Raw genomic sequence first — 144,179 nt, forward strand, 5'->3', positions numbered from 1 at the left:
GGAGTTCAGGCAGCATTACACAGTAAATAACAAACACAGCTGTGTGCCGTGTGGGGGCAATACTATGGAAGGGACTACTACTAGGGGAACTGCATCGGGGGACCACTACTGGGGGCAATACTGGGGAGGACTACTACTGGGGGCACTGCATCAGGGGACCCCTACTGGGGGGACTACTCCTGGGGGAACTATATAAAGTGCACTACATAGGGGGGGCACTGCATGGGGGGCTACTACTGAGAGCAATATATAAGGGGCACTTCATAGGAGTTACCACTACATGGGGCACTGCATAGGGGGGACTACTACAGGTGGTTGCTATATAAGGTGCTTACTACTGGGGGCACAAGGGGCACTGCACAGGGGGGACCACAACTGGGGGAACAAGGGGCACTGCAAAGTGGGCATCACTACTGGGGGCCTGCATATGGGCAAAATATATACAATATACATAAATAATGGGGTTTTGGTTCATGGATTGATCAATGCATTTAAGCCTGCAGCCCACATCACAGGACCCCATTTATCTGCAGGTCCTACACTATCCATCATACTTATGGGAACCTGGTACCTGGGAGCTGCTATTATGTATTATGGTGAGTGATTTAACAATGGTGAGTGCTGAGGTTTGTGTTTTTATTTATTTAAGCAATGTGTTCTCAGGACGAAGTCCAGCTATAAAAGCATGAGAGACAAAACACCTTGAGGCTGTGGTGACCCCTGTTACTTGGGATTGCTGTATCAGTTCAGATAAGCTTTTATATCTCTTTTGAATTGTAATTGCGCATTTTTATGCATTATGTGTACATCATTAAAGTGTCTTTTAATTTACTACACTATGTGAGTATTCTTCTTTCCCCATCAATCATCTTACCTGGAGTGAAGGGTCTTTTGATCCTACAATGGAGCGTATTGTTGTGGATTCAAGATTTATCATGGTATGCTGTTACATTTTCAAGAGTGTGCAGTTAAATTTTATAGTATACTATACTATATGGTGCTTGTTATCACCATACACACACATTATATATATATATATATATATATATATATATATCCAATCGTATTCCCCAATTTAGGAAGTAACAGAGGGCTCTCACCAGAGTAAAAGTTCACTCTATTTTAATCAACACTGCCAAGAATTTTGTCGATGTTTCAGCCCTGAATGACTTTCCTGAAGACTCCAGCAACATCATAAGCATCATCCTTATGCAAGTGTTCACATCACCAGACAGTATACAATAATGTGATAAACAACCTCTATTTATACCCAAACCAATCAACCCCAATGCAACTCACCATCAGAGCATATTGTTTAACCTGATGTGGGACAGCCGCGAAACCGGAAGTCACATGACACAAACCGGAAGTTACGTCACTCACCGCTGGGTAACCTAGCAACAGTTCCTACAACAGAAGCTAGCAGACAATAATGACTGCAGTGACTCGAAACTAAACTATACTGATGCCACTGCTGTATCGTTATGGCACATCCAAATGAGTGGGTGATATAATCAACACAGCTGTATTTAAGGAGAAGAGGGGGGCGGAGCTATGTCCGACTGATAGATGCCACGTCTTCTGTTTACATCACGTGGTACACTACATGCTGTCAGATATATACAGGCTGTCAAACCTACCTATCACATACAGAGAGCCATAATACATAAAGAATGTCATACAGCATAAGTATATACTGGTTAACTAACCGCATAGCATTATAGCAAGACAGATTTGGGTAAAAATAGAGGTGTACATTAAAAAAAATACATCAAAGAATATCAAAACAACAATATAATAATAAATGTAATGCAAACATGCTGAGGTTTTTTTCAAGATAGATGACCCCTATTGTTTAAATACCATATTTATTTAAAAAATATATTCAAAGGATTTGATTCATTAAGACCTCTCAGGGTCATAGGCCCTCATTCAGAGCCGTTCGCTATTTGCGGTCGTTCGTTTAAAAACAAGGGGTGGCTATTCAAATGATCCGTACGCACATTGCAGTCTGTTCACACCTCTAAGTCTGAACGAACGAGCAAAACATACGCTCGTTTATTTGTTAAAAACGCCCCCTGGCCGCTCGCACCATACGTCATGTCCGCTATTTATTAGATTAATCGAGTACATCGACCAGCGTATGAACTGCTGGCTATTCTTGTGGTTGGTGTTTGCTACCACAAATTTGCGAGCAGTTCTGGCTCTAAAATAACCCAGTGACGTGGTCATTGACGCTGCTGTTTTAAATATACACACCCATAAAACGCCCGTTTTGACCTTTAAGCACGCCTGCGTTCGGATCTCCACTGCCCATTTTCAAGCACCTTCCCCTGTTACCACCCACATACGCCTCATTCTGTCACTCAAAATAGCAGGCACTCGCTATATAGCGTACAAACGATTTTCGTCCGCACTGACTGGTTCGCGCATGCGTACTAAAAAGCGTACGCATGCGCAGATGTGCAAACATCGCTCGGAACGAGCGTACTGCCGCTAACGAGCGGCTCTGAATGAGGGCCATAGTTCCCAGCTTATTAATCCACCAGCTCTCAAGCTTCCTTAGTTTGAATGCCCTATCACCACCCCTAACTGGGGGGGGCACCCAATCAATTAGTCAACACTTCAATGTAGCAACTTGATGACATAATTTCATAAAGTGTATAGCAACAGGTTTGTCTGAGATACCAGAATTCAATGCTTGACAAATCGATAACCTGTGGTTGGCCATTCTTTCACGGAAGCATCTGGTGGTCATTCCCATGTAACACAGGCCACACGGGCAAGTAAGAACATATATGACATGATCCATTGTGCTTAAAAGTTTATATTTAATCCACAATTTTCATCCCGTCAAAGGATGTGGGAAATATGGGCCAGTCTGCATAGCCCCACACTTGACGCATCTCGTGCATTTAAAGCACCCAGGTTTCTGACTGCATAGCCATGTTTGTGAGGTGTCTGGTGTTGGCCTCGCCATTGGTCTTAGGAGCATCTTCTTTAAATTTGGTCCTCGCCTATAAGCCATTAGTGGTGGGACCTTGCCTATATTCTTCAATGCAGGATCCGTTGATAATATCGGCCAGTGTTTTTTGATGCTTTTTCTAACCAAGTTAGATTTGGTATCATATGTACTAACATAGACCATACGTGAATCACTCTTTGGTATTCCAGGTAAGTTTTTACCATATTTATAGCGTGCTCTGGCAGTTTTTAGGCACCTCTGAATAGTCTTTTTGTTATATCCGCGTTCAAGAAACCTTGTTGTCATCTTAGTCAACTGCTGCTCAGTGTTGTTGCCATCGGTATTGTTCCTAAGTACTCGGAGGAACTAGGTATACTATTTTTCAAATGAGTAGGGTGAAAGCTGGAAGCCTGTAGAAATGTATTTCGGTCCGTTTCTTTCTTGTAGAGAGTGGTGCCAATCTTTGCACCATCCTTATAGATCGTTAAATCAAGAAAATTGATTTCACTATTATCAATCTGATATGTAAATTGGACAGGATTATCCAACCTAGTAAGATGGGTCATCATATCTAGAAAGCTTTCCCGTGTGCCGCTCCAAATCAAGAAAATATTGTCTATAAACCATTTAAAAAATGTAATTTGCGTCCGGAACGGCGGGAATATATGTCTCGTCTCGTACTCGGTCATATAGATGTTCGCATACGCCGGTGCGAGACTAGATCCCATCGCCGTCCCGGAACACTATAGGTAATAATCTTTTCCATATATGAAAAAATTATTACCTAATACCAATTCTGTCATCTCTAATAGAAATTCAATTGGGTGATGATTCATCACACTCCCCATCAAATTAGCGCCAGTTAATGTATTTCGTAGAGCTCGAAGTCCATCTATATGGGGGATTATGGTATATAATGAGCACACATCCATTGTAACCAGAAAGCTATCAATGAAGAGCTCACCAACTTAATTAAATTTTTCCAAAAAATCCCCCGTATCTCTGATGTAACTCGGACTCTTTACCACATAGGGTTGCAATATAGTATCTATGTAGATTGCCAAAGGTTGCAACAAAGAACCCCTTGTGGAGATTATAGGTCTCCCAGGTGGGTGCAAGGGGTCTTTATGGATCTTAGAGAGTGTGTATATAATAGGTGTTACAGGATACTCGACTTTTAAGAACTCCGCTTCATCTTTATCCAACCAATTGTTAAACAACCCCTATTAATCAAATCATCAACACATTTTTTAAATTTATCAGTAGGGTTCTGATGCAGCTTCATCTATGTGTTCGTATCAGCCAACTGTCTCATTATTTCCTTATCGTAATCCAGCCAATCCTGGATCACGATAGCACCTCCCTTATCGACAGGTCTAAAGATGAGATTCAAATTGTCTCTAAGGGAGCTCTAAGCCCTCCTTTCTTCCCTTGTCAGATTATCAAATATTCTAGGGCCTGTCTCATTCAAAATGTCAGAATCAGTCAGTCTCAACAAAGTTTTGAGGCTCGCATTATGCGAAGCAGGATCAAAAGAAGAGGGTTTCTTCAATTTGGTCCTTTCATTTATTTCATCGGATGGTGTTGGAAAATATTCTCTTAAACAAACCTTTCATCCAAATTTATAGTGATCAATACTCCATTTAAAATCATTATGCCTATATGTGGGTACAAAAGTAAATCCCTTGGATAACGGTCTCATTTCAGTCACAGATAGAGGAGTACTAGATAAATTGAATATCAGATCTAATTCCTCCTCCTTCTGTTCCTTCTTCTTATAACCCCCCAGCCGCTTATATTTTCTACGCCTCTGGTGTGACTTCTTGTACTCGGAACCCCTAAAAAACCACTAGGTTTGGGTATAAATAGAGGCTGTTTATCACATTATTGTATACTGTCTGGTGATGTGAACACTTGCATAAGCATGATGATTATGATGTTGCTGGAGTCTTGAGGAAAGTCGACAAAATACTTGGCAGTGAGGACTGAAATGTCGACAAAATACTTGGCAGTGTTGATTAAAATAGCATGAACTTTTACTCTGGTGAGTGCCCTCTGTTATTTCCTAAATTGGGGAATACGATTGGATATATAATTGACCATTTTTTTGGCTTGAGGATTGCACCCCAACATTTGCACGTGAAGTTGGTGATGTGAGTGCGGGCTTCGGATTTAGTATATATATATATATATATATATATATATATACATACACATATACACACACATCAGTTTGTAGTTTAATATGTCTGCTAACTATATATGTAGTTTTATTTAGGTAGTTCAAGAAATACCATGGAATCCAAGATGAAACAAAGTGCTGTCATTGTATTTCTGGAAAAAGAAGGCTGCAGTGCTACAGAAATCCACAGAAGACTGAAAAAAAGTGTATGGTGAGCATACAAATGACTATAGCAATGTCAGAAGGTGGATGAAGCATTTTCAATTGGGAGAATCGTCCATGTGCGACAAACCTCGTGGTGGCAGACCATCAAATGCAGTGACAGAAGAGTACCAACACAAAGTCAATGCCATGATTCAGAAAGACTGTCGTGTGACCATCAGAGATATCAGTGATGAACTTGAATGTAGCCACGGCACTGTAGAAACACTAATCGATGATTTGGGATATCATAAAGTGTGTGATAAATGGGTTCCAAAACAATTAAACAGGGATCATAAGGCCCAGAGGGTGGAAGTGTGCAATGACCTTTTGACCAACTTTGAAGCCAACCCTGAGACATTTTTGGAAAATTTCATTACAGGAGATGAGACCTGGGTATTCCTTTATGAACCAGAAACAAAGGCCCAATCAAAGCAATGGAAACATCCAAGTTCACCTAGGCCAAAAAAGTTTAAATCACAACGATCTGTAAACAAAGTCATGTCCACATTCTTCTGTGATTGCTGAGGTTTTATTCTCATTGATTACTTGGAACCAAACCAATCAATCAACAATGATCGATACATTATTACACTTAAGAAGCTGAAAGAAGCCATCCACAAAAAAAGGTCAACAATTCCACTGTCAAATGTTACACCACAACAATGCCAGACCCTACACTTCGATGGCAACATCTGTGGCCATTGCCAAAATGGGGTGGGCAATAATGCCACATCCACCATATACTCCAGATTTGGCCCCTTCTGACTTTCATCTGTTTGGCCCTCTCAAATACTGTCTACAGGGTCAACATATTGAAGACATAGAGGTTGTTAAAAACGCCATACGTTCCTGGGTCAAACACCAACCACTGGAATTTTTCCAAAGTGCATTCACAGCTTGGGTTGAGAGGTGGAGAAAATGCTTGAGGGCAGATGGTGAATTTTTTGAGTAGAGTCATTCCTTTACTAAGACTTCAAAATATTTTACTGCAAAATTTCAAATCTGTATCTATAATAAAATTTGAGTTGTGAGCACTTAAGCATTGCATTGCATTTTTAACAACTCTCATATATATATATATACATACAGTATATACGGGAAAATCCGGCACCCACTTGCTCTGCAGTTTAAAGTTTATATGTATAGATGTGTGTGTGTTAGAAAATGTAAAAATATATGCCATCTTTTGTTGTACTTCTGAAATATATGATGAAAGTTATCAACTAATGAATGATGATGTCAGTTGTCTTAAATCAGGGATCATGCCAGATGTACAGGAGTGTAATGGTATATAAATGACAAATGGAGGCTAGTGGATACTTATGATATGGCGGAGTTTGATGTTATAAAAAGGGTCTGTTTGCATAAAAGAAACATGGAAAAGATGTTAGAGGCATAAAATATGCATGTCGAAGAGTTTAATTGCATGCCGGTGGTGAAGGGGTCTGGTCTCACTAAAGGGGCATGTTACAGGGTCTGGTGGCATGAAAGGGGTATGGAAAGGGTTTATCCAGTGTCTATTAAAGATATACATTTTATATGTTTTTTATATGAGCATTATAATTTAACCATTGTATATTGTAGAATAAATTAGTGGTAATATCCTAGGTAATATATTATAATCTAGGTATGACACATTATTGTATGTACAGAGGCAGAACTACTGGTGCACCAGGCACACCACACTAGGGACTCTCAGGCACATGCCACCTGGAGTAACCATGGACTCAGCTGTGTTATTGTATTGAGATTTTTTAAAATATTAGGACCAACAGTAAAATAAAAAGTATAGGAAAACAAAACATTTTTTAATTTTAAATTATCCCACAATAATTTATCTATGAAATTGTATATTGCTTTGCTATAAATGGATTTTGACATCACTGAGGAAAATTAATTTTGTGTAATACCTATGAAATAAATGAATCCTAAAAGGTTAAATATTCATTCCATGAGTTATTTGCAGCAATCTCTTTTAGCATCACTTGAACCATTAATCATGCAAATTACATACTGTGCTTATTGCCATTTTTACAAAATAAGTATGAATGTCATGTACTATTGCTCCTATAAAGTCATAATTAACAGAATATCTTAAATTAAGTAAGATTAGTGTGATTACCCAGGGAGAATGTATTCATGTCACTAAGTTTTAATAAAGGCTAATATGATATGTGCATTTCTATGTTTACATTGTTAATAATTAAAGCAAATATTAGTATTGTGTTTAAAACAAAAACACAATAATAACATTCACATGTTAAATGGTTTAACATGACCTTAGGGAAAATTAACTACTACAGAATGAGTCAAATAATAATATTGTACCTCAGTGTGGGACCTACTGTATCTCATGAGTGTTATATAAACTGTTGATTAAGTAATAGATACTTTGATCACATTGAATATAATTGTGGCTTAATGTGATGATGTATGGCAACCTAATGCTGGTAAACTCAGATGATAACCTAAAATGCTACAATAAAATAAGAAATTCACATAAGGAGAGTAAGGTGGGTTGTTCACAGAATGAGTAGGGGGTCTTTAAATGTTCTTCAAATTATCGAATGCATCAAACAATGGCTGGAAGACAAGCCTTCAAATTGAGCAATAAAAGATTAAGGAAAATAAGGTGGAACAAGATAACAACAATGTTGTGACTCAACAACTTGCTGAGGCCTAAAGGGGGTAAGCCTTGATCATAGGTCATTATGGATAAAACAGAGAAAAATATGCATGTCTTAGATGCAGTTGTCAAAAAGAGGGAAGTGAAGTATTTCACAGTATCTTGATTAAGAGCTTAAGCTTTTGACTAAATGTATAGTGATTTCTGTAAGAAGACATGGATGATTTTGTGACAGAGAATATCTCTAGGTGGGGAGCAGACATTTTTGTTCACCCCAGTCTCTGGACCTTATCTGTAGAATAGCCTATTATAGCATGGGGTGATTGATGTTTTGTTTCTCCTCAGGAGGTAATATGCCGCAGCCATTGGCAGCTAAAATTATAAAAGAGTGTCAGAAACATTGTCTTATCAGAACCTAAACCAGGAGCAGCAAAGATGGGTTCTGCAGAGCGGTCCACAGTAATTTGAAGAGCTTGCAATAACCATTGATCAAGATTATGCATGAAAAATATTGCCCAGACAGTGGAGAAGGTTGTCAGGCCTTCAAAGATGTTGGCACAGAGTGTAGGGTTACCCTAGAAGAGTGCTTTGAGTGTGGCAAACTGGGGAATCTGCAGAGGAATTGTCCAAATCGGCAGAACCAATGCATTGTTCAATAGGGTGATTAGCTCCATGTTCCCTTTTTGTTTGACCATGTCCTCATCCATGGGTAGCCCACTGCTGTTCCGGGTGCCGGTCCTGATACACCCACAGGCGTTGTTGGCATTAATTTATTATGGGCATTGAAGGAGATCTTGGTGATATTGGTGTCCATTTCCAGAAGACCTAGCGAACTGGCTACTGCAAGTGAAAATCTTAATTATCCACAGGGCCACCAACGCTGACAAGAAACCGGACAATAGTTAGGGCTGGTGAGGCATACCTAATGTTAGGAAGACATATAATGTGAACAAAAGTGATATTATATAATTTCGATGAGTTAAAAAAGCCATCTGACATAACTGATATAATATATATATATATATATATATATATTTACACACATATACTGTATATATATATATATATATATATACACACCGTATATTGCAACAAGTTGAGGAATAACAGCTCTGAATTTGAATTGGGTGCATTTGCACTTCTTTGTAATTTTGTATTATGTGTGTATTTCTTTCTTCTGTTTTTTTTTGCTGCTAAGGATCACCATGACCAGACTGATCTTACAGTTTTGAGTTTGTAAATTCTTCTTACACTTCATGATTTCTTCAGCTCTGCTTTTCACCATTGTGTTTACTGTGTATTTTGTGTCTTGTAAATTACATGTTATACCTGCTTTAGTGATATTAATATAAATTAAGTTTTAAAGAATTTAATGAGAGTGCTCCCTCATGTAAGTGTTTTTTTGTATACCAATATATATCCATGTAAATGTCAGCCAAAGATGGTGTTGAGTAACAACAATAAGGTCCAGAGTGTTTCTAAGGCATGTTTATTTTACTTGGGTCAACACAAAACCCTGAAGTCTGGGTGCTCAGTTATCAGCAAAACTAAATCACTCATCTCTAATTATATATATATATATATATATATATATATATATATATATATGTATATATATATATATATATATATATATATACACAAGTACCTCCCCTGGGAGAACCTCAAATTCACAGTATTGTACAGCACTACAAAATAAAGTACTAATGTAGTAGTGTTAACGAAGAAAATTGTCAGCCTTATCTCTTTTGTATATTCAGAAAGTTAATATAAAATACCATATTACCAATTATAGGTCTATAGTCACATATAACATAATCTGCTTTTCATTTTACTGTATAGTTTAAAGAATGTGTCATGAGTAACATATATTACTACTAACCACATATATCTTAAACCCAAAATAAATGCTCAGGCACATTGAGTTAGTTTATAAGGTCATAGATTTTTTTAATAAACAAATATGTGGCCAAGAAAGCATTGCAATTGCCATAAAAATGCTGGTCAGGTGTACACCATCGATGCAACCTGATATACAAAGGCCCCATCCCACCTTAAATAGCTTAGTACTACAGAGCCCATCCTCAAGTAAAAAGCATGTGTAACCTTTTAGGTAGAGAAAACACCAGCACCATAACAGGGCTTTTGTGCACTCTGTGCCAGCCACAACCCCAAGCACATCATCATGGCATCATCATGTCATCATGCGGAGGTCGGTGGGGCCGGCACCATTGGGATTTACAGCACTGACTGTAATATCCTAAAGATACTCTAAAGGGCTGTAGGAGCTGCAATGTGCATGTCTGGAGTGTCGAAAAGATGCTGGTTGAAAGGTTCCATTCCAATCACCCTGCTAGCCAAATGCAGGGTATGTGTGTGAGCTTTGGTGCTGCCCAAAGGGCTGTGTGCTCTGTGTGGTGGCATTTCTCACACACCCCTAGTTACTGCAGTGGACAACACTACCAGCAAAAAGGAGGGTGCCCTGAAACTATGTGTTGTAGCACTCTGGCCTAAGAGAAGCAATGCTTTCCTGCTAGTTGTGCCTCATCTTAAAAAAAATTAGAAAGCAGAAGAATCAGTAGAAAACCATCCACAAGCATATAGTGAAAAACAGCAGAAGAAAGGATACAACCTCTTGATCTCTGGACTTTTTATTCTATAATTCCACCCCCATGCAATCCTATGGGATGAACCCTACTCATAACAACCGTCAATCAAGCATTTAATACATATATTAATCCTGAGTAAACCAAACCATTAAGCATCTCTCTTCCACAAATAAGGTACGTATGTGCCATCCAACATAGGCAGCCTTCTGTTCTCCAGATATTTACTACTTTTAAAACAAGTACCAAATAATTCCCTTAGAGGGTAAAACTGGCACATAAACACAAATTAATATTAAACACTTCCTACAGGAATGGGTATCATGTGCAGCACCCACAGCTGTGTGAGAAAATTCAAGTTTTTAGCATTTGGTGATTGGGGGGTCTAGCAATTTGAAAGAGATTGGCATGATCCAAGCAGATTGGTCAATGACCCATGTGACCTAAACAACCCCCCCCAACATTGTGCAACCATTTTCAGTTTTTCCTGGTGTACCATAAAGCAGCAGGACAATGTTGGGAGGTATGGCTTAAGTCACCAATTGTTCTGTGAATGCAGATTCTGATTTTGGAAATTGGGCTGTGTATAATGTAATTGTGTATTCTGCCTAGTCCTGTAACAAACCTCCTACTGCCAAAGAGTTTTTTTCTTTAAATGCATAATTTCTCACTGTTACATGTGCTTGAAATTGCCACACTCCTGACATTTTAGTAGGTTAAATAGATCATTATTCATTTTAAACACTTTTCTTTGAATGTCTGAAGTGCATATACAGTTTCCAAAGTAAAGTTGCACAAGGTAACAATGAATCTTTCATACCCAATGACATTCAACCATCATTTGCATATCACCTGTCAAAAGCAAAATGGCTTGAAATGGTCATAAAATTGTCTGACCTTCCTTTTGCCTGAACTCCCATTGTTACATGAAATGCTCTGAGAATATATTTATGTTTTGGTACTTTCTATACTAATGCATAAGCCATGCTGGTATTGTTTATATTTAAATGTGCATATGTAATATATAGAATTAGGAGTTTACATACTTTTGTATGCTTATTATTTTAGTATGGAGTATGTTTAGTAAATGCTCATTAAAGGTCCTTAAAGGTATATTAAACTTGAATGCTGCTCTACAGTATGCTCATTTGTTTTCTGTATGTGCATTCAATTTTAATTATGAAAATTTGCATAATTGCATAATCAATTATAAAACGGGTATTGAAATGTTGATTTAATATATAAACTATATGAATATATTTATTGTATATATAATTTGAATTTAACCCAATATTTTTAGTTAAAAAGCAAGAAAAGTCACTATTTGAGATTAAGGATGCGTTTTACTTAGCAAAATAATCTACATAAAATAACAATGTTTACACTTAACTAAATAAACACTAATCTACTCCAAGCTGTCATATTAGGAGGGAGGTGCTTCTTTAACAAAGCACAGATTGAGTGACTGACAGCTTGACAGACCTGCTTTGCTGAACTGCCGTAGTAATTGAAATTACAGCATTTTCAGTTTTTTTAACCAGTATTACATTGAGAGATGATTAAGTATGTGCAGAAAGATTGCATGAATTTAGAAAAGGCATTTCCTAAAAAGTTACACTGATATAATCTATTTATTTTTCTTTACCATTCTGTGGATGTCATTTCACACTGTGGGCCTGAGTCAGAGGCAGCCATGACTGTATCTTTATACTAATACCAGCTGGGGCATTGATTTGCTGCTGTATGTATTAAAAAGCACATCACCTGCCCTATGAAGATGCAGAATAATTTGTCTGGATATGGTCGCCAAAATCAGTGCAACTGCGACAAAAGATGCAGTTGCTGGCTGTGACACTCCCACACTTGGCTAGCCGCACTCACCACCAGAAACACCTACTGAAATTGCCTCTCTCTACTTCTAAATTCATTGTGGGCCTTTTAGCTGTAACTATAATGATGCATGCGCAGACTGAAAATATCGGCTGCTAGCGTGCACCACTGAGTCAGATATTTTGTGGAATTTATAGCTTATGAATAGGGTTAGGAGCAACAGTTTGAGATTGTTGTGGAAGGAATGGGAATGCTTAAGGTGAACTTCTCTGCCATGTTTTGTTAGTAAAAGCATTACCCTTTTAAATATTGGGTATATAAACATGATCAGAAGTGATGAGTTTTAAAACCCAATGCTTCATATATAAACCCCAGTGTATCAATTCAACAATGTTTGAATATAATTGTTGCACATTTATTGTAAACACACCTTGTCAGAGTGCTCAACAAAAGTGAGCAAAAGATCACAACTTGCTTATTGCAGGTATTACATGGTCTGTGGCTTAAATAGTGAAATGTGTGTAATCAGGGATGCCAATGGGGAGAGGCGGGAGGGGTGAGTGTGTTGCTGATTACCCAGGCTTCTGTGGGGGACCTGGCAGGCTAGTAAATCTTTTCCCATTCAGGTCTGGCCAAAAACAGGGGCAGAGCCTTGTTTGTCCATTCCTCCCTCTAGCACAAAGGCCTGCAATATGTTTTGGCAGTAATTTTCGTTCTAAATCATCATATTTTGGTTTTGGCAAAACCACCCGCAAGTGTTTTGGTTTGGTTTCAATTTAGGTTTGGACTTCTAAATGAAAACAGCTAAAATCATGTAACTTGGACCTGTTTTTGTTCCTATTGTATTATTAACATCAATAATATTCATATTCAGTCAATTTTGACCACTTCACAGCACGTGAAATAATGAGGGTGTGACTTATGATCTGAGTTCCAAAGTTGCGAGTAGACCAGAATCGGGACTCTGTTCTACTCCGAACCCCAAAGTATCCAGAGGCTGGAATCAACTCGCAACTGCAAAGTTCAAAATACTAGGCAGCCCTATGTGTAATGGAATTGATTACCAGACTGTGCATATACAGATGTGTCCTCATACACAGTGGCTTCAGTCATGCCAAACAGCCAGGTCCCAAGTGACTTGGCTGTGCCATGCATCTTTTGCTCTCAAAATGTGCATCTTGTTCACATAAATAATGCCTGGAAGAGACAAGACAACTTTGCTAGATTGCACTGATCGATTTGATGTCTGGCATTTGTACATCTGTGTGCAAATGTGTCTGAATCTATATATGAAGTACTACGGAGCAGTTCATTATTCTCATGATGACTTCTGTTGTGCTTCATCTGTGACATTGTTTGCAGTGTGAAACTAATTCCTGTGTGGTTAAAGTTGCAGCCCAGCATCCTAATAAACTTTTAGTGGTGTTTTGATGCATCTGCAATGCAAATAATATGTAAAATGTAAAGAGTAAGACAGTACACTGCAGCTCCCGGAGTCACTAGGTGTATGAAGACACATCTGTATCAATAAGGTGTGGAATAATAAATGTTATGCACAATATTGGGAAGATTATTTTTGTACTGGAGGGTTTCACTCCATAAATAAACTGAGAATGTATCTGTATGCAAAATAATGTTATAATGAACTCCACTTTATGTTAATGGTCAAATATAGGGATCATCTATTATTGATACAAGTTACTAAAAACTCATAAGATTCTCTTTTAGTCCAGGTTAAAATACTGACCCAGTACGGTATGGTTAGATAGATTTTGCCTTAACAATAATAAGTGTGTCCATGCTTGTGGTCCCTACTAATGGAAATGCAAGAAAACTAAAAAAAATAGAAACAATTTTTGGCACTGCAAACTGCCAGACAAAAACTAAAACAGCCAGAATTATCTGTAGCAGGAACCTAGATTCAACTTGTAATAACTTAATGCAAGTTTCGCAGGAAATGTTTTGGTTTAAAATGCACAGTAAGGACCTGGTTCTGATTCACTAGCAGTGTCGATGTTCACATAGTTGAGCAATTAATAATAATTAGAATAATTCTGATATCTCCTGCAACATTTGCATTATACAGAGTGTACACACAATGGTGCTGTTGCGACCAGGACAGACCGGATCAACAGTGTGGTGGAACAGTGATGGGCATTCATGGGTGGCTCCTGGGAGGTGGTTAGAAATGCACACAAAAATTGTATTTTCAGTGGTCATATTATGTAAGTGTGATGGGCATGTCATTGTAAGCAGCTGCATTCTCAGACACACAGCCACAGGCAGTGGAGGACTTGGTCTGATGGAGAAAATGCATCTGCCATAGTGCTGGTGTAAGTTTCGATGATGTGACCGATGGTGGCATATAAGGATGTTCCAATCAGTATTACAGCATGCATGGGCACTAAAAGTGGGCATCTCTCAGATTGCAGTCAGGCGAATGTATGTGCACAAGGTAAAATTTTTGTTTAAAGATGCAGAAGGCAATCGCCAATTAATGCTTCTGTGTGCACTTTTGCATGTGACTCAGAATCAGAATTGTGCCAATAGCAATATTTAGCTGTAAAAAAACATATATCAAGTCCTTTAAGTAAAATTTTAAATAAATCATATACATACACGATGTGTGTGGAAGCCTTGTTTTGGTTTTGGCAAAACCACCCTCAAGTGTTTTGGTTGAATTACAGTTTTGGTTTTGGATATTTTTAAAATTGATAAAACCACTCAAACCATGTATTTTGGACCTGTTTACATGCAATCAAAAACCCAAGATCCAGTTTTTAGATCTGAACTACTGTAGACCCAAGCAGGGACTTGATTTGACTCTGTTCGACTCGGAACCCCAAAAGTGATCTGAGTCTGAACTCTGTTCAACTCGGAACCCCCCGAATTTAAGGTGTGTTTGGTTTCAGCAAAACCAAGCCGTTCATCTCTATTTTGAATAACATCAAACATCTCTTTGTGCCACTTGGTAGAGCTCCAGTAAAATAACATGCCTTTTTTGTTGGCATATGTCTTTTGTCTATTGCAAAATATTGTACAGTACATTAATTGTTACTCAAATTACTGTATGACATCTTCTAATGTGAAATTTTTAATATCACCTATCCCTAGTGCTAATTGATTGCACTTAAACATAATAACATTTATTTTAAATATATGGTTTCAAAATGTAAATATTGTACAGTATGTTTTAGTCCATAATAATTCTGAGCAATAAATGGTTGCTACTGGAAAATTGTTATATCTGTGATTCTTGTTCATAAAGTATTGGCTAGGAGTTATATCTTATTGGAAAATTGTCCTAAAATATGACCATACAAATCTAAAATATGTCATTACAGACTAATAGGTGCTCTTGGAAGTATGCATAGGTAATGTCTTGAATGCAGTCCAATCCTCATTTCCATTCAAATGGCATTTCAGTTTTATATAAGGATAACATCTCCCACTATTAAATAGAGAAATGATACAACACCTCAGAGACATTTCACCTGGATAATTTTCAGAAAAAGAGTAAGATGTCGAGCAAATTGAATGCACAAATTCAGACATAATTGATAGGTAAGTGACTGCAGGTTGTTAGCCGAGCAGCATAAAGAAGAGGTTCCAGTGAATGTTACTGTATATCATTACATTTATCAGCAGAGAGACACAATACACTACAGTCAAACATGCAGGAAACCAAATACTGAAGACATGCAGCACAGAGTTGAGGGGACATCATACATATGTGTGTCTCTGAGAATTTTAAAATGTACTACCTGAAAGATTCTGCTGATGATTCAGCTATTTTTACCAGATATAAAACTTTTTCACAGAACAATAGAAATTCTGCAATAGAGAAAGTGACCATGTTCAAATATGTGCAAGACCTGGCTAGTGGCAGGAGAGGGCATTAGACCAGAGAGAATGGTTTGGATATTACTTTGTAAACATTGGGAAATGAATGGTTTAGATGTGAGCAGAGGAAACTTGAGACTGACAGATTTTCCTAATTAAGTACACATGTCTCATCTGATAATTCAGTTGTCTTTATTCCTTTGTAAATGCTTATTACTAAGGTTGTTGGTTTGCCTCCCTATGGACTATCAAGATATACTATAAGATATATATATATATATATATATATATATATATATATATATATATATATATATATATATATTTTCTTTCTTATTGTCAATGATCTTGAAATATAGAGTAGGTAAAAAAATGGGTTTTGTATGAATTGTTATTCTCTAAATTGATTAATGGAACACAGCTGGATATATTTTACTGTGGATGAATGCACACTATTTAAGAGCTCTGTTTAGGCATTTTTGGTCACCTTGAAAAAGCTGCCAATCCAGCAGGGAAACCCTTAACTGGCACTTACACTTTCTTTGGCTGAAGCCCTGTGGAGCTATTACTGGTGGCAAGGATCAAATTATAGGTGGCATCAGTCACCAGTCTGGAATTGGACAGCATCTTTCTGTCTGGGACTATACTACAATTGCCTTCCCCCCTTCCTTGGGGATGACAGCTGAATTGGTGTAGGGGATCTACACGTCTCCATAGGATACCAGTAACCGCTGTGGATGCAAAGAAGACTCCACTAAAGAGGTCACTGCCAGTCATTAGACCTATAAATTCATTTCGATTGGAGAACATTTGGAACTGGCAATATCTATTCATTTGCAATTGCCACTTTAATCCATGATTGGACTTCATAAAGTGTATTCCCAGTGTACCATATTAAGGGTTTATTATTATGAGCTTGAATTTTTGACATGCATGTCTAGAATTGATATTTGTGTATTTCATCACACCGTAAGCTTTTTCTATTTCTAGTTTTCTTTTATATATATATTTTAATGATGTACGTGTTGTATGTATTGTGATACCAATTGGTCATATTAAATGGTTCTAATCAATTTCTGTATCCGATATTAATCAAATAGTTTACTGAAGCGCTGCTTCTCTTTTTCTATTTATCACTGCCTGTCATGATCCTATTTTATGTTTCACTTATTGTCCTGTGACTTACCTCTGCAACCTGTTCTGCAGGTTAAGATGTCCAGATTTGCCTGCAGGCTACAGCATGTCTGTGTTTGCAAGCTGCTGGATTTCTCTCCTGGACTGATTGCATACCTGTGAGTCTCTCTTCCTGTGAGAGCTGCAAACTCCTGACTACAGGCATACTTTGGCAATACAGTTGATGAGTAATTCTGGTTACACATAGGCAATCTGTTCAGTGAACGATATCGCTGAACGATCTCCTATGGAATTCCTGGTGTGCTGGATAAATGATATTGTACATCCACACACCAACGATAATATCAATGACCAATGATCAATCTCCCTTATGGAAATGAACAATATCACCCAGGTTGGCCTGCATGCATGGACGATGGACGATATCAATATCGTCCAGCGGGAGCATGCATCATTGGTCATTCGCTGCATACACACGGAACAATATGAACTATATATCATTGAATGATATCATTATTTATATTGTTCAAAGATATCATCTTGTGTGTATGCACCTTTAGACATGAGCTGCAGAGATCATGTGGATGTACTCTTCCAGTCCTTTAGTGCTGATTATTCTCCCTGCATGGTTCCAGTGTGCAGTGTTGTCAGAGGAAGCAGGGAACTCTATGAGGTGCCAGTGTCCAGCATTCTCCATGTGCTCATGAGACAGGGCGCCACCATCTTCCCCAGGATTAGCTGATCGGATCACTGTCAATCCGGAGCTGACATTGAGTCAGCTGATTTCTGCATCCAATCCCCACTGGTCAGGAGGGATAAAAGGAGCAGCCCAGGAAATGTTAAGCTGCCAGTGCAACTGTATTAACAGTGCTTTCTGCATGAGGAGAGAGTGCTCCTGTGTTTGTTCCTCAGAGTGATTCCTGTGCTATTTCATCTTGCACCTCTGGCCCCATTGATCACAGATGATTACCATGGTCCATCGTTCCTGGTCAATTACCACAGTCCCAGACAATTACCACGGTCCTTTGGTCCCGGCCGATTACCATGGTCCATCAGTCCCGGATGATTACCACGCTCCATCAGTCCTGGCCAATTACCAAGGTCCAACAGTACTGGCCGATTACCATTGTCCATCGGTACTGGCCGATTACCATGGTCCATTGGACCCGGCCAATTACCGCAGTCACTCGGTCCCAGCCGATTACCACAGTCCCTTGGTCCTGGACGATTACCACAGTCCCTTAGTCCCGGCTGATTACCACAGTCCATTCGTCCCTGCCAAATACCACAGTTCTTTGGTTCCAGCCAATAAACACAGACCATCATTTACATCTGATTACCACAGACCATCAGTCCCTATTGATAACCACCAGTTCCTATCGATAACCACAGACCATTGGTCTTTACTGATTACTACAGACAATCAGTTCCTGTCCTAATCCCAAACTCCAGTTTCCAGTGCTGGTACTGAGTGACCCAGCCAGGGGGCCGCGAACTGCCCTTCGGAAGCTGCAAAGTCCATATCTCCTTGCGGGGGTTCCTGGTGAACACCGCCGGTAGGTTCAACTCTGCGCCTCTGGTCTAGGTCTTTTTCAACACTCAGTACTAGTTTTAGTACCCCATCTCACACATGAGCAGGAGCTACATCTGCCAGCTACCTTTGTCACAGAAATCTTAGAGTCTCTGTCACGTCCAGACCCTAGTCCAGATTCACGAAAAAACCCAATTTGTGACACTGCCTTTCTCATGCTATATGGTTATTTAGGATCTCTTCCAAAGTAAAGGATATACATATAATGAGCAATAAATATTTCATTGCCAAAGGGATAGACATCCCATATGATTATATGAATAAGTATTGTGATCTCATTGTGTGCTTTATTTCAGCTATTTGGTAAACTCAAATACCTAACAAAGTTGTGCTTGAGGTTTATTTCTTATAATGTATATAATGTACAGTATATTAATATGTGTACTGCTTTAATATTAGTATTTTCTTTGTATTTAATAAGTGCTTTAAATTTAGCAGAATCTCTAAAAATATCATTTTAGGAAATAATGTATTGTAAAGAGAAGATCTCTGACACTTAACAAACACATTCTTCCCAATTTAGTGTATAATTGATTTTCTCTACAGACTTCCAATACCAAATTAACTTGTCTGATAGGGAGGAAGAGAAAATAGTAAACTACCATGGATGTGTACAAATATTTCCTGAGTGCCTGATTCATGAACTCCTTGAAGACAAATGGGTCATTGCAGAGCTCAAAAGTTATAACCACATATTCAGAAATAACAATAGTAGTATTGAAATCAATCTTTTTTCACTCACATGAATCCAAAATAAATAGGATGTATCCCATAATTCTCCTATTATAATCATTAAGAATTAATTGTGTTATTGTATTATATAATTTTTATGAGGAAAACACAGTATGCAAGAAGTGTAATGCTGAATGACACTGCTATTAAATAGAGTATCAAACAATTTTGGAAATGTAAAATTACATATTTATGTTGACCTTTCAGAAGACAGTGCATGAATAATATGTCTCATAAAGAATATGTTTTTTAAACAAAGGTTTTCTCTGAGATATACTGTACAAGTGCATTCTGTGCCACAGGCCCCCTTCTAGCCAATGGAAAGTCTTTAAATCATTCATGACATTGCAGTACTTGACATATAATGTATGTTTTTTTTACTACAATTACACAACACATTTAAAAAGAAGTATACAGCTAAATGATTAGGTATCTACAGAGTCTATAGAGAATCATGTTAGATAGGTTCATTGATAAAAACATACTTAAATGTCACACAGTTGATAGCCCTATAAGGTGTGGAAAACAAAGATTTGCAATGAGTATTCAATTTTGAAGTTGTTGTTTCAACTGAAAATTAAATCTTAATAGCTGAAATATTCACCATATTTCATTCATTTAGATTCTCACTTATTGTAGCATCTCTCTCCTCAATAGGGATGAGCTGTCTTTATTCTTTCATTAAGGTAACCAGGGCAACAGTAGATCATCACAAAAATTATGGAAGTCAAATTAAATGAGCCTTTTAAATGAAAATGAATTAGATGACATAAGACCCACCAGGATAGCATACATCATTCACAGCAAAGCAGGCTAACAGTAATAACATATTCTATATGTAGAATATTATAGTAGATAGTAGCTATAAAAAAGTAATTTAACATTTTGAATCACTATGGTTTATTACAGTCTGATTGTATGGCATTTAAACAGTGTAAGCATTTAAGGTTTAAAACCAAATCTTTGACTCAGTTGTTTTGTTAAGAAACAGAAATTTGGTTGAGCTTATCAATCCTTGTAATGGCAGAAAATAAACTCAGAATGCCATGAATATATTAAAGATACTTTATATCAAACAAATGAATAGAACACTATGACATATATATAGAATTAACAATTAAATTAACAATATAGAACAGTATAATTGACAACACCTATGTGGTCAAAGCGATTAATATGTGTCAACACAGATATTAAAAAAATATAGGTAAAAATCAACTTGATATACTAGATCCTGGAATAGAAAAATTCAACAAGCATCGTAGCAATTCTTGCTGTATTTATTCCTTTAGGATATTTAGCTGGTGAAATATTGAATTGGCAATAATATCAAAGTATCTGTGAATATACCTGTTCATAAAGTGTTTGTGTGTTTAAGTAGCACCTGTTGTGCAGTGATCTCTTATCTCCAAATATTTAGCAGGGATTTTTTTATAATAAAAACACTCAGCTGGCTGTGCTTCTTATAATTATCCCAAAGAGGAGTTATTCCAACCGAATGGATACTCACAGTCTCTCCCAATAATGAAGCCAGAAATCTCCCCGACTTGTATTGCAGCATGCCTGTGAGGTGGATCCTGGTTCAGCAGTACCATATTAATATGGGCTAGATGTTAGCCTTTTAATGTACCTCTGCACACCAAGGAGATAGTCACTTGGGGTAGAAAAGCCAATTTTTTGGTTGTAATCGCTGTCTCCAGGGTATCAAGGGTTCTTTCAGAGAGTCGACATGGTAAGATAATTGTAAATGAACCAGGAAACCGGACACATTTTTCTCTGCCCAGAAGCTTTATCAATCATTTGTTTTGTTCACATATGCATGGCTTGAAATAAAGTCAAAAAGATAAAATATTGTTATACATACAACTACATTTCATCAGAGTATATAACTATCTATTCAATTATTAAATGTCCCACTTGATAGACTTGTACTGCTTTGTGGCATAAATACATAGCATTGTTCTGGCTCTTTGTTGTTATGGTAATGAAACACTTTCTATATTTACAGCATGCATTGTGGTTACCAGGGAGTATCAACATAGCATGTGTGTCAGTCTTGTGACATTACTGGGTCCTGCCTGTTTGTTCATTCAGTGTCTACCTCACTTGGGTGAAAGATGTGTTATTTAAGGTAGAGATGAGCGATTTAGATGTAGAAGCTTGTATGTTTTTTGAGAGGCAGCTTATATTACTGTACTTACTGGGTGTTGTGTCCCTGTCATCTGTACCCCAAAATAATAAAGGTTGAAAAAAATATAATTTTCTTGTTTAAAAAAATTCTCAAATCTGCTAATTCAATTTAGATATTGCAAGGGACATTTCAGTGTGTTTGAGAGGCAACATATATTAGTGTACTTTCTGGTTTACAAATATATCATACAGTCTTATAATAAAACTGCATGGTAAGGGTATCAGTCCCTCATTTCCCTATCTAATTGTATGTTCACTCTATGTGATGACAGTTACAGGTTCAAGTATAGTAGCTTTACTAGTGTCCTGTGTAAATCAATCATGAATCAGTCTATAGGAGAATAGGAGCATCAACATCTACTTTTAAAGAAGGTCAAGGACTAAACAATGTTTGGCAATCTTTCAGAAAATATCACTTACAACTATGAAGGGAAAGGTTGTTGCTAAAAAATGGAAAATTGTGGACATGCCATGCACCACATGCACTGGCAAAGCTCAGACAATGACCATAATTTGAGAGTTGTGGTCCTGCTACTGCACTTTCATGCCCTAAAAAGCCAAGACCAAAAACAGTCAGACATCCTCTGTAGCCTGGATTAGCACTTAATCCATCTGCCCTTAGGTGATTTTAATTAGTATACAGCAGGTCCTTTCTTTGCAGTCTACACATTGGAATGGGAACTATTATACATAAGTCCTGGATACATTTATATGATGTGTCCATATTAGGGATGTTAGGGAGCCACCTGATAAGGTTCACCTTGATGTGGAAGGTGGGCATACATTTTTGGCCAAACATGTACTAAGAACCTTATTATTTATAATCCATGTAAACTGGTAGAGATTTTTATAAATGTTTTGCTAATTAGTATTGGTAGTGCTTACTGTGTGTACCTGCATTTTCATTTTTTTCTACATGACACTTCAAGTCTCAGGATAGTAGCACCTCTTAATATTTTTAAAATAAGGGTGTGTAGTCCAGTCCCACATTTATCTTCTGTAAAATCATATGCACCACCTTCTAACTCTGATTCTAGAGTTTTACTGTCACCCTTAAGTGATTTTATTTAGTATAGGTCCTTGCAGTGCAGTCTACACATTAGAATGCACCTTATTATAGGTAAGTCCTGGATAAATTTATATAATGTATAAGTATTTGGGATGCTAGGGACCTATCTGACGAGGTTCACCTTGATGTGGATGGTGAGCATACATTTTTGGCCTACTGTGCTAAGATCCTTATTATTTATACGCCATGTAAATTGATAGACATTAATATAAATGTTTTGATTATCAGTAATATTAGCACTTAAAATTTGCACCTGCATTTTCTTTTTTTCTGCATGGCACTACAAGTCTCAGGATGGTAGCACCTCTTAATATGTTTAAAATAAGGGGGTGTAGTCCCGTCCCACCCTTATCTTCTGTAAACTCACATGCACCACCTTCTCGCTCTGATTCTAGAGTTTTAGTGTTACATCTAAAACAGGCAAATCAGTGCACAAAAAGAACACAAAGGCTAAAGAACAAATTGTATGTTCACATACTTAACAGTTTCCTCAGGAGAGTCTAAGGGTTTCTTTAAAATGCTATGTGTGAGTCTGACATATTTAATTCTGGCACTGTAAGCATAGAGAAGCCTCCATCCATCATATCTGAACCATATGCAAATGTCAGGATGAGTAGTGGAAAAAGTAATGATGGTTTAGAAATTGAAGATGCTACTGTGGAACTTGTAAATGTGCAACAGGAGGATGAAGTAATTTTTTTATCTGACACTAATATGGATGATGAGTATAAAGATATAAAGATAATGAAGGAACTGTACAATAACAAGTTGATACAATTCAGGAAAATTATGTTGTTTATGTTTTAGTAAGTCTGCCACCATTGGCAGCATTTCATGCCATTGCTAAGAAGTGTATTGTCATGCCTGGGTAAATTACCAAAAAAGCCACCTCTTCCATGTGGATATATTTTTAACCAAATCCTGACAACATTTGTCAAGGCATCTGTAGCATATGTAGTGGCCAATTAAATGAAGGTAGGGACATTACCATCTAGGCATCTCCTCCCTGTTACATCATTTGCAGAAAGTTCATTTGCAAAATCTGAAAAATCATATATAACATGCAGTCCAGCATCAGCTACCAGCAGCATGGATAGAAACAAGTACATGCAATATCCACCACCAAAACCATTTTAATTGGCAATCAAAGGTAGTTCTCCTGCATCCAATTTGCAAAGGCAAACTGACTACCCTAATGCAACCCATGATTCCCAATAAGAAAACTGCATACCAGGGCTGCTGCTCCTGGGGGTGAATCCCCCTTAAAGGAAGCAGCCAGGAAGACTAGTAGTTTAAAACAACAATTGTGTTTGAAGTAATCATTTGCAAGAGGAACTAAGTATGACAGCAGCCATGCTGTTGCACAGTGGATCACTGAAGCCATGACAGGTTTGTTTGCATTAGATCTGCATCCAAATCCACCATCAATGCATCTGGTTTTAGATGATTAGTTGAGGTCATGTGTCCATACTACCAAATTTCATCTCAATTCCATTTTACATGGGGCACAATTCCTCACCTGTAATGGGACGTTAAACATTTTTTTTTGTTTGCCAATAAAATGCAAGTGTATCAGCTATCAACAATACAGAAATGTTGACAGTGGTACTGGTCAAACTAAAGATTACATGACTGGGTGTATTGCCTTCACCTGCAGAAGCATCATTTACAGACAGACTGTATCACTGGCTTCATTAAGAGCAATAATGGTGTCAATATGTTGGAAAAACTCAGGGAAGTGATAGCAAAATGGCTTACTCTGCTAAGACTCTCCACAGGATTTGTAATATCCAATAATGTAAGTAACATTGTACGAGCATTACAACTGGCTGATTTTGAACACGTACTGTACCATGTTTTACAAAAACAATAAACTTGGTGGTTCAGAATTTCTTAAAATATGACAGGTCTGTGCAGGGGATGCTGGCTATGGCCCATAACATTTCTGTGCATTTTAGGCATTTAGCAACCACATGCAGAACATTGAAGCAGCTGCAAGATTACTTACATTTGCCATGAAGCAAGAGGAAGTAATTAGGTGGAATTCCATCTTTTATATGCTTCAGCTCCTGTAGGTACAGCAACAATTCATCATAATATACATATAAATCTATGACATATGGAGAGAGAGGACATGTTACCACCTTACTGCAGCAACTGGAGAATACTCTCAGTATTATGCAAGCTACTAAAATCAATTGAAATTGTAACCAATAAAGTTAGGTCAGACATTGCCAGCCTGAGTCAGGCCATAATCTTAATTACCTACTGGAAAAGCAGCTAAAGAAAATAAAGGAGGAAATGAAAATGAACAATTCTGCTAATTGTGTACAACTTGTAGATCAAGTTCTTTATTTGCTTTGCTAGGACCAAAGGGTTTGCAACATTTTGCAATTGGATCATTGCATACTTTTTGCAACCATGCTTGATCTCACGTTTAAGTCTTATTTAATGTCTTTCTTTCCAACTGGTAGAGATCTGAAAAGTTGCACAGAGCTACTTTGTGATTGAGTTGTCAGTTCAAATGGCACATGACACAACGACATCTCCTGTTTCAGTTTCTCCTTCAAATCTACTGCTAGAAAAAAAAAATTCCAAGAGACCCACTGGCAATGATGATGAGCCAAATCAGCTCATCAGAGAGAAACATTATGACATCTAGTCAGGCTTAAAATAATTGAACACAATTATTGACATCTCTACTGTGACTCAATCTGATACAGTATGCATCAATAGAATGATGAAGAACATGTCACACATTCCTTTTGAATACAGGGAGCAAACAAAAAGACAATTTGGAGCCCCTTGTACAAATTAGTTACAGATGTGTCCTCACATGTAGTTGATGCAGTCATACAATACTGCCCTTCTTGGTGCACCAGGTTTGATGTGAATCAGTTTGCACCAAGCATCTTTTTTGCTCAAATGGGCATCTCAGTCACAACACAATGTGACAAAACTGCTTCATGTGCCTGCTCTGATTAATTTGATATGTAACACTTATATATCTAAGTGCGACTCAGTCTGAATCTGTATACAAAGTGCTACCTTACAGCGACTGCATTTTTTTCATGCCAAGTTCCATTGTACAGATTCAGACTCAATCACATACAGATATACAAGTGTCACTTATCAAATTAATCAGTGCATTCTTATGAAAAAGTTTTGATGCATCATGTTCACTAACACATATTAGAGTAAAAAATATGCTTGTCACATAGAACTGGTCCCCAGATACCTCAATCTAAAGCCGCTGGTTGATATTAATGGTGTCATCAGCACCTATGGTGAATAACATGATTCCACTGCCACCATCAAGGGATTATTAAAAGTAGCCTTTAGATCCTACTTTCACACAATTATTGTTTTTCAAACAAGAATTTAACATATGTATTTAGCATAGACATTAGCAATCTTACAGGCATATAGGTACCTGGAAAGAATGTCAGAAAGCATGTTGATATTAAGGGTATTAATCTGTGTACAATATTACTCCAATGTCTCAAACAAAAACAATATTACAGAAAGGACACACAGATTAATATGCAAAATAATTTCAAAAAATGAAAATTAATAAAAACATAACAACTCACTTATAAGAAATATGGAAGTACTGTTGTGTGGAGCTCAATCTAGTCTTCCTCAGGATTCTCCTAAAGATTGAACAATAATATGCTGTGGAGGGGTCACTTAGCACACATCTACCGATTAACTATTTAAGTGCCAGATGTTAATGAATTATGTGATTCACGGACATTCTTCTGTCAGGAAGGCACTGGAAAAGTTTTTCAAATTTTTGCTGGGGTTGTTTGAAGACTAGTATAGCTAATTGTAATGGAAAAATGATGCAGTTGCATCAACATATCACAAATCTTTATGAATCTTGACATATATGATTATCTGCCCCTTTCTTGCCTGGCTAGTAAGGACTAAGTGGTCATAAACTTTAATTCTACTCATCAGCTCCATTGCAGTACAGACTTGGGTCATCTCTAGGGCATAGCACCTGGAATCCATTTTGATACATGTCACAGAACAATATTACACACTGAGCACACCTAGGTTAATAGAAAAAAGTTACTTTATACATACAAAGTTCATGAAATATAATTTCTATTGATTACTTCTGTGTATGATCATTACAATGCTACACTGCTCAGCACAGCTTACTTGCACCAAAAGTCTCACTCCGCATGGTGTATTGAGGGTAGATGTATACAGACAAATTTGTTTGGTCTACTAAAATTTCCCACCCTCCACTGTGTACTCAGAAAGAGTGCTTAGCACTGCAGAAACCTTGTGAGCATTTGGCATAGGAGGCTACTTGCAAAAATAGTGGAAAATCTGATGTTAATCAAAATTAACTACAAATTCTATGAGGAATATTTTTGCCACAAATAACAAACAGAGGCTGTAATGGTGGATTCCAGTGGGGATGAGAAATGTCCTGCAGCTGTGAAATGGAGTAGGTAATGAGTGTGGATGAGAGACAGATTGTGTGCAGATTAGAGGAGTCATACTGCAGATATTTTGAGATTAGAGGAGAATTTTTGTAAATTTGTTGATAGCCTTATATGGAAGCAGCAGTATTGTAAATTGATACAGTACATCCAGATACCACCCTACTTTTCCACCATACAATACTAAAAGTTTGTATTACAAGTAATTAAATGGTCAATTACAATATGTCAGACAGAAATAATGCAAAAATAATAAGCACTCACATTTTTCTCAGCAGTCTGGAATTGTCGAGTTACATTTAATAGATAATTGCTTGAATACAAACTCATCTCATGAAGCTCCAACATGGGAATATTAATTGACTGACCATGCTTGTGATGGTGGAAAAATAGAATCACAGAGCCTATGAAGATTATGAACAAGATATGATTATTACATATTTATAAAATAAAATTTGAGAGAGTAGTTGATCAAATTGTCAATGGACACAACACTTCATTTGCAATTATAATTTCCAGTATATTGCTAGTGATTGCTATAATTTTATCTATGCAAGAGATGTACTTTTTGAAAACAATATTTGTAGAACATCTATGGCCAGGCACACTTGTATAATTCATGTACCTTAACATTTGATTTGCAGCTAACACCATAGGGCACAGAACTACTCATATAGTAAAACAGCCTGCATATGTGCATGTGGCATCTTGCCATGTACTGTTTTAATTACCATCAGGAAGCTGTTTTTTTAACATGGCTCTTTCAAAATACTGTATTCCACTGTAGATATACTAAAACGAATCACAGCAATACTTTTTATAGGTATATACTGTAGATATCAGAGTTTTTCCAGCAATTTTGTTCACATTTAATTAGTTAACACATAAGTAACACCTACCTGAAATCCAAGCTTTAACTATACCAATCATCCTTTTTATTATATTAGGGTTAAGGGAATTTTTAGATGTTGCAATTCATTTTTGCTTTTAAAAACCTACAGGGTGACAGGAGAACACATTTTCATGTTCCTGGAAATGAATGCTTCACAGCATATACCCTATTTAATATGCTGCAATTTCCTAGTCTAACTTGTAGCAGGCTCATGGAAGCTATTATCTATTTAGTTGCTATGAGACACAGTGTATATATTCTATTTGTGGCATGCTGTTAAATAAAGCTTTTAATGTCCCTAATTTACTAGTTATTGTCTACTTTTATATTTCAGCAACATATTGGAAAAGATATAAATATGTGTGACTACTATATTATTTAGCCATTTCAAATATAATTAAAAACTAGAGTGCTTGCTATTTATTCTAGCAGTTGTTGCCTTAATATGTTGATGACATCAGGTATATCTGTTAATAATTAACCAATCAATAATGACTGTGACATGTCTAGAGCTCTAATTCTCCTTTATCCATTTGCCAATGAATTTCACTCGAAATCCTTCTTTATATATTGGCACGTATTTTCTGTTACTTAAATTGCAAAGTTATTGCTCAATAAATAATGGGGAAAGTTTGCATTTGCAACTTTTGATTATTGGATAGTTGCTAACGTGGGATAATGGATATTGCAGATCTGAAACTAAGTGATAACCTTTCATGACTTTAACTAGTCGAGTAAACTAATAGAATATTCATTACTATAATAGAAACGATAGGTCATCTTGATTACAAACTATTAAGAGCTTGTGCCAAGGTAGTTGATTGCTGAATATCACATAAAGAAATAAACAAACTGTAATAAGTGATAATTTAAGAGTCAGTCAAAAATTATACCTTATTGTCTGCCACAGCTGCCCACTATATCATAAAATATACCCAATTAATCAGTAATTTGTAGTGAAATTTCTTACTGCATGACTCGGGAACATAATAAATTGTTTTATATTTACTAATTATTAAGTAAGATAATAGTTTTATATATCTCTTAAGGTAAATTGCCCTGAGATGTGCCTGTTCCCTACTATTTATTTAGAATTTGCAAATCAAAAATAATTATATAGTGAATTTTCTATCCCCCATATGTCATAATTGTGACCATTGAGACAGAATAGTAACAGAAAAATAACAGATTTGGCCAGAGTCTCGCATATCAAAAGCATACTGTATATAAAATAAATGATACAGTTGGCATTATAGGGTTAACTGTTCACAAATGCTCTTCCATGTAATGTAACAATATATTTAAAAATATATATATAGAAGGGTGAAAAAGATATAAAGAATATTCAAATGAAAAACAATAGAAAGATAGAAAAATCACATACATATAAATGCGTTTTATATATCCATATGTCTCATGTCCTGAATGTGCATGCAGTGGGAACCAAGATGCATGCCCCATGACTGTTATTACAAGGGAGACAATCAGACCTAGTGCCATAGGACCCAGCTGGTCACATAAGGGTATGTATGGGACAGAGCAAGGGCTGGGTTGGGGTTCATTTTTTAGATTATATTAAAATAGACTAATAAAGGAACACTTAATTTACAAAAAGGAGTACAATGCTTAGTTTTAAAAGTTATATTAATAAAAATAATTACAGAATACATAGACAAAATGTGTGTTGCAAATTCTGGTTCACCATAATACTTGAGTAAAAAAAATACACACTAATTGAAGACACTTACTTGCAACTAAATGACATCCTCGTGCACATTGTTTAATACATAATTTGCGATTTAAGTTAACCACCTATACTTTGAAGGCTACTGTTTTTTGTTCTACCTCCAATAACCCTCAAATACTATTTACTGCCATGATAGTGTAAATCCAGTAATACAGCCCGATAATAAACTAAGCTACCACATCAACCAGTGGGCCAATAGCAGGACATGATGATGTCATGTATTATAAACTTATATACTCTCAACCAAGATGGTGGCCATTTACTCCCTGAAGAAGGCCAACTAGGCCAACATGCATAGGAGGACACTGTCACATACCCACTTCATATATTCTAAGAGACAACTAAAACAATGAGTCTCTTAGCTGCAAGGCCACCCGGTAGAGCTGAGCATGCAGGAACACCTCCAGAATCCTCCCCAGCCCAAGCACAATCTTGCAATACCGGGCAGTGGATGATGCATGCACACAGAAGTGGACTGTATGCTCAGCAGAATACATTCTGGACTACAGGTGACTAGAAGACTGAAGAGGACATGGGCAAAACTTAGGAGAGGCCTCACTGGGATGTTATTTATTAGCGTTGAGACTATTTTGCATATTGAGACTTTTCTTAGACTGTGACTTTGACATGCACCGCTATGGCCACAATATATAGAAGGTGAGGGATGCCCACCTACCAGTTGTTTGCTTACCCCTACAGGGAGCTTGAGACATGGTGTCCTGTTAATGTGCAACACTTTTATCTAGTCAGCAAGAAAATACAATCAATTCTCTCCAGGTGCAGACCTTATTTTTAAATATAATTGTGTTATTATAGGGAGGTGGGGACCTCTCCTTATCTGAGGTATAACTGCTGCCGGACGGCAGTGAGCACTAAGTCATTTAATTATATCTATTAAACTTAGAATTGATTCCCCAATGTCTGACAGAGAAAAATGTTCCCATACTGTACCTTTTATCAACTTTTCCACCCACCATCGTGATGTCATGACCCAATCCCTGATGACTGGCTAGCCAGCTAATAACCCAGGGTTCATACCATGTAACTTTTAACCTACTGTAGATACAAATGACTATACAGTATTACACCTATGTAGTAGCCACATGAAGTAAGGCATGTTCACATCTCTTATCTCTATATATTTAAGTTATAAAGTGACTTCTCTGGATGTGTGATTAGTAAGATACCTATCTTCTCCCAAACCATATATCCTACTGTAGGTGCCCAAAATGACATCAAACCAGCAAAGAAATATCAGGTTTCTATGATTTCTGGAGCTCATAGCTATTGTAGACATATTTATTTTGTCAGGACAGAGAACATATTGTTTTGTTTTTTTTATTCATGCTTGTAGTTTGAGTACAACATTTGGTCAGATGGCTGTTTGAATACCCCTGCATTTTTTGGTGCCCAAAATTGCTTTCACATACAATCTAGCCAGCTCCATGTATATGCAGACATAAAGTGAAAGGGCTTTTGTTTACCTATCTACTGCCCAGGTAATTGCTTTTCCTGCTTACAGGGTATCATCAACAATGTACAATGGCCTCAGCTCTGCCTCCATTCCCCATGTGTCTGATCACCACTGGCCACAGTGATCAGGCAATGTGTTTATAAGGGCCACAATACAATATATAATGTGACAAGAATCACATAGACTGGGTAAAATCCAACAGTGTTTATTTTCTAACCACAGGCAGGAATATAGGACAGGGCAGTTTTCACAGGCAAGATGTTACAGGTTGGTACACAGAATCTTCCAAACAATAATACAGTTATTTTAGTGGACTCATAGGTCCAGGATCCCTAACACTAGTCACCCCTGGGCCTATAACCTTGGTGACTACTTCACCATCAGGATAATTATCTCTGTGCACAAACACCATTTTTTAAAGCTTGCTAACAGGTGCTACTAATCAGCCTAGCTGCAGTTCAACTCTGACCTTAAAGAAAACCTGGACTGGATCGATGTTCAACTGCTGTTCCAAATTTAAACCTGTGAAGTTCTGCTGTCCCTGTAACAAAATAAATATATATATATATGTATATAAAATCAATCCATAACAGTGGCACTCACAGGATTTGTTCCACAAGGAAAAGAGTGGTGCAAATGCACCTAACTCACGACAGCAACCTTACACAGGTCAACATTTCATTTATTGAAAAATTTGGTCCTGACAAAATTTTTCAATAAATAAAACATTGACCTGTGTAAGTTTGCTGTCGTGAGTTAGGTGCAGGATTTGTTCCTTGTGGAACAAATCCTGTGAGTGCCACTGTTATGGATTGATTTTGTATTATGCAAGCATGGGAGGCACCCAGGTGAGATTGACTTTTAAGTATTGAGTGCCAGCCATTTCTGGATTTTCTATATATATATATATATATATATCTATATATATATATATATATATATATATATATATATATATAGATATATATACAAAAAAATAGAAAAGGGCCACTCACCAGGTAGATGAAAACATTAAAATCACATCTTTATTGAATTCTTTGACATCACCATAGTAGAAGTCGACATTTTGGTCCTCACATGGACCTTCATCAGGACAGCAACATCAGATGCACAGTATACAGTACCACATGGAGCACACGCTGTGCTAATGGCCTCTTAAATAGCAAACATCTAGCCAACAGCACCTCCTACAAATTAAAAATGCATGAGTGAACAGCAACAATCAAGCTAAACAAACACTACATCTGCACCAGCCAACCAGATAGACACAGGATATAACAGTCAGCCAGACAAAATCTATAATCTCGGTGAGATCCCTCAAACAATTTGTTTGGCATCTATGGATGTCAGCTCTTTATATACGGTGATACCACCAATGATGGCATTGATTCCTTACAATCTGTTTTGTCTAATGGGGTACATAGTGGTACACTTATTGAGTTCATACTTGAGTTGGCAAGGTTGGTTCTCACTAAGAACCATTTCATGTATTGCAGTGAATTCTATATACCTTGCCCCTTCATATGGAAATTTGTACATGTACCGTTATGAGAACACACAGATTTTTTACACTGTGCATCTGATGTTGCTGTCCTGATGATGGTCCATGTGAGGACCAAAACATCGACTTCTGCTATGGTGATGTTAAATAATTCAATAAAGATGTGATTTTAATGTTGTCATATGTACCTGGTGAGTGCCCTTTTTTCTATTTTTGTGTATATGGATACCTACAAGGATTTCCTAAGGAGCACTGCCATGATTGTCTCTATAAATTAAGCAGTGAGTGCAGACATATTGTTTATATATATATATATATATATATATATATAGAAAAATAAAGTGATTGACATATAGGCAACCAGTTTGCTCTAAAGTGCTAGTGCATACAATAAACATAAATAATGGTTTCCAAATGTGTATATACATAAAGTGCGACAGTAGTAATAAATAAATAAATATATTTATTCTATAACAATAAAAAACATAGAAAAAATGGGCACAAGATAAAAGTAGTACAATGCTAAAGATAATAGAGGTTTGAGGAAATAAATATATAAAAAATTGATAAAAAGATAATTGATGGCTAAAGGAGGATATCAGCTTATCTGAATAAAAGGAGTCAAAGTTCAAGGGCTCTGAGCCCTTGAACTTTGACTCCTTTTATTCAGATAAGTTGATATCCTCCTTATTAAAGGACGATATCTTTAATTTGAGAGTTGAAAAAATTGCTAAACTCACCCAAGATTGCAATCTAGACAAAACTCGATCTTAGTAAATTTACCTCTAAGTATCATTACACCATATAGTATTTATTGTACGTATCTGTGTGGTACTTAACTGAGCTCCATTACCTGACATTTTTATCTGTAGTGTACAAATAGACATTTCAAACAATCCCTTTGACTACTGGGAGGGAAAAAAAGGCAATTTGGAGGCCCTTGTATAAACCTGTTTGCTTTACTGAAAGTGCCCACTCTCCAATGTGTTCCTTGTTAGCAATAGACATAGGAGGCTACAGTACTTCCACAAATTGTGGAAAAGATGATGTTCATCAAAATGAACTACAAAGGCCATTGATAGCTTGTTTTGTGTTGGCTCAAACAAACCAACCACTTCAGCCAAAAAAGTGGCAGTCCCTGTCACTGAAGTGTTTTGATTGTTAAACTGTGCATGTTATTTTTAATATACAACATAAGGGTAGGTGGGAGGGCCCAAGGACAATTTCATCATGTACATTTATTCTTTGCATTATGTGCTGTTTGGGGCATTTGTGACTGTCTTTTTGCTTAGATGGCAAACATATTTATAGTTTATTAAACTACCATCCATTCTGTCACTGTTATGTTGCAATGTTTCATAAATGTCCTATATTCTTTTAAACTGCTGTGCATTTGTGTCACTGCTCTGTCACTTAGTCTAGCCAGCCAGCTAGCTGCAGCCTTTGAGACAATAATGATGAAAACCATATTGTGAGCTGTGAGGTAGTATATATTAACTAAATATGACTGGAAATGAAATAACACTGTAGGAACAAGAACAGGTTAATATGACATGATTTTAGCTGTTTTCATACATTTTTAAAGAAATCCAAAACCAAAATATTTGAGGATGGTTTTGCCAAATTCAAAGCACGATGAAGATTTAGAACCAAAACCAAAACAAAAGGGTCAAACACATCTCTACCAATTAAATACAGTTTATCCCTTAATCTCTATTTGCTATGAATGTCCATAGCTCATTGGTGTTGTCAATATGGTATTGTTTTGCCTTCAATTTGATGTTGCTGTAAATTGTTATTGTAAATCTGTTAACATATTGCATTTATGTTATTATATCTAAGTAAATATAGAAAAAGTATGAGGATGTAGTAGCAGTGGTATTCACTAGGCAGTGATTTTCATTGAAATTGGTATATTATGAACAAATATAAGAATTGCATAACATCATATTATAGAAAACTGAGGAGAAATAATATCCTTGGCCAGTGGTGCCCCCAAAAGTAATAACCATAGACTAACAGTTTAAGGATAACAGAGAACTCTTTTGTCTGTGGGCACTCATATGTATAATATATAAAACAACTTGAAATACATGAAAAAAGGACACACAGGACAAAAACACATACTGTACACATGAGTTGTAAATTCAAAAAACTTTCTCAAGAATAATATTTTTTTTACTTAAGTCTTGTATAATGGGTCAAGGTGGCTACCTATTATGCATAACAGAGATAAACCAGAAGAGAGCCACATGTGTATGTAAATCTCAATAAGCACAAACCTTTTTACTGAGCAGAAATTACAGATAAGAGATCTTCATTTATATTGAAATCTCAATTATATAGCCATAGTGTATGAATTGAACCAATTCCATATGTCATATAAATCCAGATGGGTAATATTGGTACCAAGGAAAGAAAGAAAAAATAATAATGTTCTTCTTCTGGCTTAATTAATCTAAATAGTGTTACCTTATTACAATATTAGTCTTAAACAGATCTCAAATTACTGTAGTATAATGCTTGCAATTCCATAATATATAATATACAGACATATAGTTGTGCAAAAACATCTTTGTGGTAAAATAATTTAATATTGCAAAAAAAAAAATCTATATATATATATATATATATATATATTTATATTTACAATGTGTGCCTCATTTCTGCTATTAACTGCTTGTTTGAGACAATGACCAGACTATATCAGCCAAGATAATACATAAATCACAATCAGAACATAAATCTCAAGCAGGTCTCAAATTAAGATACTGTAGCATACAGTAATGTATGAATGTTCCAAAAGACATAATAATATGCAATCAATCCTATAGAAAAATAGAAAATATTAAAAAAATATTTACAGTGTGTTAACCACTTGTCTGAGACATTGACCAGATAATGGGAGCACCTGATAGCTCATAGAAGTATATACCAAGTAGCTCTGCATATGTGTGTCAGCGTTTCACTTAATAGGTTTTTTATTTTTTAAGGAATAATTAAATAATGAGCATTGTTGGATTATTAGAAGGCCTTCTATACCTGAGTCAGATGGGAGTTAACTGATGGGAGGATCTTTCTGTATTATGCAGCCTTTAAGAACACCACTTGGGTTTGGCTCATTTTGATTGTAAAATGCAAGTTGAAGTTGTTGCTGTTGATGTTTTGTAAAAAGGTCCTATTTATTTCCATTCCATATGCAATTGATGTTATCTAAATTGAAAAAAATCATGATATCCATGATTAATGGGTTATTGTTCAATATATTCATGAATACGTTTGTGATACTAGAGGAAATGTAATTCCAATGGCTGTTCCTCAGATTTATATAAAGAAGTTCCTTTCAATCTGGAAATAAGTCTAGTTAAAAGAGTTGTTAATATTCTTCATCATTATATTTTTTACTCTGGTGAACTGATCTTCTGTGCTTTGAACCCTTTGTTATATGCCATTCAGCCATACATTTTTTTTTTAGGAATAAAGTACTCTAGAGTAAGAAGTTTGTACTTTCTACAGCAGTTCTGTTTTTATGTCTTTAGGTTTGTTTAATAAGTAGGGAGCTCATATGTGTTTTATATGAACAGTGATCATGTGTATTTTTTTAGTATTATATTAAAGTAACAGTATTATAAGCCATCCCTGAGTACAGTTTAAAATGCACTTGATCCATAGCATGATGGTTTTAGTATGGTCAGGGAACTCTTTATTGACTTCTAATATCCTTATAAGTTATTGTAAATTAGCACATTACACCCAGTGGCCTCTTTATTAGATACACCAATAGACCTACGATTTAAGGAAAATATTTAATCAGCCTATCATGTGGAAGGAAATCAAAGCATGAAAGCATACAGTTATTGCAAAAAACTCCAGTTTTTGCACAAACCAAATAACAGAATAGGGAAAAAATCTGATATTTGACAGTTGAATGAATATTGGTGCCAGAGGGGTTGGTATGGATCTCTCAAAAACTGCTCATCACCTGGGTTTTTCATGCACAACAGTCTCTAGATTTTGAAGAGAATGATAAGAAAAACAAAACATATGAATTGAGCATTATTAAAAATGCCTTATTAATATAAAAGAGGAATATTCAAAACTATTGACCTCATTCCACTTTTGGCCACATAATTATATGCATTACCTCACATGAATTTGGCTTTAAGTATTTCCAGTCCTATGCCAATTATGGCACACACCTGAAACAACTGACAATATTTTTTCTATCTTTCCATACAATATAAATTTAGCAACATGCAAATTCACAAGTACATTCAGAAGTGGTTTAACAATGCTCTAGCAGAACTCATAAACTGCATAGTCATGTAAAATAGGGTACAGGAGGTTGACACTCACTATGTCAACTTGACTATGCCAGCTCCAATCATGTTTGAAGTTATAACACCCACATAGTCTACATAGCACTACACCCATGTTTGGGATCCTAGTGCCAGCATTGTCATGACAACATACTCATTGTGGACAGAGTGAGTGTTGATGTCCTGACTGCATCCCAGGAGTTATGGCATCTTTGCAAAAAACTGCACCTTTATTGCAAAATTTAATTGGCACATATAATCATGAAATCTTTGCTCATTTGAAGACTTTACTGTTAAATTAGTACATGCGGTCAGATTTTTAGGGCAGTAGTGAGGGATGGATTTAACTATAAGCTCCACATGGGGCTTATCTAGACATTTGCTGGCACTCATTGACACTCCCAATCTCACATTTTGCTATTGTGCCTAGCTACCTCTTGTAGCTTTATGAATCTCTCTATTTTTCTCTCTGGGCCTGATACAGATGAGCACACAGTGTTGATGACTCATGATAGAAGCCAATGTTTTCAGTCTGCACATGCGTCTGAGCCGCAGTGCACATGTGTTTCAGTGGTTATCGCTGAAAGCTGTAGAATGAATTCAGATGCAGAGGAGTGAGCTTTTCTAGCTGCTAATGGGGGGTGGTTAGCCAGACATGGTCGTGTCCTGGGTGTGTAGCCAGGAGCGGACTGACCCAATTGGAATAGGTAAGCAGCACATTGAGTGCCTGTCTCACCTCCCCTCCCTTCCACCTCACTCTAAAGCGGCACAGAAGCAAGGTGGGAGGGTGGGTGATGCTTTCTCTGCTGCTCCCTGCATGGAGCACAGCGATTGTTGCTGGTTGGGCAGCTCATTGGAACCTGGCACCCTCTTCTGCCTGGCAAACTCCTCACTGTAAATTATAACTAATGGATGGGCCAGCCCTGGGTGTAGCAGTCAGTGAATGCACCTTTGGCCACAGTTACACTGACACCTATGGCCATATACAGACATATGATCTGCTTCTTTATAGGACTAGTGTAATGTTTGATAGTGTGACTGATGATGCAACTGATAGAGGATCTTAATGCACACAGTGGTGGGTTAGCACCACAGCTGGTAGTCATCTCTATTCAAATCCCATCAGCTGCAGCATTAGATGCAGACAAGCTATAGAAACAGTCACAGCTGCAATAGCATGCATCTCTAAATCAGGCCCTCTATGTCTACCTATTTCTAAAATGTGACCACCTATTGCCACTTTTATAATAATAATAATAATAATAATAATAATAATAATAATAATAATTGTTTTATGACTTTTGTGACATGATTGTAATGCAACTGGCCAAAAACAAGACAAAGTAATCACAATCCAATAATCCGTTAAGTGTTTTGTAACATACAGTACCAATGCTTCAAATACGTGTTTTGTAACATACAGTACCAATGCTTCAAATTCCACTTTTGGCCACATAATTATATGCATTACCCCACATGAATTTAGCTTTAAGTATTTCCAGTCCTATGCCAATTATGGCACACACCTGAATCAACTGACAATATTTTTTCTATCTTTCCATACAATATAAATTTAGCAACACGCAAATTCACAAGTACATTCAGAAGTGGTTTAACAATACTCTAGCAGAACTCATAAACTGCATAGTCATGTAAAATAGGGTACAGGAGGTTGACACTCACTATGTCAACTTGACAATGCCAGATTCTGATCTAAATACCATGTGTTCAATAGTGCAGAGCATAAATCAAATTTAGATTTTTCCCCTGGACAGCAAGAACATTAGGATTCAAGGTGGCTTTGAACCCAAATTAATGACATAATATGTGTGAATTAAAGATCTTTATGTGCAATTAACCACCCAGTTAGATAAAAGTGACAGTTTTGGGTTCACGTTGATCTGCCATAATGAATATCTTTTTATATATTTTTTACATAAGAAAGCAATGAAGTAAAATTTAGATCTGAAAATATTTATGCTATAGAAACATAGTTTAGGTACAGCAACAGTTAGCAGATATTATGCCTGTATATAGTTTTTTTTTTTCTTTTCTTTCCAAAACATTTTATTAAGTTTTTTCAAAATAAGCAATAGACAGAAATCTTGTTCCATAGATCAAACATTGGTATAACAATGTTTAAAGAGGCAAATTACATAGCCGAGAATACAAATAGATCTTGTATTAAATATTAGATATAATGTAGCCTTAAATCCGTTAACTATAAGAACAAGTACACAGTGACAACCGTTCAGTAAGAACATAATATATCAATCAACTGCTTGTAAGGTATATCAGAGGATAATAAAGGTCTGATATCTTAAAACCTGATGAGTAAATGAATCCTATGGGAATGGACAAAAGAAACACAAATAAAAATACAATAAAAAAAAACTAAATAATGAAAGACATATGGAATAGAGACAGACTAAGACAGACTCAGACTTACAGGACAAGGGAAGGTGTGATACATTAGGCAAACACAGGAGGAGATTAGGAGAGGATTGGAAATATAAATTGGATGTAAGGACTAGGACTTATTAAATGGGACTGAGGATCACAGCGATTGAAATACTAACCGATTATCGGGTCTGGAACACTGGAGTATCTCAACAACCTCAACAACTTGAATCAAAAACAGTATTGTGGTAAACACTCTAAAAAGGGAGAATACTGGAAGATAATGGAAAAACGCTGGGAGATTAGTCGATTGATTAACTCAATTCAAGTTCCTCAATAAAAACCAAGTTGTTGACTCAAATAGTTTATATATTTTGACCTGAGATGATTCCTCCAAAGTGTCGATATAGATACCCCATTTCCGGTGGAATCGTTTTATTCCAGATTGAATATCAGGGATTGTAGATCTATCGAAATACATCAGCTGGAGCATTTTCTGATGTACTTCCGTTAAAGAAGGTGTTGTGTGTGAAACCCAGTGAATTAAAATGATCTTTTTGGCGACAGTTACAAAAAGTGTAAGTAAAGGAATTAGCTGCTTTCTCCGTCCCTCCAGATCCCAGCCAGAAAAGTTAGCTAAAAGACAAGCCAACCTGTCTGGAACTAGATAAAGGGAAAATGTTTTATTTAAATATGAAATTAACTTATACCAAAATTTTTTAATTTTGCCACATTCCCAAAAGCAGTGTATAAATTTGGCTGTGGAAACATGACATTTGGGGCAACAACCTGATTCTGAAGCAATCATATGTCTACGCTGAGCCGGAGCAATATACATTCGATAAGTAGTGCGGATATGTACCTCTTGTAAATAGGAAGATTGCAATATTTTAAGAGAGGAGCTATATCTCAGAAATATTGATTCAGCTGAATCAAGAGTATGTATATCTTGCTTCCAAGAATTAAATAACTGCTGTCTATATGATTCAGAAGGGCTATTGACTAAATCAGAATACATAAGTTTTATATGGTAAGGATTATGCGAAAGAAAGTTGAAAAGAGGGATAAGTGGATCAGATTGAGATGACGAGGGCATTGCCAAGGGTAATGAAGTTATATAGTGACGCAATTGTAAAAACATGTAAAACTGGTGATTGGGCAGTTGGTATTTATTTTGAAAGGTCGAGAACTGCATTAAAGAGCCTCCAGGGTCAAACACAGCCGCAGTGATCCGTAGTCCCTTTTCTTTCCACAATGAAAAATGTGTGCTGGATAGGGAAGGGGGAAACGCCGGATTTCCCCATATTGGAATGAAAGGTGTTACACGATGGTTTCGTCCCATTTTTTTATTTATCTTAAGCCAAGAAAGGTAAATCTAGAAAACATATATTTGAAAAGAGATGAGACGGGATATCAGATGTTTTAGTGTGTAACAAAGCTCCTGGGGAGTAAGGGGCAAACAAAGCAGAATCTAACTGATATTCCGAGTAATGAGAGGATTCCATTAGCCAATCCAGAATGTACCGAAAGAAGATTGCTAAGGAGTAAGAGGTGAGGTCCGGTATACCCATACCTCCGCTATCACGCTGGGTCATTAATTTATTGGTAGCCACTCTAGGCCTTTTATTTTGCCTTAAAAAACGAGACATAAGGGAGTGAAGGTGTTTAATATCCGATGTAGAGAGTACAACCGGCATCATTTGCATAATATAGAATATTTTAGGAAACACCACACTTTTGAGAACTGCTGCACGACCCAGTAAGGACAGAGGCAGGAGTCTCCAGGAAACTAATAAGGTGTTTATTTTATTTATTAATGGTTGGAAATTGACTTTAGACAGTTGCGAGATATCAGATGGGATACAAATTCCTAGATATTTAATTTCGTTGGTGGGAGGTTTAAATGTAGACAAAATAGAATCTCTGACATTGAGGGAAGAAGAATTAGGCAAATACATGACTTCCGATTTGTCTAGGTTAATTTTATATCCCGAAAACGAGCCAAAAGACGACATGATATTTAAAACAACTGGGATTGATATATTCGGTTTTGATATAAAGAGGATCATGTCGTCAGCAAAGAGGGACAACTTTAGGGTCACAGATCCAATCTTTATACCATGAAACAGGGGGGATATTCGCAGGGCAATTGCCAAGGGCTCAATGGCAATGGCAAATAGTAAGGGGGATAGGGGACAACCTTGTCTGGTTCCTCTAAGAATATCAAAAGGGGGGGATAAGGATCCATTGCATGAGATTCGAGATTGTGAATTGTTATATAAAAGATTAAGACAACGGATAAAGCAATCAGGGAAACCAAATTTAGCAAGGGAGTGAAATAAATGAGGCCATGAGATAAGGTCGAAAGCCTTTTCGGCGTCTAAAGAAATTATAGCACCTGGAGTTCGCGTTTTTGATTGAGATAATGTGTGAAGGGCCGAGATTACACTTCTAACATTAACTACCGAATGATGACCTTGGATAAAACCAGTCTGATCTGGGTGTATTATATGCGGAAGAAGTAATTTGACACGATCAGCTAAAATTTTTGTTAGGATTTTATAATCCTGATTCAGCAAGGATATCGGTCTGGATATTCGCAGGGCTGTTAAATCTCTTCCTGATTTTGGCAAGACTTTGATTGTAGCGGAATTGAAATGGGCCAGAATAGAGTTTTGTGTTACTATATGGTTAAAGAAGGAAGTCAGGGCGTCAGATATTTTTGGACCTAATAGCCTATAAAAATCCCCACTGAGACCATCTGGTCCTGGTGCCTTTGCTGTTTGAGATGTTTAATTGCATTAGTAACTTCTGCCGTAGTAATAGGGTTCGTTAATGAAGAAATTAAGTCTGGAGGGATTTGTGGGTAAGGAAGTGAACCAAATCTGAAGGAGGGGTTAAGTCTGAGGAGGCTTGTTCAGGCAATGGGGAGGAGTATAGAGATTCATAAAATGAATGCATTATATCCGCTATCTGGGAGTTGGACGTTGTAAGTGAATCATTCGATTTTCTGAGAGGATGTACTACCATAGGGGATCTATTACTGTTTAAAATATTGGATAAGAGACGACACATTTTGTTACCAAATTTATGGAAACGGTAATTAACCGAAAATAACAACCTATCACCCATAATACTTAGGTGTTCTTCAAAATGAGTCTTTGCAGTGAGGTATTCCTGTTTATTAGAAAGAGAAAGGGATTGTTTATATTTTTGGAAAGAGGCTGAAAGTTCTATTTGTAATTTCATATAATTTTCTGCTTGTTGTTTACGAAGAGAGGAAACATATGAAATAACAAGTCCCCTCAATACCGCTTTTGCAGCCTGCCAAAAAAGGGAAGGGTCAGAAGTGGCATACGAGGCATTATGAATTTTGTAGTCCTCCCAAGCCGCCTCCAAATGATTACAAAATGTGAGAGAGTTGGAAAGGTGGGTTGGGAATCTCCATTGGCGGGTCGGGCTACTATCGGTAGGTATATGCAAAACGATCCATACTAGAGCATGATCCGACAGGACTATAGGTTCCATATCAGATATACTAACCCTAGGGAGCAGAGGGGAAGAAATTAATATGTAATCAATCCGTGAAAAAGTATGATGGGCTGCTGATAAACAGGAAAATTCCCATTCTGTAGGATTAAGTGCTCTCCACGCGTCCACCAACAAGAGCTGTTTGGAGAGAAAGGGTATTCCTATTTTAGGGAGAGACGTGGAACGGGCATTTTGAGGAGGATTTATCAAGGAATGAGGAGGAGACTAAATTAAAATCTCCGCAAACGATTAAAGAAGTGTGGGAAAAAGGAGTCAGTGCGGCTAGTAGTTTTTGCATGAAGGCTCTAAAATATTGATTTGGAGCGTAAACATTACATAATGTGAACTTATTATTAGAAAGAGAAATGGAAGCAATCGTATAGCGACCTTCTGGGTCTGAGTATGTAGAGGAAACAGCCAACTGCCATGTTTTTTTGTAGAGAATCACAACCCCTCTGGCTTTTGAATTGAAAGGGGCAGCTGCAAGGATCGCCCACCCTAGCATTTGCAACTTAGTCGTTTCTTGCGGTGTGAGATGGGTTTCTTGTAGGAAAGCGATGTCAATGCACAATTTAGAAAGATAAAGAAGTATCTTACGGCATTTTACAGGGAAATTGATACCTCCAATGTTCCAGGAGCCCACTCTAAGCTCTATCATCTTCCTCAGTAAAGCGAATAAGATGACTGTCCCATGCAATTACAGGCAAAGATCCAATTAGCTGCAGGGAGAAGAAGGGGGGAGGGCTAGAACACAAGGACTGGGAGGGGAGACATCAAACATATATATGCATAGATCTATAAAAAACAATCTATGAAGTATCGATGAGATAGGAGAGTATCCCAAGACCCCATTCTTAGATAAGGCCTGGGGGACCCTCCCGTCTCTGGAACTTCTGAATATTTTAAAGAAAATCATCATTGAAATATTAAACATTGCTAAACGAAGCAACATTATCTGCAAAGAATGTCGGGTAGGAGGGCTCCACAACATCCCGGCTAACACATGTAACAGTTTCATATAGCGATGATAATCAAGCAGCAATAAAACTATGATAAAGATAGTAATAGTAAAGGCACCTCAGTATCTATCATGTAAAGTATATATATCTATATATATATGCTGTGGATATTTAGAGAGAAAACTAGAAAAATCACTAAATATATGTGAGACCGCAGTGAGCATATACGGAGCTTACTAGAGCAATATAAACTTAAGTATAGTACTTAACAAGGAATACTAGAGTCCAGATTGTAATAAAGGAGAAACTGAGAGAAGATAAAGCATAGAAAAGAGACAAACACCATGACCTTATCAGATTGCTTCTAGCAAAAATATCAAGGTGGGATATTGTCAGAAATATCTTCAGCTGAAGCTTGGGATTCTTCATTAAGGTAGCCGGCCGCATCATCTGGATTCGTGAAATCCTTGTAAGAATCTCCTTCGAAGAGCCTTAATCTAGCAGGGTAGATGACTGCAAATTTGCGCTTATTCTTGACTAGTTGTGAGCCTAACGGTGAAAATGCCTTACGGGCTCTAGATAATTCGACGGAGAACTCTTGGATGATATATAGCCGTTTCCCTTCCCATATGATGGATTTGTTTGCTCGCGAGGCTTTCCAGAAGGCGACTTTGTGCAAGTAATTGAGACATTTGAACAACACCACTCTTGGACGTGAGTCAGACGGTTTAGGATTGGGTCCTATTCTGTGAACTCGTTCAATAACTAAGTCCGTACAGACCTCAAAAATTTCTAGGAGAGAAGGGAGAGTATTTCTGACGAAATGAGCAAGTGCTGGGCCTTTTATCGATTCAGGTAAACCAACCAATCTTATGTTGTTGCGTCGAGAGCGATTCTCAAAGTCGTCTAACTTGTTTCGCAGGTAATAATTATCTTTCTGTAGACTTGTATTTGCCCTTTTATATCAAATACATCCTGGAATGTAGCCCCTATTTTTTTCTCTGTGTCAGAGACCCTTATAGATAATTGCTGAATTTGATCTTTGATGTCAGACACAGCTTGAGAGAGAAGAGGCATCATCGTGGTTTTGATTGCTTCTACTACATCCCTATAGGTAATAGATTCTGCAGGACCACGAGCCTGATCTTCCACATGAGCTGCAACCTTTTTGTGAGCTGGTGGAGTGACCTCTGGTTCGTCACCTGGTGCCATGCCGTTATTTACACGGCGTTTTTCTTGACGTGGCGGTTTAGGGATAGCTGAGGTCTGGGACTGCAGGTATTTCTTCATACAAGCACAATTGAAATGTGTTGATATATATATTAAAGTTAACAGCTCTGCACACTGCTCGTGATGGTGGATATAAATAGAATATAAGTCTAAGACGCTTATAGAGACTTATATAAAAATGAAATCCCACCTAATTTCTGTGTGGAGCTCAAACAAAGAGCTAGAGAATGGGGGAGATCAGAATGTCATCAACTCCGAGGAAAATATGCAGCATGCGTCAACTGTAATAATACTGCGATCAATCAGCGGCGGTGGTAATTAATGCGTGACCAGTAACTGCACACCTATAGAGAAGTATGGTAACAGGGGTCTTAGACGAGAGTAATGGATAAGCTAGGGATAGTACACTAAATAATCCTCCCACTGCGTTCAGCGTTCAGCCGACCCGCTGTCCAGGTGAAAGGCTTGTCCCTGTTATAATTGTGTTGAATGGCTCCCTCGTATCCTGCTGTAGCGCAGCTAATAATAAAGCTGTCAGACACTCCTGCAAATCAGCCTTCCAGGCCGAACTATCAACAAGTCCCGGAGTCTATGGGAGCTGGAAAATGTCACAGGGAAGCCTGCAATAGTGGCTATTTCACTGCTGCCACTTCCGTCTGGCACCCCACACTTAATTGTACCCCGTTGCTAGCAACAATGGCTTGCAAGACTCTTCCAGGTAAGGGGGGGGGAAAGGCATTAAATGGCGGCACTTATCTTGTCCCGGCTTGCTGCTTTCCCCGACTGGCGTCACCCTCACGGCCACAACTCCACGGCAAGTAGCGGCTGCTACAAAGAATACTGCAAGGTAACGGGAGGGGGGGAGTCTCTATCAGCGGCTCTTACTTCACCGCCGTTCCGGCGTCGCCCACGTGGCCGCAATCCCGCAGCTAACAGCAACATCTGCTTATATTTCCCGGCGGGCCAGACAGCTCTGCCGATGTCTTGCTGGATCCGCAAGTCAGGAGGAGAAGGAAGGTGCTGCTATGGAGGCTATAATAGCCTTGAAAAAAGGAATGTTGCCGGGAGCGAAACGGAGCTCTCTCACAGAGCTGCTTCCTCCATGAACCCGGAACCGGAAGTCCGCCTGTATATAGTTTAACATATGTTTTGTGCCAAAGAATGCACATTTTTGTGAACGCATGCAGTTAAAAAATTCTTACTTTTGAGTTTAAATACAGACTTGTTCATACCTTAGTTTAGATCTTCCTACACAGAAAGGGGTGGGCCTGTTACATAGGTGAATGTAATGCTGATGTTTGAGCAGTTTAGAGATTATTTCTACTATGTATGCATGAAAAGTCCCATAAACTCGTACAGCATATGCATTCTCTTGAGTTTTTGTGTAGTCCACAGTTACGTACAGTGCTGGAATTAGAATCAGCAAAAGTAAAACAATGGGTATTACTGGATGGTGTCTGGAAGGAGGACTGAAGTGAGCACAAAATAAAGGCTGTCTCATGGGCATGGTATGGGAGTGTCATGGGTGTGTCAGTGAATACAGTTACATTCTTAAAGCCACAGTCACCAAGGCAATGTTTAGAGGGAGCTCATAAAGAGACACTGCGCCAACCATAAGCTGGTGCAATTGTCCATGGTGGATGCAATGGTGTGCCACTGGTGGAATGTTCTGAAGCACTAGCAAAGTTACACTGTCCATGGACATTTTAAGGGGGTGTCTTATGGCATACATAATCTAGCAAATGCTAGAACACATGGGGAATACTGAAACTAGCATTTCCATATTACTGCTGCAGCAACTCCATAAAAAGTTTTCCACCTTTGAAGCCCAGTATGTCAAGGATATGTAGATTAAGGGTGCAATACAGAAAGTGCATCCAAGGTAGATGTTTATGAATACTTTGTATAAAATTTGCAGATAGAATTTGCATTTCTGAACATGGAAACTTCTGAGGCAAAGCACAAACACAGTTTCTTCTTTTGTAATTTTATGCACCTGATTTACACATTTATCTTTACAAGCAATCACATGGTTTTGTATGTTAACAGAACATATGACGATTTCTGCTTTGAGTCCCTGGCTAGACAAGGGGTGATTGTGAATTACTAAGGCAAAACTGACAGTCCCTTAATATTGCTTTGGGCACCAAATTGGTCAGGACTGTCCCATTCCTGACCAATTTGGTGCCCAAGGCAATATTAAGCTGGTGCCACCCCATTACCATGTCCACTGGTCTACAAACTTACTGCATGTCATGGGCCTTATGCCCAAAAGCGTGGTGGTCTGCAATGGTAATGAGGAAAGGGTGTCAAAATGGGACCTTACCCACTCTACCAACAATGGGTAGCACTTGCCATCAGGGGTCAGTACTGCTCCACAGCACCTTCTGTCATCCTTTTGTCACTTCTTCCAGTCTTCTGTCCTCCGGAGCCTTTGATTTTCTTCCTGCTATATTGCTTCTTCTGTGCAGCATCTACCACATCTCTTCAGGAACTCTTCTATGCTCTCCATCTACCATAATACAGAATTTGTGCTGCTAGTGTTGGTTACAAAATCTGGAGTGAGTGAGCAAAGAGTATTTACAGTGAGTAGTGACTGGTTCACAATGGACACACCTGATTGGATGTCAAAACCACGAGCCATGGTTGACTCATGGCCGGTACCAAATTTAAAAAGTTGCAGCTGCTTCTTCATTGCCACTGTCATCCCACACAATTTGTCCACTTGATTTTGCCAGTACCAGCCTAGTCAACAATACTAGTGCTGAATGGCACTTTGAGTGCCATAATGTCTTTGTTTTTTGTTGTTTTGTATTTGCTTATTTATTCAAATAGCTGAGATACATGATGTTGCCCGAGTTGAAGATTGGGCATTGAAGTACAACTGTAGTCTTAATTTTTACATTGTCCTTGCCTATAACCCCATTCCATTGATCCTGAAAAGGACCCCACTAATGAAAAGAACCTATCTATAAATTTATATAGAACATATAGACACTTTTACCTCAACACTGAGGTACTGTATAAACAATGTTGTCTGTTTTTCCATGTGGAGACAGAAGGAAAAGGCTGTTGGAAGCCCCCACTCTTGAACATGCCACATACAACTGCCCATGGTAAAAAATAAAGTTTGCAGGTCAATACCTGCTACCTTCAAATGTTGACCTTGGGTATTATTGATGGTCATTGCAAAAGAGAGTTGGATTGGAAATTTAATTCAAATAGCATGTATGTAGATTTTAATGGGAAGTGAGAATTAACACATCCTCTCCTGTACCACATCCTGTTATGATAGTGGCTTCAGTGACATGGACTTTGACAGTTTTTATACAAAGTCTTGAACCATTGCAAAGCTTTGGAACATCCATGTTTCTAAGCAGCATGATTGGTGCACTGACTTTCAAATATAATTTGAGCAGAAGCATCCCTGGTGTTCCTGGCAGTTTAGAAATTCAACCAATGAACTAATGATACTGGTGCTTATCAAGAAAATAATAAATAAATTAAATTGAATACACAGATGTCTGTAATTAATTAAATTGAAGCAGCAAGTCTTAAACTATGGGATTTGTGAATACCCAAAAAAGACAGAACATGAATTATTCACAGACTGCGCTAATATGCCTTATTAGTGCTTAGATAGCAGGATTCACATGCATCAAAAAACAGTCATGGCTCCAAACATATAAATATGCACACTTTTATTATAAAAATATATATGTTTCAATTAATAAAAAAAACACATTCAATTGACAAATACACTGTCTCATAGATTGCAACAGTAAAACTCTAATGAGCATAAAATCTAGATAAAAAATACTACTTGAATAAATAGTGCATTTGAGTATCATGTGCAATCTAAATTGGAGTAATTGATGAGCACCTGATAGTGCAAAAATATGTAAAGGAAAAAAATGATCCATTGGTTATTAGTTCAATCCCCAGCTGGGATTCGAACATATGACCCTTCTAACATTAATCAATGAACATTACCTCTGTACCACAGAGGCAATACATTTACATCTACAATTACATTGGAGCTTATCTTCTTCCTTACTTAAACTCTAGAAATTCAGTTGGATAATGCACAGACCATGGCATATGAAAATGTGCTGGGATAAAATTATTAACTGTTAGTGCAGGTGCAGCATGACAGTTGTTCCCACAAATCACTGCTCTTTTGTTGGAGCTCAGCCTGCTCAGCCTGGTACATAACAGCCTGTGCTTTCAGATAAGTGGAGTTTTAGGCACTGGGAGACCTCCTGAGTGAACTTGCTTAAACAAAAATTTCAAAACAGAGAATCCACAGCCTTCTTGGTGGGCACCATTTAGACTTCAATGGCTCTGATGAACTACAAACATAGTCAAAAACCTAATTCTGGTCAAACTACACCACCATGCCAAATTTGGTGTATCTAGTTACAAAACTCTGGCCATGCATCAAAGACAAACATAACTACAGACAGACCAAAAGACACACACACATAAAAAAAACTTTTGTTTGGTAAACTTATTCTATTGCTAGAAATAAGAGAATCGCAAACAAAACTCTTAGAACTATGTATGCAAATGCTAGGAGCTAAGGAGATAAAATTCTGGAACTAATAGCAATAGTGATAATTGATGATCTGGATATTGTGGCAATTACATAGTCATGGTGCAATGAAAACCATAACTGGGACATTGCTATACCAGGATACACTTTATTTCAAGAGTACAGAATGGGAAAGGCCAGAGGAGGGGCTGTACTGTATGTGAAAAAAAAACATAACGACTACTTTAAGAAAAGGCCCTTTGGGTAACCATAGAAACAGGGAAGAAGGACATTATTTGCAATGGGGTGATCTATAGACCTCCAGACCAGGGGAAAGAACTGGACATGAACCTTTTGCAGGACATCACTAAATGGCTTTAAAAAGTGAGATAGTAATAATAATGGGAGACTAATCTACCTGATGTAGACTGGTAGGGAAATTTTGCAAGTTTCACTATAAGTGGGAACTTTCTAAATCCCTTGCAGGGAGCATCCCTCAAACAACTGTTGGCTGGGCTCACTTGCAAAAATGCAATGTTAGACAAAAAACCTCTCAAAAAATGGTGATAGGATATTAGATGTAAATGTTGGGGAGAACTTAGGATCCAGCAACCATCAAGCAGCATGGTTTAGTATAAGGAAAGGTTCCAACACATGCCAGAAAAAAACAAAGGTGTTAGATTTTAGGACAACTGACTTGGTAGAGATGGGAAGATGTGTAAGCGATTCATTGACAGACTGGAGGAATTTGGAAGGAGTGCAGGAGAGGTTTGAAAAATTAAAAAATGCAACAACCCTTGGTATCAAACAGGTTTGGAAAAGCACAAGGAAAAGGAAGTCAGTGTAGTTCACAGAAGAAGAATCAACTAGTGAGAAAGCAAAAAAGATGGAGTTTAGGAAGCAGTCTCAGAATAATGAAGGCAAAGAGCTGTATATTGTCAGATGTAAGGAAGCTTAGAATGTGAAATGTGCAAAGGCACAAGCTGAGAAGAAAATGGCCCAGTCAGTAGCTAAATAGAGCAAACACATTTTAAGCATATAAGTGAAAGGCGAAAATCAAATGAGCGAATAATAAGACTTAAGACAAACAGTGAGATTCTGGTGGAGGGTGACAAGGCCATAGCTGATCATCTAAATTATTATTTTTGCTCAGGTTACTACAAAAGGAGAGGGGAAGGGGCCACAGTTAAGTTGCAAGGACATACATAATAAAGAGGTAGATATAAGTATATTTACAGAGGAGAAGGTCTTAATAGAACTCTCAAAACTGAAACTGGAGAAATCAATGGAACAATATAGGATAGATCTGAGGATACTAAGAGAGCTTAATGAGGTGCTGGTAACACCATTAACAAAATTGTTTAACCAGTCACTAGCTACAGGAGCAATTCCAGATGTATGGAATAGAGCAAATGTAGTCCCACTGCACAACAGTGGAAACTAGGAAAATGCAAGTAGCTACTGACCAGTGAGCCTTAGATCAGTAGTAAGGAAAATAATAGAAATTCTATTAAAATAAAAAGTTATCCCGAATAGCATGAGCTTACTGGGGAGAGATCATACTAAACAATCTTATAGACATTTTTTGTCTGGGTGACTAAAGTAATAGATCATGGGGGGCATAGATGTAGCTTAGCTGGACTTCAGTAAGGCTTTTGACACTGTCCCACATCACAGACTGATAAAAAAAACTCAAAAGCTTGGGATTTGATTCTTAGACAGTTAAATGGATAAGAACTTGGTTGCAGGATAGCAACCAGAGAGTTGTAGTAAATGATGGAGTGCAGTCATAGGAGGGAACTGTTGCAAGTGGTGTACCCCAGGGATCTGTACTTGAACCAGTGCTTTTTAATAACTTTGTTGGTGAAATTGGAAATGGTATTGAAAGGAAATTAAGTATTTTTGCAGATGAAACAAAAATATTCAACTGGGTAGACACACCTGGAGGATCTAGGTAGACTAGAGATATGGTCAAGAACATGGCAATTATATTTTAATGCTAAAAATGCAAATTCATGCACTTGGGTCTCAAAAACCAAAGGCTAAGTACAGTATCATGGGTACTATAATGGAAGCTACAGAGAAGGAAAGGCATCTAGGAGTCACAATTTCAGGTGACTTAAAGGCAGGTAAGCAATATAACAAAGCAGTGAGAAATGCAAGTCAGATGCTTGGTAGCATAGGGAGAGGAATCAGTAGCAGAAAGAAAAAAGTAATAATGCAGCTGTAAGGTCATTAGATGCAGCTGCATCTAAAATACTGTGTTCAGTTATAAAGGCCATATTTCCAGAAGGATGTAAATACACTAGAAATTCTACAAAGATAGGCAACTAGAATGGTGCGTAGCCTACATCACAAAACTTACACAGAAAGACTAAACTATATTAATATGTATAGTTTGGAGCAGAGAAGGGAAAAGGGGGACATAATAGAAACTTTTAAATATATCAAGGGTTTTAGCAAGGTACATGAGGGAAATGATCTTCAAAGGGAGAGAAGTACTCAAACAAGTGGGTATGCACTGAAAATGAAGGTAGGTAGGTTCTTAGGAAATTTGATGAAAAAGTATTTCACGTAATTGGTAGTGGATATAGTGGAATAGCCTCCCATCACAGGTGGTAGAGACTAAGGGGTACATTTACTAAAGTGAGAGTTTTTAGAAGTGAGTTTTAGAAGAGATGTTGCCAATAGCAACCAATCAGATTCTACTTAACATTTAACTAGCACCATCAAGAAAATAATAACTAGACTCTGATTGGCTGATATGGGCAACATAGCTTCTAAACTCACTTCTAAATACTCTCAATTTAGTAAATGTACCCCTAAGGCAGTAGAGCAATTTAAACTTGCTTGGGATAGGCATAATAATATCCTTACAAAGAACTGAGGATCACATAGCATTGAGGTTACCAAAAGGTTAGACAAGGGCAGACTAATGGGCCAAGTGGTTCTTAACTGCCATCACATTCTATTTTTCTCACTTATTATACAGATTTAGTTTTAATAATACAATGAACACTGATGATCCAAGGTATTTGTGTAATTCTTAGACATGTGTTATTTATGAGTGGCCAGATAACAAAGTTTCATTTAAAAGGCAAAGCCAAACTGGTCTTGTATTTTACATGATTTCCACTGTAAAATATCAGGTAGACTTGCTGATCCCTGAAAGTTGCAGGCTATTACCTTTTATACCTTGGTGTTTTTTCATCAGAACTTACTAGTCAGGATAGAGGTAAACACAGATCCATCAACTGCTTTGTGCTTCATTAAATCACCTTATAATTTGATAAACAATCTGCTGATACTGTAGACTCAAAACTATTTTCTTAAATTATCAGATAATATTTTTGGTTGTTTTAAAGAGTGGACATCTTGAAATGAATGATTCTACAAAAACCCCCCATTATATTATGACATATTTGATATGTTTTGAAGATCCTTGTGTTTGTGTGGTAAATAATTTTTTAGAAAACAATACTGTCACAAAAACACTCAATTGAACATTTGTGATGTGTGGGTGTCAAAGAGTTAATCGAAACAAAACTACCTGGTCTCTAAAAATGAATACATTTCCCAGAATTAATATTTCAACTTACTATTATCTACCTAGTTCTGCTACGATTAAGGTTTTGTTCCAAGGCTGATACTTTGTAGGAGTTTTCAGTTACTCTCTGATCTATCTCAAAATACACTCACAACTTGAATTAATCAAAGTTGTATTGTAATGCAAACAGTTATCTGCCTTTAATGTACTGTAGCATTTACAAACAACTAAGTTAATCTGCCACATTCATTATTTAAAAACACAAAGACTTAACTTTATTAAATATAGATGTTAAGAGCTGGGTAATGGTCCGCGCTACAGGAGTATAATTCTAAATCTAGCTGCTACACACAATCAAAGAGGTGTCCCGACCTCATAAGCAATACGATAAACAAGGGGAGGTGTGAGCGCTCTGAGTCTAGAAATGTGGGTAGGGTGGTTTTGATTGACACAAATCTAGCTAATGGATGTATATGGGAATCTAAATGGGAGAGGGAGGAGGGGGGGAAAGGGAAAGTATAGGGAATGTGGAATACAAGTCCTGGTGTGAACCACCATGAATACTGTGGGTAGGATGTTCACTTGGAAACAGTTCAGTCAATAAATGATCTTAAGACACCGGGTCGGCAATAACTTGTGGCAGTATGTACTTATAGGGTCGTCAGCTGATTCTTTAAATAACAGTTAATGGTGCAAAAAAAGAAGAAAGGAAGATCTCCCTTTGTCCACTGGTATATGGTTCGGTGTCCCAGCTCTCATCCTCAACGTGTCCCATATGCAAAAAGAGGAGACCCGAGCATCAGGTGCAGGTAGGCAAGAGTGGTGTAAAGTATGTGGTGAGTACTTACCCAGATCCTGCCGAAAGCCCGCTGGTTCACCTGCAGTCTTTGCTCGACGGTCCAATAAGTATGGGTGTGGGAGAGGTAGCCCGGTAAACCATATATAAACACTAGTACATGGACTCAAGGGGGGATTAAAAATGTGTTTTATTGCCTGTCCACATGCAAATATTGCTCCTGGTGGTACAGGTAACGAAGGGTTAAATGTAAGGCAACAGGGGAAACTACAATCTTAATATAAAAGTTCAGGGTAAAAAGGTAGGTCGCTGTAATGTCCCCAACGCGTTTTGTCCCCTGTAGGGACTTTTTCAAGGGTAGGTGGTCTGGGGGGGCAAGGTGACAGGCTTTAAATACCTTTGATGAAGCTCCGTATATGGTGTACTCCTGTTATTTACCTTTTTACCCTGAACTTTTATATTAAGATTGTAGTTTCCCCTGTTGCCTTACATTTAACCCTTCGTTACCTGTACCACCAGGAGCAATATTTGCATGTGGACAGGCAATAAAACACATTTTTAATCCCCCCTTGAGTCCATGTACTAGTGTTTATATATGGTTTACCGGGCTACCTCTCCCACACCCATACTTATTGGACCGTCGAGCAAAGACTGCAGGTGAACCAGCAGGCTTTCAGCAGGATCTGGGTAAGTACTCACCACATACTTTACACCACTCTTGCCTACCTGCACCTGATGCTCGGGTCTCCTCTTTTTGCATATGGGACACGTTGAGGATGAGAGCTGGGACACCGAACCATATACCAGTGGACAAAGGGAGATCTTCCTTTCTTCTTTTTTTGCACCATTAACTGTTATTTAAAGAATCAGCTGACGACCCTATAAGAACATACTGCCACAAGTTATTGCCGACCCGGTGTCTTAAGATCATTTATTGACTGAACTGTTTCCAAGTGAACATCCTACCCACAGTATTCACGGTGGTTCACACCAGGACTTGTATTCCACATTCCCTATACTTTCCCATTCCCCCCCTCCTCCCTCTCCCATTTAGATTCCCATATACATCCATTAGCTAGATTTGTGTCATTAATCAAAACCACCCTACCCACATTTCTAGACTCAGAGCGCTCACACCTCCCCTTGTTTATCGTATAGATGTTATGAAACTGGTTCATGATAAGTTATCAAACCTCTACTTCACCTATGGCAACTCCTGTTACTATTTAACACTATGCAAAAATGTGATAGCCTGAAAGATGAAGGCATCAGTGTGTTTCCTGTGCGTTTGCCCAATGTTTTAAAGCAGCTATAATTTAAAAGGTAAAATCATTGGGCAGACTCACAGGATTTGCACCAATGCCTGCATCTCGCAAGCTATTACATTTCCTCCATAGTGTTCATCATCGGCATAACTTCCATAGGTGCAAGGTGTGCAGTTGCTATGGGGCCCAGAGCTTTGGGGGGCCCATCTTTCTTGTCAAAGTTACATGTGTTATATACATTATTCATCATTAGGTGGTACATATTGGCCCTTACAAACTTTTGCTATGGGTCCTTCAAATACATAAGTATGCCCCTGGTGTTCACTGGCAATTAGTTACTGCCAGGACTCAAACTCAATTTATTGATAGCCTTTTAAGTGTGATGTTACTAAATATTGAATACTATGGACAAAATTTGCTCACCAGTGGGTTCTAAATTCCAGCAGTTTTGTGCCAATGTTGCAGTGGTTTTCCAACCTGCCAATTTACTAAGACCAAAACTGCTGCAAAATGGCAGAGAAAGCACACTTAAGAATTGAATATCAAAGCATCATTGATGCTTACACCATGAAAATAATAGAATGAAATCCCTAATTTATTAAGCAGAAGTTTAGAAATCAGCCATAAATCTGCTGGCAAATTTGCCCAAACAATAGACCTGTCTATGGCAGGCAACTTTGGGTGAAGCACTGCACAGATCACTATGATCTGTGCTAACTTTGTTATGTTTGAAAGTATAGAATTAGTAAAAAAATATTACAAATATGTGACCCCTCAACCACCATAAATTAATAATTACCCCTCAACCTCTGAACCCGGTCAGGTATTGGAAAATGTCATGGTGATCCCCATATTTTCCAACAACCAGCACTAGGCTGATCCAGCTGGTGGGAAAATGCTGTAGCAGAGAGACTCACAGCATGGTGTCCCCATGCCCAAATGTTAACCAGTCTGGACTGATCAGTCCCAAACTGATCAGTCCAGGGCTGTAATCCTTTAGAAATTATCTTCCTCCCTCATGATCCCACACCATCAGTCAATCTGCTCTTCTCCATTTATTTCAAAGGAGAGTGACTGGGAGTAATTTATAATTCATGATGGGACCCTACAAATGTCACTTTGATTGTTTTTTAGTTTTTTTTCGAGAAATGTGGATGCCTACATGGTTCCAAGAGGACCTTTATCATGGAATTTGTGAATTTAAAGTTTAGAACAAGAGCTGTCTGGGAGAGTGTTTTTTAAATAAAATACAAAAAAAATATTTATTTTAATATTTGTTTACAGATGGATTACATGTGTCAGCAGACCCTTTTTGTTTGGGCATGCTGGAATTTTTGGTTCTGCAAGTGCCATCATGCTGTGATAAGTCTGCTGAGACTTGTAGGCCGAGGGTAAAAAACAAAATTATTGACTATTTTATTACCATTATCCCCTCATGCACCACCATCAGGAATGCGAGGAAGATCCCTGGGATTAAATCCCAGGTCTGGTTGTCCCTCACTATGGTAAAACCCATGTTTTGGTGTATCCTGAGTTTCTGAAGGATTCCAGCCTTAGGATGACTAGTTTGGGGTTGGTTAACATTATGGTAGGAGGAATCCATACTGTGTGATTATCTGCTATAGAGTTATCCCCCTAGCTAGTTCAGCCTGGTACTGGTAAATTGGAAAATAGGTAGAACCCTTGCTGTTTTTCCCTTATGTTCCAATGTCAATCCAGGCTCAGAGGGCCTGGGCTGGTTATTGATTTTAGTGGTACCCCAAGCATTTGTTTTTTTTTTTTTTTACTATTTCTATCATTTTAAACATAATGTAGCCTGCACTGATCATAATGATTTTTTCAGTGTTTGTCTGTTGTTTAGCCTCTATTCCACAATGGTTTCAATACAAAATACAGCCAAGTAGTACATTTAGAAACTTCTGGGGATTGACAGCACTTAAGCTTAGACAACAAAGCCGCTATTCAATAAATGCTATTGATTTGGCATTAAAATTGCCATCAATTGATGGCTGTTTACAGTGTGTTCTAGATGACATCAACCCCAACTTTTAGTAAATTTTGTCCAAGGTGTGAGGATTGCTGTATGTAGCCCAAAAGGGAACTAGTGGCTCAGTTCAGCATTATAGAATAGGATGACAGAGTCACTGCAGAAACAATGCAAATTTTATACAGTGCATGCATAAAAAAATACTTGCCTATAGATGATGTAAGCAATGGGAAAAGAGAGTAAGGATTATAAACAGAGATCAGGCAAGAAGGCATTTAGTAGCAGAGTCAGGGTAACACAAAGAGGTTGGTTCTAGCATTGTTCAATAGCAAAGTATAGGTCACAAGCATAGGTCAACCTTGTGGCATGTAATAATAGTCAGGGTCAACAAAGTTCAAAGCAGAAATCCAGCAGTAGACACCATGAACAGAGAAGCTAGTGATGCCATTATCGTGACAGATATACACTCATAATATCTTCTGTGCTCAAAACTAACTGATTCATTTTGGCTTTAATAAAATTTGCACAGTCACCTTAAATCTGAAAATTTCTGTAAGGTAAAACTAGACATTGCACTTCCATAAAGGAAAAAAAAGGTTCTTCTAAAGTCAACACTGAATAGACTGTAGTAAACAGGATTTTTTCATAACCTAATGGACCATTACATTTGTCCTTGTAACACACTTGTCACATCTCATTGCATGTTTTTTAAAGTTTAGTAATGTAGCCACAATATGTGCTTTCCCAATATTTATGAAACATTCTTTCCCTTTAGCAGAAAAATAAGGATGACAGCAGTGGACAAAATAGAATACAACTTTTACTATTTTTGCCAATTAGACTTGCAAAGCTGTTTTTGTTATGACTATCTGTTTATTTGCCTAATGCATTATTTAAATGCTAATCTCTTATAGCACAGCAAATTATTTGTTCTGACCAAAATGCTACCTGCATAGCTTCTTGGTTTACAAAGCATTTTCAAACATGTCTAAATTGATTCAGTGTTAAGTAAAGTTCAATGTTAAATTGAATTTAAAATGCTGACAGTTAAATCCTTTCTTATCTTGATCCACTGTTATTTTCAAGAATCTCTCTGCACATCTGTGTCTAGTCCATGCACAACTACAGTACTTTCAAAACTGTTCCCTTTTGTAAAATTGTAAAATGTGTATATTAATGACTTCACTACAAATCAGATACAAATGTTTATATGAAACTATTACTTCTCTAGACTTTAAATAAAACATTTTATAGACATGTACATATCCTATACTGGAGTTTGTTTATCACAAATGATAAACATTCTTACATTGGTTGAAATAATTTATTCATCTGAATCACTACAACAATTTTGATATTGAAGTTTATATTTTTAAGTGACATCCATACTTGCAACATTAACAATAAAATAAAATAACTTTTTTTCTGGTAGAAGACAATTTGCAAATGTAACTGAAATAGCACAAGACACAACAATCACCATGACAACTATATTTACTTTAAAAAATAAATTGAATAAAACTTTCAGGTCTGCAGAGAGTATAGCTATGTATTTTTTTATTCCACAGTGTTGGTTTTTGAATACTGTTTCCTAAATTGGAATCTTAAAAAGCAATTGCATCTTCTAAATGTAACTTACCTATATGTATTTCAAAGATATTATTCTTATTTCATATTAATTTTATTGTCAAGTTTTTTAAATAATTTGTATCACTTAACATTTTCAAAAATGTCAATGCATTACTTAATTCTCAATAGTCAATACTAAGGGGTTAATGTAATAGCCTGCAGACTGCAGGTATTGGCGAGTTCTGTGCAAGACTGCGCAATGTTTTGTGTGTACCAGTATACCCAGTGCTTAATTTTATATAAATAATTATATTTGTTAATGCAAAAAAACTTTGCCCCTCTTCCTCGCCCCATACACACACAATGACACCATTTTCTAAAAAATTATCACATAGAAACATTCTGGGACCTCCTGACAACAATATGTACTCTGCTTATACATTTTGTAGTCAGCAGACTGTGTGCAGATAAAGCTTACACCATTCCTGCATTAGAGAGAGCAGGACATTTCATGTTGTTAGGCAGGACTTGTCCAATTTTAAATTTGTGGGAAGGGCAAACAAAGTTTATTTTATTATGTATTGACAGTTATTTATACATATTCAGCAGCTCTTTACAGAAAAATACAGCTTTTTTAAATACATTTATTTTCCTCTTTGTTTTATTTGTATTCTTCCTAATTTATTGTCAACTACCTCAAGTTTCATCTGACATCTGTAGTCTGCAGTCAATTACATTTCCCCCCTATATCTGTATACATTTATTGAGTTATATCCAAGCTTCAATCAGATGATACTGTTATAGGTGGCACCCAATTCTTGTCTCTGGTTCAACCCAGCACCAAACCAAAGCCCAAAATTCTGTTAAAGAGAGGACAATATGGCACACATAGTGTAATATTTTCAAACTGATCTAAGACCCTCTTAAAGAGTTATATGTACTGTATATAACATATATTCAAGCACATAAGCTAGGATATTTCACTGGCAATTAAGATGACTGGAGCACTTCCAACTATTTCTCTAGAAACGTGACACACCTCAGTGGGCTGACATTATGTAAAGCTTGGAATAGGGGAGAGAGAGACACTCTTGCACCAGATAGTTTATTATAGTTGTATTGGCAAAAGCCATTAAGCTATAGGACAGGACTCAATATCCCATATATTTAGGAAAATGTAAATAAAAAATGCAGTGAAATTTTGCATGCAGCACCCAGCAATAGTTCTATGTGAACATATGAAATTTCAACTCAGATCATCCAATACATTTTCATACAGTACCTAGCCCCTCAAACACCTTGATCCTCTCTCACAAAATTAACATGGGAGAATGCTGTTTGTTCAGTTCAGTCTTAATACAAGAGCACAACACACACACACATTTATATATATATATATATATATATATATATATATATATGCAGAATAATCAGGCACTTGCCAATAGAAAACACAATGTGCCTGGGTGCCAGTCCAACAGAAGTGCACATATATATGAAAAAAATGCAGGGCACTCCACAGGTCTCAGCAGCAACAGTTGAACAAACTAGACAGAGCCGGTAGTATAAGCCAACGTTTCAGCGCTCAGTGCTTTTATCAAGACATACAGAATGTGTACAGAAACAGAACATATATAACTATCTACTCAACCCTATGTGTCAATCACCTCCACGATCTCCCCCACTGCTGCGCCTGCCGATGATGTCACTCATATGGGACACACCAGTGCTTCAGCCAGACATGGGGGGTGTGGTCAACACCTGTGCCATCACCAAGACAACCAACATCAACAACATAAGATTGGAATGCACCGTGACCTAAAAACAGGGAAAACAACATAGATGAGTGTGTCTACATATTGACAAATTACCCTTGTTCAATAGTGAGTCTCAGGAATTTAAAAATGATTGGTTTAGAATCCTTGACTCCTGTTCAAAGTCACTTATGGAGTTAATTATAAGAGAAAAAAGAAAAGAGTTACAGGATTTAGAGGAGGAGATTGTAACGTATAGGACTTTGGTGAATCCGTATAAAGATTCACCACAATATAAGGAATTGGAAGAGAAGATTGTAATAAAGATTGAGAAAAATGAGAGAGATTTGAAAATGAGGAAAAGGAAGAAATATTGGAGGGATAAAAATGACTATAAAACTATAAAACAGGTCAACAGCATTTAATCACTAAAAAAGAGAAAAGGTTTCCAGGGGATCAAGAGTTTAGTAACCCGAACATAAAGGAAAGAGAAGGAGTACAGCATAACATCAGTTTAAGTCAAACTCCGGTGTATAAAAGTGGAGGTAGAAACCCCAATTATGATTTCAAAAATACATGTATACCCAGAGAATCTGCAGTATCAGGGAGACGCAGAATGGAGTGGCGACCACGAAATGAGTATGGTAGATACAGGCGACCGAGAGAGAAATGGAATATGCAGGAAAACAGGACAAAGTGGAGGGGGAGGGCACAATAGATGGGAAAGTGAGAATAGGTTCAGACCCTTGGAACAAGATGAGCGTTTTTTAGGGAGAGCAACATCACCATGTCACCTAAAATAAAAAAGAAAACTTATGGAGTTAGAGGGGGGAGTACAAAAAATAAAAATAAAAGACGAAGAATCAAAAATAAGTTACTCAGGTCTGGGGACGAAAGTAACCATGTCACTATGAGTAGTACTACTGATTTGAATTTGGGTAAAACGAAAGTTTATAACCTAAGCAAATATAAATTGAACGAGTATGAACAAAAAATATTAGAAAGGGGTTTAAAATTCGCTCCATCTTGTCACACCAAAGACTTTGAGGTCTTTGTGGATCTTCAGAAATTTATCAGGAGATTAATTCTAAAAAGGTATTTCAGTGAATGTCCGCCAGGAATAAGTGATAGCTATCCTGTCTTCAAGAAAAAGTCTACTTTCTTTCCAACTCATAAAAAGGGATGCTTTATTGAAACATTTGAATGTTTGGTGAAGGAGGATCTAGAAAGCACCATCCTTAAACCTGTTAAGAATATGAATTTGTCAAAACAAGAGAGAAATGCTATTAAAACCCTAAGAGAAAATACAAAGATTGTTATTAAACCAGCCGATAAGGGGGCGGAGTGTTGTGGTTATGGATGTGGAGGAATACAACTGCGAAATCATTAGACAATTATCAGACACCTCCACATATAAAAGATTAAGAAATAACCCAACTGAATCGATAATTAAGATATTGGAAATCTTTCTTAATCTGTATACCTCTAAAGGCACCATTTCAGAAACAGTACGAAATTACATTAGGATTGATAAACCTTCTATTCCTGTTATATATGTGCTTCCCAAGCTGCATAAAAATAAAGAGAGACCTCCTGGTCGACCCATCGCGGCTGGCACCAATTCCGCTCTATCTAATTTATCTAATTATCTTGATAACCAGTTACAACCTTTGGTACAGAACACTTCTTCCTATTTAAAGGATACTATATCGGTGATTATAATGTTGTCAGACACAGAATGGCAAATGGGTTATAGGTTGGTGACAGCGGATGTCACCTCCTTATACACCATTATAGAGCACAGTTGGGACTTAGGGCAGTCCAATTCTTCCTAGATATTGGGAATACAAGTGAAGACCATAAAAGGTTTATTTTAGATGGTTTTAGTATGATACTTGAGAACAATTTTTTCTGGTACGATGACTCTTTTTCTCCAATTAAGGGGAATGACCATGGGCACCAGGCTAGCGTGAAGCTTTGCCAACCTGTTCATGGCCTGGTGGGAAGCGCACGCAGTGTGGAGTGGACATCAGTTTGGTGCCAGCCTGGTGACATGGCGCCGATACATAGACGATATTCTATTTATCTGGAGGGGTGATCAGGTTTCTTTGGACCTTTTTTGTCAGTATTTAAATAATAACACATCCAATATAGTTCTGACATTTAATGTCAGTGAAGTAACTGTGGATTTTTTAGATCTTACCATCTATATTGAGGACAATTGCATAAAAACCAAGAATTTTGTCAAACCTACTGATTGCAATTCCTTGATTCAAAGTGATAGCAATCACCACCACTACTGGCTTAGAAGTATTCCAAACAGTCAGTTTCAACGCATTAGGCGAAATTGTATGGAAAAGGTTATTTTTGATACACAGGCTGATTGTTTGGAGAGTCAATTCCTTGCTAAGGGATATGACAGTCAGGTAGTAGGTATTGCTAAACAAAAAGGTGTCACCCTTAATAGAGTACAAGCTATCAGTGATATTGGAAATACAAAAATGGATAATAAACCTAAAATCCCATTTATCACTAAATATAATAGCCAGTATAAACAACTAGAAAAAATGGTGTCCAAACATTGGAATATATTAACCAAGGACCCTTTGTTAAAAGATCACATAGAGTCACGTCCTAAATTTGTATACCGTAGAGCTCGGAATATCAAAGATCATGTAGTGAGGAGTGCCATTGTTAAGCCCACAGTGGGTGATATCAAATCAAAAGGATTTTATCGTTGTGGGACGTGTAGTATGTGTAAAGTGTGTAAATCCACTAATACCAAAATTACACATTTTAAGTCAGGATACACGGGTGCAAATTTTGAAATTAAAGATTTCATCACATGCCATACGAAGTATTGTGTGTACCTTTTGGAGTGTTCATGTGGTAGCCAATACGTTGGCAGGACCTCTAGAATGCTAAAAGTGAGACTAGCTGAACACATCAGAAATATCAAAAAAGGTCTGGATACGCACAATGTTTCATTGCATTTTAAGGCACAACATTGTTGTGATATTAAACATTTAGTGTCCTTTTGTGGTATCAAATCAGTTAAATCCAACTGTTGGGTTAATGATATGGATGTTAGATTGGCTCAAATGGAAATGGAAATGATTTATTTACTTAAAATACTAGCACCTAGAGGTTTGAATGTTGATTTTTAGACCAAGTGGTTCTTATAGTCTCTCAATATACATTAACATGATAAGTGGTTGGTCTTATTATTCCATTTGTTATTTTTCCTTACTGGTTTTATTTATACTTGGTTTTCTTTATTTCATGTCCCCCGGTTTATGGCATCGTTAATGTTTTTGATGGGCCTCATATAAGATCAGTGTGAGTTATGATCTTCAATAAAATGGCGTCCAGAGGATCATTAGAGAATGCATTACTGTGTCCGGCATCTTTGATACGCTGTAGCTTGGACTTCCGGAGTTACGCGCTTACCAGCAGATGACTACCCATTACCGGAAGTCGCAGACCATAAGTATCTGCGTTCCAGATCCTGGAATTTGCACACGGCAGTGTTCCTCGTGGACCGGAAGTCCGGTTACGTTAGAACAGGTGGCGGCTAATGCATGAGGAGGCCTGGCGCCAAATTACATGGCTCATCAGAGGATCAATGGGACTTGTGTAAAAAGTGAACCGGATCTTCATTATATTGCTTTTGTTATTCAATCTTATCTTTATGTATGCTCATCTGTTTTTACTTTTTTTTGCCTTTTATCATTATGTGTGTTCATATATGGATTATTATGTAGAGGGCATTGTGTTTTGATCACTGTAATTTATAAGGAATTTTGATCCAGATGCCAGGTTTTAATTATAGCTGACTAATTGGTTATCTTTTAGTCCTCCCCATATAGATACTGAGGGGTATAAATAGGAGGGAAGTTTACAGTCCTAGTAGTCTTCTTCAACAGCAAACATAAATATGTTGGCAAAGCTCGGAGCTACGCATGATCCCATGGCACATTCAGAGTGTTGAATGTAAATCTTCTTATCAAAAATAAAGTAATTCCTCATTAAGGTCCACGTCAGAAGCTTGATAAAAAAAAAATCAATCTGAGGACCTTGATATTCAGACTTGCACAGAATGTACTTCTGAACCACTTCAATCCCTTGTGCCTTGGGGATGCTGGTGTACAAACAACATACATCTATGGAGCACATCAGATGTGGCCCCTGAAGGGGAGACAGTTCCTGAAGACTCAGAATAAATGCTGTGGTATCCTTCAGAAAGGTTTTTTCTTTTTGGATGAGGGGCTGAAGAAAATGTATTGTGAGATGCTATAAAATAAAGAATCATGAGCTGCTATAATGGGCCTACCAGGCGGGCAGGTATGGTGTATAATACAGGAATTTTGGGATATGGCTGAGTCAGTTCCTCCCTAGTGTATTGGTTAATAATGTTATCCTGTACAGCCTGAAAACACAAATATAGGATCCCCTGATAGTAACTCATATACTGTGGTGTCATTCAATTGACTGTATATTTCAGCTTTGTATGCTGTCAAATCTTGGGGATCATGCGTAGCTCCGAGCTTCGCCAATATATTTATGTATGCTGTTGAAGAAGACTACTTTTTTTCGGATCCCATGGTTGCACCATCTGTATTGGGGTATTGTCGTTACATAGATGACATCTTCCTATTATGGAAGGGCACACAGGAAGATTTTGTTCATTTTATTCAAGATATTAATAAGCAAATTAAATAATTAAATATAGCACAAATTACATAATATAAAAAAAATATATAAAAATCAAAATATAACATCAATTTAAAATAAAAAAACGGCCAGTTGAATCAATGTTTTAACAACCCTAAACTATTAAGATTGCAATTAAAAATACATATCCAGATCTGTATATTAATAAAAATCAATTGATGCAAAGATACTGTATGTTCTTGGGCACAAATATATGTGTGCTTATGTCCGCTCTATTGGAGATATGGTATACACAAGGCTCAAGCGATGGCTACAGTCTTGCTTACATTGTTAGTCAAGCACAGAAAGCAGTTATATGGCTTGATTTTATGAGCTGCTTATGATAGTATAAATCAGAGCAGAAATCCAACAGATGGGTGGCTGGGTGATTTGTATTTATATCCTGTTAGGTTTATAGTCATTTGTTAGTAGGAACTTGCATGGTTAGTACGAAAGTTTTAAACAACATGCAGCAAAAACCTTTTTAACAGCATGCATCCCAGGCTTCAATCCACAACTGTGGATAATCAGGACTGACTAAATCCAATTCTCTGCTCATTTGAAAATGAGCCTGTACTCACAGTTCACAGTTCTACTTGGAGATATAGGTAAAAATAAACCAGCTGTTTATAAGATCGAGTGCAGTCTTTTTCTTTACGCATTTCTCTGCCTCTTTAACACTCATCGGCATCCTCAGAAGTATATCTGCACAGTCTTACTCACGCGGTTTTTATCATGGGGGTCAACGCTGTGCACATACACCATGGATGTCATTCCAAGCCTCATTTTGGAAAGGAATCGCATGACCAATTTCACACAACTTTATGAGTATCCTCCACTTGGGTATCCTTATTGTATTTTAGCACACATAGGTAATTTACTCTAAGTGTCTCAATGGAGCATTCTCAATTGACACTCAGGTCTTAAGGATCTTAATGCAAATGAATAAATATCATAAAATAAGTATTCAAAAATATTTCACCATTCCATATATCTTGATATTGAACTATATTATTAAACAGAAATAAAGAATTAAAAAATATATATTTTTTAAATATATATATATATATATATATATATTATGATATAAACACAGAAAAATAAGAAGGGAAAGAAAAATAAATAATAAAAAATAATGTGTTTTTTACCCTAATCAATATACTCAATACTAAATATAAACTTAATCACAATGACACAGTATCGTATTTAATTTGAAAAAAACTACATAAAAATCATGACACAATAAATCTACTTATAGGATTATATCAAACCAAATGTGCAATATTAGCATGAGAACAGAATATATTTAAATTATTCAGTTAACACTATACAAGACAGATCATCCATGGTGATGGATAGTAAGAAAGGGGGAAACAATACAATTTTTTTTTATATATATACAACAACCATGGATAACGTTACAAATTAAGTCTATGTCTAATTACACCCATATGTAATAAATATCAACATACAATAATCCGCCAATAGCGGGATGTTGAAATACAGAGAAACAGTCAGATAATATGCTGAATGGAGTATAAAAGAACATGTAGAGATATATAAATCTATTTGGCCTATTTGCATAAGCAATACAGAATACCACGGGCAAAAAGGTCCTGGTCCAATTAAACTTACATTTGAAAATAGTTATGACAGTATCCATTTTTTGGACGTCTCCATCAATATCCAGCATGATCGTACCATTCAAACCTCCATGTACTACAAAACTACAGATAGGAACACCATTCTATCATCAGACAGTCAACATCCAAAATCCCTTAAATTTGAGCTCCCTTTCTCCCAATTTCTATGAGTAGTGAGAATCTGCAGTGATCCTAGCGATGCCAGGATACAGATGCAGAACATGTTGCTTAAGTTCCTCAAATGAGGATATCACTACAAATCTCTTATCAGAGAAAAGGATCAAGCATTGGTTATCTGTCACAATGATGCGCTTTCACCCTCTATGCAGAAGAACTACTTAAATCATTTAGTGTGGACACAAGTATACTCCTCTTGCAGTATGGAACTTATGAAAATGTCGAAAAAAATGTGGCCCATAGTATCCACAGATAAACAGATCCCAGCCCTTTTAGGGTCTTCCATGCTTACATCATTTAAATGGGGCAGAAACATCAGGGATATTGTAGTACACAATGATATCAGTCATTTTTTGATGTGCAAGCCAGGTTATTACAAATGATTCGGATGTACCACCTGCAGCTTTTTAGAGACAGGTGACACTTTTGCACACCCTAGATCAGGTAAAAAATTCTGAATCAAGCATTCATTAACTTGGTTGATCAAATTTCGAGTGTACTACATTAGGTGTCCCTGCAGTATGTTGTATAAGACGACCCACCAACTCAAAGAATGCATGGCATTGGCCATGCATCATTCTAGTATAAGGGCTGCCTTAGAGGGTAAGGGTTGAGATCAACCTGTTGCACGACACTTTGGTGAGTTACAACATAATCTATCCAGCATTAGATATAAGATGATTGATTGGCTACCCCCTAGCCTCAGAGGTGGCGAAAGAAGGCGCAGAAGGAGGCTAAATGGATTCATACCTTACAGGCCGTATGTATATCCCTCAATGAGAGCCTTTCCCTTACTTGCTTTCTATAATGTTTATGTACATAGGTTAGGTTCAGCCAGTTAGTGGTATATTATTTACCTGCTGATTGCACAGTGCCCGTTTACATGGGCTCACGGATATCTATAGCCTATTGTGGACAGGTCCACTATCATTGTAAGGATGTTTAATTTTATGTCATTTTGTGTCACCATCATTCTTCTTTTATCACATATACATGCGATTGCCCGATGAGTCTGGTGCGTATGCACACACATATCTATGTTGTTTTCCATGTTTTTAGGTCACAGTGCATTCCATTCAAATGTTGTTGATGTCGGTGGTCTTGGTGATGGCACGGGTGTTGACCACGTGCCCCACGTATGGCTGGAGCGCTGGTGTGTCCCATGTGAGTGATTTCAACAGCAGGCGCAGCAATGGGGGAGATCGTGGAGGTGATTGACACATAAGGGTGAGTAGATAGTTTTATATGTTCTGTTTTTGTACACATTCTGTATTTCTTGATAAAAGCGCTATATATATATATATTCTGTATTTTTGTAGAAATATATATCCGGCAGCACTTAAAGCAGTCTCTTCATCAGAAATTATTCTGTTACAGAATTTACACATTTTCATTAGGGACAAAATAAATAATAAATCAAGCTTAAGGTTAAATAGAAAAAAACATCTAGTGCAAGAGTGAGATCCCCAGCGTGTCCACAGCGGCGCTGGCTGAAGACATCATCAATGTGCTCCCCATCTCCATAGATACCAGCTTGCAGTGACAGAGGTTGTTGAAGCATATACTGTAATTATACTGTATTGCATGTCAATAAGAATTCCAAGCACATTTTAGAACTGTTAACATGCACATAGATTCATCTATAAACTAACAGTATTATAATATTTAGCAAATGGGATAAAGATTACAAATCCGAAACCAAGGGGGGGGGGCGGTCAGCCTGTAAATGAATATCGACTCCAGCTGAAGTAATTATTTTGCCTTTTCACCCCCATATCTAAGCACTGGTACAGATGTGACCTGTTACATATTTGCCATGGATGTGACTGCCATGGCATGCATACCACGAGACACACGCCGGCGGATGGGTGCATGCAACTTGTTTGCTCCCATGATCCATAGTACTGTAGGGTGCGAACGATGCACGTATGCATAGCAAGTTGCATGTCACGATGCGTGTGCATGTTTGCTGCATTGGCAATCTGTACATGATTGATTATTCTGTACACCATACCTCCCAAATGTCCCGAATCCAGCAGGACAGTCCCGCTGTCCAGATGTCCCACCCACGGGCCGCAGTGTCCCGCAGTGGTGGGGGAGTTTTGGAGAGCACAAAGAGCAGCGGGTGTGCAGGAGGAGAACAGATGCCATGCGCATGCACATGAACATGGCATCTGTTCTTTTGTGTTAGGACTGCCTGGGGGCTGCCCAGCATCTCAGAGAGTGCTGGGCATGCCCCATAGTGCCAAAAACGGGGGAAGCTGTGATGCTCCACCCCATTTTCAGTAGGCTCTGCCCCTTTTGCATTAGCCATGTCCCCTTTTTGGTCGCACACGTGACCTGTCCCTCCTTTGGAGGATGAAAAGTTGGGAGGTATGGTACCTTATTGGGGCCAAATTGTGTAATGTCTGTGTAAACTGCTGATCACTATGTGCATTTACTATGGCCTGCCTCATGGCAGACCAGTGGTGGCTGAAGGCAATGGCTAACAAGGCAATCACCCATAGCACCTTACCCCTGCACCCTGCCTGAACAGAGGCAATCACCTCCAGCCAGCTGAGGAAAATCCTGGCCTCCACCCACTCCCATGAGTTATTGGTACACACTCATTGGGAGGGAGCGGGGGAGGGAAGGTTCACAACAGTGCAGCACAGGATGGCGCTGGGCACAGAAAAACCTAGCACTAGCTCTGTGGCAGACCTATACAGTGCTTTAATGAGATGCTCCATTTTGCCCTCATAAACTTTACCACAGGAGCAGTTGATCATATAAATAACAAAACTAATATTGCATGTTAAATAATAGAAAGGTTTGAACTTGCAGCATGAGTGTGGATGGTTGAAATAAAGCAATGTAAGCAAATATTTGCAAGTCAGGCAGTTGGCCCATTCAAAACATTGCTTAAAAGTTGTCCCTTAGTGTTGATCCAATTTATGTAACATCAGTTTTTACTACTAAGGTCCATATTCAAATAGAGGCAAAAATGCTGTGATTGCCGAAAAGTTTTCGCCGATGCACGATTTTCACCACTTTCTGAAGTATCGCCCTATTCAATTCCAAGATGTTTTTGAGTAAAAATGTGGGCTAATTAATGACTAATTAGGAAAAAAATAAATAGAAATGTATCTTAATACCCCCTAAAAAAGGCATGTCATTTTTGGAGTGAAAATGTAAAAGTGTTTGAAAATGAGATTTAATTATTGGGTTAGAATTGCAGGGGGCTGCAGCAGCTGTTTAAATAATGTTTTTTAAACTGAACTTTATTAACTCCAAAATATGCTAGTACCCATTTACATGTACCCCAAATTAACTACAGCAATTATTTTTCACCAAAGAAATTGCTTTATATAATTTTTTCACACTAATGCAAAAGTGCATTTAAAAGCCATTTAACTCAATTTAGGAACCCAAAATACTTTTATTACAGCTATTAATACACTTCTATATTGATGACCAGGGTCACTTACACTTTTCTTGGGGTACAGACTGATTTCCCCAAAAATAAGTAATTTTCGCTAGTTTCTCCATTCGCGGCATTCGCACGTCCGCATTTTTGCCTGTTTTGCAATTGCAATTGAATATAGTGAAAAGCGGGAGCACGCATTGTGAAAGTATGCAATACCTTCACCTCAAAACAGGCAAATGAGGTGAAAACATCGCGCTTATCGCTGATCTCTGCATTTTGCCGCTAATTGAATACAGGCCTATGCCCTAATGTTAATACTGTGCCTCTGTAATAGCAGGACATAAGTTTAATATTTTTCAAGAGACAACTCAGGATCTGTAGTTAATATTGGCAAATGCTGTTTGGCTTCTTTAGCTATTTGTTGGCTTGCTGGGCAATAAGTATTTACTCAAGTATATTTGGTGACTTCAACAAAGGATTTTTGAATTTAAGTGTATTTTCACAAGGTATAACTAGAAGCTTCTTTTTACCTCCATTAAATGCACCCTACACAGGGGCATATCTATAATGGGTGTAGGGTGTGTGGGGAACATGGGCCCCTGGGTCCAGGGGGGCATCGCACCGCACACCCTACACCCATAATATTACTTACCTCTCCGGAGTCCCATGTCGACGCGGGGGTCTGGCACGGTAAAATGACTGGAAAATGTCCACAGCGGCCATTTTCCCATCGTTTCTGCATGCACAGTACAGGGAAAGTGGCTGCCGTGGCCATTTTCCCGGTGACCTGTGCATACACTATAGACTCTGGGCACACTCTAGTGCCCAGAGTCTATAACTCCGGCACTGGCCATGCACAGCTCGGTGCACTGCCGGCCACCAGGCAGAGAGGAGGGGGCCCATGTTGGAGACTGCACACGGGCCCCCTCCTCTCTAGAAATGCCCCTGACCCTACAATAACCCATTTCACAGAATTGTTTAATTATCCTATCCAATTGGATTTTTGTAGGAGCTAGATTTTCATATCTAGCTCCTCAAGCACCTTGCCCCCCTTTCTCAAAATTGGCATGGCAGAAAGCTGTTTGTTCATTTCAGTCTTAATATACAGTAAGAGCATTACACACACATATATATATATATATATATATTTCACATACAGTAATTGTGTTCAATACACCTTAAGAACTATAAAATATTTTGTTTTGTTTTAATTATATTGTAGACCAGTGTCTTGCAAACCCTGTCCTCATGGAACCTAATGTTGGGTAGACACTAGGCAATTTATTGCTCAATTCAGACCCGGCCCTAAGCAATTTGATGCCCTAGGCAAGATTTTTGTTGGTGCCACTTAGTATATAATCCCAACACCAAGCATAGTGTTTATACACGGACACCAAAATAACTCATTGGTTTATGGCTTATTTTTTATTGTTAAACAAACATGTGCTAAATGTACAAAATATACAAATATCCAGTCATCCTCCTTTGTTGCAGCCCACGGCGCAGAGGAAAATGGCGTAAAATACGTCAATCAGACTCAATATTCTGCTACGGGCCCTTCATTGTAGCGGGCCCAGGTTGGTGCAATGTACATACTGCACCACCGCTAGTTCTGCCTCTGACCCAGCAACCCTCTCCCTGTCTCACAGCACACCTTTCACTCAGCATCACAGATCACAGAGGCAGCAAACAACACCCATCTCCCCTCTCCTACACAGCAATCCTCATCCAGCACCCCTCACCCAGCAGAGCACCCTTCATACAGATCCCCTCTGCCCTCCCCCAGCACAGTACCCCTCACCCAGCTTCCCAGATCACAGCCACACTCAACACCACTCACCCCTAACCAAGGCCTGCACGAAGCATCAGCACCCCTCACAGCAGTCAGCTTAGCCCTCACTCCATGCTTAGCTGACTTTAATTTAAACTGGCTAGCTGCCTGTGCATCTGCCCCTGCTGTTTTGCAGCTCCTTTTGAATCCTACTCACTGTGCTTTGTGGCGCTGGTGCTGGCAGGCTGCAGGGAGTCAGCCTGCTGTACTCCACAAAGGCCAATGGGAGGAGGAACTGCTGTGGCTGGGCATGCACAGCAGCCCTCCAGAGACCAGTGGCCATTTTTGATCATGCCCAGTGCCCCCGCTGTGCAGAGTCTGCTATTCTGCTCCAGTCTCCTTGGACCTGCTTGCTCATGCAGTGACAGCCCGCTGTTGCTGGCTGTGAGTTTCCTGCTGCAGCCCAATTGGAGCTGAGAGCACCATTCATGGTGGCCTAACCATTAGCAGAGCCCTGTCCTCCAGGTGCCATACTCCTGCAACCACTGCTGGTTGTTCTACCACTGTCTGCCCACTCACTGTTTGCTGCCGGGCATGATTGAAGCTCGGCTGACAGCTCCATTCAGGCCCAGCAGCATCAAACAGTAGATGCTGTGCAGCGGCTGAAGCAGCTGATCCAGCCTGAAGCAGGTGCCGTAGTGCCTACCCCAAACCTCCATAAACCACCAGCCCTAGGCATTTGCTTAGTTTGTCTATTACTAGGGCTGGCTCTGGATCAGTTCATCTAGCAGTGTGAACACACTATGGGCTCTATTTATTAACATTTGTTTTCACACCCTTTTCACATTATTTTAGTTTCACCTGAAGTTACTATAGGGCAATTGGAGTAGAATTCTTAAAATTCTACTCCAATCCCTAAGTATCACTTATTTTTAGTAAGCAGATCGCATTTCCCATAATTGTAATGGGAAATGTGATCCAACCAGAGTTACTAAAAAAAATTTTTTTTAAATACCGGGGAAAGCCCTGTGATAATAATGCCACCTGGAGGTGACGTTATCCAGGGTCTCCCCTGGTTACCAGGTTCCTACTCTGCTCTAAAAGGCAGAGCAGAGCCCGGAACCAGTCCCAGTGATATGCTGTGTGGTCTAAACAGACTGCAAGCTGATCACTGCAAAAAAAAAAAATGTAAAAAAAAAAAATCACTTACCTGACTCCATGGACCGGTGGTCGGGGCTCTGGTAATGACTCCCCTCCTGTCAGCTGGTCTCCCATGCTGCACTGCACCCCGATCATCAGGTGATTGGGTCCCAGTGCAGTATGGGATATCAGCTGACCGGAGGCATGGAAAACATCACCGGTGCACCAATGACTGCAGGTAAGTGCTATTAAGGGAGGGGGGTTGTGGGGTTTTCACAATAGTGGGGGCAGAGCTTAGTGTTGGGGGCGGGGCTTAGCACCAGGGGGTTAGCAGTGACGGTTGGTCGGCGCATGCATGGAGCATTAGTCACTGTATTTTTTTGTGAAAATATTGTGACTAGAGTGCGGAGGGGATTCACAGGGACCGGGATTTCTCGCAAGCTCTGTCCCTGCAAGGGATGTGTAGTAAATCCCTGTGATAGTGCATGAATTCATAATGTGAATTCAGTCGGTAATATCACACTACAATCTGCATTACAAATACGGATTGTAGTAAATAGAACCCTATATATTTGTGAAAGATATCTTTCACAGATATATTGCATTGGCCATGCTGCATGGCAGATGTGATATATCTGAAAGAAATATCTATTTCATCTACTGTACTCGTGTGTACACATGACCTAACGACTGACCCATATAGTAGCCACAGGAACCAGTGATAGTGACATCAAAGCTGGTTTTCTGCCCAAACATATCAGATGGTCGATTGGTAAGTGTGTATGCAGAAAGTCGTTTTTGCATAACCTTGCCAAATTGATACATTGGTTGGTGGGTAGAATGATCTAAAACTATGTCATTCAAGCGAGTATCCCACATAACAGTTAAAATTTTTATAACTCCCAGTTTGAGCACAGATACAGTATATTCAGGGCTGTAATTAGGCGGGTGCAAGAAGCACCATTATGCAAAGTGCAGGGCCCTATGGGCAGCATCATTGCTTCCCCATGGCACCTGCATGTGGCTTTCAGAGTGTCTGGAACAGCACTCTGCAGTCACCAGTGCTACTGCAGAGCCACCCGGAGCATCCCTGGGACACTCCAGACAGACACCCTGTAGCCTGTGGTGCTGCCATGTGCACCTTTAGGGTGCTCTACTTACCAGAGCCAGCAGCCCCACTCCATAGGTGTGATGTCAATATGTCACTGGTTTAGGAGGTGGGGCCGACACAGGATGTATTTATAACTGACTGACACATTTTTAAAGATATTGATTTTCATTTTGAAAGTTGGGAGGTTTTTTCCCTCTAACACACAGCAGAGGCAGGTGCTTCCACTGCGTGTGGCAATAAAATATTGTTTTTGTATATGTGAATGATGACATAGCACTTTAGATGTGTTATGCATGATATCTGGGTGTGTGGACATGAGCACTATAATGTGGCTATGGGGCTAAAGCTGGCACAGCCATGCCTGATATCCCAATTCAGAGTGAGGTATGTAGGTGTGAATTACAATAAAACATTTCTGTGATGGTGTGGAAAATGACTTACAGATAGATATGTCTTCAAATTAATATCTTTTCATGATTTATAGAGGGGGCATTATTTGATTGGAATTGTGTGCTTTAAATGTACAAATGTCTAAGATTCTATTCAGATGTTACTGTGAACTTGCTGCAATATTTCTTACTTTAAAACAGCCATACTTGTATTGTCTAGTTTGTGTTTCCATGGAGATCTATGAAAAGAGAATATTGTAAAAAAACAAAACTGACTGTATAAGCTGTAAATCATAAAGCAATTCTACATTACATTTTCACATTCAATAAGAGTGTTTACATTTTTAAATGGCAAGTATGATTAAAATTTAATTTTAAAGTTCTTTATTTTCTATATGTTAAGGAAGATTAATTATCTATAATAAAATATATAGTGCAATATGGCCTGGTACTCCAGACAAGATGGTCAGCAGAGGGGTGCCTTCCCAAAATAATGCAAAGTCCAAGGTTCATTTGGTAAAGAACAAGGCGGCACTCCCAAATGACCTGAAAAAATTTATATTCCAATCATATATGTGACCAAAGTATCGACGTTTCAAAGTCCTGAGACTTTTTCTTCAGGATAAGCCACAAACAGTGTAACCATACAACTAATAAAATATATATAGAAATTATAATTTTATCATTTGCATGTGTTTTTATATTTGCTGGGATTACTTCAATTTATATATATAATCGGTTTCTCTCTCCTTCCCATTGCCCATGGGTAATTTTGTGTTGCCATACATGCAAGGAGTTTGATGCCCAATTTTATCATCAGTGCATGATATAATACTGATACTGTATATGATACCACTGGTCGCACCATCAAAACTTGCACCAACCCTATGGCAGGTGCAGTGTATCCATTTGACCATAGCTTCCTATGCTTGTGGCTGTTTGTGATACCCCGTTTGGTGGTGTAAGAGTGTCTTACATTGTTTTCATACCTTATTGGTGAGGATGGATTCTTCCTCTCTGCTTCATCCCTTGTGAATCTTTTAGTAGGCCAAAGAGATGTAAGGTGTGTTATTCCAGGTGCAAAGAATTACACCCGATGTTTTCAAATAATTTAGTTTTAATCAGGTATATTATTCTTCAGAAAAATTTTAAATAGCAATGGTCACAAACACAGCTCTTCCATAGTACATAAATCCAAACAATAGTCATTTACATTGAATATGTACAGCCATGGCCAAAAGTTTTGAGAATGAGTAAAGCATCCTGAGACCATTCATGTGAGGGGTTGCTTCTCAGCCAAGGGAGTGGGCTCACTCACAATTTTACCTAAGAACATACCCATGAATAAAGAATGGTACCAAAACATCCTCCAAGAGCAACTTCTCCCAACCATCCAAGAACAGTTTGGTGATGAACAATGTCTTTTTCAGCACCTTGCCATAAGGAAAATGTGGCTTGGGGAACAAAACATTAAAATTTTGGGTCCATGGCCAGGAAACTCCCCAGACCTTAATCCCATTGAGAACTTGTGGTCAATCCTCAAGAGGTGGGTGGACAAACAAAAACCCACAAATTCTGACAAACTCCAAGCATTGAGTAGGCAAGAATTGGTGGCTATCAGTCAGGATGTGGCCCAGAAGTTTATTTACAATGTGCCAGGGTGAATTGCAGAGGTCTTGAAACAGAAGGGTCAACATGCAAAAATTGACACTTTGCATAAACTTACTGTAATTGTCAATAAAAGCCTTAGACACTTATGAAATGCTTGTAATATTACTTTAGTTTACCATAGTAACATCTGACAAAAAGGTCTAAAAACACTGAAGAAGCAAACTTTGTGAAAACCAATACTTGTGTAATTCTCAAAATTTTTGGCCATGGCTGTACATGTAGAAGAAACAACACTTTATTTTACTAGAATGCTAGAACTTGTGCTATTTTGGGAAGAATAATTTAGCATGTCATATAAATAAGAACAATGTAATAAACTTATTGTATTTATTTTAAAATAAAATAAATGAACATTTAGTAACAGTAAACCTTGCAATATTCTTCAAATGAATTCCTCTCTAAATGGTTCAATCAACACCTGCCTGTTTCTATATGAGACAGTATTTATATCCTATAGTGCTATATGAGCATTTCAATATGACAATATCAATACTATATTAATCCCCTTAATATGGTCTACTCCTTTTATCCAAGTTTGCATTCATTGGTGCACATATACAGTAGTTTGTTAATTTTCCTGGTTTCATTAATGAGGGACCAGATAAGAAGAAATATTCAGATACTTAACTGGGAATTTATTCACTGAGCTGTAACTCCTTAAAATGTCAGAGAAAGTCTCTGGATGTGCAAAACTTCAATGTACTGTATGGATCTGAAAGTTTTATTAAAGTATTATTCCTTCTAAAGGATATGTATCTCCTATAGCAGGATGATGTAAGTACTCACGTGGCATAATGGTGCATCATTAGTTGACATGGATATGTCTCCTGTCACATTAAGTGAATAAAGTGCCTTCCTAGGGTAAGTCTGCCACTCCTGTTCTTTTAATCATATATACTGTAAGGTGTTAGTTTGGTCTACAGTAATAGAAATTGTACTTGCCAGGATGAATATCAGAATCCTGTGAGTCTCAAGGGATGCTATCTAACAACTAAATCTCTGTTTACTTTAGAGCTTTTCAAATATCTCAGCTGCCTCAGATAAAAGTTAAGGAAAGGGGAGCGGTTCCCGAATATCATCTATATTTTCTGTATATTACAGTGTCAAAGTCTGCCAGCTTTCTGTCAGAAAGGGTTTATACTGTGAATTAGCTGAAGGGCACTAATATTGGCAGTGTAGGCATGTTATCTACTTTACAGGTGTAGAGTTAGATCCCCCCTGACTATCAGTTTGAGGCTACTCTTTTTGAGTGACTGCTGTGCCTTTGCATAGAGACACAATCCATCTGAGTCAATAGTAAGTGTAGGCTGACATATCTATTGGGAGCTGACAATACGTAGCACATAAATGTCTCTTATAATGCTGATGACCTGGAGAGATGCACCCTGATGTGATTAAATGGCAATTTGTCAATCTCTGGTGTGAAACTGCAGTTGTTACATGATGTCAAGTTCAGCTGAAGCAGTCAGCTCAACCACAGCACTTAATTCAAAGGGATCACATCAGATGGGAGTCTCTCATTGAGGGGAAATAACCTCCCTCCTTTCAGGCACTCCGATCAGAAGGACTGCTGATTCTGCCTACAGTCCATCTTCAGTGAGGGAGAATCTGCCTCCCCTTAAAAATGCCTGCCACAAGCTCTGGAAGATGCCATACCTCACTGCCGGGAAGCTGAACTTCTGCTGCCCTGTCAGATAGAGTGGCTGCCTTCCGCTGATCCCCTTAGAAAATACAATCTGCTCTGCTGCCTCAGGCTTCACCTCACTCAGTGCCAGCTCTATCATATGCTGTGAACACACATAGCCACCACCAGTGGCACTTCACTAGAGCAGACTCTTAGTTGGTCCATTATCTCAAGAGAGACCCTCTGTAACTCCTTAACTGTCCACATCAGCCATCTGCTTTTGGTTCCAGCAGTTGCCATGTCATGTGACTTACTCACCACTCCATTACTCACTACTACTCTCTTCCCCTTGTTGGCTCTGGTTTACCTTTGTGGGGTCCAGGGCCCCAACATATTAAATAAACAACAACATTATGAATATCAACACTATATATATATATATATATATATATATATATATATATCTTTATCTTTACAGGTATATTTGTATCCTCCATATCTTTACATGTATTTGTGTATATATAATTGACATAGAACCCAGCATGGGTAGACACACCTGGGGTCTGGGGTATGACACATGTGTATGTGAACACAACTGCTGACATTGCCATGCCTATGACACTACTATAATATGCACACTGACAGGAACATTTTTGAGTGCATTACTAGCCACCTTCCAGTTACCACCCAGGAACAACCATCACTTTCTGTCACATTTCTGAAACCGTCTATCCTGATCACAACAGAACCTTTTGTGCGCACTCTCTGTGCTGTAGAGGTTTTCTGATATATTCACACATACACAACTGAAAAAACATTGCTCTATATGTGAATATCTGCAATGGGGATCAGTTCAAATCCCGATGCTGCAAGCCCGGCACCAGTGAAGATCCTGACTGCACTAAAAGTAATTACTAACTATCCTAACCCCCCCTAACCCTAACCTTCCTTTAGGGGTGCCTAACCCTAACCTCCCTCCCTAGTGCCTAATGCTAACCCCCCTCTAAGTGCCTAAACCTAACCCCCCCACTGCCTAACCCTAATTCCCCCATGGGAGCCACTAACTTCACCGTGGCTGTCCACGTCCAGCGCCCAGCTTACCTTCGATCGGTATGCCGGGTGTCGGGCTCCCAGTGTAGGTAAAGTGACAGGCATCTGGATCTCAACGCCTTTCATTAGACCCCTGCCGGGACAGTCGGGAAGCCGGCGGTCAAATTGCGACCGTCGGCTTCCTGACTGCATCCCCTGCAATGTGTGTGGCTCTGAATCAGGCCTTTTGTTTTGCCTTTAATTACACTATGCACCTCTTCAAGCACTATTTTCTATCACAAAGCAATGACGAGTATGCTTGAAAACTCAACAATGAGTTTAGCTATATTAAAAATTATCGTACAAACCAAGTAAAAATATATTCTAATAATAGTGGTGTAACAGGGAAACCAGCAGCCTTGTGCAAAATCTAAGGAAGGGTCCCCCAGGCCATGTGAGCAGGCAGCAATTTAAGGTTCTCTTGGCCTGATTCACTGCTGATTGCAACTGCGATTACACACACAACTGGCTGATTGGTGTGTTCAGTGCATGCGTATGCGTCGCAATGCAGGTGCGCAAACACTGTGACTACACAGGCCCATCGCAGAGTGATTGACATGAAGTACCCTTTGGGGGTGGTGATGGGGGGTGTTTGGTGAAATGCAGGCTTGCCAGTGCATTTGAACGCTGTTGCAGGGGCATGCATAAATTAGATATATATGTTTGCACATATAATTCAGGCGCATATGAAGAATAAATCTTAGTGTAGAATGAATGTCTATAAATAAGCTGCTCCTAAAAAGTGTTATATCTGTAAACACATCTAAAACAACCAGAAATATAAAGACCTGGATAGAGCGTCACTAGATGGGTGTATACATATATCAATTATCCCAATAGTATTATAAAACTTGTGACTAAATCCAGACAAGGAGCGCTATATAAACAATTTGTTACATTAGCATAAAAGGACAAGAAATGGATAAAATATATAAAAATCACACACAATACAAAGTAAATAAATACATATAAGCTGGTTCCGTAATTATTGTGCAAATAACACAACAGATACACCCCTGCAGAAGGTGTCTCTGATGTCCTATGTAAAATATAGCACTATTTTGATGTGGTTCCACAATAAACATCAGCCTCCAGGTACATAATGGATACAAATCACCAGCTGTATCAATGCTCCTTCATACGCGTATATATATGCAGGTTTGGTGCAGTCCTTGCTCCACGTGACAAAGAGTGGTCGTCACTCGTGTTTAGTACAGAGTCACAAACTGATGCAATTTCACTTAGAATAAGCACCACTCAGTGCTGATGTGCCAATACCGGGTAAGAAAAAACACTTGTGTAGTGAATTGTTTAAAAGTAATTTACGCACGAGTTCACTCATGAGGACTCACAGTCCTACCAATAGCAACACTGTCCATGCACACAGAGGGGAGAGGATAATAGAGACTGCTTGGGTAGAATGGTCTCAATGATAATACATTACCACCGGCCGGTTTATGGTAGTAGATGTACTGATCCGTCATTCATACGAGAGAGTCCCGGACCTTACTACCACAGGTGTTCTAGCTCTACCGGCTAGTGATATCTTGTGTGTGAACTCCCGGAGTTTAGCTGAACCATTCATCGATCTCGAGCCCGCTCGTTCTTCCAGACAATAGCGAACCAGCTGATGATGAATTAAGGATCCCTAAGGATCCTTAAGGATCTACTACCATAAGCCGGCCGTCGGTAATGTATTATCATTGAGAACAATCTATACCAAGCTGTCTCTATTATCCTCTCCCCTCTGTGTGCATGGACAGTGTTGCTATTGGCAGGACTGTGAGTCCTCATGAGTGAACTCGTGCCTAAATGACTTTTAAACAATTCACTACACAAGTGTTTTTTCTTACCTGGTATTGGCACATCAGCACTGAGTGCTTATTCTAAGTGAATTGCATCAGTTTGTGACTCCATACTAAACACGAGTGATGACCACTCTTTGTCATGTGGAGCAAGGACTGCACCAAACCTGCATATATATAAGCGTATCAAGGAGCATTGATACAACTGGTGATTTGTATCCATTATGTACCTGGAGGCTGATGTTTATTGTGGAACCACATCAAAATAGTGCTATATTTTGCATAGGACATCAGAGACACATTCTGCAGGGATGTATCTGTTGTGTCATTTGCACAATAATTATGGAACCAGCTTATATGTATTTATTTACTTTGTATTGTGTGTGATTTTTATATATTTTATCCATTTCTTGTCCTTTTATGCTAATGTAATAAATTGTTTATATAGCGCTCCTTGTCTGGATTTAGTCGCATGCATAAATTAGCCACTGCGATATGCAGCTAGGACTTTCACTGCATGCGATGAGATTAGCAATTCCTGAGTAAGGTCAGACCTTGTGCAAGTGTGTGTGAGGCTGCAATTGTATTCAATGTTACTGATGCTTTTGCAGTATTGCTAAGCATTATGGATGTGTGTAAGATAAAGGGGGTATCCTTATGTTAGGTTGAGATCGCATTGCAATTGCAATCATTAGCATATCTTTGCAGTGAGACTGTGTGCATAATATTGTGACCATAATAGCGATCCTTTCTGAATCAGGCCCTCTGTGCTTCCACCACTCATTTCCAGATGAACTCACTATCCTACACATAAAGGCTTTGGACCTGATTCACACCCGCTCGCTAAGCTGTGCTCGCTTGCTGTAAGCGATTTTTGCCCATCTGTGCATGCATATAATTCGCAGTGCGCGTGCGCAAGCCATTCATTGCGATCTGATTTTGGTTGCTTGTATGCCACTATCAGGTCACTAGTGTGAGTGACAGATAGTGCCATTTGTGGGTGGTAACAGGGGAAGGTGCTTGTGAACGTGGGAGTGGTGTTGCGAATGCAAGCGTGTCAGGCCACCAAAACGCCGTTTAAAGGGCACGCATGATTAGCAATGTAGCATCAATGTACACAACACCTGCATGTATTTCAGCCTGCACTGATCGCAGTGCTTGCGGCGGGGAAAGACAACCCCAAGGGCTGCAAGCAGCTCTGATGGCTCACAATGGGCCCGATTAATCCTACATTTCCCGGAGATGACGTGTCTTGTGAGTGGCAAGGAGGCATCTTCAGACACTTACAAGTGCACTTTGCTGTAGCTCGCTAACACATAGTGGGCATCCTAATGCGATGCAGTGTGAGTGCTTAATTTAAATATCCGGCCCCTTTTTGCCAGCGAGCAATCGCATCTTGCGAGCGGGTCTGAATGAGCTCCTTTGTCTTATTTTCTGAGAGCTATCTAAAAAACTGTAAAGTGAACATTCTCCTTATCATGTATTAGTTGGACAATTAAACACAATTGCACAAATGAAATGTTCTGTACAGTGACATATTTTGAGGGTTGTAAATAATTTCCCTGTGGTCTCGTTTATTGTTTTTGCTATATTGCTTTTTGCCGTACGGACTATTACTAAAAACACTATTGTGCATTGAGCAAAGATTACTACATTAATAATAAAAACAACTAAAGTGCTCAAATATTTTACAGTTTGTCCTTTGAATATAAAAGGACCATGGTTTAAGGTTCTACAGTATATGTGATGCTACTGACTGTGCCATGCTATGTTCTTGGTTGTACTGTACTAAAAACTGCTAGTGACAGAAATTTTTAGAATGCAGATTTCACATATTGCAACATATTAATACTTCATACATAATGTAACAGTAGGCAGCAAACAATGGAGTGGAATCAGGATTTATACACCGATCCCTACATAGAAATATTAAATGCATGCTATAAATATGTGTGCAATAAATGCAGTTTTAAATCTTTGTTTCATATAAACATTCACAAAATTCATATTCATGTCTGATCGTTAATGAGTTCACTTTATGGAATAGGTATTAGATAGTTACAGTCATAGATATTCACAATAATTGCTCTGAACACAGACTCTACAGTATTTTGATGAAGCCTCAAAGTCAAACAGGGGAATAAAACAGAATTAAAGTACGAGTAGTCAATTGAATAAAATGAAACTACAAGAATAGATGTTTGCATAGTATAATTCATTAACACACCAATCTACAGCAATCACTTTTTTTCTGCTTAGTTAAGGTGAAAAGAATAATGGAATTAAAAACAAGCATTTTTTTTTCTTTTAATAATGCGCAGATTCAAACAATAGCTTAAAAACAACTTGGCGATCTACACCGCAGTCTCGTTACAATACACATCATTTATACAAAAAAAAACCTGTCTACATTACTAGATGTTTGGGCATTAGGAACAATTCTAGAATAATGATTCTAATAAATGGATGAATACAAATATGCTGTACAAATTCCAGATTTAGATTAGAGAAATGTCACCTACATTAGTACTGGAAACAACAAATACAACAAAAGATAAAATGTAAATGAGAACTTAAATATAAAGAACACCATTAAAATGCCTTCAAAGAGATATTGTAATGACTCAAATGACTATTAAAAGTAGATCTTTAAATATTGGAAGCAAAAAAAAATTACTACATTAATACATGCATGGGAATAATGTATGGCTCCAATTTCCTCATCTACTGGAGAAAAAAAAGAGAAAGAAAAAGCGAAAAGGAAATCCCTTATTTTTCTATTCACTTACTATTCATCCACTCTCCATCTGATATGATCTCCATTTAAATCTGGCCCTCCATACTGGCATTTATATTTAATCTTAGTACTTAAAATAATGCAATTTTTCCCATTTATCGTCTCATGCATGAACACATACGACAGGTCTAATAAACATACATCTGCCCCTAAATAAAGTCTGGTGCAAATGACTATAAAATTTTAGCTTCAGCTTGAATTGGCCATGCACTAATATTTAGTGCGAAAGTTAAATATTTTTGTAAGTACAGGTTGAGTCTCCCATATCCAAATATTCCGAAATACGGAATATTCCGAAATACAGAATTATTTTGGCAAGAATGAGATAATGAAACCTTTGATTTTTGATAGTTCAATGTACACAAACTTTGTCTAAGGCACAAATTTTTTAAACTATTGTATAAAATTACCTTCAGGCTGTGTGTATAAGGTGTATATGAAACACAAATGAATTTCATTTCGGTACACAAATTTTGCTTGAGCTACAAAATTATTGAAAATATTGTATAAAATTACCTGCAGGCTGTGTGTATAAGGTGTATATAACACATAAATGCATTATGTGTGTATATTTGGGCCCCATTCCCAAGATATTTCATTATGGTATGCAATTATTCCAAAATACGGAATATTCCGATATCCAAAATACCCCTGGTCCCAAGCAGTTTGGATCTGGGAGACTCAACCTGTAGTTACTATAAGAAAAACAAACACATTTTAGTCATAGTTTGACACATTTAAAGATGACAACCATGAGAATATTGCAGCATTAAGTTTCTATTATATTCAATTCTGCTGATAAGGGTTGTGGCAAAGTAATTTTAGATTTAGCCTACTATGGGTATGATTCATTACCAATCGCAACTGCCATTGCGCACGCAATTGGGCAATTGTTGCCTTCTGCGCACGCGTATGCATCGCAGTGTGCATGTGTGAACCAGACACTTCGATCGGGACTGCGATCACAGTGACTGCGCAGACCCATTGCAGAGTGATTGACAGAAAGTGGCATTTGTGGGAGGTGACAGGGGGGGTTGGTCAGCGAAATGCAGGCATGGCAGTGCATTTGAATGCTGTTGCATGGGCATGCATAAATTATCCACTGCAATGCCATACGCAGCTTGTGTACTCATAGCGTGTGATGAAGTTAGCAATTCCTGTAAGTAGTTATTATAAGAAAAACAAAACACATTTTAATCATAGTTTGACACATTTAAAGATGACAGCCATGAGAATGTTGCAGCATTAAGATTCTATTATATTGAATTCTGCTGATAAGGGGTGTGGCAAAGTAATTTTAGATTTAGCCTACTATGGGTCTGATTCATGACCGATCGCAACTGCGATTACGCACGCTATCCAATTGTTGCATTATGCGCATGCACATGCATCGCAGTGCGTGTTTGTGAACAAGACACTGCATTCGGGACTGCGATCACAGTGACTACACAGACCCATCGCAGAGTGATTGAGAGGAAGTGCATTTGTGGGAAGTGGTCGGCGAAATGCAGGCATGCTTGTGCATTTGAATGCCATTTCATGGGCGTGCATAAATTATCCACTGCAATGCCATATGCAGCTTGAGTACTCATAGTGTGCGATGAGGTTAGCAATTCCAGAGTAAGGTCCGAGCTTATGCAAGTGTGTGTGAGGCTGCAATGGTACTCTATGTAACTGATGGTTTTGCAGTCTTGCTAAGGATTACGGATGTGTGTAAGGTAAAGTGGGTGTCCTTATATTGTGCTGCGATGGCATAGTGATTGCAGTGGATTAGCAAAATATCACAGTGAGACTGAGTGTGTAATCGGCATTGCAATCGTAGTTGCAATCCGTAATGAAATCAGGCCCTATGTTAATGAAGCCCTGGAGGTGTCTTTAGTAACGAGACACCTACCTCCAGTTTCTCAGATACTCTGCATGCATCCAAAGATTCAGCATTGGATCACCATCAGCAACAAAGCATGGACCATCGTACATCTAAGAAAATAAGGGTCTCATTCAGACCTGGTCGCAAGCGCCGATGCGCTCACAACCACGTCGATGGTTAGCCCTGCGCATGTGCAGTGGCCACACTGCGTTCGCAAGCCCCGGAGCGAGAGGGGTGGCTGTTGATGTTGATCGACAGCTCGCCCCGTTTGGTAGGTGGGCCGGGGGGGTGGTTTCAAAAACGAAGGTGTTCCTTAAGGAACGCCTACTGTTTTGTGGGTGGCCGCATTGACATCATCAGTGATGTCAGTGGGGAGCTTCCTGCTTGATCAGAGCAGGAAGCTCCCTGGGGCTTGCGGTTGACGAGTGCCAAACTTAGGGTCTCATCGAAAGCCCTGATGGACCATCAACCTGGTTGGTCGCTAAGCTGTGGGTGGTAACCCACAGCTTAGCTAGCGACCAGGAGGCCGGACCAAAAAAAGGAAGTGGCCGCCCTCATTCAGAGAGAGTGATCGCTTCTTGCAACTGCCTCTGAATGAGGGCCTACGTTTGCTCAAAATGTTCACTGCTACTAGCTGCAGAGGCCAGTGAATTTGTGTTTGAAGAGTCAGTCACTGGTTTCAGCTCACATCAAAAATGGGGGTGACACTTTCCCCATCCCACCCCCAAATTGTTGCAGACTGTCAATCAACTGACATCTGCAGCTGCACTGCATCCGACGATCATGAGTTGTATTAGAAGTAAAGATGATGATGATGGTTTAAACATAGCAATTGAAGATTCTATTGTTGAAATGCAACAGGATGAGGGGGATAATTGTGTATCTGACACTAAAGATGATGACATTGATCATGAATGTGCTGGACAAGAACATGTTAATAAAATTCAGGATGATGATGTTGTTTGTGTCAAAGTCAGCCAGCCACCAGTGGCAGCATTTCTTGCCAGAGATAAGAAGAAGCATATTGACATGCTTGGTCATTTTAACTGAAAAAGCCACCTCTTTCATTTTGAATCATTTTCATACACATCCTGATAACATTGGTCAAGGTATCTGTACCATTTGTAGTGCTAAAGTAGGGATGTTAACCATCTAGGCATCTCCCCCCTGTTAGGTAATTTACAGTGAGTTAATGCAACATTTTTATAAAAATCTGGAAAATCATGTAAAATAATAACAAGCAGTCCAACATCAGCTACTAACATCATGGATAGATCTCAGCACATACAAATTCCACCACCAACACCTACATCATCAACCTCCTAAGTATTGATGAGAGGTTGTCCTGCATGCTTTATTGCCTCCCTTATCCAATAAGAATCCTTGCATGCTAGGGCTGCTGCAGCCTTCGGCCATTATTGGTGAAACAATATTGTGAGCTGTAAAGTGATCAAAATTGACTGGAACTGAATGGTGTTGATGTTAATCATTGTGTAGGAACAATCATTGTGTAGGAAGGTGGCAGTGAGTGGGCTGACTTGTCTATAAAGGTATGTTGTAGTACATGTATGTTTGGTGTGTTCTTGATAAAAGTCCGGAAGGACTGAAACATTGGACCAGACCCAGTGTCTTTGACTCTTACTTTCCAAAACCCACGAGTGCCGCCTTACCAGTATTGTTTATATATATATATATATATATATATATATATATTAGGGATGTGCAGGCTCGGATAGGTTCGAGTTTGCACGTGGAGTTCGGATTTTTCCCTCCAAAAAAACGGAACTCAGAACGAGGCAAAACGTCATCTTACATGGACGAACATCATCATTCCTGGACAAAAGACCAGGAATGATGATGTTCGTCCATGTAAGATGACGTTTTGCCTCGTTCTGAGTTCCGTTTTTTTGGAGGGAAAAATCCGAACTCCACGTGCAAACTCGAACCTATCCGAGCCTGCACATCCCTAATATATATATATATATGTTTGTTGGCAAATATCTTCCACAGCTCTCAATGTAAAGCTGCCAAATCTTACACAGTTATAAAGTTTGAAAAAGTAAGCTATTAGACCAGATAGCGGCAAAGCAACAATGTGACAAAGTGACAGTGACAATTCTTATATATAAAAGTAATCAGACTGTTTGTTTGTCTATCTGGTAATGCATTTAAACACCCCTGCACCGATTGGGATGAAACTAATGCAAGGTGGTCCAGTTGGACCCTGGCCAGATTTTTGGGGGTTAGGGTCGGTGTAGGCTGGGCAGAACTTTGACCCGGGGAGCCTGTTCTGAGTCTTCCACTGGATGGATTTGGACTAAAGCTTCACAGAATGGTAATATTGGATCCCAGAAGACAAGGGGGTTGAGGTCCCAGTTGGACCTCCCATTGGTGTACACTGGGCACTTTGACCCAGGGATGCTGGGCAGAACTTTGACCTGGGGAGCCTTTTCTGGGCCTTCTACTTGAATGAAAACTTCACAGAGGGGTGGCAATTGGTCTGGGATGTCTAATAGAATTTTGTAAGACTAATTTTTCAAAGGGTGCCATGCCTTCTGTGCCTACATGACTTTTTGCTCAGACCACGTTGATGTAGTATCTGGAGAAAGAAATCTTCCCAATAATGATGCAGTTAAGTCATATCTCAATCAGCTTATATAGTACCTTGCAGCCATACAGTCAGTGTGACAGCCCAGCAACCTATTAGAAACAGTTATTTTCTAATCAAATTATTTAGAATATTAAAAAATTGAGGGGTATTCACCAAAAACAGCTATTTTTTGAGGTACCCACAAATATTGAGTATTACTCTGATGTATTATGGACCATTTTCATCCACAAAGGCATCCTTTATAGGTTTCTATGGGGGCTGCTGTGCTGCTGGACTTACCAAGCTTGGCCCCGATAGGATCACGCCATCCCAGATGGCGTAACCATACAGTAGTCTATGGGCTACAAATTCACAAAGTTTTCCAGAGAAGGAGCATCTGCAACCCTCTTTGTTGGCACAGGTGACACATACATGGCAGATGGCCCTGCATGCATATTGGCTGCCAGGAACACTTTCACACTGCTTCCAGCTTTTCACCAGCATGGCACTTATTGGAGTCTGTCTCCTGGCAAAAACACTTTAGTAAATTTGCATGAAAAAAAATAATTTTCACTTTGTGAATTTGGGCAAAAAATATTTATCACATTGAGATTAAAATGACAGTTTTTGATAAATATGCCCTTATGTACTGTGAAATTTCTAGTATGTCTGTAGGACTTACAGGAAATTATAAAATCAATATCACAAAAGGTTAAAAATATCATAGTGATTTGTATAAAGTTGGAAATTCAAAGGAAATGTAATCTTGAATGAATATATAACATTTTGAAACACACAATGGAGCTGATTCATAGTTGTACAGTATGCTGGAGCGATATTTTCGCAGTTTGCCAATTTTTCCTGATCTGTGCATGTGCAGGTGTCATACTGTGCATTTGCAGAAGAGGTTCTTGCGACGTCACTGATGGCAGTGTTTGGTAATGAGCTAGAGATGATTGTCTCGATATTCTCTGAATGGCTGGCACAGACCCTTGTGAGCACAATCAAAAGAAAGGTTTGCTGAATTTATTCATAGAAGCATGTTACTCTAAGGTAGTGTGTCCAAAATTATTGTTGTGTCATGTTATTTTGTATATATGTATCTTGTGTCACAATTAATTGTCATAATCAAAGTACAAAAAAAATATTTAGCGAAGGAGCAGACCATTTTGTAAAAACTACTGTAAGCAAGTTCAAGTTATATAAAAAAAATCTTTCAACCACATAAATATTTAATATTAGCAATGGAACAATTATCTAAACAAATAAAGTACACTTAATTGGAAGTTTTGGCTTACAAACCACACAGTTGGAAAAAGAATTTAAATGATCTTTTATGTTTTTCCATTTTAAACCCAAGCAGGGAGTAATAATCATGCTGACTTTAAGTGTTGATGTACATAGAAATAGGTTTCAGATAGTACTTTATGAAATGCAATACCTCATGTATAAGAACGCTTAAACAAAGCAGCTGCACAGGCTGTAAATATGACAATATTGATTGGCATGTGAATTGGATATGATTAAGGCAGTGGGATTAATCAAGTCGAGAGTGGTCCATCAATACGCAATTGCCTCTCTTTTTTTTCCTTGCATGATTTATAAATTCCATGAGGCGGTAGTTTGATTGAAATATGTGACAAGTTGAAAGTTTAAGTTATTGACTTGTAAATTGAAAGATTAATTTCAGGGTGAAATAGCACAGGGAAATTAACTGTAAGATTCTGAGAAACAGGTTACATGTTATAAGGAAATTCCTAAGGAGCCAAGCAAGTTTATTTTAGTAGTAACAGTGGCATATTGTAGTATCCCTTGCAATAGTACAGTATAGACCAGAACAGAACAGAATACCAGCAGATTCACAACTCAAGTAGTTCTTCCCTGCTTTATCCGTATGGTTACAATTTTTTTCTTTGTTGTACAATAGTACATAATGTACAGAAAATGTGAGGGTTTCGTAAGAGTTCCATGGCAGTTTATGAATTTTAGCATGATGTTACAGTATCATGGTTATATAATACATTTATGCAGCAGTAAACTGGTTCCAGACTTTTTGGGATCATGGTGCCCTAGATACACAGTAATTTTTTTTATAGAACCCTAGGCCAAAATTTTCCTATGGAGACACTCAGCAAAAATAAGAAAATTGTGCTTACTTGCCATCCTTAGGTTTAGTTATGCTTTAGTGGACATATGCTTCTATTTGCATCTCATTGCTATTCATCAACAATGTTTTTTTCTATGAGCTATTAATCATAATAGATGGAAAACATAGAAAGGTGTGAATAGGGGAGAAGTGGAAGACAAGGGAAGAAATGGTTTGGTGCCAGTCTCACAACTATTGGGTTGTGGGAGCAGATGGGAAAAAGTAAGGGATAAAGATGGGAAGGGTGGACAATAGGGGATATACAGAAAGCCACGCATGGAGAGCCAGAGAGAATGATATACAAACAGGCTGGAGACAATGAGACTAACACAATAATGGAGGAGTAGGTGCAGAGGCTGGTACAAATTGAGTCAAGGGTGGGCAGTGGAGAAGATGACACCATATTCACAATGTCTGCCTTCCAACAGGAAACAGAAATATAGAAGAAGCTACATCTATAATGAAGAGAAAAAAATATTATACACAGGAAAGAGAAAGGATGCACAGGTACACACTAAGCAGTGAAGCCTATGTATAGTTTACATGCAGTGCATGGCTGAGCATATAAAGATGCCAGCCCAAATAATTTGATTTGGGACCACCTATAGCACCTCTGCAAATATTAAATGTCTCCAGGGAGAAATGTAACTATTAGGATATTTTAAAAGAGGATCAATTGTAGCAAATTTATTTTAGACATTTGGCACATTTTAGGATAAGGTTTATAGTGCTTGTATCAATTAGGGCTCACTGTAGTATCAAATAAAGGTCTGGATTCAATTAGACATGAAAAGCCGTGGTTTGTACCTTTTGCACAAAAAATGTGTATCGTGCAATCCTGTTGTTTGAAGGTTTCGCATGTGTGAATCCTCCATAGACAAAACCGTTGAACTGTTTTTCACCATCTCAAAGCAAGTAAAAAGTTGTGCAAAATCCCTATTTTTGGCAAAAAATTTGGTAACATTTCAGATATATAAAAAGCGCTAAACCATAACAATAATATTTGTAACTCTTTCTGTAAACATTGAAAAAGTGTGTCAGTTCAAAAGAAATCCCTGTAATTGACAGGTGCTGGGTAGGTAATATGTAAATGCTCACTTTACCTTTCCCTAGTGTCGGTGACTTAGTGGATGATCTTTCTGCCTTGCAGCGGTTGCACAGAGTTGGTCAGCTGTTTGTTGATCCCGTGTGTCTGCCAATTGATCTTCCTTGTGTTGCGGTTGCTTCTTTAGCTCCCGGCGGAATGCCGCTATCACCTCACTTCATGCACCGGGGTCCATGTTTGAGACTGAGGGCCATATTCAATTGTCGGTGAAAAGGCGTTCTCTGTGAAAAGTTTTCACAGATGATCAGAATCTTTCCGCCATATCCGAGTGCAAAGACTTTTCGCTGGTGCGAAAAGTCTGCACCTTGTAACCAGCGGAAAAGTTTCGCCTGTGAATGGAGGCGGAATAAAGTACAGAATTGGGGGTTTGGGGTGCAAAGTAGTGGGAACAAGTGTTTAGCAAAGTGTGGTAAACTTAACATACAGCTGATTATGAAGAAATCCTTATGTCATCTATAGATGGCGTCAGCGGTACAGTCCTCATTGCTGACAATGGGAACCCAGCAAGCCTTTACAGCTTCAGTATGCCACTGGCTTTCAATGGTATACAATGGCATACAATGTGCATGCTCATTTTTTGGGGCTTCTAATGCTCTGGGTCTAGCTGTTACTAGGAGTTGATGGGAATAGCTCCCCTCTAAATATTTGTTTGTCATGATCTCAGTTTGTTTTACTTCATCTTCTGGATCACTACTTAACCTGTTTACCATGAGGTATTGAGAGAATGGTAGTTCTCTCTTACAGTATGTGGTTTTGGATGATGGCTTAATGCCTTACTTTTGCCTGATCAGAGTCTGCGAGCGGGTCTGAATAAGGCCAATAAAATAATTGAAATTACACTGTAAGAACTGGTACTTTCTAGTCACAGTCCAGTTTTAAGTCAAAGTTCATAAATTGTAATAAATATAAACAGTATTTGAAGCGTTCAATTCAGAGTTCATAGTAATACATCACACATTTATCATTTAGATTTCCTTTACATATAGTCAGCTGCTAAAAGCATTATCTTGACATGCAAAGTTTTCAGGTGACTATTACAAAATAAAAGCACCCCAGTTTTTTTGTCACATACCACTATGTTTCTTCTTTTTATTTTTCAGTATGTGTAGGAGGTAACTTTGGTATCCTGGCTAGACTACATGTGAAGTGCAAATGTCACTCAGATTTGTTGTGTAGTGAATGACTGATTGGATGTATTACATTGCCAAAATGTCCCATGGGAAGTGATATTTGTGCTTCAAGTGTGGTCCAGCCAAGACGTCAAAATGCTTGTATGACCAATAAGTCCATGCTGCCCATGCACCTCCACACCTCTCCTCCTGGGAAAAAAAGAAAAAAAAATGCATCAGGTGAGTCTTGGTAAGGTCTATGGTCAATCAGTCCCAGTATGGACCTCAGTAATAAGTATACACCCTTACTGTACTTGGCCTATGCTCACCTGCCACTTACCTCCAAGATCTCATATTTTAGGAGACAAAGTTACAAGAGTAAGATACTTCTACATTTGCATAATAATCACAAGCAAAGAAAAATATTTAAACAAATATATAGTAGAACAACCACAAACTCACTGTTATAGTTTTTAATCACACACAAAAAATTTCATTTTAATTTTCCCACTGTGGAAACGCATTACATACACATACACCTAACCTTAAACTTTACGTTCAAGCCATGCCATATGTTATGCCACACAGTTCTGTAGCAAAGTTGCATCAATAATGCAACAAAAGTACATTGCACTAGTACCTTGGAACAGGTTCTGTCATTGCTTGCAGCTGTTGTGTGCAACTTGGACTCTAACCTGGTTAAGAAATAAAAAGATAAAAGACATATACAAGTGAGCCATGCCATGCAATGTTGTGCTTTATCTGTGACTTTATACCAATTTGATTGCAACAGATATGCTAATTCTAACCAAACAGTACACTATAAGCTTCTTTGGATGCAGCAACAATGCAACAAAGATGCTAAATTCATAAACAAGTTTGACATTCCTGGAATCGTTTGCTATCCATGTTTGAGCATCCCAGTCTCTCCATGCATATTGCACAATTTGGTGCAAAAAGGATAGGTGTATGAGGACACATATGTACCATTGCAATGGATTTTAGATACATTTCCGTGCCCTGGGATTACCAGAACACCTGGAAATAGGCAAATATAGGGGAGAGGGGTTTACAGTTTCAGATAAACCTTACTAGTAGCCTAGCCAGCAATTCAAATCATGACCACAATATCAAAAATATATACAATGACTTTGCTAGAGATGCAGCCACAACATGCAGAATAATGGGCAACACGGAACTGATATGCATCCCCAGTGGCAGCATACTTTTATACTTGGGGCATATTTACTACTGTGCAGGTATTTAGAAGTGGAGATGTTGCCCATACCAAACAATCAGATTGTACTTAACAGTTATCTAGCACCTTCTAGAAGACCATAGCTATAATCTTATTGGTTACTATGGACAACATCTCCACTTCTAAAAATCAACACTTTAGTAAAAAATATACCACTTACAGTGATCGCTGGCTCTTTAAATGTCTACCCTTTGTAAGAGGCAGACTATACCTTGTTAAGTAGTATGTATGAGCTCTTCATGGACATGTCAGGCTTACTCTAAAATTAAGCATTTTGAAACATCATCATTAAAGTCCTAGAATAAGATAGCTACAATGTACAGAAGCTAGAATTAAAACAAATGAATAAATATGTATCATGTAAATACTAATAATATCAACAAGTATTTTTGTTTGGATGTACAAATGTTACAAATTATTTACTGTATGTTTAAAAAATGTAATTACAGTACATAATCCTTGACATTACCTGGCCATGGAAAGATTACAAAGGCCTTACCATGCAATGTGAATATAATGGATGTTATAGATAATACATTACCTGGATAGTCCCATCCAACAGATGTAGCACATTTCTATAGAGCACTTTGGGTACACTATGTCCTAGAAAATTACTACATTCACAGATGCCAGTTCAATTCAAACCTGACACAGAATAACAACATTTATGAAATGATATCTAAGATGCAGATAAATTTTAATTTAATGCACATTTCTGAATGTAAATGTACACATGCATCAGGTTTATCTTGGGTCACAAATACCTCACATAACTCCGCTGTATGACATGTTTCTAACATAAATAATTTGTTTTGTTTTTTAAATTAATAGCTGCATAATACAGTACATTTATTGAAATGACTAAAATGTTTAATGTATGTCTGGGTGAATTTCTCTGTCAGTTATGCCTCCCAGCCATCTCACTTTAGGTGTAATATTCCAGATTTTTGAGGACTCTCCCTAAAAAGGCTGTCCCACGGTCTCACGACCAGGATATTTGGTTAATGGTAATTTTCTTTCAAAAACATTAATTGAGTGCCTGTCTATGCCCATGAAAGTTTTGGAATGCCCTCAGTGTTCTACAACCCTACCCCTTATCCCCTGCCGAAATCTCTGATATTCTGTGGTCTGCTCATGGATTTGCAATCAGCCCGTATATCTTTAGTAAATATATTCTTCCAAATTAATCTCTCAAGATTGCCCAGTTTACCAAATTTCTCCAGTTGTTCTTTTAAGAATATTTATGATCAGTCTCTGCAGTTTAATGTGTGTCTATGCGGTGCCAATTTTAAGTTGTGCCCCACAATAACTGATCTATTTATGTAGAAATTAGGGCAGTTCCAAAAACAAATGAACCATATTGTTGTTTATTGTGGCAATAAGGACTTTTTTTGGGTGGGTATATGGTGCATTGCTGTGACATGGGATCTGATAATAATCTGTTCCAGGAAAAGAGGAAGAAGTAAACAGTTTGCTCTGGCCACACATGTGCTTTGCAAAATAGATGCAATGGGTATCAGGTTCAGCTACAGTCCACTAAGAAGAGATCATAATATTGTTCTCCAGCCAGGATACTTCAAAGAGGTAAGCAGGGTAACACTATCTTACCTTATGCAGACCAACACCAAATGTCTTTTGAAGCTTGTTAAATTGCATTACTGAAAATACCCCAATCATTGTGTGTCCAAGTTTCCATTGGTAAATATGTGGGTTCAATTACCACCAAGACACTTGCTGTGTGAAGTTAATATATTCTTCCTGAGTTTGCATGATTTACCCCGGGTACTCGGAAAACATTTAGCTGACAAAAAATAACTGTAGTGTATATGTATTTGTTAATGTAGCAGGTAATATAGATTGTTAGTTCTACTAGGGCAGTAACTGATGTGAATGACTAAATATTTTCTGTAAAGCACTGTGAAATGTGCACTATACATAAATAACTGTTAATAAATGAATATTTATGGGACTGAAGGGCTTGATAAATATGTCCCTAATGGACAGATATATTGCTTACAGCATTTTTCAAGTGAAAATTATTACTTTTTTCCCACCCAAAATCTGGTTTTATAAAGAGGCAAAATGTCATCTTTAATGGACAAGCATCATCTTTCATGGACTTTTGACATGATGTTTGTCCATTAAAGAAGATGTTTTGTCTCTTTCTGAGACACGATTTTTGAATGGAAAATCCAAAATAATCCAAGCCTGCACATCTCTACTTTTATTGTGATGAGAATAAAGAGCTTTTCATCTGAATGTATCAAAGTGAATTAAAATTTGAAAAGTGTATGTTCTGTGAAGTGGAAAAATGACCTTAGCATAAGACCACAAAATCATCTAAATAAATGTGTTTCAAATGTAACAAATGTAAGTATTTTTAAAAATATTTCAAGGCTATTATATTGAAATACTTATTATGGACATGGTACATAATTATTTTATAGCACCAATTGGGGACTACTGTAAAATAAAAAAATTTGTGAAAATGGACTGACTTAAGGATGAACCATACATTTGTTATGGTTATTTGGGAAAATAGTTTATATTCATTTATTGATGTACCTGGATATGGCAAATAATAAATCAAGTGAACATGTTAACATGGGTAGTGAATTTACTAGTGACAGTGTTAAGTTTATCTAAAATTAAAGCAGATGGATGTATATGTAAAGGACGTTTTGACAAGTGAAGACAATCATCTGGTGCCACCAAGATATGCTACCCATGGCTGGAGAATGTCACAAATTGGGGTCTTAGCATTCCATTCAGACTCAGAGATTCATTCATTTCAGTTTCCAAGACATCCCAAGGATGCCTCCCTGTGATTAACTGATCCACCTGGGTGCTCATCTGGTCAGCTAGACCAATGGTTATTGACCACCTCCTATTTAAACCAGTTCCTTAGCACAAACCATTGCCTGAACACTGTATTCCTAACCCTGATAGTTCAAGGCTCCAGACTTACTCTGGTAGCCTGAGTTTGTGGGTTCTCCCTATTTACCATCTACGCTGAGTTTCGTTCACCTGCCGGCATCGCAGCTTCCACGCTGCATACAGACCTGTCTTCCATCTGCTGCTGTGTTCCATTATCCCAGTGCCAGAGTATCCACGCTGAATACAGACCTGTGTTCCATCTGCTACTGTGTTTCATTATCTGTCAGTGCCGCAGTGTCCATGCAGCATACAGACCTGTGTTCCATCTGCCACTGTGTTCCATTATCCTAGTGCCGGAGTATCCACAGTGAATACTGACCTGTGTTCCATCTGCTACTGTGTTTCATTACCTGTCAGTGCCGCAGTGTCCACGCTGCATACAGACCTGTCTTCCATCTACCGCTGTGTTCCATTAGCTGACAGCACTGCAGCATCCACACTGCATATGGACCTGCACTACCACTTCATCTCAGCCAGCAGTTATATCACTTTCATATACCTGGCTACCATCACCTATAAGTGCTGAGCCAACGAGTCCAGCCCTGGTCTCATTCCATCATACCACTGGGACAGAGCATTCAAGTTACTTTTGCTGTTATACTCTATGCTCAATGGTTATCTAGGTTATCAGGTTATATAATTATGCTGACTTGTATTGACTTCCCTGAACAGTGTGCTATTGTCTTGCACTGGTTCAGAGAAGGGTGCTGCCTCCAGGGATAGGGTTCAGTGTGCAATATACAGTCTGTAAAGAGGTGTCCAGTAGAAGTGTCACCTAACTTGACTCTCAGTTCAGAGTTACTCACTGGTTCCAGTACCAGATCTTGCATTAGAGCTTTACCAAAGTTGCAGCTTTCACAAGTTGTTCTCTGACGACATAAGATTTAGATTCCTGGCTTGAGTTCTCAGTTCCTATCTACCAGTACTTAACTATTCTTTCAGGGGTCATCCTTGTCGCTGGAGTATATTCCTGGTCTTACTGGCCTTCACAGCTCACTAGACGAAGGGTTTCTCAGTGGACCTGGTCTGTTCACCCCGGTTCCAGTGCAGTATCCTTGCATATCACAAGTCTGTGATTCCTACACTGTCACTAGTGTATGTACTGTAGCTCCTGTTCATACCAATGAGCCAGAGTTTCATCAAGCCACTTTGTTTCCTATGCATGTCCGTCAGACCTAAGGGTACCAAGCCAGATCTACAAATAACCAGACAATGACAGAGAAGAGGAGCTAAATAGAGATTTAGAGGAGGAGAGAGAAAATATGTCTTTCCCCCATGCATTGCATGCCATTCTATCTAACTCTCCAAACTAAATCATTCTCATTTGAAAATAAAAGTCCTTTCGATGTTTGACAAATTCTAAAAACATTACCTTTTGGAAAACAAATGTGATGTTTGGCCACTTGACACTTTTCATGACAGATATCTCTTTTCATGACAGATATCTAATGAGTTAACAATTGTATACAAATCATGAAAAACAAATTATCATGAAAAATGTGTGTACTGTAAATGTTATCTAAAATTTTCATAAAAATAGCCTTCCTCATAAATTAGTTACCAAACATTCTATTCATAATATATGGTAAAGATAGGTTAAAAGTTAGCTCTTTAGAGGGTATAATCCAGAGATTGCTATGTATACAACTACAGTATTTGGTGCATGAATGTTTAAAAAACACATGGAGTTTGCTCATTGTCACTGTAACCATGTAATGTAATAAAAACTGCCCTGCGATAACATTCATGTTGTGAGAGGTATATAATCATTTCATTATATGTAACCAGGGGCAGAGCTATGGCAGACAATGGAGTTGCCTGCTGCCAGACTCCAGCACTGAAGGGGCACCTCCTCCATTGCCTGCAATATATTCACCCCACTTAGGGCTTTAACTATGTACCCGGAGTGTACCATCATGGCCACCCAATACATGGCACCTCTTCCCGGCACCTAAGAAGCCACTATACATTAGTGGAGAGCTCCGTGTCAGACCATCAACTACCACCTTCGTCTATCTATAGCCTGTCCCTACTCATTGGTGTCGCTGCTTCTCAGCAGCTTCTTATGCCAGTGTGACACAACCAGAACTCCCCTCCCCCCCAACTCTCTGTCTCACTCCTCCCTGGTGGCAGCCATAGCTTCAGCTCACACCCATCCAGCAGTCCTGGCACATCCCCTCAACAACAACTCCTAGACCCACTCCTCCCTGTGGACAGCCCTAGCTGTGGACACGTGCAGCAGTCCTGGTGCCTCCCACACCAACAACTCTCCTTCCCACTCATTCCTGGTGGCAGCCCTAGCTGCTATGATCTGTGTGAGTGGGAACAACAACTCCCTGTCTTGCTTGTCCCTGCAGACAGCCCTAGCCATGGACCCATTCTGCCATCCTGGTGCCCCCCACACCCACAAAGCTCTGTTACACTCCTCCCAGGCCTAGCCACAGCAGAGTCCTGAGTGGCTGACCTGAGGATCTGGATGTCAACAGGGATGTATCGAATGGAGCTGCGGGTAAGAGGGCAAGGAAGGCAGAGGCCTGGGGCACTAGTGACTGAGTCTGGGGTGCAGATCTTTGGAGGAGTAACTTCCCGGGATGTGATGCAGTCAGCAGTAGTCTGAGCATTATGTTATTTGTAGTCCCACCACAGTGGCAGTCTTACAGTATTTTGACTTAAACTCAGGGTCTCATTCAGACCCGGTCGCAAGCACTGAGCGCTTGCAAATGGGTTGATGGTTAGGCCCTGTGCATGCGCAGCGGCCGCACTGTGTGTGCGCAAGCCCCGGAGCAAGAGAGAAACTCTCTCGCTCCGGAGCTCACTACAAAAGGGCCGGCTGTCAATGTTGATTGACAGCTCGGCCCGTTTTGTAGGCGAGGCAGGGAGTGGTTTAACAAACGGAGGCGTTCCTTAAGGTACGCCTACCATTTTGTGCGTGGCCGCACTGACATCAGCAGTGATGTCAGTGGGGGGCTTCCTGCTCGATCAGAGCAGGAAGCACCCTGGGGCTTGCGGCTGCTGAGACTCAACCTTAGGGTCTCATCGCAAGCCCCGATGGTCGCGATGGTCATGACCATTGCAACAATCACCCTGGTCAGTCGCTAAGCTGTGGGTGGTAAGCGGAAGTGGCTGCCCTCATTCAGAACGAGCACTCGCTTCTTGCAAGCACCCCTGAATGAGGGCCTCAGTCCTCATAGCCACCACATCAGGTGGTTTTCCCCTCTATCAGGGGTGTCAGGAGGGCTCCACACCCCACATCAGGTGGCTTTCGCCTCTATCAGGAGGATTCAGAGCATCATGCAATTTGCACCATACATGTCACTATAGGGATGGCCATCAGTATGGTTACCAGTGTTGGCAAAATAGAAAGTGGCTATCGGTGGTAACCAACTATGCAATGGATGACCATCGATGGCTTCACCAACTGATGGTCATCCCTGTTCCATGACTGACTGGCTGGTGGGCCAATCATAACTGGGGGGCTTGGCTTCATGGGTGTCAGAGGGTGTAGCTATGCTCAGTTTCCCAGCACCTTGATTAAAAAACAAACTATTCGGTTACATTCTTCCATCGATGGAGGGAGACCACCTGGTTCTCCCCCAACATTGGGATAAACATTCAACATCGGCCATAAACCATGAATGATTAGGAATCATCGATGGTCAATGGCCATCCCTAGGTCACTATCTTATCTTTGATTAATGCATACAGATGTGTCCACATATATCTATCCTCCGTGCAACACATAACGCATGAACGCAGAGTGACTTGGTAGCACTGAGCATCTTTTCATGGGAATTTTTCCCTTGAAATGTGTCTTATTCACACAGCGATATGAATAGGATGCACAAGTAGCTTCTGCTGTTTAAAATGATCTGTGGCATGCCTAAATTATGTGTGCAACTGCGGGTGTATCTGCATGCAAAATGCTACATTATAACTTGCCTCCAGGCATCTTGGATGCACTTACACCACTGTATCTAACCCTTGAGATTTTCTAAAGAATAACTATTGAAAACTACAGGTAAGCTTCAGTTACAAAAAACTGGGACCTAATAATTCCTTTAATATTTCTACTGTAATTTTATTATTGTATACTTTAAATATTAAATCCTAATAAATATCATTAGAAACTTCCTCATTTTTTGCAAGCTCCTTTACTAATGTTTATGTTCTTTTATTGTACTGTATGACTTTCAGCTCGGCATGAAAGAAATAAAACATAGCTGGCATGTACAAGGGCCAAAGGAGTGATCAAATAAATTGAAGGGTTAAGAAAAGATGAATAGAGCACTGGAGGTAAACACATGAATTGGCAGTGATAAATTAAAATTAGAATATAAAAATGTTGTGTGCATAACACTAAACCAGTAAAACTAATTAAGTGCATACATTTAAAGAAAAGTGCAATAGAGGTAAAATGATTTATCTGTATAAATATATTAAAGGTCAATGCAAATACATATTTCATATCAAGGTTCAAACAAAGAGGTCATCAATCGTGAATGGAAGAAGGATGGTTTCACCTTCAGCATGTGAAGAGGTCTTTGTTGTAAAACACATTGTTACATAATGTAATGAGTAGATTGATTAAACTAGATCATGTAATTGTTATTTAATTCTGAGAACCAAATTGCTTCATTTGTATCTCATAGACACAATGCAACTTTGAATATTTTTGTCCATCTTTTATAAGTGTAATTTTTGTTTCCTATGCATCCAACAAAACATGAGTCACTTTGAAAATTTAGCAGTGTCTCAATAAATGTAGTTTTTGTAATCGTGTTTGGTCTGTTAGTGCAATGTGAATTGTGGTACAGAGAATGATGGTTGCTCAATCAATTTATTGGACAAGAAAAAATCCTCCAGCACATTGCAATATGTCAACAATAGAGACTTAGGGCCGTATTCAATTAGGGTCACACCCGCAATACTTTTTCGCATGCCAGACTTTTTGCCTACATAGCGTGTTTTGCATGCGGGAAAGTATCGGGCGCGCTCCCACTATTCGCCGTATTCAATTGGAAAGGACGCAAAAATGGCACCCGGCGAAACTAAAACAGGCAAAAAGTCCTGTCAAAAATGGGGAACTTATTTTGACACCCCCCAAAACATGCTCTAACATTGGTGATCATTATAGATGGCCCCAATTAGCCCTAATGAAGGTATTTGGGGTACTTGAAGGAAGTTGTGACAAATGGTGCCAATTAGTGCATTAACACAAATGGTGAAGAATAGCATTAAGCAGTATTTTTTATGAAAATAACTACTCCCAGCAAATTTGGGGTACTTGAAAATGGGTGCAAGCATATTTTTAAGTTGTTAAAGTGAAGATTTAAATCACATAAAAAATTCACCTGCTGCAAGCACCTGAAAACAATAAAAACACCTCCCCCATATTTGAGGACACCCCAGAAGTCTATTTCGCTAGTTTTAAAGTTTGTACCCCAACTTTGAACTTTTTGGCCCCAAAATGAAAGGGTTTTCTAAAGTATTTATTAATTATTTTTACACAGTTTATCTTTGGGGGACTGTCCCAAGGGTGCAGGATAGTTTCCCAAAGTTTGCACCCAAAAACCAAGCGATACTTTTCCATGGATTCAGACTTTTTGCCTCTAATTGAATATGGCCCTTAGGGGTAAATTGACTAAAGTGCAGGTTTTTAGAAGTGGAGATGTTGCCCATAGCAACCAATCATATTCTACTTAACAGTTATCTAGCACCTTCTAGAAGATAATAGCTAGAATATGATTTGTTGCTATGGGCAACATATCCACTACTAAAAACTCACACTTTAGTAAATATACCCCTAACATCTTACTTTAGAGTTTCCCAACCTCCTAACATCCCATAACAGTCCAGGTTTAAAGGATATCCAAGTTTATGCACAGATGGTATAATTACACTGACTGAAGTACAGTACTAATTAAACCACCTGTGCTTAAACATGGATATACCAAAAACCTGGACCAATAGGGTGCCTTGAGGACCGAGTTTGGTAACCACTGTACTACACAATAGCATAACAGAGATCTAAGTTACATATATTTGCAAACATACAGATGTGTCCTCATACACCTAGACTCAAAATTTCATGCAGCGTGAGATGCATGGTGTGAATGAGCCTCAATGTCCAGTGTGACTGCTTGTGCTGAGTGTCTTTTTGCTTATAAATGCATCTTAGTGATTAATTTCATATGCAAGTTGAAGATCTGTGTGCGACTGAGTCTGTATGTGAAACACAATGGAACTTGTCCTGTAAAAAAGCTGTGGTTGGTGCATCTTAGTATTTCATATAAAGATTCAGACCCCGTCGCACAAAGATATAAAAATATTGCATATAAAATTAATTAGTGCAGTTTCCTGGTGTGTGTTAGTCACTTCACATTGTGTCTAAGATGCATTTTCAGGTGAAAAAGATGCAAAAAGACACACAGCACAAGCAGAGTTGCATGGGACCTGTTGGACCAAGAGGGACTGTTGGGGATGACTGCAGCAATAGTGTATGGGTTCACATCTATACGGTAACTCAACCATTTTGATTGGGGAAAGGTGCTCCAGATTTAGTTCTTGTACTGTTTCCAGTTTCATGCAAATATACAATATTCCCATAGTCAAATAAACTGCAAAAGTACCAACTTAATTATTTTAACAAAAAGGCAGAAAGAGATTGAAGCATAATTATTTGAAATGCAGAGACTAATGGCATAAATATGTTATGGTGAAAACGAAAAAAAATATACAGTATTCCTCAATACTTCGGCATAAAACAAACAGTATTCTCATTAACATAGTATTGATAAACTATCAAAATTGTGTGGATGTATAAATGTGAATTTCTAAGATCTGTCTATGATGCCAGGACTGCTCTGTGCCAGAATGAGTTCAAAATGTGTTTCTGTCATTCCGGAAATATTGGAAATGACTAAGGCAATGTTTGTAAGTAAAATTAAATTTATTTTTGGATGATGTGAACATCAGACTCATTTAGCATCAAATTATGTGCACAGCTTCATAGTGGAATAAAATAACATGTTTAAAACATTTCTGATAGTCCTTAGAATATACTGTACAAATGTATAGACAACAATGGAAAATGATGTGAACAGCAGTATGAACACAAATGACTGAAGAACAAAATGTACATGGGCTGGCAGAGAAGCCGTCACATACAGTACTATACACTAATTATGCAGGTACATGTTTTGCATAATACACCTGTACAATGGCTGCTTGTTTGAACTTGTGGTACTCAAAGTCTTGCACTTGTGTAAACTTGGCCATTGTCACATTTAGCTTGCGCTACTTTTTAATTGAACTTTTTTCCTCCCAGTATAATTAAATTATTAAATAAATGCTAGTAATTTGGGCCAGGTATTCACTAGGTAACCCCAAACCTGCCCTGCCCCTGGACTGTTGTTACACTTACCCTGTGCAGCCACCCATGGTTCTCTGTTTTCCCTGACCACAAATTCTGGCAATGAAACACATTTGAAGGGATGGGCACCACTGTGCATGCCAGAATCAGGACATAGGGCCTGATTCAAACCCGGTCGCAAGTGCTGAGTGCTCGCAACCAGGTCGATGGTGGCCCAGAGTGCATGCGCACGACGGAGCTGGCTCCGTCGTGTGCATGCGCGAGACCCCAATAGCGATGGGCACTCCGTTGCTCCAGGTCTTGCAAAAAAAGGGGGCGAGCTGTTGATGTTGAGTGACAGCTCGCCCCCTTTGGTGGGCAGGCTGGGGGGGGTGGCTGCCCAAATGTAGGCATTCACATGAGAACGCCTGTCATTTGGGGCAGCCCCACTGACCTCACAAGTGACGTCAGTGGAGAGCTTCCAGCTCTGTTAGAGCCGAAAGCTCTCTGGGGCTTGCTGCCATGAGACCCTACCACAAGGGTCTCGTCGCAAGCCTGATGGTCGAAATGGTCTTGACCATCGCAACCATCATCATGGCCACTTGCTGTAGCTGTGGGTGGTCACCCACAGCTATGCGAGCGGCCAGGAGGCCATTCTAAAAAAAAAAAAGCCCGGCCCTGATTCAGAGTGAGCGCTCTGTCAGAGCGATCGGGTCTGCATCAGGGACATACACTCCAGGATTGTTACATACATCCATTAAAATTTGTGTTTGTAACATTTTCCAAAGAAATAAGTCTGTGTTTTAGCTTTATTATTAGACCATATATACAGTATACATTTTGTAAGATGCTCTGGGGCTGATTCTGAGCCACATGCAAAGTGGCTGTAGTTGCCGGCAGCTATAGTAGCCTCATTTACTACTACCTTATGCTAATGCCAGAATCCATATGAGTAGAGTGGGGGTTTGTGTATCTACTGTAGAAGTGGAAAACTATACCACCCTTGTAAACCAGCTGCCTCAACCATCACCATTAGTATCAGCTCCAGCTCCATGCTAAGTGCAAGAGATTCATCGGAAACAGGGTTACCTCTCCATATGCATATTACATGGAGCTTTTGATATATGTCTATGAAACTCCCGGAAGACCAGGTGATTTTTTTGTACTCACTTGCAAATGCAGGTGGGGTTTCTGAGTACCCAGAAACACCCCCTGATAAACTAGAGAGCAGGCACCATCTTCTTGAGGCAAAATGCCACAATTCATTGGTCAATCTGGAGGAGGCGGAGCCAATATGATGTGATTCCATTAGATTTGCAGCATTTGGCTCCGACCCCTCCCGATTGACCTGCAAATTGTGGCATTTTTTTTGCTAGGGGGAGGGGCCTAATGACATGGTGCCAGCCTGCCAGGTCCCATCCTTATCAGCTCTACAACCTGCAGCTGCTGCAAGGTAAGTGTGTGTGTAATGTATGTGTGACATATGTATGTGTATATATATATATATATATATATATATATACAGTATATATAATTCTATATATAGTATAAATGTGTGTGTGTGGAAACCCCCCTATAAAAATCCTGCATTTGCTCCTGGTGCTCACATTGTTACCATCCAATTTCATGGTAATTTCTCATCAGTGTATCACATTTACCTATAAGGGGGTTACATACATTGTTTTTTAAGTTTAATTGTTTTTGATATATTTAAGAAGTGTAGATGATATCACTGTGTTTTTGTCTTAATTACATAATAAAATAACAATAAAATGAAACAATAATAGAAACAAAACCATAATTATTGAAAAAATCGTTAATATCTTTTTTTTTCTTCAAACTTCATTTTGTTGCTTTTCTCTTATAAGCTTTTATATGTTTCGTCTCTGTGTATCATCCAGCAGTAGTCAGCCATCACGCTGATGTCCCAACAACCATGGTATCTTCTTTCTGCATCTTTAATATCCTCGTGGAACCGTTCACCCGGTTCTTCACTGTAGTCTCCGAGATTATTCGGGAAATGCTCAATATGGGTATTCAAAAATGTACCTCTAAACTCATATTGCAGCCAAGGTTTCTATAACTATTAAGCATTTCCCTGACAATTTCTTTGTAGTTTGGATCCTTGACATTGCCTACAAATTTTTTAATAATTTATACTGTATGAGTGGTGTGTACTGTATATGTACTGTGTGTGTGTAGTGTGTACTGTGTGTATGTGTGTGTGTATGTGGTGGTAGGCAGGGGTTAAAATGAGCCAGCACATGGCAAAACTGTGTTGCATCTGGTTCCACCTTATCTTGTAGTTGTAGTTTTTGTGTGTGTGCGCAATGTTCCTTTAGACAGTAGGGGTTTAGGCCCTTTGTAAATTTCAGCTCCAGGACCATGTGGACCTTATTCTGGCACTGGGCGGGGGGAAGTTTTATGATGAGAACTGAATTTCAACATTCTATACTACCCACTGAATTAATTTAAGAAAATGTTTTATAATAAATATAGGCAGAATACATTTCTTAATTTAAAGAAAATGAAAAAATTTACATTCATAAATACAAGTTTTGGAGAAAAATGTAATGTGTTATGCAAAATCAGGAGTCATTTTCGTGTTCAGAATTAAAAAATCTATAAGTGTCACATAAATTTGTTAAAAAAGCTTTTTCATCACAGACTTGTGTTATTACTCAGCAGAATTATCAAAAACCTCAAAAAGGTTCAGTATTTACTCTAAAGTATACACAAAATTCTGTCATTGGAGTACTCTGCTGCTTGATGATCACTGACCTACAGCTTACATGTATTTATAATTCACAATTGGTAATAGCAATAAGCTTAGCATCTAATGCTGTTCTTTACTGATTCCAGGTAACAATAGCATTAGCTTTCCAATGATATGGCAAAATAAACACAGTTTAACTTGCAATACAGAGATGTGTCCTTATAAATCTAGCCTGAATACACCACACAGCATGATTTGCCAGGCATGAGCTGCTAGGTCTCATGCTACTCTGCTAGTGTCAGGTGTCTTTTTTTGCTGAAAATAAATCTAAGTCACAATGTGATGTGACTAGGATACACCAGCCAACTGCTCTGATTAATTTGATATGCAACACTTGTTTTTATTTTGTGTGCACCTAAGTTTCCATATGAAGCACAGTGGACCTTGGAATGAAAACACCACTATATTGTAGCACTTTGAATCATATTCAGAGACTTAGTTGCACATAGATATACAAGTGTCACATATCAAATTAATCAGCACAATCTGCTGGTACATGCTAGTTGTAACTAATTGTGACTTAGTGCATTTTTTGGCAAACAAGATGCACGGTGGTTACAGAGTCTCACGGTACCTTCTGTACCGAGAAGGGCTTTTTAGCGTGACTTCAGCAAAGACATGTAAGGACACATCTGTATTACAATTATCTTTAGAACTTCACAGAAGCAATAGGCAATCCTTAACTCAGCTTAGTATTCAGAAAAAATGGCTGCAGCTCTTTACACTGATAAACTGAGGCACTGTTTCTCTAGCATCTGACAATAATTCTCAGTATCTGACACAATCATGCAATAACTGTAATAGTTTTTAGTAGCTTTCACACAATTCTCAAAAGCTCCAAATCAATTCTCAGTATTGATTCAGATCAGTAGGGACATATCCCTTTTACAGCTCTTTCACTCCCTTACTGCCTCCACAGTGACACAATGTCTACGTCTCTTAGTCAGCGCTTCTATGGTGGTCACTCAGCCCACCATATTGGATACTCATGGGTCTATTTACTAAGCTGTGTTAGGAGATAAAGAGAACAGAGATAAGGTGCCAGCCAATCAGCTCCTAGCTGTTATTTTTCAAACACAGCCTGAGACATAGCAGTTAGGAGCTGATTGGCTGGTACTGTATCTCCTAACACAGTTTGGTAAATAGACCCTTTAGTAGCTTATGTCAGCTCTCCTCTTCAGTGATATTGATTTGCCTGGTCTCTTGTCTCTTACAGCAGACCTGTGTCAACTCACCCCACTTTTCACTCTGCTCCTCAGCATTTCTAGGGCTCAACTGTGCATGTGCAACCACAAAAACACTGTACTGTTCCTGGCATATCTAATATAGTATACTGTAGATCCAACATAGTGTAGTTATAGCTTTATCCAACTGTAAATTCAAGCTTACTTGGAAGCCTATTAAAGTTTATCAAATATTTTGAATGCTTTTATTTTAAAATACACAAATTCATGCATATACATACATTGCTGGTCTATTTTACTTTGCTATATTTCTAGACTGCTTTGGTTACCTTACCAAGCACTAATTTGTGTCAGCTATTTTCAGCTGGTTCCCTTAACTGATTTGAAATGGCAAATGATAAAACCAGCTCTTGTGGCTTTGACCTTGGAGCAGCTGTAGGTCCTTTCTGTAATTGTTTTTAATTTTCTGTCATTTTGGTCATAAACATTTGTTTTGTTCTTCTTTATTCTAATTTGTTCTCTTTAGTGTCCTGATTTCCTGTGCCATTACTTTACCTCTGACTAAATCAAAGTCTCTTGTTTGATTTAGCTCATTTGTCCATATTTTCTTTTTCTTTCCATTCCATTTGCTATGCAGCACTCTTCAAAGCTGCTGCATCTTTGATGGTTTTGGCTGCTGGATTTAAAGGTCCGTATTCTTAAATACAAAACATGCCTGAACTTATAATGATTATTATTGCACCTTTAGATCCAGCATTCAAAACTGCCAAACACACAGTTACTTTGAAAGTTGCTGCATAGTAAATGTACTCCCTTGTCTCAATCCTGCTTCTATTTCCTATATGCTAGCCTCACTTGAATTAACTAGTATAAAATGACTCCTCTCAAAGGAAAACAAAGTTAAAAATCCTATTTAATATTATTGTATTTTCTCGCCACAAAATAATGGTATTTAAGTTCTTAATTTATGTATGTATGGAAATTTTTTTACGCTGTGAATCAAATTCTGTAAAATGTAAAAATCAAATGATACTGTATATTGCTGTAATACACTAAACTTGAATTATATAATTATTGAAGTTTTTTCTATATATCACTTAATAGAATAGTTTAATATAACATTTATAATCATGTTCTACAATTAAACGTGCTTAATTAACATTAATATCTATATTATTTTGAATCATATAGATTTTTATTGCTTTTTAAAGTGATCATTATAACCATTGTAAATGTATGAAATAATAATAATAATAATAATAATAATAATAATAATAATAATAATAATATATATATTATTAATGTTGTTGTTTTTCTATCCAGGTTGTTGCAAATGGCTTTGTTTCAGCCAGACTAGATGCAAAATTGGACTTTGCTTTCAGTATTTTTCTTGTCAATATATATTGCGGTGTATGGTCTTCATATTACAATAACATGATAGTTGTTGTAATTGTGGCATGATTGGCACTTTCTTCCTCATATGGTGGGAGTTACCATTGATTCAACAGTTCTTGGCCACTGCCTTGATTTTCATAGAGCAACTAACCTCCTCTACAGTTTTTAATGATACACTGATACTTTTGGTACCTGAGCCATGGCATTCAGTGCCTGGACCTACTAACAAACATATAATAGTGCATGTGTGTAATGTCTCTAATGTGGTTTTAGCCAAACTTCTGGCCCCCTTATCAACCGGTTGAGGTATATCTTGACAATGGAATATGTTACTTCCATTTTCTGTGATACCCTTCCTAAATATAATTAAGTCTGGGGCCATTGTTTGTATTTTCCAACTCTGCCATACCAGGGTTCAGTAAGAGGGGACCCGGTTTACCCTCTTTTTATGGATCTTTCCCGAACATACATTTCCCCCCTTATACCCAGCTCCCCTTTTCCTTCCTAACATTACTTAATCCTTAAAAGACACAATCTTAACTGCATATATGTATGTAAGGAACAGTTAATGTATGATCTAATTCTTTGTTTCTACAGTTATATTATATGATAATAAAATGAAAATCTCATGGTGCCTCATTGTATTTCTGGTAGACATATTTATCCGATGTTTTTTATTTCTTTGTCTGCAAAGTAATATTTTCCTTTTGTAATGCAATGTTCTATAAATAAAGTGTTTGTTTTTTTTAAATAAAAAATACAATTATAGCTATATTGATCAGTGTAATGCTTTATCCATTGGAACTTTATATGTAGTATATATGGAAATATATTTAGTCATGTTTCAACTGTAGTGTATTGCAAATTGATGTGAGTGCCCATCTGTCTAACTTTTTTTAACCCTTGATACAGATGGAGTAGAGTTTGTTGCATTGAAAGGTATAATGTTATTTTCTAAAACAGCTCTGATTCATTTGGCTTGGGTTTTGATGTTGACTGAAAACATATATAGAATTCATATATTTGCACATATTCTACAGTACTGATAAAAATTATGACAGTCAAATTGGTTTCTTCAACAGTCAACTGTATTTATGCTTATCTGCACCATAATAAATATTTCATGTCCGTGGCCTGAACTGACACCAAAACTGTCCTGGCCCAAGAGATATTAATATCCTCATTCATAAAATAAATCAGTCTAAGCATGACAGATTGTTCTTAGGATAAGTGAAATACATTATGAGTGACATCATTGCTTTTATATTTTATATTATCATATAATGTGTAATTATAAAAATAAATAATAATTTACCCCTTCATATACTAATGCAATATTTTTCACTTTCTGGTTGCATCAATTGAAGAGTTTATGGTGACATTTATGATATGATGTTGGTTAAATATAAAAATACTATATATATATATATATATATATATATATATATATTAACATGGCCTAGGAGTTTCATCAACAACAGCATGGGGTGCCCCCCACATCTATGTATGGACATTTGAGACCGTTGGACATTTGAGACCATTAGTTTATAATGGAAGCTATTTTTTTCATAATGGTAGTTATTTTTGATATTTTTAACATTTTTGAAAATTTTTTCCCTAACAATTGATGACTACATTTATTTACTATCAATGTCAGAGGTGTATACTGTTCCTCTGTGTCTTTGTGTTTTTATGTTATGATGTTTTTTTTCTCTTTGTTTAATTTAGGAACATCATTATTATTTCAATGAAGGTATTTATACACATTCATTTCTCCCCCATTGTCCCACCCCTCCTTCCTTCCCATTCACATCTTTGATGTATTTTTTATGTCACCACATGTTTTTCACATGTAGTTGTTTCACTTCCCTTCACAGCATGATACCATATTGCCCCCAATGCCTGGCATGCAGAGAGTGAGGTTAACATTTGGGTCATCAATGGACAAGCGGATGCCTGAGGTGATGACATCAGTGCGTCCATGACGGTCAATCCCTGATGATGTCACACACCCGCTAGCCGGTGGGAGGGCATGGACTGCATCACTTGTATGGAAATGTTTCTGCTTTATAGGTAAGTATTTTTCACTACTTCCATTGTTCTTGATAAAAGTTGTTTAGACTGAAACGTTGAACACTGGTACAGTACTGCCTGGATTCTTCATTTAAAGGACCTGTGAGTGCCGCAGTTTTTTATTTTTGCATATATTTGGGTACAGGAAATTACCCCACTGAGGGCACTGGGGCATTTAGGGCCTGATTCAGAGCCGGACGCTCTGACCAGAGCGCTCGCTCTGAATCAGGGCCCTCCTCCATTAAAATGGAGCTTCCTCCTGGACGCTCGTATAGTTGTGGGTCACCACCCACAGCATATACGAGCGTCCAACAAGATGGTCGCGATGGTCTTGACCATCGCGACCATCGGACTTGCGAAGGAAACCCTGCGGTTGGGTTTCCCAGCCACAAGCCCTGGAGTGATTTTGGCTCTATCGGAGCCAAAATCACTCCCACTGACATCACTAGTGATGTCAGTGGGGCCGGCTTCAGATGGTAGACGTTCCCATGGGAACGCCTCCATCTGGCAGGCACGCCCCCGGCATGCCCACCAAAGGGGGTGTGCTGTCAATCAACATCGACAGCACGCCCCAATTGGTGCGAGACCCGGAGCGATGGGAAGCCCGTCGCTCGCTGGGTCTCGTGCATGCGCATGACATAGCTCCCTCCGTTGTGCGCATGCGCAGTGGGGAATATAGTCCCACTTGCGAGCATACTGCCGCTCGCGAGTGGGTCTGAATGACCCCCTTAGTCTATTAATGTGTGGAGTGCCGGCTTCACATCTGTATATGTGTGTGTGTGTATATATATGTGTGTATATACATATATATATATATATATATATATACACAGTCCAGTTCTGCACTCACATCTGTTTTAATGTCATTCAACATTGGGGTGCACACCAGCTGTGTGATCTGATTCTCCTCACACTCCAGCATAAATAGAAGAAATAGATGGCACTCACCAATTTTGCAAGATACAGCTGTAACACATTTCAATAGTCGCCATAAGGTCACCAAGACAGTGACCACAGCGCGACTTTTCGGTCTGTACATAGACCTTTTTAAAGCATTGCAACAAATCATCACAGGAACAGTCAAATATAGAGGAAATAGTCTCATCGGCATCCACACCTACCGTATACCAGTACCTCATGTCCACCTTCAAATGCTGCCAATTCACTGGTTTGCATTCCACCACTGGAACGCAGAAACTGGTCATACTGAAACCACCTAACGAAAAGGTGCGCGCTTCTACTGGAGCGCACTACCTGGAAGTGATGTTGCGGTCAAAAGGCCACACCACTTCTTGTTACACACACCGATATTTATAGTAACCAATGTTATACAAGCCAATGTCTTGGCAACTGATAGTATAAAGAATAATCGAAAGGCAGGGATGTTGCAAGTATTACTAGAATGCATCACACACAACATCTACAAAAGACAATTAAACAAATGTCTGTCTAAGTTAAACATATAGAGACTACCTCATCATATTACATATTTCAGTGTAGACTCACAATCTAGAGGTCATAACCCCTGCTATATTCACTCAACATCTCAACACCATCCAGTAAACCCATCATATATTAATATATGGGTTACTAGTAGGTTGAGGCATAAGCAAATCAATGTCATTAGAAGATGATAAGGACATAAGCGGCCAGCTGTTATATTAAAATAGCTATACACATATATACTACTTTACTTTATTTACATATCAATATATACAAAATACACCCATAATAAGCTATAATCTAATCACATTTATTTATTTTTTTAAAAAGGGGGATCAATGAGCATATGATTAAAGAATCACAAACTAATCACCAAATTAGTACCCCACCGCAGTCAATTATCCAGCGACCTCACTAGTACTGTAGTAGAAATACCCGCAACGCGTTATTTTCATTTAGGCCTCTTTGTGCTATTGTGTCCAAATTGTAGATCCATTTGGCTTCTAATCTCCACAGTAGTAACTTATGGTTGCTACCCCGCTGGGGTGAAGGTACCAGTCAATAAGCTTGCATCTCAACATTGACCCCTTATTGATTCATCTCTACCCATTGTCTTGCCACTGGCTTATTTGATGTCCCATTTGTTAGGGCTGCTTGAATTGAACTTCTATGGTTTGCCATGCGATCCCTAAAGTTACATGTAGTGAGTCCCACATATGCTAATCCACACAGGCATATGATCAGATATATTACAAAATATAAGGTACAGTGTAGTCTGTACCATACTGGTATCAGAATGCCTCTATGTGGGTGTGGAAAGTTCAGTCCAGCAACCATCAATCTGCATGTCATACAGTTGGCTCACTTGAAGCACCCCTTCCTGGATGTATTGAGCCATGACTCACTCGATCTTTCATTTGGCTGAGCCAGAGGGCACATCAATAGTTGTTTTAAATTAGGACCATGATGGTATGCCATAATAGGTGGTCTTTTCATCACCTTTTTAAACACAGGATCTGTTGCGACAACTGGCCAATAGTGTTTAATTGTATTATTGACCTTACTTGATTTCTAGTCATAACGACTGACATATACCATCTTTACCATATTTGCTGCATCCTTTTTTGGTGGTGCATCAATCATTTTTTGTCTTGCTTTTTCCAGACATCTTTCAATGGTAGTCTGCTTATAACCCCTTAGCAGGAACCATTCTTTCATCTCACCAATTTGTCACTCAGCTCTCTCTTCTTCTGTGTTTAAGTGTAAAACCTGCAGGAATTGGGAGATGGGTAAAGTTTCCTTGAGCTTTGGTGGATGGTTGCTCGTTGCATACAGCAGTGTATTGCAGTCTGTATCCTTTCTGAAAAGTGTAGTGTAGAGTCTATAACTCTTTTTATAGACTGTGACATCCAAAAAGTCAATGGACTGACTATCAATTTTCACTGTAAATCTAATTGGACAAGATAGTCCATTACGTACCTCAATCATCTCCCAAATCCTCACCTATGTATCGTTCCACACCAAAAAGATGTCATCAATAAAATGTTTATATACCGTGATCATACACCCATATTGCAATAAAATATTCTCACATTCACATTTATGCATATAGAGATTTACATAGGACAGGGCTAAATTACTGACCATAGCAGTGCCAGAGCGTTTTTTAAAGAATTTCTGCCCATACAGAAAATGGTTCTCTTTCAATACAATCTCCAAAAGCTCTAATATGAATTCAGTAGGTGGTCTTTTACACTCATACATAGATAAGGCCTCCCGTGCCACTTCTATCCCTGCCTCATGTGGGATAATGGTATAAAGGGAGCTGACATCTAGAGTAGCCAAAAACAATTTGCATCTGTCATAATCACATCTTTGATTTTATTCAAAGAATCACCCTTGTCCTTCAAGTAAATGGAAGTCCGCCAAACTAGTTGCTGCAAAAAGCTATCAATGAATTGCGCTATGAGTTGTAGCAATGAACTCTGGGGTGAAATTATGGGATGCCCTGGTGGGTCTTTCAATGTCTTGTGGACTTTTGGAAGGGCTTACAGAAAATGACACTTAGGATGTTCAACCACTAAGAAATTTTTTGTTGTCTCATCAATCCATCCATACTGTACTGCTCTTAAAATACATATGTCAATGTTCTTTTTAATCATGTACACAGGATTAGAATGACACATTCTATAAGTCTCAGCATCAGCTAATTGGCATTGTATTTCAGAATCTTAATCTACCCAATTCATTACAACCACCACTCCCCTCTTATCTGCAGGGCAAATAACCAGATCATGGTTGTTCAACAGTGATTTTAAGGCATTTCTTTGTTGGCTACTTAAACTGTCATATACATTTTTTCATTACTATTAGCCACCTCATCTTCTGTCATCCTCATAAAGGTTTTTATGCTCACATTAGATGATTGAGGATCAAAGCATCCTGGCTTTTTAAAAGGGGTGATATTATCAACATCATTAGAGGCAGAGTTAGCAAAAAATTCACGCAATCTGAGTTTTCTACCAAACCTTTAATGATCCACATGTAAATCAAATGGATCATGTTTTAGGGTTGGCACAAAACTCGACCCCAGTGACACTAATGACCTCTCTGACGGGGACAAGGTATAGGCTGATAAATTAAAAATTAGGTTCATGGCAGTCTCCTGCATCCTCTTCTCTTTTGAACCCACCCCTCCGCGGATGCGGTCTCTTTTGGATTTGGATTTAGAATTCCTCCTTCTGCCCCTCATCCCTGGCCTAAAAAAACACTCAAGGGTAAAGTGTCAGACTGATCCATATGTGATGCAGTTGCTGATGAGGCTGTATCTATAGTCTCAAATGCTCTAATCCTACCTGTCCTAGGTGTTTGGCTTGTATAACATTGGATACTATGGATAACGGTGTGTGTAACAGGAAGTGGTGCAGCCTTTTGACCGCAACGTCACTTCCAGGTAGTGCGCTCCAGTAGAAGAGTGCACCTTTTTGTCAGGTGGTTTCAGTATGACCAGTTTCCACGTTCCACAGTTATGCTATCAAGGTTTAAAGCTCACACCAACTTTGCTTTTAAATGTAGACAGTCACCAAGCACACTTGTTGCAAAGCACCCCAAATCTAGGAATAGTGAGTAGTGTTTTTTGTTTATTTGATGAATTTTTAAAATTAATAATTTTGTGATCACATTTCCTCATGCAACCCTTTTAATCTGTTTAATCCAACTTGTGTCAGCTGTTTTCCTAGGTACTTTGCAACACGTGTGGTTGGTGACTGTCTCACATTTAAAAGCAAAGATGCTGTGAGCTTTAAAACTTGATAGCATATCCTGAGTTTAACACTAATGTGATGGCTAGTTCCATGTTATAATTCTGAGCAATAGAGTAGGGACTTTAAGTAAAGTGGGGCACCATGACGGGGGCTGCAAGCTTAAATGCATCAATCAATTCATGAACCAAAACCCCACTTAGTTATTATGGTGAGTGCATAACCCCTGTGATATTTAGTAGAGTAAGCCCGGCACTCAGGACAATAAAGGTGAAATTGCGGGTGCCATCATAAAGAAAATACACAAAAAAATTCTTCTGGCTTGGGTATGCAAACAGCACAATATAAAGGAAGACGGCACTCCAATTAGTGAATAAAGTCAATTTGTATTAATAATTCAACATCATCATAACAATATCGATGTGTCGACGTTTCAAAATGTCGACACATGGATATTGTTATGATGATGTCGAATTATTAATACAAATTGACTATATTCACTAATTGGAGTGCCACCTTCCTTTATATTGTGCTGGGTGCATACCCAAGCCAGAAGGATTTTTTTGTATATATTATATATATATATATATACTCATTACACACTGTGTGAAGCTCTGTTTGTGCCTGGAGTGCTGCCTTTCAAGTAAGACTATATATACACATATACTGTGCATCCGAAAAGTATTCACAACGTTTCACTTTTTCCACATTTTGTTATGTTACAGCCTTATTCCAAAATGGAATACATTAATTTTTGTCATCAAAATTCTACACACAATATCCCATAATGACAATGTGTAAAAAAAAATTTGCGATTTTTGCATTTTTTTTTTTAAAAACTAAGAAATCACAAGTACATAATTATTCACAACCTTTGCTTATTACTTTGTTGATGCACTTTTGGCAGCAATTACAGCCTCAAGTCTTTTTGAATATGATGCCACAAGCTTGGCACACCTATCTTTGGCCAGTTTCGCCCATTCCTCTTTGCAGCACTTCTCAAGTTCCTTCAGGTTGGATGGGGAGTGTCAGTGCACAGCCATTTTTAGATCTCTCCAGAGATGTTCAATTGGATTCAAGTCTGGGCTCTGGCTGGCCACTCAAGGACATTCACAGAATTGTCCTGAAGTCACTCCTTTGATATCTTGGCTTTGTGCTTAGGGTTGGTGACCTGCTGAAAGATGAACCATCACCCCAGTCTAAGGACAAGAGCACTCTGGAGCAGGTTTTCATCCAGGATATATCTGTACATTGCTGCATTCATCTTTCCCTCTATTCTGACTAGTCTCCCAGTTCTTGCTGCTGAAAAACATTCCCACAGCATGATGCTGCCACCACCATGCTTCACTGTAGGGATGGTAATTGCCTGGTGATGAGCGGTGCCTGGTTTCCTCCAAACCTAATGCCTGGCATTCATGCCAAAGAGTTCAATCTTTGTCTCTCATGGTCTGAGAGTCCATCAGGTGTATTTTGGCATACTCCAGGTGAGCTGCCCTGTGATTTTTAGGGGGTGGCTTCTGTCTGGCCAATCAGGCCTGATTGGGGGATTGCTGCAGTGATGGTTGTCCTTCTGGAAAGTTCTCCTCTCTCCACAGAGAAATGTTGTAGCTCTTACAGAGTGACCATCAGGTTATTGGTCACCTCCCTGATTAGGGCCCTTCTCTCCTGTTCGGCCAACTCTAGGAAGAGTCCTGGTGGTTCCAAACTTCTTCCATTTATGGATGATGGAGGCCACTGTGCTCATTGGGACCTTCAAAGCAGCAGATATTTCTCTGTACCCTTCCACAGATATGTGTCTCGAGACAATCCTGTCTCAGAGGTCTACAGACAATCCCTTGGACTTCATGCTTGGTTTGTGCTCTGACACGCACTGTCAAGTGTGGGGCACTATACAAACAGGTGTATGCCTTTCAAAATCATGTCCAATTAACTTAATTTACCACAGGTGGACTCCAATTAAGCTGTAGGAACATCTCAAGGATGATCAGTGGAAACAGGATGCACCTGAGCTCAATTTTGAGTTTCATGGCAAAGGTCGTGAATACTGATGTATATATGATTGCAAATTTAATAAAAAATAAATAAATAAGTAAACATCTCAAAAAAACTTTTTACACATTGTCATTATGAGGTATTGTGTGTATAATTTTGAAGACAAAAATTAATTTATTCCATTTTGGAATAAGGCTGTAACATAACAAAATGTGGAAAAAGTGAAGCGTGAATACTTTCTGGATGCAAAGTTCACATTGTGTGACCTATACATATCTATTGAAGTACTTAATTTGCATCATTTTAAATGCCTTACAAGTTTTAACCTACATGCAATTGAATAATAAACAACATATCTATATATATATATAACGTCTATAATATTATTTGTATTTTTTTTCTAAGATCACAAATTATTACTGGTAAGCAGAATGCTTGAATCAGACATGTAATCTACTTAGTGGATCACTGCAGCCAAAGGTGCATTAAAATTGACAATGGACTTCAAAAGAATTACTCTAGTCAACACACTGCCAGCAGATAAAAAGATTCAATAAATAAATCAGACCTTGGCCTCACCTTTACTATTTTCATGACAAAACTATATTGATTGCCATGGTTTAATTAGTTGAGATCATCTAGTGTGTAGAAAATGCACACAGTAGTTCATTATCAAGACATAGCACTGGGAAAACATAATCTCAAATATGCATTCTCGTATTGTTTTATTTAGAATGTTATTGCTGCTGCTGTTGTTTTTTATTTTCTTTTTATACAGTAACCAACTTGAAATAGGAATAAAAATTTATAAATGTAAACATGTTCTCGAATAAAACATTTTAAAAGAAAAACATTTATAAATGTAAACACATACTTTTCATTTAAATTCAATATCTTGCACAATAAATTAATTAATAAATTAATAGATACATGCATACATACTGTAAATAAATACAATATAGTTTATGCATGTAACAATAAACTACAGTTTGAGTACATATTCATAGAAAACTGTTCTCAGCCTGGGTACACACACAAAGATTTTCTGTCCAACAATCCAACTAATTGATTGGTTGGATTGAAATTCTGGTAAGGTATGAAAGCAAATAACAATAGGCAATTTGCTCCCAAATGACAGAAAATGGACAAAAACTTGAACAAATTGTTTAGATCAAACATTTAACAAACTTGTCTGACGACAATTTTCATCTGTTTTCAGGCATTTAGGAACAAGTTGCTGATCATTAATTGCTCCCATATTTTCATTCCAACCAATCAACTAGGATGGTTGGACAGAACATCTTTACGTGTGTACCCCAGCCTTAGTGTTGAAATTACCTTAATAATTGTTACTAAAATTGTGAATTAATTTCAAGACTGATTCACCAAAACCAGTTCCTACATTTGATAAAAATATATTTATTTAAAAACTTAACAAATTGAAATCTTAGTAGTGAATATTCAGTTTCACACAAGAGCTATGTTTCTATGACATGGGGTTAGTGAGGTGGTTTGGCTAAAGGAGATTTTTTCACTGTAAAGGATTCTCTGGCCTGTGTGATGAGGTATTGGCTTGCTGGCTGATAGCCAAGAACCATTTAGGCCCTGGCATGCTCCTTCTCTGTTGTTCTTACCATCTGCCCACCAGAGATGAGGGCTCTCAGTCCATGCTGGGAGTGTGCTTTGTGCAATTGTTCACAGGTAGTCTACCTACTTTTACCATACCTCTGCCAGCATGCCTTTGTCTCTGTGATGGGAAATGCTTGCAGAAGCCTCCCACTGACTGATCCCTTGCGTCACTGGCCCTATCCTGAGGAATAGTACTTCCTGTGTGAATAATAAGTGTGAGCCGATTAAAAAGAGTGTGCAAATTCTTCAAAAATACATAAATGTATACAATGATTGACTGCACTTTCACCAAACACTGACAGTTACACAGAAATTAAAACAAATTATTTTATTTCTATAATTAGCATAGAAGATTTATAATTTTACATAAAACTCAGAAAAATATATTAATACATTAAAATCAAGTCATTAATATATTAAGGACTTGATCATCATATTCATCAATGTTATGATCCCCAGAGTAATTCTCACTTCTACAAGATAGATAGATAGATAGACCAGGAGTTATGACAGTGGTATTTCTTAATCTGGAGTAGTTTTGATGGCTGATGTGTACTTGGCTGAGGTGTGGCCTTGGGGCTGAGTAAAAGCCTTGAGGGCTGATGTGTACTTGGCTGAGGTGTGGCCTTGTGGCCAAGTTGCTGCTTTGAGAGCTGATGTTTACTTGGCTGAGGTGCAGCATTGTAGCCATGTTGCAACATTGGTGCTGATGTGTACTTGGCAGAGGTGCGGCCTTGTGGCCAAGCTGCAGCTTTGAGAGCTGATGTGTACTTGGCTGAGGTGTGGCCTTGAGGCTGAGTTGCAGCCTTGAGGGCTGATGTGTACTTGGCTGAGGTGCAGACTTGGGGATGATTTGCAGCCTTGAGGGCTGATGTGTACTTGGCTGAGGTGCAGCATTGTGGCCATGTTGCAGCATTGGTGCTGATGTGTACTTGGCAGAGGTGCGGCCTTGTGGCTAAGCTGCAGCTTTGAGAGCTGATGTGTACTTGACTGAGGTGTGGCCTTGTAGTCAAGTTGCAGCTTTGAGAGCTGATGTGTACTTGGCTGAGGTGTGGCCTTGAGGCCGACTTGCAGCCTTGAGGGCTGATGTGTACTTGGCTGAGGTGTGGCCTTGTGGCCAAGTTGGAGCTTTGAGGGCTGATGTGTACTTGGCTGAGGTGTGGCCTTGTGGCCAAGTTGCAGCTTTGAGAGCTGATGTGTAGTTCGCTGAGGTGTGGCCTTGTGGCTGAGTTGCAGCTTTGTGGCTGATGTGTACTTGGCTGAGGTGCGGCCTTGTGGCTGAGTTGCGACTGAGATAGTCAAGAGAATCTATTTCCAAACAGTGGCCCTCATATGCTGCTGTGTGGCTGAGACTGTTGTGAAGTTAATTACTAAAAGTTCACTCATAGGCTACATTGTGTCTGAGACTGCTGAAATATTAGAAACCAAAGTCCAGTGCAACTGAGACAGCTGGGATACACGCTGTACAGGAGGAACTGGAACACAACACGAGGGAGATTTCCATACACAGGAAATGGAAGGCATTTACTGAATGCTATCACTGGCATCTGAGCAGAGTACAAGCAGGGAAGAAAAAGGAGAAGGAGCCAATCCGAGCAGGGTTGATATGATGGAGCGGCAAGTTAGGAGGAACTCACGGAGAACTAGAGATGAGCGGGTTCGGAACTCAGAGATCCGAACCCAACCAAATTTCAGGGATCCCTCACCAGAGGCAAAACCTCACAACCCCACTGTCGGGTCACGAGGTTTTGTATTGAGCTGGCTTAACGCTGATTGGCTGAGAGAGCCATCTGTCACAGCTCTCAGCCAATCAGCATTAAGCCCACACCACTGGCACCCCCGCTGCCAACACTGCTGGCACCCCCACTGACAAACAAAGAAAGGTTATTCCCAAGCGCTCCTAATGGGAATGGTGGACAGTATTTTAAATGTCAATCTTACACAGTTATCCATGCGTGATGCAATAACACCACTAATCAATTAAAGTAAAATGCTCCTATATCAATGTTACTGATCCAGAAAAAGTTTTAATTAGTTCGCCATAGCTTCTATTATAATAGGTCGTCATTCAAAACTTTGTTTAGATTCCTCCTTCCAGGGCAGCACCTCCTTTATACTGGTGTCTTTCAATGTGCATACATGCAGCACCTCCTTTATACTGGTTGTCTTTCAATGTGCATACATGCAATACAAAAAAGGGGGTTACCACAATAGTGTGAAATCTTCAAAATTTTTAATAAAGTTTAAAAAGTACAAATGGATGCGTAACATAAATGACCTTACAAGTGAGGTACACTGTAGAACAAATAGGGGTGTTAGTGTGCTCCCCCTAAAGAGCGTTACCTTCCCAGTCTTAGGTACTCCAAGCATAATCACCATACAACCACCAACGTGTTTCCACCTTCTATGAGGTCTTTATCAAGATATATGGTTACATCTAGACTAACCTGATATATATAGCAGCAGTGGGCGGAGCCACCCCCGTTATATAATGTATGTAAAAATGCGCTCTTACTGTTTTTACATGGAGCTGTCTCCCAGCTCCATGGTGCTGAGACATTGACAGCATGCCACGTGACCGCGCGCGTATCCCGGAAGTGCCGCGTGTCCATTCTACCTTTCCCACATGATGCGTTCCAACTCCTGGAGCGCATCACGTGGTATGCAGCTCTAGCTTCTGGAGCGCAAGATGTAGTGGGCTAATTTTATCATCAGCGCTGGCACGTATAATTTTGCCAGTACCCGCCCCGTACTTGCTAAATAGCGGGCAAGTGCCTACCATTATTTGTGGCATATACAGTTATTGAACTCCATGAATAGGTAAATATGCAAATAAAAAAATGCATATATCCTGCATATGTATAAAGTGCACTATGCCTTAAACATGCAATGGGACCATTGTCATAAGAAATTTACAATATAACCCCTACAAGCAGGTATATAATAGCATACGAAATTCATGGTAAATGTGGAATGCAATATAAAAATACACAATAAATAAGATAAAAATCCCATAATAAAAGTACAATCAGAAGAATAAATATATGAACATATCAATAGCCTAAAATTGGTGTGGAGATCATAAAAACCATATAAAAATATAAAATATAACCAGAAAAATAAATATATGACCTTGCATAAAAATTGCATAAACAGATATAAAAATCATAAAAACCATTTAAGTTCAAAATCCGCATTCAGGCCATGCAGTTCTAAAGTTTTTACTTCATAAATGTATTTCATTTCTGTTTTTGCTAAATATGTAACTATGCCTTTAGTTCTCCAGTTTCCTTCTACCTTTTTTATGCCCATAATGTATTTGATATCATTTACAGAATTTTGGTGTTTCTCATGAAAATGTTTGGCCAAAGCATGATTCGTTACACCCCTTCTGATGTTGTGCAGGTGTTCAGCCCACCTGACTTTGAGTTTTCTGGATGTTTTTCCGATATACTGTAATCCGCAGGTGCATTCAATCATGTAGATACAATTATTGCTATTACAGGTCATGAATTCTTGTATTTTTAATTTCTTGGGGTTAGATTTAGAATCAAACATTTCTATTTTTGAATCTTGGTTAGTGTGCGTGGTGCAAACCACACATGAACCACACCGATGAAACCCCTTAGTTTTTATCATGCCGGTTCTCTTTTCAGCTATGGCACTTTTTACCAATCTGTTGTTAATGTTAGGGGCCCTTCTGTAGGTGAACATTGGTTTCTTTGGAATAATCCCATTCAATATGGGATCCTGTTGTAGGAGGTACCGATTTTTCTTAATAATGTGTTCAACCCTTCTATACTGGTTGTGAAATGTGGAAATAAAAGCGACTTTAGGTTTTTGATTTTGACTCTTTTTATTCCTATATTCTAGGAGTTCATTTTGTGAGATAACACCTATTTCTTCAATGGCTTCTTGTATGCAATTATTAACATAGCCTTTCACTAAGAATTTCTGATGTTATATTTCTGCTTGTTCTGTAAAATTTTCATCTTTTGTGCAGTTTCTACGTATTCTTTGGATTTGGCTTCTAGGGATATTTTTCAACCATCTAGGATGGTGATGACTCTTTATATTGACATAAGAGTTGCTATCCGTTGGTTTATTGTAATTTCTAGTAGCCAATCCTTCATCCGTTAAATAAATAACAAGGTCTAAAAAATGTTCTTCCTTTTGATTGATGTTAAAAGTCAAGTGTATATTATATTCATTATTATTTAGATTTTTACAAAAATTCTTTAGGTCCTCCTCTTCCCCCTTCCAAATGAAGAATATGTCATCTATGAACCTGATCCAAGTTATGATGTTATCTAGAAATGGGTTATTGTTCCAAATGGTGAGATCCTCCTACCATGCCATAAATAGATTTGCATACGCCGGTGCTACCCGACTTCCCATAGCGGTCCCTCTTTTCTGTGTATAATATTGTCCATTAAGCCAAAAATAATTGTTGGTAAGAATAAAATTCAAAGATTCTTTAATAAAATTAATTTTATCCTCACTGGTTAAATCGGAATTTTTCCTAATGGCATATTCCACTGCATTGATTCCCAATTCATGGTCTATAATAGTGTACAGTGCTGTAACATCTGCTGTGACTAAATGGCAATGGTTAGGGATGTTGGTATTCTTTAAGATTCTAATCATATCTACAGTATCTTTGACATATGATTTAGTTTTTAAAACTTCTGGTTGTAAATTAAAAACAATAAAATGTGCCAAATTAGATGTAATCGAGTCTGTGCTGGCAATAATGGGTCTCCCTGGGGGATTAATGGGATCCTTATGGATTTTGGGTAATATGTACATTACTGGAAGGACCAGATGGTATTTAATCATATATTCCTTTTCTTGTTTTGTAATAACACCCTTTTCCTCATATTGAGAAATGAGGTTTATAAAATTCTTCTCAATCCGTTCTATGGGGTTGCCTCTTAATGGATAATATGTATCCCTGTCATTTAGTTGCCTTAACATTTCTGCATTATAATTAAAAAAAGTAGAAGGAAACTGGAGAACTAAAGGCATAGATTCATTTTTAGCAAAAACAGAAATGAAATACATTTATGAAGTAAAAACTTTAGAACCGCATGGCCTGAATGCGGATTTTGAACTTAAATGGTTTTTATGATCCTTATATCTGTTTATGCAATTTTTATGCAAGGTCATATATTTATTTTTCTAGTTATATTTTATATTTTTTATATGGTTTTTATGATCTCCACACCAATTTTAGACTATTGATATGTTCATATATTTATTCTTCTGATTGTACTTTTATTATGGGATTTTTATCTTATTTGTTGTGTATTTTTATATTGCATTCCACATTTACCATGATTTTTGTATGCTATTATATACCTGCTTGTATGGGTTATATTGTAAATTTCATATGACAATGGTCCCATTGCATGTTTAAGGCACAGTGCACTTTATACATATGCAGGATATATGCATTTTTACATTTGCATATTTACGTATTCATGGAGTTCAATAACTGTATATGCCACAAATAATGGTAGGCACTTGCCCGCTATTTAGCAAGTACGGGGCGGGTACTGGTGAAATTATACGTGCCAGCGCTGATGATAAAATTAGCCCACTACATCTTGCGCTCCAGAAGCTAGAGCTGCGTACCACGTGATGCACTCCAGGAGCTGGAACGCATCACGTGGGAAAGGTAGAATGGACACGCGGCACTTCCGGGATATGCGCGCTATCACGTGGCACGCTGTCAATGTCTCAGCACCACGGAGCTGGGAGACAGCTCCGTGTAAAAATAGTAAGTGCGCATTTTTACATATATTATATAATGGGGATGGCTCCGCCCACTGCTGCTATATATATCAGGTTAGTCTAGATGTAACCATATACCTTGATAAAGACCTCATAGAAGGTGGAAACGCGTTGGTGGTTTTATGGTGATTATACTTGGAGTACCTAAGACTGGAAAGGTTACGCTCTGTAGGGGGAGCACACTAATACCCCTATATGTTCTACAGTGTACCTCACTTGTAAGGTCATTTATGGTACGCATCCATTTGTACTTTTTAAACTTTATTAAAAATTGTCAAGATTTCACACTATTGTGGCAACCCCCTTTTTTGTTTTGCATATATGCACATTGAAAGACAACCAGTATAAAGGAGGTGCTGCCCTGGAAGGAGGAATCTAAACAAAGTTTTGAATGATGACCTGATATAATAGAAGCTACGGTGAACTATTTAAAACTTTTTCTGGATCAGTAACATTGATAAAAGAGCATTTTACTTTAATTGATTAGTGGTGTTATTGCATCACGCATGGATAACTGTGTAAGATTGACATTTAAAATACTGTCCACCATTCCCATTAGGAGCACTTGGGAATAACCTTTCTTTGTCTGACATTACGGTGGTGATTTGTGAAAACCATTTTTTTCCTTTGCTGCCCTATTTAATGTGGATTGCTATTGTTTTATATTGATTTATCTGAACCCCCACTGACAGCATACCCCAATGCTGACACCACCACTGCCAACACTGCCGGCACCCCTGCACTGCTGCCCCACGTACTGAGGACAACGTCAGCGAACCCCACACTGCTGACACTGCCGACACTCCCACACTGAGGACACCACCAGCACCCCTGCACTGCCAACACTGTCAGCAAACATGCACCGAGGACACCGCTGGAATCCCCGCTCTGCCGACACCACGGCACCCTGCGTTGAGAACACCCCTGCACTGCCAACACAGTAAGGCAAACCTGCACTGAGGACACTGCTGGTAGCCCTGCTCTGTCGACACCGCCGGTACCCTTCACTGAGAACACTGCCAGCACCACAGCACTGCCATTCCACATACTGAGGGAGCTCCGTCGTGCTCTTGCGCGAGACCCGGGGAGCGACGGCCTTTCCATCGCTCCGGGTCTCGCACCAAAGGGGATGTGCTGTCGATGTTGATTGACAGCCTGCCCCCTTTGGTGGGCGTGCCGGGGGCATGCCTGCCAGACGGAGGTGTTCCCATGGGAACGCCTACCGTCTGAGGCCGGCCCCACTGACATCACTAGTAATGTCAGTGGGAGTGATTTTGGCTCTGATAGAGCCAAAATCACTCCAGGGCTTGTGGCAGGGAGACCCTACCGCAGTGTCTCCATCGCAAGTCCGATGGTCGCGATGGTCAAGACCATCGGGACCATCTTTTTGGCCGCTCGCATATGCTGTGGTTGGTCACCCACAGCTATATGAGCGGCTAGGAGGCTGCTCCATTTTCATGGAGGAGCGCCATGATTCAGAGCGAGTGCTCTGGTCAGAGCATTCAGCTCTGAATCCGGCCCTTAGTCAGCCAGCTAGCTGGATGCAACCTTTTGGCCTTAACTAGATGAAGCAAATAATATTGTGAGGTGGTCAAAATTGATTGGAAATTACTGGAAATAAATGTTATTGAGGTTAATTATACGGTAGGAAAAAAAACAGGCCCAAATTATGTGATATTAGCTGTTTTATGATTTTTTTAAGAAAAAATCCAGATCCAAAACCAAAACACGATAACAAAACACGGAGGTGATGTTTTGGCAAAACGAATCTAGATCCCAAACCAGGGGGGATCCAGATCCAAAACGAAAACCAAAACACAAGGGTCAGCGCACATCTCTATGGAGAAGCAGGCTGGCATCCTTGTCTCCTATCAACAGGTCTCAGAGTGCTGCCCAGAGCACTGTTGTCAGACAAGATGCAATGGCATCTTGTGACAATTAAATTCTCTTAGCTCACATCTTTCCAAGATTGATGCACTCTCGTCTCCTCTAGCCATCTCCCCAGAGGAGCCCCCTTTGCTACACTCTATCTGTTTGCTTCATGGGACTGACATTTTGTTTCTGATGGTGATTTAAATGATTGGCCCTTTACCCCTAGGTGTCCTTCACTCACCTAACCCTTCGATATATGTGTGTTGGAGATCTCCTTGGCTTACATTATCTACCGTTCAATTTCTACAAAATCCACTGTACCTCAGTTTTGTTCATTTCTGTACATGCCTGTGTCTTCATTTTTGCAATCATGCAGAAGTACAACACTAAATTAAAAAAAAGTGTGGGGGTTACATTTCACAACACTTTCCCAGAGGTTACAAGTCATTCCCAATCTAGGGCTCTCCTCCCATCCTAGCCCCCATGCATCAATAAGACTTTAGCTCCCCTGTTCCTTCTACTAAGGAGGATATCCTGCATCTCCATTACCTCATTTAGACATTTAAAGCCTCTCTTGAAACTAAGCTTTATAAATCTGTTGCATCTAATCTATATCTTGTCTTTAGCTTCCAGGACCTCTAAACTGTAAACCTTAAAAAAGCTTAGAATGAAACTGACAGAGACTGAGACCATACTAAAAATGAGAACTTAGAAAACTGACGAGCTGATGCGAACCCACTCGCTAGGATGCGATCGCTCGTAGCTTGCCAATATTTGCATACTGCGCATGTGTATGCATTGCAATGCGCATGTATGGACAGCTGTGAAAGATCAGGAATGCTTGCTCACCCAGCATAGACAGCCCAGCTGAATGAGTGACAGGTGAGGCCGTTTGTGGGTGGTAATAGGGGCAGGCCACTAGAAATGGGGGAGTGGAGGTACGAACACAGGCATGCCTGAGTGTTTCAATGCCATTTCAGAGGCATGCATAATTAACAGGCAGCATCATAGTACACATCACCTGGTTGTATTTCACACTGAAGTGATCGCAGTGCTTGCAGCAAGGTATAGTCAACCTCAAGCGTTGCGAGCACATCTGATGGTGCTCGATGTACCAATGTTTTCATAAACTTCCAGGAGATGATGTATGCAAGTGGGTATCTTATGAATGGCTGGTGCACATCTGCATACACAAAGTGATCGCATGCCAATACATAGTGGGCATGCTAATGCCTTGCAGTGTAGTCGCCTGCCTTTCTGGGCATGCGCTGGATTTGCATACCCTGGGAGCGAGTGAGAGCATCTTGCGAGTGGGTCTGAATGAACTCCTGAGAGCAAAGGCATAATATTTGTTTCTATAATATACTAGTCAATGATCCTAGATGCCCTGGAATCCTACTTGAACCCTCTAATTTTCTTCCTGATCTCTGGCCTTGGCTCCTGTTTGTTGCTACCAGACGAGCCCATCGTATCCTTCAACCTAAACCACATTTTAATGAACCTCTGCGTGATGTCATCGTGATATTTCTCAGCTATAAAGATAAAAAACTTGTTCTGGCTCATAAAAAAGGTAAACTCCATGTTATTTTTAAGCACCACATAACCAAGGCCCTTCCAGACCATGGCATCCATTAACATTGGGAGTTTCCACTTAAGCTCATTGATGACCTTATTGTTAAGGCCATCTTTATCAGAGAACTCAGTGAGAGCTGGGACTTATAGATGTATCTAGAGAAATCTGGCCCTTCTTCTTGCAATGACTCTGGTGCTTCCTGAGGCATGTTGTTCTTGTTCTATTAACATGTTTCCAGTACTTTGTGGACATACTTTTCTAGCTCCTGTGTCTGGATATTGATAATGCATATTCCTAGACCTCTATGTACTATCCACTATGCAAATCTTCCTGATTACCATGATGGTTTCAGTCATATCCTTTTCATACATATGTGTATTTACAAGGGACGTGCATTCATGGTAGGCAGGGGAGGCAGAGCTATCATTCTCCCTGTCATGCTCCAGAGTTTTGATATAAATACTGTGTTTTTATACATGTGTGCCTCCCCTGCCATTGACCTCACCGCACGTCACTGCTGTTCACCTGTAAATGTTATTGCATATATGTGTAGGGTTATTGCTACATACATAAATAAATTTTTTCTCTTCTCTCATTCTGTTTTCAGACATGTTTGCTATACTTTTACTTCTGTACATGTTTTAATGTTGTGCTGTTTGGCCAGTGCTTAGGAGTTTGGGGAGCTGTTCCAGAAATTGAAGCTGGATCCTTTTCTGCAATGTTCTCTCCCTCCATTTTTTTCTCTGAAAGGACACTCTACCCTGTGGCGTAACTAGGGCAGGGCGGGTGGGGTTCGTGCCCTGGGCACCGTTGGACCGGCGGTGCGGGCGGGCGCCGCCGGCTATGGTACCGGCCCGCCTGCCCTAGTTAGCCAGTGAAGCGCTGACCGCAGTGAGTGTGGTCAGCGCTACACATTTACACAGGACCAGCGCTAGGCTTCCAGCGCCGGTCCTGTGCTGCACGCCTGAGCCCGTTCCCTCCCCCTGAGCGCTTGCCCAATAGCGCCAGGAGGTGGGCTCAGGCTGTGCATAACACATGCATCGCCGCCAGCACTGGCAGTGATGTGTGTGCTAAACAGCAGCCAATGAGAGTCAGATAGACTCTCATTGACTGCTGCAGCACCCACTGCAAGAGCCGGACTTCCGTCCTGCTCCTGCAGTGGGTAATGGGACTGACGTCATGACGTCATGACGTCTGTCCCATAATGCTGAGCGCGCCCGCCCGGGCGGGACCGGCATCGAGAGCAGGAGCAGGACCAGGACCAGGAGCAGAGATTCAGGTAAGTATATTTTATTAGATATATATATATATATTTTTTTTTTAACCTATCTGCACAATGGGGGAGGGGGGTGGCTACTACTGGGGGGACCTCTACTGGGGGAGGGGTGGCTACTACTGGGGGGACCTCTACTGGGGGAGGGGTGGCTACTACTGGGGGCACCATTGGGAGGACCTACTTTACTGGGGACTACTACTTGGGGGGGAACTACCACTGGGGGCATTATAAAAGGGGCCTACTAGAGGCACTGCACTTGGGGGACCACTACTGGGGGAAATAATAGGAAGGGCCACTACAGGGGGCACTGGATAGGGGGGATCACTACAGGATGCCTGCATAAGGGGACCACTACTGGGAAAACTGCATGGAGGGGGGACTACTCATGGGTCACTATATAAAGGTCGCTGCATAGGGGGGGACTACTACTGGGGGCACCATATAAAGGGCACTGCATAAGGGGATACTGCTACTGGGCGCACTGCATTGTGGGGACTGCTACTGGGGGCACTGCATAAGGGGGAACACTACGTGGGGCACTGCATTTGGGGGGCCACTACTGGGGGTACTGAGTAAGGGGAACTAATTGGGGGCAGAATAAGTGGGACCACTACTGGGGATACAGTATAAGGGGCACTACTATGGGCCTGCATAAGAGGGACCACAACTGCATACTGGTGGTACTGTATAAGGGGTACTACTGGGGTTAAGGTGCATATGAATAGGAATGTTCAGCGTGAAAATAAAGGGGTGTGTCATGTTGACACGCCCCATTTTTAAGTGACCATGCCCATTTTTTCCGTGCGCGCCTTCGGTGCACACACATGTCTGTTTGTTAATGGGGGGTGTGGGATCCATTTTCAAATTTGCCCCGGGCTCCAAATACCCTAGTTATGCCACTGACTCTACCATCCCGGTTCTCTGCCCACTCCCTGTTCTTTGTTTGACTTTGTGCTCCAGGTCCCTCTTTAGCAGATCTAGTCATATTGTTCTGTTGCTATGTGGATGTTTTATTGTTGCTTCTGTGTTATATTATTATAACTGTTAGGATTTTTACTCGCTGAAATGGTAATTAATATTTCATTTCACCAACATTTTTTATTCCCTTGTGGTTTTGGGCTTGACATATCCCTCTATTTAATTTTTACCTAAGCTCACTCTACCTTCAGTTCTTTCTCTTTTCACACATCACATACCCAGCGGCACTGGTGTTCTCATATTTACTGCTTCTTTAAAATCATAAACCCCCAGAATTTGCTCATATCTCATGCTCAGTTAGGTTCAACTCTTTGTTCTCTCAGAGGTGTTTTAAATAACATTATCTACACCCCTGCAGACATATTTGGTTGAGGAGATGCGGAAAGTACATACGCCGCTCACCGCTGCACTCACAGACAATGGTGATCAGACTCTGCAGCCGGACTATTTAAAGACCGTGGGAGCTGAGCGGAACTGCTGGTGTAGGGCTACTTGTTTTAGGCTACCACTTTGAGTCATTCAGCTGATCAGCTACAGCTTACGTGGCTGTTTCCTGTGATACTGCAAGAGACATTTTATTAATACTAAAGGTATCTTGTCATGTGGAGACGGACACTATATTTGGGATATTTAACGTTTGTGCACACCATCTATAATGGATTACTTTTTTACTTTTTTTCTTTTGTTCCATTGGAGCTCTAACAATATATTGAGGAACTTTTTGCATAATAAAAGGAGATTAATACCTACAATTTTAGTATAATATGTTCCTGCAGGACAATATTTTATATCATATATAGGAAACCTAAATGCTAGTCTAAATTGATGTTCAGATGCTCACAATTAAGCAGTGCATTATTTAGCAACTTTGTAGTATGCTGTGTATTTTATTGTCTCTTTTATGATTATTTACATGTGATTAGAACCACAATTCTTCTGCTATATATCTTTCTGCCTTCTCGCAATTTTAATATCACAGAGCGCAGTCCCATTTGTCTGTTTGAATTTAGGGCCTAATTCAGACCCGCTCGTGAGCGAAGGACGCTCGCAAGCGGGTCGATGGTGCCCTAATGCGCATGCGCATGACAGAGGGAGCTCCATCGTGCGCATGCGCGAGACCCGCATAGCGACAGCCAAGCTGTCACTCCCATTGGAACACCTACCGTCTGGGTCCGGCCCCACTGACATCACTAGTGATGTCAGTGGGAGTGATTTGGGCTCTGATAGAGCCAAAATCACTCCAGGCTTGCTGCCACGAGACCCTACCGGGTCTCGTCACAAGCTCGATGGTCGCGATGGTCTTGACCATCGCGACCATCATCATGGACGCTCGCATAAGCTGTGGGTGGTAACCCACAGCTATGCGAGCGTCCAAGAGGCCGCTTCAATTTTAGGTAGGAGGGCCCTGATTCTGGTCAGAGCGTCCGGGTCTGAATTAGGCCCTTAGTGTCTCCACACAGATCACATGTGAAATCATTAGCTCCACCTGTGGATCTCTTAAAATGTTCCAGTGATCAATGGATACACCTTTGCCCTTGCTCGGTGACCTGGAAAACATGAACTGTGTGGGGTCCTGAGGACTGAGTTTGATTACCACTGTTAGAATTGGTTCATCTATCATTGGGCAGGTAGGCACATAGCTATTCTATCAGTGAAGGTTTAAAGAAGGAGGGAGCAGTATGAAGCAAGGAGCATACAAATGTTGAATTTTAAGATATTGGTAGAATTAAGAGTGGGGTATCTGATATATGTCCTGAAAATCCTTAAATGATTGCAGAGCAAATTTACTGACAATGTGCTGTCCATAAATTTGAACATATGTAAAATTAATATATCTCTTTTGCTGCTAAGTATCAATCGGCCCACACTTGGGAATGGCCTGATACACCGACTCATCAGGAAACAATAATTAGTATTTGGTTGTATCCAAATTGGAATATATAACAAGTCTTTAAAACAACACAGTGGACAAATTTCATGCTTTCTGGTCTCCGTAATACTCACTTCATGATATGATTCTTTCTGGTTTTGCATGTGCGATAGACTCCCTGTTTTGTAACCAAACTTTTCTTGCCATTCCCCTCACCCACACCCTGACTCGCTTATCCTATTCAGTTTTTCCTTTTTCCCTTCATGTTTTTTTTCTATTCAGTGCATTTGTCTCTTTCTTTTCTCTCTTTTCCCCTCTATTATAAACATTTAACTTTATCTCTTGTAATCCTTCTCTATAACTCCTGGCTTTTGATTGGACTAACAGGTCATAAGTCCATCCTAATTTATGTACCTTTGTTCACCTTGTTTATGATCTGCATTTTTGCCCTTTTTGTACTATTTGATAGTATTTTAATTTACTCTCTTTAGGATTACTTATTCAAAAGCCTTTTTGGTTATATACAGTACTTACAAATGCTTACAGTAGTAAATATTTCTTTCTTGTTCTTTTCTGCCAACTTCAACAGTATTTTAGTTATTATATTATAAAAATACTAATAAAGCAAAATTATTTTAGTGTAATGGAGTAGAATTTAATTTAGATGTTTATAAATTAAGTTATGCTAGTTTGATTGTTTATAACACCACATAGGCTCATTCCATTATTAAACCATCTACTTTCTAACAACCGCATAACAGCAAATTTTAAATGACCTTTTCATTCACCAATGCTTGAACTTGCAAATTTTCTCACAATATTCCAAGTTTTCACTAAACAAAGATACTCCTATATCAATATCAGATAATGGTAATATTCTAATGTCCAAACAACGGGCAGTTGCTTATATACACGCAATCAACCATTTGTTGTGTACTGCGCATGCGTATGCATCACAGCACGCGGGCACGAACTAGCCACTGTAACCAGGACAGTGATCGCAGAGCATATGCAGACCCATGGCAGAGTGATTGACAGGAAGAACCATTTGTGGGTGGTGACGGTTGGTGGCCGGGCAAATGCTGGCGTGCCAGTGCATTTCAATGGATTTGAAGGGGCATGAAAAAATTAGACACTGTGATACCACATGCAGGCTGAGGCATCATAGCGTGTGCTGAAGTAAGCAATTCCTGAGTGAAGTCTGACCTGCCTTAACTGTGCATATGGGTCTGATTTTACTTGATGTTACTGATTGTTTAGCTATGTTGGCAAAGTATACGGATATGAGTAATGGTAAGTGGGCATCTTAATGTTAGGCTGCAATTGCAATGTGAATGCTAACTCTTACATATCCCTGCTGATATTAGCAACTGTGTTGCATACATTTAAGCAAAATAGCAATCCATAGTGAATCAGGCCCATCATCAGAACTGCAAACATTAGTCAGTGCCTGATTTGATGTGTTTAAATTATATATATATATATATATATATATATATATATATATATATATATATATATATACCAACAAACAGCAAGCAGTGGCACTCGGAATCATCCAACGATTTGTAAAAAAGTATTTACTGTGAAAAGGTCACATTACCAAGTACCAACGTTTCGGGACACACAAGCCCCTTTGTCAAGGTGACTCACCTTGACAAAGGGGCTTGTGTGTCCCGAAGCATTGGTACGTGGTAATGTGACCTTTTCACAGTAAATTCTTTTTCACAAATCGTTGGATGAATCCGAGTGCCACTGCTTGCTGTTTGATGGAATTTGTTTATCCAGAGGGCACCGGAGCAAGTGGACATATCTTCACTGAGTGCCAGTGTCATTTGTGTATATATACATCTCATTGGAAAGGCACCCGGGCAAGTTGTTTATATGTTGAGAGTGCCAGTCGTCTGCCTGTGTATATTTTGGTGATTCTGGAGGCTACCTATTGGGGCTCAGCATTGCGTGTCAAGGCACCCTATACAGTTGTTAAAAGGAACTATCTATATCGGATTTTCTGTGCAATTACTGGGCTTAGTATCGCATTGTTTTTATTACACAGCACACTTTCCAGTGTACCCTGTATCGTGCACTGGGATGTCAGCTATGGAAGAAGCGTTAGGATTTTCCAATATTTGTTTACCCTTAGGGGAATTTTTGTCATTGACTGATTCAGAGGCAGAAAATATTTTATTTGAAGCCAATCTACAAGATACCTCTGGAGAGGACTCTATTGAACAACTTATTGCACAACTATCATGCTTGAAAAAATGAGAAGTGGATTACTACCTCCACAGGGTATCATTATCTGACTATTTTAATGAGAAAAAGATCCCACGAGGTTTCCGCATTAGGAATATCCCTACTATTGGGCGCTATAATTCTGACTTTTGCCGCAAATGGGCAGCGGTTCTTAATAAATGCTCATTCGACCTGATTCTTTTAGTTATTGATGAATCACGGAGAGAATTTAATCTGACCAAAGAAAAAATTAATACCTTTGAAAGCCTGCATCTCACAAAGATTAAATCTAATGTCACTAAGAACTGGCTCAATGATTTATCTATACAGATTGACAAATACCATACTGATTTAATACAGTTTAAGAAGGCTAAATTACAAACGCTGACTCGTGACTAAGCTGAACTAAAAGTATACAGTTGAGCTTATAATCGTGGCCAACAACGAGATAGACGCCACATGTTTCGTAGACAAAAGCGATACCCTCTTGAAACTGACATTTCAAGTGGTGCTGCCTCTTCAAGTGAAGCAGAATGTGTAAACCCGACTACAGTTACCTTAAGCCAAAAGCCCCCTTTAGGGGTAGCCACCAGAGCCACCCTAGACCTTACCCGAGAACCCGCACCAGGCGCGGGGGGCAATGGGCGCGGAAGGCCAAGAAAGATACACCACAGGAAGACATAGGCCCTCATTCAGAGCCATACGCTCTGAGCAGAGCGCACGCTCTGAATGAGGGCCACCCTCCATAAAAATGGAGCGTCCTCCTGGACGCTCATATAGCTGTGGGTCACCACCCACAGACTATATGAGCGTGCAGTTTGAAGGCCGCGATGGTCGTGACCATCGCGACCATCGAAACTGCGAGCCGGAGCCTGCGGTTGAGCAAGCCCCGGAGTGATTTTGGCTCTATCAGAGCCAAAATCACTCCCACTGACATCACTAGTGATGTCAGTGGGCCGGCTTCTGATGGGAGGCGTTCCCGTGGGAACGCCCCCATCAGGGAGGCACGCCCCCGGCACGCCCAACAAAGGGGGCGTGCTGTCAATCAACATCAACAGCACGCCCCCTTTGATCAGACACAACGAGCGAAGGAAAGTCCTTCGCTCGTTGCGCCTGGCGCATGCACACGACGGAGCTCCCTCCGTCGTGCGCATGCGCAGAGCACAACATTGACCCACTTGCGAGCGGACAGCCACTTGCGAGTGGGTCTGAATCAGGCCCATAGTCATCAATTTGTCTGGTAGAGAGTTGAGCCAAGATGAAATCAAGGTGCTAAATAAAGGCTTAACATTTGTCCCTACATGTTTCCCAGATAGTTTCCGAAATAAAATTGATCTCTTCAAATTTGATAGGAGATTGAAACTTAAGGAATATTTTGGCAAGGGTGATATTGCTAATCCCACTGCACCTGTCCGCAAAAAATCTACTTTTACTCCACAATCTGCTAATCTCAATATCAAATGTTTTACCAATCATATGGACAATGTATTATCTAAACCGAGTGTGTGCTCAACCTCAGTTCAATATAACTTGTCATCTCATGAAACTCAGGCACTATACCAGCTGGGCAGTTATAAAACATAATCATTCGTCCTGCAGATAAAGGAGGAGGTATTGTGGTGCAGGACCTTGTGGCATACAAATCAGAGATACACCGCCAATTATCAGATACGACTGTATATGAATTATTACAAACAGACCCCACTGTTAAATTCAAAATTGATCTATGGAATTTGCTTGATCATGCGGTTGACAATCGGATTATTATACCCAGTACAGAAGATGCTCTGAAACAAGAATTCCCTAAAATACCAGTACTGTACACCATACCAAAATTGCATAAAAATGATAAAAGTCCACCGGGCAGGCCAATCATTGCGGCCAGAGATTCATTATACTATAAAATATCACAGTTTTTGGATTTTTACTTGCAACCATTATTGAGCAGTAAACCATCTTTTTTGAAAGATACCACTTCCTTCATTTTGAGGTTACAAAGTTTGTCACCATTACCGGCCAATTATCTGAGGTGTACAATTGACGTGTGTAGCTTATACACTAGTATCCCACATATCAAAGAGATTGAAGCCACTTTGAATTTTATTAACAATCATGAGAAGTACACAGGTCCTGATTCTAATTTCTTTATTACCTTACTGGAACGCACCTTGTCCTGTAATTATTTTTTATTTGATGGTAAGATCTACATTCAATGTACGGGATGCACTATGGGTTCTTGTGTAGCTCCCAGTTATGCTAATATTTATATGTTTGGAGTGGAGGAGGATTTTTTCTTTGCGGACCCTGATATTGCACAATACATCGCAAGTTATTCTCGATACATAGATGATATCTTTCTACTTTGGTCTGGATCTCAAGAACGCTTCATCCAATTGATGACGGAATTAAACAACAAAGAACACCCGATCAAATTTACTTTTGAATGTAGCTATGAATCAGTTCATTTTTTAGATGTCACCATCATCCAGATGGAACAGCATGAATTAAATACGACGATGTTCTTTAAACCTACGGATCGCAATACCATCTTGCAAGCTGGGAGCCATCATTCCCTACCTTTGAAATCAGGACTGCCGTACTCACAGTTCTTAAGAATTTGGAGGATTTGTAGTGATCAAAGTGATGCTATAAATCAAATTGACATGATGTCCCGCAAGTTCTTAAAATGGGGATATCATTACAGAACTTTAAATAAAGCTAAACTTAAGGAATTATCATTACCTAGATCAAAGGCACTGATGCAAAGAGAGCCGCACTCCAACACTGATAGAATTGTCTGGACTCAACAATTTACTACATACAGTGTACAATTGATGCGTACAGCTAGAAATATCTGGCCTATTGTATCGTGTGATCCCAAACTTCCAGCCTTATTAGGAAGCTCTATTCTTCCCTCTTTTAAGAGAGGTAGAAATATTTTAAATATAGTGGTACATAATGACATTACTTTACGTGGTCAACCAGCACCTAAACATTTTTTGTCCCATCAAGCAGGCAACTATAAGTGCTAAGGGTGTATCACCTGTAGCTTCCTAGAGACAGGTAATTTTTTTACTCATCCCAGATCCGGGAAAAAATTCTTTATTAAGTACCCCTTGACATGTTCCAGTCGCTATGTTGTCTACTACATTAGATGCCCTTGCGGAATGTTTTATGTAGGTAAGACATCTAGACAAATGAAGGAAATAATGGCCCACCATCACTCAAGCATCAGGACGGCGATTGAAGGTAAAGGCTCAGATCAGCCTGTGGCCAAACATTTTCAAGATTCTCAACACAGCGTCTCCACTGTCAAGTATAAAATGATAGACTGGGTTCCCCCTCACCATTTAGGTGGAGATCGTGATTGTAGGCTACTCCAGAAAGAAGCCTATTGGATATACACATTGCAGACTGTACATCCTGGTGGCCTTAACGAAATGCTCTCACTAAATTGTTTCCTGTAATTATTCAATGTTGTTCTTTCGGTACAGGAACTGATTGTGTTTCGATCTAGGTCCTTTGCATTTTATGATATGTTCTTCTTTTTGAGGATACGCCTGTGTTATATACAGCTTAGTAGCCCATATTGATATAGTTAATATTGGTAGCCATTATTTGGACCTAATCCATTACTGTCCTTTTGTGTTACAAACGCGTTATAGTATTATAGTTGTACTTTGACACATACATATAGATCCGCCTTAGAGTTTAGATCTATGTACTGTACTGTTATGCTATCTATTCGTTGCCATTATTCTTTCAGAGCCTCAGTCTAGTATGACATTATTATGTATTTCTCCGCTTCTATTTGGTCACCTAGGTGATGGGTCCCGTCATGGCCACGCCCCCAGTGAGGCACCGACCGCCGGCGCACAGGGCGCCCATGACATCATCGGGACTCCGACGGGCTAGCGTGGGATGAGCACGGGTGTGTCACAGATAAACGGTATGTATATATGATATGTGTTTTATGTATTTTGTTTGATATAGTCTTGATAAAAGAGCTATTAGGCTCTGAAACGTTGACTTACTTGGAGAGTCTTTGTTGATTTATTATTGAGTCCAGGAGTGCCATCTGCCTTTTTTGCATTGCATATACATCTCATTGGAAAGGCACCCGGGCAAGTTGTTTATATGTTGAGAGTGCCGGTCATCTGCCTGTGTATATATATATTACATTGATTTAAAGGTAGTTTGTTAATGGATTGTTTGCTTTTTTCTTTTTAAAAAAGTTTTAGTACTCCTTGTTTCTAATATACTTATTTTTATGGCATTACAATTAAAAATATAGACTTGTAGATCTTGATAAACAGATAGATAAAATTAACTTCCAACTAAAATATTAATTGATATTTGAATACATGTCACTATCTTCCACCTTGAATCAAAGGCTACTTTTTCAGTTTTTATTTTCTTCTTGCAGGAGCTAATCATGTTTCTGATATAGTTGGCAATTCCAATTTAAACAAATTGCACTCCTGTACTCAGTGGTAAATTAGGAACTAGAAGGCATTAAAAATGTAAGTGAATGGAAATGTATAATTGTACAATTAAAGCAGTAGAAGTGGCAGTATGGCATTACACCACATGTCAGCCAAGTTTGACCACTTTCTGTACTACAAAAGTCATGATGTCTTTCACAGCAGCGCTACCACTTAATTTTAGCTAAAACACTCAATTTTTTTTGCAGGTACAGTAGGTTTAGACATTGAACGTTTCTACTTTTTACTTACAATATGCTTTTTATCCCATTTAAAACCTTCTAACTCATTTCAACTGTCAAAATACTTACTTTAAATTAAAATCATTACTGGAATTTTGTCTAAAAAAGTGTTTATTTTCTTTGTCACAGCATTATCTGATATTTGACATCAGCATAATCAAGTCTTTAATTAAAAGATTCCAAAAAAGGGGCACATTTCAGTGCATACTGTACATTCACACACAACACATATGCTAAATAGGAAAATGGTTTAATAGAAAATAAAGCCACACATAACAATTAAAAAATATAAGAGATCAGATGGTGAACAGAAAGAGATTGTGAGTATTAGCAGTTCAGGGTCAGTTTTGAAAATAATGATATGCAGTGGAGAATATAAACTACGATACAAGTCCAAAATATAGGGAAAGAAGGCTGATACAATAGTAAATGGAGCAGCAAGATCATCTAAGTTCCAAACAAGAAAGGTCTAAAGCTTCAAGCAAACAGGAGATTGGCGGATAGATTTATGAATGGTTGGCTCAGGTTCTAAACCAAAATGATCTGAAACCGATGTCGGCTTGCTATAAAAATCTGACTATCATCCATCGCGTCTCGGCTTCAATTGAATATTGATGTCGATGTCAGTCAGTTTTTGCAGCTCTAACTGTCATCAGTTTTGATCTTTCATTCAAAACTGCTATCAAATAGGAGTGAAAGAATGACAGCAACTGTGATCATCGCAGGCTTTGTTACTATACAGTGCAATAAAGGGTTACAATAAAAAAAAATTGTGGGGATCCCCACAATTTAATAACTAGCCCTGGACCTTCCAGCTTTGGCTGGTATGGTGAAACAGGGGGGGAAAATGAGGAATTCCCCTTATTCTCCAGAAACCAGCACCAGAATGAACCAGCAAGGGGGAGGGACTAAAGACATAGCAGGGGAAAACAGCATATGGTCCCCCTTCCATCACATTTCCAGCCCCAAACTGGACAGCCCAAGATTGGAATTCCTTGGAAAGTGAGGGCCCCAAAATTAAAATGGGATCTGCCTCCTTAGGAACTACAGGGCTATTCCATGTGCCCTTGGTGGGAGTGGATGCAGGGTTAATAGTAATAAAATAGTAAATAATATTGTACTTTACAGGTGAACTACAAGTACCAGGCCACCTGCCTGATCATACCTGAACTTGTGGGACAACAAAGGCCAGCATGCCAGAACTTTAAGGGTCAACTGGCACCTGTGGTCCACATGTAAATAAAATATTAAAATAAACACAGGACTTGCACATCAAAGGTTGTGATCTTTTATTTAAAAAAAATAAAAAAAGAATACAAATTCATTCTTACCAAATGCTTGTATGTATTTTCCATCAATGTTGCATAATGTATTTGACCTTTGAATGTTTGAGTTGACACAGCTAGATTTCACACTTGATGAATGCAGCTAATCCAGCAATGTAAATACAATTAGTTAAATCCAATTATCTCAATGGGGCTTGTAGTACACTTATATATTTGTTGGGTGGACATGGACAGAACTTCTATCCATGTACAGAGCCATAACTAGACATTTTGGTGCCCTGTGCAAGAGAGATCATTGGCGCCCACCACCCACCATTTTTTAAATAGGGACATAAGAGAGTGCACCTGAAAAAGGGCCATTGGGAAGGGCCAGGGAAAAGATAGGGGAGGGTAGTAGATGCTGGGGATAAAAAAAGAGGAAGATACAAGTGAGAAATATAATAAACAGGAAAATTGACAGGCCCAAACAGTGCCCCCTGTCCTGCGGTGCCCTTTGTCATGGCACAGGTCGCACTACCCTAGTTACGGCCCCGGACAAAAGATAAAAAAAACACCCATGGCCATTCAGTCAAATGTGCCACATATACAGTGATCTATAACTAACTCTTCAGATTTCTAATGCTTTTTATGTTACAATGCGGCTGATTTAGAATTGAGCACAAACACGCAGGATCTGTACTGTCCATGTGCAGATCTCCCTCTGTGAGCTCACAGTAACCCAATGTCACAGCCAGATCGACAGACTGTGGCTGTTTAGGGGTTGAGAGGGAGCAGTTTCAGGCAGCATCCCAGAAAATGGGAACGTGTTGGTACCAGTTTCTGGGCATGCTGAAGCCATTGATTGTGTCCTTACATGCAACCTCATCAGCTTCAGCAGCATTAAAACACCAGACATCCTGAGTAACCTACTCAGATGAGCAAGGTTCATGCAAGTGAACCGATGACTTCATCCTTGGTCACAGCAACAGATCACAGGAGCTGACAGGAGACCTCTATTTACACGAGATGCCTGCTGTGGCATTAGCATATTCAAGCATTACTGCTGCGTCCAAAGACACAGCAGCAATGTAAAAAGTGTACAACTCTTAATCAGGCCCTATATTCTTACCAATTGCCTTAGTAGGTTTCTATTTGGTATATTTTTTTCTTGCTTCCTAATCTTGGGCTACTAGTATTAAATTCAAATGGAAATATGACAAGAACTGGTTTATTTTTTAATAAATTGAAACACTTTACTTTCATTGTACACATTTGATATCCCATCAACTAATTAATATTTGAAGATTTTATTCTCCTCATCTTCACACTACCTTTATTAAATATCTCAAAACTTCATACATGTATTAATAATTCTAACAGTATTCTCAATATAAGCTATATTTTTCAAAATCAGAGGCTTTGAGGCTACATTTACCAAACAAAGATAATAAATTATCTCATGCAACACAAAATAGATAACATATCGGGGGATGTGTATACCAGCTACATATTACACATTATTTTGGGAAACTTTCCCATAAGCTCTACATAAAACAAAAATTATATGAGTATCTGTCCTGGAATCCTCTGACAATGTTATGTCAGAGAAGAATCATAACTATTAAATAAATATTTTACCGAACAATGTTATTTTCCAACTCTTCCAATAGAAATTCCATTTTTTAATTTGCTAATAAATAAGTAAATCCAAATTCTTATGAAATAGGAAACACCTAAGAATCAAACAAATGATTCTTAATAAACCAATTAAAGCAGTAGGTACAGTAGAGATTATCCTGATGTGAAAATCCACTAGTGGGCAAAATAATTACTTTAGATCCTAATCGCGTTACAAAGTTCTTAGATCTCATCTAGGTCTCACCTCTCTCTTGTCCATCTAGGAACATGAGAAAATGTACAGAAATATTATCCGATCATTATAGTTCTTAGAATTGAAAAGAATAATCTTGAACATGCTTACAGTATGACCAAAACTGTCAACTGCCACCTCATTTTTTATTCCCAATTTGCATAACACTGGTTGCAGAGAGGATGTTCTTTTAGACTCTCCCTGGGGGTAATATAATTGTTTTGCACTGCTATAGCTCCAGTATGAAGCTACTGGGAGCTATTCAATCGTCTGTAGTGCTAGGCTAAGTGCCACAGGCATCCATTATTTCTGCATGTACCTTCAGAATCC

The sequence above is a fragment of the Taudactylus pleione genome, unplaced genomic scaffold, assembly GCF_031769625.1.
Source record: "Taudactylus pleione unplaced genomic scaffold, aTauple2 ptg000064l, whole genome shotgun sequence".
In the NCBI taxonomy this organism is placed as follows: Eukaryota; Metazoa; Chordata; class Amphibia; order Anura; family Myobatrachidae; genus Taudactylus; species Taudactylus pleione.